The following is a 143,688-nucleotide window of genomic DNA, read 5'->3' as shown; positions in this document are numbered from 1 at the left end:
TTGTCATGGATCCCTGTTTGGATTCTAGTTCAGGTGCACAGTCACATGTTGACATAAGACAGGCTTGGCAAGCGGTTGTGACCAAATGGGGGCTGGTGGACAACTGGAGATCCAGGCATGAGCATTCCCGGTCTTACACATTTTATTCTTGCCCCCACTCTACATATACGCGCATTGACTACTTCTTCACCTCTGCTACTATTCAGACCCGAGTACACAAAATAGACATAGACCCCATCACCTGGTCAGATCATGCCCCAGTGTGGATGGTCTGTAGGTTAAGTGAGTCAGGGGGAGGCCTCAGGTCTTGGAGGCTCAATGACAGCCTCCTAGCTGATCCATCTTTTGCCGCCACTCTGCTATCACATCTCAAAGATTTTTTTAAGGATAACCAAACGGAGGGTATGTCCCCTTTGACGGTGTGGGAGTGTTCCAAAGCTGTGATTAGAGGGCACTGCATAGCGCAGTCTGCGCATTGTAATAAAGAACGTAATGTCAGACGGACACAGCTGCTAGCAGACCTAGCTGATTTGACAAAACAACATAGTCGATCACAATCTACAAAACTATATCAGAAAATCCTTGCCGTTAAATCCCAACTCCAGTCAATAGAGGACTCTGCTATTAGTCATTCTCTCACGCTTTTAAGACAGCAATACTTCGAAGGGGGAAATAAAGCTGGTAAATTTTTGGCTAGGCAATTGAGGGCGGCGCGAGCCTTAACAGTTATAACCAAGATCTCTAGCTCTGGGGGGCAAACGGTGACCGCTTCTGAGGACATACGTCAGGCTTTCACCGAATTTTACTCTAAATTGTAAACTAGGGAGGATTCCATACGGGCTGATGACATACAAGCTTACCTGCGGGATGTCTCTTTGCCTCACATTACACCTATTCAACAAGCTTTTCTAGAAAAACCCATCACTTCCCAGGAGGTGCTGGCGGCCATCAAAAAGTTGAAGCAGGGTAAAGCACCCGGATTGGATGGTTTCACGGGTAGCTACTATCGCAAAATGGCGGATGTGGTGGTGGAGCCGATGGTTAAAGCTTTTAATTCCTTATTAGATGGCTCGGCTTTCACGATGGACGCCAACACTGCAGGTATCACTGTGCTTGCTAAGCCTGGGAGGGACCCAACCCTTTGCGGTTCGTACCGACCGATCTCCCTCATTAACATAGATCTGAAGATACTGGCCAGGGTTTTAGCAGCTCGGTTGAATGGGGTTTTACCTGGGCTCATTCATAATGATCAGGTGGGGTTCGTGCAGGGTCGCCTAGCGGCGGATAACGTACGGCGGATAGTGGATATTATCGATCTGGTTCACAGGGAAGGTCATTCAGCTATTCTACTAGCATTAGACGCCGAAAAGGCGTTTGACCTAGTTCATTGGGATTTCTTGTTTCACACTCTACAAGCCATGGGCTTCGGGACTAGGTTTGTTACCTGGTTACGTCAACTTTATAATAACCCAGTGGCTAGGGTGAAGGTTAATGGGAGCTACGGCCCGCAGTTTCCCATTCAGCGGGGTACTAGGCAAGGGTGCCCTTTGTCTCCCCTATTATTTGCCCTATTTTTGGAACCCTTTGCTATACGCATTCGGAATAACGGGGCTATCCGAGGGATCCAGAAAGGGGATGCTCAGTTCAAAATCTCCCTTTTTGCGGACGATGTTATGTTCACCATTACGGATCCGAATAGTTCACTGCCCCAAGTCATGGAGGAGCTGGGGAAGTTTACAGCAAGGTCGGGAATGAAAATTAATTATGACAAATCAGAAATATTAAATTTAACGGTACCGGCCCCGGCAGCTATTGTGTTGCAGCGCCGTTTTCCATTTAAATGGGCAGATACCTCCCTTAAATATTTAGGAGTTCGTTTGGGTCCTCACAATGATTCACTTTTTGACCTGAACTATAAACCGCTTATAGCTAAGATACAGGCTAATCTGGATAAATGGTTGGAGCATTCACATTCCTGGCTGGGTAGACTAGCCATTATCAAAATGAATGTGTTACCGCGTTTTTTATATTTTTTTACTACCATACCCATCTATCTCCCTAGTAAATTGCTTCAGAATTGGCAGCAAATATTGGGTCAATTTATCTGGAGGAGGCGACCGCCGCGGATCGCCAGAGTTACATTGTTTCAGACCAAACTGAGGGGTGGATTACAGGTTCCTAACCTTCTCTGGTATTATGGGGCGGCTCAGCTGCGTGCTTTGGTAGTTTTTCATAGCAATAACGATAGGCCGCAATGGGTTAAATTGGAACAAGCCTGCCTGGGCCGATTTCCCATCGATGCCATCCCCTGGCAACCGTCACTCCCTACCGCTACGAATATAGTAGTGACATATGCTCTGAACACTACTTTGCAGGTTTGGAAGCAATGGAAAAAGGTTCTGGTGGGTCCGGAACAGTTTTCTTTGATGTCCTATTTATTTACTGATGTGGTTACCCCATGGGGGGAAGGTTCCAGGGATCAACAGCACTGGAATCAAGCGGGTATTTGTAAATTTGGACATGTGTTTCAACAAGGGTCTTTACTTACTAAAGAACAATTATGTACAGCATATAACCTTGACAGGATTGACTTTTTTCTTTACGCTAAGCTATACCATTTTACATGTAAGGGGTTGTGCAAAGGTTCTCTCCGAATTAAAGGGACACTGTTTGAATCTCTGTGCAAGAATGCTTCTGTTATCAGAGGAGTGATTTCCAAGATTTATGCTCTTTTGAATGGCCGGAGACTGGACACGCCACGGCATCAGAAACAATGGGAGAGCGACTTTTGTGCTCCTCTACGGGATGAGGAATGGGAGCAAATATACCTGGCTGCACGAAAATGTTCCATCTCAGCGGGGCTCCAAGAAAACTGTTACAAATTAATTTACAGATGGCATTACACTCCAGTTTCCCTTCACAAATTCGCACCGGACGTTCCTGACACCTGCTGGAGAGGATGTGCGGCAAGGGGTACATACTTTCACCTATGGTGGCAATGTCCTGAGGTCTCCCATTGCTGGAAGAAGGTCTTGGACTGGATTGCTCAAGCCCTTTATATAGCTGTTTCGGTGGAACCATGGCACGCTCTCTTAGGGCTACCGGTTCTTGGAGCCACTCGTATGGAACAGAGACTAGTTCTACAGATCTTCATCGCGACCAGAGCAGAGATAGCACTGCACTGGAAACAGGAACGGGCCCCGACCCTGGCAGCTATTCAGCAGCGATTACATGCTTACTACAGGTTATCTCATCTCACGGCGCTACATCGAGATAGAGTCGCGGACTTTCATAAAGTCTGGAGGCCTTATACGGACTGGTTACGATTACAGGACTCATGCACAGGTTTAAATTTGCCAGCTCCCTGATGTTCTCCTGTAATCTTTTCTGTCTATGTCATATAGTTTGGTTTGAATGGGTGGGTTCTCTTGTTGCCGGCATACACTATGCGATCAGCTGACAAGTTGGTTCCTGAAGGCAGATCATTCCTCATGTACAGTACCTGACTGGTCTGGTCCTGGGAGGGGGGAGGGGGGAGGTGTGGGAGGGGGGTGGGGTGCAGAGGGGGATTGTATGGTAGGTTCTTTAAATGGTATCAGTGGCAGGTTGCTATTTCCAGATGTTAATTCTGTAATCTTCACATCGTTCCGTCAGTGTTGGGTGGTATTCACTTTTGGCTCATAGAAGAATATGATGTGATATGTTGTTTGTTGTACTGATTACCAATAAAAAACGTTTACAACAAAAAAATATATAAATGATCAAAGATGTAGATGGTTGAGGTTGTACTGATAATGTGTGGTTGTCAGTAATGGTATGGGGAGTTAGAGGTGATAAAGGTAGTGATGGCAAGAGATGGTGGTGTTAGGGAGTGGTTATAGGAGGGGTGACGGTGATGGTAGAGTTTGGTGGTGATTGTAGTGGTGAAGATTGTTGGTGGTGATAGTGATTATGATAACAGTATATAGGTGGTGATGTGGTTGGAGATTGATGGTGAAAGATGTGACAGTGGAGGTTGGTAGTGGTAGGCTTCGGTGGTGGTGATGGAAGTTGGTGACGATTTGTATTTGGTTGCTGACTATGGGAGTTGAGTGGGGGAAGGTTTAGTTAAGATTTCCATTGGCGCAACAACTAATCTGCAGCATGCGATGTCTTATTTGACACTATAACTCAATGCAAAAGAGAAATATTTTTGAAAACACAATGACTGGTTGAGGAGAATTGTAGAGAGGGAGAAAAAGATGATCCTTTCTAATCAGAACTGGAATGAAGTGTGCAATGTTTATGGAATCATCTGTTGACCTGCAGAGAGAACATAAGAGCATAAGAAATTGCCATGCTGGGACAGACCAAGGGTCCATCAAGCCCAGCATCCTGTTTCCAACAGAGGCCAAAAACCAGGCCATAAGAACCTGGCAATTACTCAAACACTAAGAAGAACCCATGCTACTGATGCAATTAATAGCAGTGGCTATTCCCTAAGTATAATTGATTAATAGCCATTAATGGACTTCTCCTCCAAGAACTTATCCAAACCTTTTTTGAACCCAGCTACACTAACTGCACTAACTACCTTCTCTGGCAACAAATTCCAGAGCTTTATTGTGCGTTGAGTGAAAAAGAATTTTCTCCGATTAGTCTTAAATGTGTTACTTGCTAACTTCATGGAATGCCCCCTAGTCCTTCTATTATTCGAAAGTGTAAATAACCGAGTCACATCTACTCGTTCAAGACCTCTCATGATTTTAAAGACCTCTATCATATCCCCCCTCAGCCGTCTCTTCTCCAAGCTGAACAGCCCTAACCTCTTCAGCCTATCCTCATAGGGGAGCTGTTCCATCCCCTTTATCATTTTGGTTGCCCTTCTCTGTACCTTCTCCATCGCAACTATATCTTTTTTGAGATGCGGCGACCAGAATTGTACACAGTATTCAAGGTGCGGTCTCACCATGGAGCGATACAGAGGCATTATGACATTTTCCATTCTATTAACCATTCCCTTCCTAATAATTCCTAACATTCTATTTGCTTTTTTGACTGCTGCAGCACACTGAGCCGACGATTTTAAAGTATTATCCACTATGATGCCTAGATCTTTTTCCTGGGTGTTAGCTCCTAACATGGAACCTAACATCGTGTAACTACAGCAAGGGTTATTTTTCCCTATGTGCATCACCTTGCACTTGTCCACATTAAATTTCATCTGCCATTTGGATGCCCAATCTTCCAGTCTTGCAAGGTCCTCCTGTAATGTATCACAGTCTGCCTGTGATTTAACTACTCTGAATAATTTTGTATCATCTGCAAATTTGATAACCTCACTCGTCGTATTCCTTTCCAGATCATTTATATATATATATATTGAAAAGCACCGGTCCCAATACAGATCCCTGAGGTACTCCACTGTTTACCCTTTTCCACTGAGAATATTGACCATTTAACCTTACTCTCTGTTTCCTGTCTTTTAACCAGTTTGTAATCCACGAAAGGACATCGCCTCCTATCCCATGACTTTTTAGTTTTCGTAGAAGCCTCTCATGAGGGACTTTGTCAAACGCCTTCTGAAAATCCAAATACACTACATCTACCGGTTCACCTTTATCCACATGTTTATTAACCCCTTCAAAAAAATGAAGCAGATTTGTTAGGCAAGACTTCCCTTGGGTAAATCCATGTTGACTGTGTCCCATTAAATCATGTCTTTCTATATGCTCTACAATTTTGATCTTGAGAATAGTTTCCACTATTTTTCCCGGCACTGAAGTCAGGCTCACTGGTCTATAATTACCCGGATCGCCCCTGGAGCCTTTTTTAAATATTGGGGTTATATTGGCCACCCTCCAGTCTTCCATAAAATCCACAAGACTCATCTCCACCACCAATAGAGCCCTTTCCCTCGCAGGCCCCTCCCTTTGGAACTCTATGCCTCTTGACCTTCGTACTGAAACCTCCACATCCACTTTCAAAAAGAAACTCAAAACCTGGCTCTTCCGCCAAGCTTACCCCCAATCAGCTTCCTCACCTTCCAATAACCTTACCCGTTCATCTTCTCTCACCAACACCCCCCATCATGACCTACATCATGACCTGGCTCTTCCGCCAAGCTTACCCCCAATCAGCTTCCTCACCTTCCAATAACCCTACCCGTTCATCTTCTCTCACTAACACCCCCCATCATGACCTACACCCCACACCTACCCCTCAATCTAATTAAGGAATTACAAACCTCTCACTTAACTTCCTGCTTTTAAAACATGTTACTTAGTACAAGTCACACTTACCACCTCACCCCAATGACTTTTGTTTTCACGTCTATACAACTTTGTATAAAACCATTATACATATCAATTTATTGCTTGAATCCCTTGTACATATCTTATCCCCATGTGTCTGTCCTCACCCTCCCCCCGCCCCCCCCCTTTGTCATGACTACCCCTACCCCTCCCTCCCTAAGTTATTTAGTTTCTTGCTCTGTTTCTGCATTAGTTTCTTGCTCTGTTACTGCATTTATGTTACATACTGTTATTTGTAAAGGCTTCTGCCTATATATCTTATGGTTGTAAGTTACTTGTAAACCGGCACGATGTGCAAACGGCTGTCGGTATATAAAATTAAATAAATAAATAAATAAATAAATAAATAAATGGATGATTTTAATGATAGGTTACAAATTTTAACTAATAGATCAGAAATTTCATTTTTGAGTTCCTTCAGAACCCTAGGATGCATACCATCTGGTCCAGGTGATTTGCTACTCTTTAGTTTGTCAATCTGGCCTACTACATCTTCCAGGTTCACAGTGATTTCGTTCAGTTCATCTGAGTCATCACCCCTGAAAACCATCTTATCATTGATGCCTCTCTCCTTGGGCTGCATATTTCCTGGAATGTCCTGTTTCTTGTGCTAATGTAGTCCTGTGCCAACAATGAGTAACTATTTCTAACTTGCAGACCATGTCAAGTATGAGACGTTGATGACCTTGGTTGAGGATCTAAGAAGGCCTGAGTTTGCTATGGTTTGCCAGGGTCATGGTGGTGCTTTTGTGAGAGATTTCTTAGTTTTATGACAGTGAATTTCAAAAACCAATTTTCTATTTTTAGGCTGAATATGTTATTAAATGTTCTCCACCTCCTCTATTATGCTCCATGCGCATTCTTCCCATGTTTTGGGTTTTTTTTTTTTGCAGACTTGCTTTCCCCATCCCCCATTTTCTTTTCCAGAATGCAGTAGCCTTTCTGAAATGTAAAGTACCTACGGCAGAATGTAGTATGAGGGTCAGATGTAGCAATGTAGAAGGCTCATTATTTACGTAAAGATATGGGAATGTATGAATCTTTTAGCAAGGTGATTGAATCTACCTTGGTGTGAGGTTTTACTGAACTTAAGTTTGTAACCTGTGCTATAGGAACAACTCTGGTCTGACCCTTTTCGAGCCACTGACTGGAGATAAGTAGTAATGCAAGAGGACTGAAGATGAACTGGTGAAATCCCTATTTGCAAAAACTGGAGCAGGGAGGATTTTGCAACAATCATCCAGTTAACCTGGCTATGATGGTGGGAAAACATAATGTAAAAGATTGTACAATATTTATTTATTTATTTATTTATTGTTTTTGTTATACCGAGTTTCATGATAGGCATCACATCAACCCGGTTTACAAATAACAAGGAGTGTAAAGCATAACGTAACGTAAAAAACAATATTTTCAATAAGAACCTTGAACTTTAAATACAGTGAATCAGAAAAAGGGAGAGGGAAAGTTACAAAAAACAAGGAAAATAAACTTGGGATGGAAGGGGAGAAATTGAACAGCACAATATTTACATTTCAGCCTATTGATACATTAGAATAGCAAGTGAAAAATGAAACGGTACATAGGTAATCAAATGAATAAATATGACAGTTGTGAATGGTAATAGTATGATAAATATTCAGCAGGAATTAGTGAGAGAGGGTTTGAGGTTGGATGATTCGTGTTTACATTCCATTATTGCATACGAGTTAGTGCTAGTGAGAGGAGGTTTTATTCAAGGCTTGGAAATGCTTTTTTGAAAAGCCAAGTTTTTAGTCTTTTCCTAAATGTTAAAGAGCATGGCTCTTGTCTCAAATCAGGTGGGATCGAGTTCCAGAGAGCTGGACCTGCTGATGAGAAGGCTCTGAGACTCAAGGATTTATGTTGGTAGGTTTTGGCCTTTGGAATTTGGAGTGACTCTTTGTAGTGTTCCCTGATAGGCCTGGCGGAGGTGAATTTTTTAAGTGGTATTTGTAGGTCAAGTTGCGTGTGTTGGTTGATAGTTTTGTATATGATGTTAATGGTTTTGTACATGATTCTATAGTGGATCGGAAGCCAATGGAGGTTTTTGAGAATAGGTGAAATGTGGTCAATTTTCCTGGAATTTGTAAGGACTCTGGCTGCAGAGTTCTGAACCATTTGTAAAGGTTTGGTGTAAGAAGCTGGGAGGCCTAATAGTAATGAGTTGCAATAATCTAGTTTGGAAAAGATTATTGCTTGCAAGATTGTTCTGAAGTCCTGAGTGTGAAACAGCGGTTTTATTCTTTTCAGGATATGTAATTTGTAGAAGCAATCTTTGGTGGTTTGGTTAATGAATGTTTTGAGGTTGAGACGATTGTCTAGGATGGCTCCTAAGTCTCTTACGTGGGTTGTTTGAAGGAGTGTGGGTGGTTTAGGAAGTGTGTTGTTGTTTTCCGGTGATATGAGCAGGAATTCTGTTTTCGAAGCATTGAGTACAAGGTTTAGACTGTTGAGGAGAAGTTTAATTTCTAATAGGCAACTGTCCCAGTATTCCATTGTTTTTGAGATTGATTCTTTTATAGGGATTACGATCTGTACGTCGTCTGCAAAAAGGAAATGTTTCAGGCTTAATTTTGTTAGTAGTTGGCAGAGTGGTAGCAGGTAGACATTGAAAAGGGTGGGTGAAAGTGATGATCCTTGCGGCACTCCTCTATTAGAAGGGTGGTATTGGGATTCTTTATTATGAATTTTGACTCTGTATCCTCTGTTTTCTAGAAATGTTTTGAACCAGTTTAGTGTGGCACCTGTTAAACCAATGTTTGCCAGCTGTTTTAGAAGAAGGGCGTGGTTGACGGTGTCAAAGGCCGCCGAGAAGTCAAGGAGGATTAGAAAATATGCTTGGCCTTTATCAATACCAGAGAGTAGGTAGTCCATGAGTGAAATTAGTAGCGTTTCGGTGCTTGCGGCTTTGCGAAAACCATATTGGTTTGGGGACAGAATACTGTGGTCCTCTAGGTAGTTGGATAGTTGGGTGTTTACCAGTTTTTCCATGATTTTAGCTATAAATGGTAGGTTGGAAATAGGTCGGAAGTTGTTGGGATCACATGCATTTAGATTTGGTTTTTTTAGCAGTGGCTTGATTGAGGCAGTTTTTAGGTCATCTGGGTAGATGCCATGTGATAAGGAGCAGTTTATAATATCTGCTAGGGTTTTTGCTATTGTGTCCGGGATAAGAAGAAGCATTTTGGTAGGGATTTGATCAAATGGGTGTGATGACGGTTTCATTCTTTTTAATACATTTTGTATCTCTGTGATTGTGATGGGTTCAAAGGCATTAAGCTGGATGTCTTTATTTTGGGGAAGATATGTGTTATCTGGAGACGTAGTGTTTGGAATCAGCTGATTAAGGAGATCCGATATTTTTTTGTTAAAATGAAGAGCCAATTCGTCTGCTTTAGTCTGGGCTTGTTCGGGTGGTATATCTGGAGTGATAGGTTTAGTGAGGCTGGAAACGAAGGCGAATAGAGCTTTTGAGTCAAAGCTGAGATGATGAATCTTTCGGGCATAGTAGTCTCTTTTGATTTTCAACGTGGTACTTTTGTAAAGATGGAGTGATCGTTTGTAATCAGAGAGTGAGGCTGGTGAAGGGGCTTTGCGCCATTTTCTTTCTTTTTGCCGAAGTAATTGTTTGAGTTTTCGTAGTTCATCATTATACCAGGGTTGACGTTTGGATGTATTAGCAGACCTTGTTTTGGTTGTCAGTGGGCAGAGAGTGTTTGCTATAGATTTTGTTATTTTGGACCAGGATTGGAGGGCAGCGTTAGGGGTAGATACTTCAATGAGTGGTAGATCCGAGGTTAGAGCTTTACTTAGATGTTCCGAGTTGCAAGGTTTTCTGTATAGGAAAGAGGGTCTTGAGTTGAGTTTGGAGTCTGATCGAGGTAAGGAAAAACTGGTGGAGATTAGAGAATGATCTGACCATGGGACTTTTTTGCAATTTGGTTGTTTTGTAAGAGAAATACCAGTGTTTGTAAAGAGTAGATCGAGCGTGTGGCCTGCTTTGTGGGTGGGTTTATTGATTTGTTGTCTGAATCCCATCGCTGACAGTGCGGGTAGGAGGGCTTCACAGTTTGTAGAGAGGGGAACTTTGTCAACATGTAAATTGAAGTCACCCAGGATTATAGCAGGGGAGTCAAGATTGAGATGCAGAGTTATGGTTTCGATGATAGGAGAGGAGTCTGACTCTAGTAAGCCTGGCGGGGCGTAGACTAGCAGGATTTGGAGTTGTTCTGATTTGAACAATCCTAGTTCTAGTTTAGTTACTGTACTGATGGGGTGGTGTGAGAACCTTAAGGATTTTTTTGCAGCTAGGAAGATACCCCCTCCTCTTTTTTTTTGTCTTGGGATGGAGAAGAAATCGTAAGTCTGTGTTGGTAATTGGTTAATGAGTGTGATATCCGTGGATTTGAGCCATGTTTCTGTTATGGCGCAAACGTCTGGGGTTGTGTCCTGCAGTATGTCGTTGAGTATAAGAGTTTTGTTGGTGAGAGATTGGGCGTTGAATAGGATTATGGTGAATAGGGTGAGTCCTAGTAACTGTGTAGTGGGGAAAATCATGATTGGGATGAGTGATTTGTAGGTGCGTGGTCGGTAGTACATTATTGTTCAGGTTGGATCGGTGCTGGATGAGTGCTACCGGAGCTTGGATGTGCTGCTAGAGACTGGATGTGTGCTTCTGTAGCCTGGATGAGTGCTGCTAGAGATTGGATGCGTGCCTCTGGAGACTGGATGCGTGCCGCAGGAGACTGGATGCGTGCCGCAGGAGACTGGATGCGTGCTGCTGGATGAGTGCCTCTGGGGACTGGATGAGTGCTGCTGGATGAGTGCTGCAGGAGACTGGATGAGTGCTGCAGGAGACTGGATGCGTGCTGCTGGATGAGTGCCTCTGGGGACTGGATGAGTGCTGCTGGATGAGTGCTGCAGGAGACTGGATGAGTGCTGCAGGAGACTGGATGAGTGCCTCTGGGGACTGGATGAGTGCCTCTGGGGACTGGATGAGTGCTGCTGGATGAGTGCTGCAGGAGACTGGATGAGTGCTGCAGGAGACTGGATGAGTGCTGCTGGATGAGTGCCTCTGGGGACTGGATGAGTGCTGCAGGAGACTGGATGAGTGCTGCTGGATGAGTGCCTCTGGGGACTGGATGAGTGCTGCAGGAGACTGGATGAGTGCTGCTGGATGAGTGCTGCAGGAGACTGGATGAGTGCCGCTGGGGACTGGATGAGTGCCGCTGGAGACTGGATGAGTGCCGCTGGAGACTGGATGAGTGCCGCTGGAGACTGGATGGGTGGATGTGTGATCGCTGGATGGATGGATAAGGGTGGGTAATGGCTCTTGCTCTGGGACGCTCCAAGGAGCGCACTAAGGGGCAGGCCCCTTAGTGCGCTCAAGTCCATCAGATTACTGCATCTGAAGCAGCATGGATTCATCAGAGGAAGATCATATCAAACAAATCTTATCAATTTCTCTAGCTAGGTGATCAGGGAATTAGAAGGAGGGTGCTGAATGTGGTATATTCACTGCCCCACATAGGAGACTCCTAAATGAGCTGAGCAGGCTGGGTGCTAAAGTGGTAAACTGGATTAGAAGCCAATTGCATGATAAGCTATTGAAGGTGGTAATAAAAATAATTCACTCTGGGAGAGTAGGGTGATTACGTAAGTGCTACAGGGGTTAGTCTTCAGACCAATTCAGTTCAGATTTTATAAGCATTATTGCACAGGGATTGGAAGGGAAAATGTCTCTTTGCAGATGATACTAAGATCTGTATAATGGTTGACACTCTAGAGCGGTGGTCCTCAAACTGATCCTTGGGGATCCCTTGACCAGTCTGGTTTTCAGGATATACTCAATGAATATGCATGAATTATTGATTGATTAAAAAGCTGAAATCTTACTTTATGGCTTCAGAAATGTCTACTTTCTGATAAGGTTACTGTGGTGAGGGAGGGCTGGATATTACTGTAAATATTTTGTTTAAGTGAACTTTAAGTTCAGTTATTGCTGTAAATCTTGGACTCTATAGTATAATCTTTTGAGAAATTGTTTTTATTGTACCTTCACTCAGGGCCCTGTTGTGGGAGGGTTGAGTAATTAAATCTTTTAAACACAGTAATAAGATATATTTGCATGTTCTGACTCAATTGTATACAAATATATCTCAGGCATGTTCATACTGGATATCTTGAAAATCAAGCTTGTTGGGGGGGATCCCCAAGGTCTGGGTTGGAGACCACTGCTCCAGAGGAAGTGGAAAAAATAAGACGAATTCAGAGTAAGGGAGGCGTAATGCAAAAAAATGTAATAACTTGACACAAATCTGGGGCCTGCTGCACTGACAGAGTGGATGGTCAAATCTGGTGATCTCTCAGTTGCCAAATAGTAGAATAAAGTAGTGGGGCGAACTATGGGGATGCTAGGGGTAGATAAAGAGAGAAAATAATTCTTCTGTGTGAATCATTGATGAGACTTTTATCGGCAACAATGTGTCCCATTTGGAGGCTTCATCTCTATAAACGTAGAGGCAGTCCAGAAACGGACTGCCAAAATGGTACAGACTCTGTAGCATAAATCCTATGTTACATGACTTAAGGATCTAAATGTATGCCCTACACTTGGAGGAGAGAGAGGTGGAATATGACAAAATATGTCAAAGATGTAAGTTAATGCATGATGCAAAACTTTTTCAGAGAAAAGAATTTGTAGAAGAAGGGAGATGATATGAGGCTGCATGGATAGTGCCAGGAGGAGATCAGATTAACAATAGGAAATACTTTCTCATGTAAAGGATGGTGGATGCATGGAAAAGCCTCCTAGTGGAGGTAGAAACAGTAACATAATTCCAGAAAGCCTGGGCTTAGCACAGAGGTTCCTTGTGGGGAAAAAGACAGAGATCAAGTATAATCTGCAATATTGCAGGGGGAAAAAGAACATGGACAGACTGGATGGGCCATGCAGCTATTATCTGCCGGCTACAGGCTTCAGTTCCATTGAGCTCTTTGAGATCGTTATGGCTATTGATAGTCACAAATACCTTACTCCTTAGTGGTTCAGCACCCTGAGATCCAAAGTAATCACAGCCAGAATAAGCACACTAAAATAATGACAGAAGGAGATTTACGCAACATTCCAATATTCCAGCTCCATCTAAGGGTTTCTCGCAGATCCCGAAACATGCTGTATGGTGGTCAGTTTTTGAACCTCAGTAGTGGAGATCTCATTGCTCATAGCCTATTATTGAAATTACTGAAAAGTGAGATGTCTAATAAAATTATAGCAGCATTTCATATTGAAATACCCCTTCAACCAATTCAGTGGTTGTCCAGTTTCTTTAAGTTATTAGTGGATAGCCAGATGCTGCTGATTAATAACTTGACAAATTCACTATGAATCATGTACATCAACTGAAAGCAAAGCACTATGGGGGTGCTGGCTGCCAATCACAGCAGATTAGTGCATGGTTTTCCTCTTTTCCTACCGTGGTTTCACCAGCACTTCGCTGTGCAGTAATAACTTAAAAAGAACTTGGAACAAGGGGTGCATAAAAAAAACCCCAAAAAAACAGTGACCCTTTAAAAGATTGAAATGTACCACATGCCTTTCCATACACATTTGCTTACACAGAGGAAAGAAACCAGAGACCCTAAAAGAGCAGAAACGAGAAGTCATTCAGAGTGGGTGACAGTTTCTGTTTTATTGTTGTCGTGAGTTTCCGCAGTACATTCCAGTTTGGCTCTTCTTTAGTTATTTGCAATTGTCTAAAATTAAAAAAAAAACAAAGCAGACAAATGAAGAAATGAGAAACGATCGGCAGGGTATAAGAAGGAACACACATACATTTGGTGCCCGTTTGGAGCAAAGTCCATGCTGTACTAATGCATGAAAATGTTCCTGCTAGACCTTTCTTGCCATGTGAGCACAGTTCATTGTTTTTTAATTACTTTAGAAGCACGGTTAACTATTTACCTCTATGGCCGTTCTCTGCTCCTAGATTCTTGACCGACTTGTACCCTTTTTTCCACCCCCTACATTCAAGCCTTAAGATGGAGGAGGATCCAAGCACTATAGAACCATCATTAATGTTGTATTTTTTCCATCCATTCCCCCCCCCCCCCCAATCTAATTGTCATTCACCTTCCCTCTGTTCTCTGACCCTGAACCATAAGGCTCTGAAGTGACCTGGCTCCCTCCAGCAGCAATCCTGCAGTCTCAGCCTTCCTCTCTAGCTGTAGAGGAAGCTGCTGGTCTGCATTGTCCAAGAATGCATCATCAGCTCTTGGCAGAGCTGTCTGAGGTCATGAAAGGAATTTATAGGCATCATAGGACGGTCCTGCATCTTTATTTAGACAGGAGCTAGATGAGCTAGTAAAGAGTATTTGGATAAAATGGTCCCCTATTCCAAAGAAGACACTCCTAGCTTTAGCTGGCTGTAAGGCAGGGTGGGGGAGCCTTTATTCACTTCACACCCAAATCTAGATTCTAGAATTACAGAGAGGGCAGGTGCTAGTAGCAGTAAGGCTTAATGTATAATCCGGTGTCTTAGATATGAATGTACAGTATATGCAGAGAACAGGAGTATGAAGAATGGATGACACTGTGTGGTCCCTCATGGAATATTTGTAGTTTGCAAGGTAAAGGCTGAGGTACTAATGAAATAATTTCCAAAGTATCCACAAGCTTCTGCAATTGGAAAGGAGAAGATTCTTTATAATGAAATATGGTTAGATGTAGAAACCAAATGTGAAGAAACTGGGAAGCCCATGTATTGTGTTTGGATTAAATGGAGAAAAAAAAGTGATTCCCAAACTTGCCTCTCATAATTAAGTACACAAGCAGTATACACTATGGCATATTTCTGCATATGTGTATTATATTCTAGAGATCTGGGAGCTGCGCTCACAAAAGGAATGCATTTGTCTCAAACCTTAGCTATATGTAAGGACTCCAGGAATTGAAAAGTCTGATATCTGAGATTTAAACTCCAGTCACCCTGTGAATAATTTAACAAAATCCACATTGTGCACTGGATTCTTCTAATTTTGAGTAGATACAGAGGTCGATATCTTTTCCAGTTACCAGAACAAAACCCCAGCTATTAATAATTCCATCCCCTCCTCCCCGTTGACCAGCTGATTTTGCACAGGTAACTCATTACCCATATAAAATTTAGCTGAATAAAAAGAGGATGTGATGGAACAATTATCTGGCTGTGTTCTGCTGAAGGTCCAGGTACAGTTATCCTGGTAACTTTCCCACTCACCGGCTCACTGGATTTCAACCTCTGTGTTTGACACAGTCATCGCTCCTGAGAAGAATTGTTTTAAGGGACAAATCACTCACCTCCTCCACCCAGGAGTTGAAGGCCGAGACGCGGGTGAAGACGGTGGGTTTCTTCAAGGCGTTGCATCCCAGGGAGGACACAAAGCTGGCAATGCCATGGATGTGCCATCTTCCATCAGCAGCCTGGCAGTTCAGGGGGCCTCCTGAGTCACCCTGAAACAAAGTGAATCAGGGTGCATGGTGGTCAGACGTTGTTACCAATATCCGATGAGAACTCGGAGGCCCAGCGAGGGGGCATTTTAACCTGAGCTAATGCAGGGTTTTATTACCGCATCAGTCAGATCGGGTGATTTCAGCAGCTTGGATGCAAGAAGTTCCTTTATCCAGACGTGTCTCATGATCAGGTGAGGAAGAGACCTTAGTCTTCTGGAAAGCTTACATCTTAAAGCATGCATTTGCCGTTTAATATGATCTCTATCCAGCTAATTTGTTGGTTTTCTTGTAACTAGCTTTAATTCAGGAGGTAAGAAATGCCTTTTATATGGCTTGGGTAATTGCCAGGTTCTTGTGGCCTGGTTTGGCCTCTGTTACAAACAGGATGCTGGGCTTGATGGACCCTTGGTCTGACCCAGCATGGCAATTTCTTATGTTCCCATCTTGTTTGTTATAAAGAGGAACCATGATATCCAGTCTTAACCTACTTTAGGCTCATGGAGGCTGCCTGTTGTGGTGTCTTTGTTTTAACGGCAGTAAAAAAATATTTACAGACTAGGCAAGGCAGAGGGAGAGTGGTGGTTGATCACAGTGATTCTGAGCTGTAAGGATAGGTACAGAAGATTACTGAACAGTGTGTACTATAGAAGTCTCTGCTCGGTCACTGATATAACTCCGAGACCCAGCTCCAACATGTACTACCGCAAGACCTGAGATACACTGGTGAGAGCCGGGGGCAAGGTTGCTATAAGGATGACACCAATTTATGCATAAGGATGAGATGTGCCTGTGAGATGCACTGGCCCAGGCATTTCCAACCTTTCAGGGTAAGTTTCAAAGTCATTTCCACAGGCAAAATGATGTTTTACCTTCAGAAATGGGCTTTTACATACTCTTCAACTTTGATGGGTGGGTAAAAACATGCAGAGGTCCTGTATGCAGGCACTTTTACCTGCAGTTTGAAGACGATTCTTATGGGCAGGGTCTGAATTATGTGCATATTGTTGTTGGGTTTTTTTTTTTTCTTCAAAGTACGTGCACATTTTTTCCTTGGGGAAAAATCAGCATACAAATTAGCAGGCGTAATTATGTGCAGGTAGTTTTGGTGGGGTTATTTCCAAAGCGAGTGTACTTTTGCTTTAAACTCTGGGGTAAAGTCTGAGGATAAACAATGCAGGCAGTTGCAAAATTACCCCCCCCCCCCCCCCCCGCATGTTTTTAACTACTGTCATCTAAATTTCGACTTTAAAACAGAGGATTGAAATTAAGCAATGTGATTTGTGAAGCAGCATTGTGTGCAATGGTGTTAGAAACCTACTCGTGATGCCAAGCGTATCGCAGGGCATTAGATCCCTTTCATAAACTGAGGGGAGAGAACGGAAAGTTGACCCTGAGAAGTGCGAGAGCCTGCACTATCAGCCCCCTCCGGTAATACTCACGTTGCAGCCAGCCTTGATGTCACCTCCAGCACAAATCATGGTGTCCTTGATGGTGCTGCCCCACCAGTCCCTCTGGGTGCAGTGAGCGTGGTCCACCACGGCCAAGAGAGCCTGCTGAAGTATGTTAGGGAGTGCACCATTGGCTGCAAGGAAAGTCAGTCTTAAAGGCAGTCAATAATTCACTTAAGCATCTGCATACGGTATACAGATATAAACACACATACATAGGCGAAGAATCATTATCAAAAGCTATCTATCCAGGTAAATACTGATTCACCCTGGTGAACTTGCTGTCTAACCTGGCTGAAAGAATGAAGGGGCGTTTCACAGTGTGTGTGTCCTTCCAGCTGGGGTAAGGAGAGAGAGGCATCTTTTGGGCAGAATTAGGAAATAGCATGCACACGTTGTATTTTCAGTCATATGCGTACTGTTTCTCGGCCAGGTTTAGCCCTTCACCCTCCTCCCCCCAAAAAAAGCAAGTTCAAAGTCCACGGGCTTCGTTGTGCCTGTTGGCGATTTTCAAGGGGAAAGCAAGCACGTGCTGTCTTGCTAATCTCACCCCAATTGTGTGCTGTGTTTTCTATCTCTTTCCAGCTTTATAAAGCACAACCCATGAGCACTGTCAGGTAAGATGGAGGTAGAAAATCCCTGATGCTCACAGGCACTCACTTAGCAATGTTTCATGTGCCCTCTCCATTTAACAAGTTCTTCCCCCCCCCAGTCTGGCACTGGCAATTATACTTCTTGTTTGGGTACAGAAACCAAGGCCGTGAGTATCGGATGAGATTCAGGAGTGAACCAATGGCCAACTTTTAATGGAACTGGTAGAGGCCATTTCCCTAGGAAGTTACGCAGGGGCATTGTTATGTGATAGATGAAAGATGCAGAGGAGTCGCTCCCCCGGCCAGCCTCCCATATACCAGTGAGTCGCTACTATGAGACGGCCTCTCAAGACTGCCATGAGAATGAGAGCACTGCCATACATACTGGCCAGGCGCCCCCAGCCGCTGATGTAACAGGGATATTCATTGGCAAGGATTTCACCAGCAGGCGCGAGGCATCCCAGCTTCACTTTATCGTTTAGCTCAGCATTCCTGGATAGCTTGATGAGCGCAACATCATTACTAAGAAAAAAAAAAGGCAGAGAAGTTATCGATTCTCCTGGTTTGTAGCACACTCACGAGCCAGCGAGTCGAGGCTGATGTACAATGGGAGACTCACAACATACTTTACTCATGAGAAGAATATTCATATATGTCTACAAAGTGGAGCATGGGACTTCAACAAGATGTTCTTAAAATAATTTTATAAATATATATATATATTTTTTAAAGTAGGAGGGTTAACGCTTCGGCTATGATCATAACAACATCGCGTCCCGAGTGGATTTGGGTGGTGACCGTTGAACCCCATGTTATACAGATTGTCAAGTTCAGTCACAACAGGTAAGAAGAAACCATCCTCAGCTCATGGCTCTCAGAACCTGAATTTGATCTTAGCAAAAAGCAGACTCCCTCCACCACCACCACGTTCACCATTAAATGTACTTGTCACCAGCAAACCTAACCAGAAGGCACATCAGTGCCAGTCATTACATAGCTCCTGCCCCCACTGCCAATGCCACTTGATTTCTTATGAAGATTCAATCAGGATGGGGTGAATAACTCACATTGCCCACACCCCCTGTCATGTGTTAGTTCCACCTTCCAGACAGGCACACACATTTCTATTCTTTACCTAACATAACATCATAATTTCTTTTAAAGCCTTTTTCCTAATCTTCCTTCTCATCTGACTGACGTTATACAGAATCCATAACTGAAAAATGCTTAATTAGTTTCACAGAAAGGAATTTGTTGGATTTTGGAAGGAAGTTCTCCTTAAGCGGAATGTTCTTATGGGAGATTTTATAAGCGGGGTTTGGGATCCACTGCCACAGGAAGAGCCAACACGACTTGTGTCCCCCTGTGATACACAGCCATTGATTTTGTGGCTGTTAGCTGAGTGAGCGGGTGCTCCAGGCCCTGTTGCGTAGTCATAGATCACAAATCCAGTCCTTGAGAATCCCCCCCAGGTTTGCTTTCAGGTAGGGCTGGATTTACACTCTTGGGTTCCCTAAACAAAGGGGCTGGTGGAGTGAAAGGTCTCTCTCCAAATGTTCCATGGGGCTCTACTGAAAATGTGGCCTGCCTCTCTGTCCACCGCGCATGCCCCTTCCATGCATTGCTTCTGGCTGGTGCCCTCTGTGGACCAGATGCTCCTAGGCACATGCTTACTGTGTGTAGTGGGAAACCTTGCCCTGTTTTCAGCGTGTCTACTGTGATTAATCTTGAGACACCGTTGCTTACATTTAATTTGATGACCAGGCTATTTTGCATATTTTGGTTCCTGTACAACAGACACAAGAATGGCTATTCTTGTGGCCAAAAAACAGTGGCCCTATTAAGAGAGACATAAGGAGGCATACAAGGAGCCAGCGGAGGAAGAGCTGTGATCAGCTCAACAGTAGTTCTGGCTTCTGGTCTTTAGTAGCCATGATACTTACCCACAGGCAACGCAGAAATTGTTCCACCGAGGATGAACAAAGATGTCTCCGGCATTGACTGGGATGCGCTGCTCTGCACCTTCCTCTTCGCTTCTGTCATATTCACCTACCACCACCTGATACGTACGGGATGACCTGCAACAGAAGGCAGAGCCGATGTGTGTGGCGCACAGATTAATGCCTGCCTGCAATTATAAACTCCAGATTTTCTTGTTAGATAACTGGTTGATATAAGAATGACTCTTTTTTTTTTTTTCTTGGTCCAATCACATTCATATTTCTAGCCTAAACATAGAAATGACGGCAGAAGAAGACCAAATGGCCCATCTAGTCTGCCCAGCAAGCTTCACACATATTTTCTCTCATACTTATCTGTTTCTCTTAGCTCTTGGTTCTATTTCCCTTCCACCCCCACCTTTAATGTAGAGATCAGTGATGGAGCTGCATCCAAGTGAAATATCTAGCTTGATTCGTTAGGGGTAGTAGCCGCCGCAATAAGCAAGCTGCACCCATGCTTATTTGTTTTACCCAGACTATGTTATTAGCCCTTATTGGTTGTTTAAACATAACTTGCTTCTAATGGGCACTGCCATACTGATGACAAACAATCAAAGCTGAAGGCTAGACCAGTATTCTGAGTGACTCTTTTTCCCCTTTGAAAAATAAAATCATAAGTTAGTACAGTCTGTTTCAATGGGGCATTAAGTCATGGCCAGCATTTCTATAGCGCTTGTCAAAACATGCAAAAGTCAGGACATATGTTATAGAGTCCGTTTTCTATCCCAGGTTTGAAATAAGTTCTCTGTCACTGGGAACTATTTCTGCAAATCTTGGAAGATACCAGTACTTTCCTCTTTTAGATTTAGATTTATTTAAATTTATGAATCGCCTAATCGTAAAAAGGTGTAGGCGACGTACAATAGTGACTTACACAATAAAAGAACAAAGAACATATTAACTAAAATACACTCATTAAAAACAAATAAATATAAAACTGACTGCAAAAACAGTCATTTAAAATAATTAAAAATAGCTTGATTGAAACAAAAACGTTTTGAGGAGCGACCTAAGTGTTTTAACAGATTCGCACTGCCGAATTTCTAGAGGTAAAGAATTCCAGAAATTGGGTCCTGCTACAGAGAGAGAGCATTCGTGAGTTGTGTGCAAATGAGTGACCTTTGGGGAAGGAACATCAAGGAGATAGTGTTGTGACAAGCGAAGGTTGTTGGTTGATATAAGAATGACTTGGAGGGCATTGGACATTCAACATCATACAAATTAAGTTTGCCAGAAGCCCTTCTGGCTGACTACTTGGACAGTGCTCCCTGCATGACTGTAGGATGGTCAATGAACAAATGCTGTTGTGATGAGCATTTTGGAAAACCTGTGGTGGGAATGAGGGACAGATCAAAATGGATCATTGAAGTCCACTGGCATGGATGTACAGTTTTTCACAGGACAGATCAAAGCAATGGCCATTTTAAAGCTAAAATGAAGAACTGTGCCTCCTGATGTAGAAGGATTGGCCAATACCATGTGTATCTTTCCAAATTGTTCCTGAATAAACATCTCTATGAATTCTGTTGCAGGAATGGGTTGTGAGAAGGAAGCTTCCTGACTTGGCCCTCCCCACATTACTGACTCCTAGAGAATCAAAATCCCAAAGCCATTCATGATCAGAACCATTATTCAATAACCTAAAATGAAGAATAACTTGGTTTCAACTTTCTAATCCTCTGCCCTATTATTTTGGTCCTGGTTCTCGCTGAGCTGTGAGAAATAAGAGGAAGGGAACGTACGAGATGCAGTGCCCAGCAGTCAAGACCCAGTTGGGGGCAATGAGGGAGCCTCCGCAGGTGTGGTGAAAAGCCCCGTCTTTCTGATACTGTAGAGAGACCTGTAGCAAGGGAACAGGAGAGAAGGTGAAAGATGGATATAGTTTTATATTTAAAGGTGCAATGATCTTGTGCAATTTGCTAATCACAGCACAAAAGAATACCCTCTTACCTGCCAGGGCCAGCTGTAGGGTCTGGCGTTCTCACCATTTACCACTCTGGCATTGGGCACATATGTGGGTTGACCACACCCATAGGCTGCAAAGAGAAAGCATCACTAGCTGAAGTTTTGGATTTAGAGCCCTGTCTTCCTGTAGAAATGTGGTGGGTCTGCCACAGCGCTGCCTGTGCGACAAGTCCACAAGCACACATACAACATGCTTCTCGTGCCATATTCTAATGTGAAAGCCATGGGTTTGGCAGCATGATGAGCTGTTCCTATTACAATGAAAGAGGATTTTTTTTTTTTTTTTAGTACACTTCAGTTGAGTATTTCTATGGTACTGCTATGGATTTATTCTAACTCTAAAAAAAAAAATGCAATAGTCTTCTATAAAACGTGGGCTGGTTGCCATCACCCTTGCCTGTCATTTAAGAATGGAGTTTATGCCCAAGGTAAATTATAAAGCAGAGCCACAATATTATATGGTACTTATAATTCCCATCCAAACGGGACCTCAGTCCTACATACAGCCACCTTTGAGTACAAATCTAACTTCCAAAGGGGAAAGAGGCAATGGATTGATTTGATTGTCATTACTCAATTACAGGTTGTTAGAGTAATGTACAGAGAGATAACGTGATTTGCCTAAGATCATAGAAAGTTGTCGGACAAGATGGATTTGAACTTGTACATCTGATTTGCAGTTCATAGTAACAGTAAATAACAGGAAAAAACCCCCCAAAAAACAATTGGTCCATTCAGTCTGCCCAGCTTCTCCTATCCAAATTACCAAAGATATATCCCAGCTGCCAGCCATAGAGCTGACCCCCGCCTGTAGGATATCATGCCTTATCCAAAACAATTTTGTCATCTCCATTCCACTTCACAGGTAAGCATGCAAGATCCCCTTTCTAATTTATACCCAGTAACCCTCCCCTCCCATTTCCAACAACAGGATGCCATAAATAATTCAAATAGACACCAATCCCGGAGCATCCCAGGTCTCTGTGGCCTTTCCCGCCGCCACACCAATCAATATGAGGAGCACACAGCCTGGTAGATGGACTTGACTATGTGAGTATCTGGCTTTCTGCTGAGACTTCTGTTCTTGCAGCCTGCTAGACGAACTCAGCTGCTTCTGCTATCCGTTTATTAATCTAAACAATGGGCTACACTACTTTTGTTGCGTCATAATGTGAGGGTCATCTGGTGGAACTTCTAGCTCTGCAATCCTGTGGCAATACCACAATCAGTAATATGTATGGGGGGAGAGGGGCGATAATGAACGTCCTTTCCTCATGTAAATAGCATTCAATTCATGGAGATCAGAGCTTGGATTACTGCCCAACCTGTCTGCGGGCAAAAGTAGGTGTTTGATTAACCACATGTGTGCTTTTAGCCATGGGCTGAAGAGGCTGTTCCGGTGGTATAAGAAGGTGGAGATCAGAACAACACACACAGTTGTGATTACATAAAATTGTGGTTGGTTTCCAATGGAAAAATTATGTGCACATAAGGCAGGCACAAACCTCTGGGGGAAATTTTTCCTTAGGCAATAATAAAACTTTTGCTTTCATTACTGCAGCCAAACTCATGGGTTAAAATTACCTGTGGGGCTTGCTAAATGGAGCACAGACTCTGTTTGTTCCAGTATCAATACTGGACCATATCAATATTGTATAATCCATAATATGTAATGTCCTATCTGTGATGAAGGAAGAAGCATTATTATGCAGTTAGGCACTGAGATAGTGGAAGAAGAATAGAATAGGGTCCTATCCCTTTCATTTCTCAGCCTTTTGTCCCCCAGTAACTTACCACCCGCCACCAGAAGAATGGGGACCAACAGCTTCAGCATCTTGATGAAAACAGCCTGTGTGGACGAGGTCCCAGGTCTGAAGGACTTTAATAACCCCCCTTTATCAATCAGCCAGTGCTGGAAGCAAAGGTCACCTGTACTCGTAACAGGTGTGGGAATACATTATCCTAACACGGTTCTGCGGCTGAGAAGCAGCTGTGGCTGGCCTATCACTGCTTCGGGTCCAAGGCCAATGTGTTTATAAGTGTGGTGTAACTTTGTCCAACTCTGTATGACTAACCTTGGGCAGAATGACAGCGCCCCTTTCTTAATGAACCGTGTCACAATGATTCATTTTCTAGGCCCTTACAATATTGCTATCATAGTTCTTGCTGAAGTAAAGAACATAAGAACATGCCATACTGTGTCAGACCAAGAGTCCATCAAGCCCAGCATCCTGTTTCCAACAGTGGCCAATCCAGGCCATAAGAAACTGGCAAGTACCCAAAAACTAAGTCTATTCCATGTTACCGTTGCTAATAATAGCAGTGGCTATTCTCTAAATCAACTTGATTAATAGCAGGTAATGGACTTCTCCTCCAAGAACTTATCCAATCCTTTTTTAAACACAGCTACACTAACTGCACTAACCACATCCTCTGGCAACAAATTCCAGAGTTTAATTGTGCGTTGAGTAAAAAAGAACTTTCTCCGATTAGTTTTAAGTGTGCCACATGCTAACTTCATGGAATGCCCCCTAGTCTTTCTATTATCCGAAAGAGTAAATAACCAATTCACATCTACCCGTTCTAAACCTCTCATGATTTTAAACACCTCTATCATATCCCCCCTCAGCCGTCTCTTCTCCAAGCTGAAAAGTCCTAACGTCTTTAGTCTTTCGTCATAGGGGAGCTGTTCCATTCCCCTTATCATTTTGGTAACCCTTCTCTGTACCTTCTCCATCGCAATTATATCTTTTTTGAGATGCGGCGATCAGAATTGTACACAGTATTCAAGGTGCGGTCTCACCATGGAACGATACAGAGGCATTATGACATTTTCCATTTTATTCACCATTCCCTTTCTAATAATTCCCAACATTCTGTTTGCTTTTTTGACTGCCGCAGCACACTGAGCCGACAATTTCAATGTGTTATCCACTATGACACCTAGATCTCTTTCTTGGGTTGTAGCACCTAATATGGAACCTAACATTGTGTAACTATAGCATGGGTTATTTTTCCCTATATGCATCACCTTGCACTTATCCACATTAAATTTCATCTGCCATTTCGATGCCCAATTTTCCAGTCTTACAAGGTCTTCCTGCAATTTATCACAATCTGCTTGCGATTTAACTGTTTTGAAAAGCAAAAGGTCCGGATGTTGAAAGTTTTTTATTCCTTCTTTCTGATCCCACTGCCACTAAGTCCCTAGCTCCTCACATCTTGCAATTTACCATAACCACTGTATAAGGCTCCTCTTCTCCCATCCCCTTTCAGAGAGCTCTGCCATGGAAGGCCCTCTCTGAATTGCCAGAGTGAGAAAGTAGCTTCAGGTTTATACCAACTGCCCATACAGGAGTACATAAGAGAACAATATCCTAGATCCCCCCCACTGATATCTACTAAACAATTTTCATACTTTGTCTGCTAGAACGGAAATATCTCACTAACCTCAAACTTGTTATTCTCTATTGCCTTTTTCAGGCTCCTGGCAAACCCTCAGCAGGACTGGGGCCAGCCTTGATGGTCCTGTATCATCTGTCTTCCTTCTCGTCTCTGCCCTAACACATGCTTCTCTTCACATATCCTTTGTGTCATTGCTCATCCAGATCTATCCAATTTGTCTTCTCTAATTTGGAAATCAACTTTTCCTCAGTTAGGCCAGTGGTTCTCAACCGGCGTGTCGCCACACTTCCCGATGCCCCGCTGGCCCAGCTGCTTCCCCTACCCAAGCGAAGAACGCAGCAGGACAGCTGGAGTCAGCGGCACCGGCATGCTCTCTTCTTCCCGCCTTCCCCCCCCCCCCCCCCCGTGCCCCGGAAGAGGAAGTGGTGAGCAGCGGGTGCGTGCGCGGGAAGAAGAAACCATGCTAGTGCAGGCAGCATCGGCCCAAAGAAGAGAAGAGACGCGCAGCTCGGAGAAAAATGAGGAACAAGGTCAACCCCCGCCGCCGATGGGACTCCTGTCTCGGCGAGGGCTGAAAGTGAAGAAGGTTGCTGCTGCCTTTCGGGTTGGAAGTGGAGGAGGCTGCCGCTAGTTCGGGAGGGAAGAGTGTGCGTGAATGAGAAAGCATGTGTGTTTCAGGTCCTCTGTGTGTATATGTTATAGCATGTATGTGAAAGAGAGCCTGTGTGTGAAAGATAGCATGAATGGAAGTGCATGACTGGGAACCTGTATGTGTAAGTTTGTGATTGAAAACCTGTTTGTGTGAAAGAGTATGTGTGTGTGAGAGAGATCATGTGTATGTATGATTAAGAGCCTGTGTGTTAAGTAAGAGAGAGAGCATGTGTGTCTGTGTGTGACTGAGAGCTGGTTTAGGTGAGGGAGCATGTGAGTGTGTGATTGAGAGCCTGTGTGTAAATGAGAGAAAGCGAGAGCGCATGTGAATGAGAGTCTGTGTGTGAGAGAAAAAGACAGTATTTGTGTGATTGAAAGCTTGTGTGTGTAAGCCTGAAACGATAGACAGCATATGTGTAAATGTTTAATTAAGAGCCTATATAAGAGAGAGAGAAAAGGCATGTGTATATGTGAGCAAGAGAGAGGAGAAAGCTGCAAGCAAATGATCCCTCCTCCTGCTAACTCAAAACAATCTCAGGACACCTGGATATCAAACGTTCCCAGGTATGCAGAGCAAAACATTTTTTGTAACCTTATTATTTTTCATTATTGGGCTTTTGTGTCTGCTATTTTGAAATATTTTACTGGTATCTAGAAATTTTTGATATGAGTTTTTAATTATTGGATATTCCACTCATTAGCTGTTTTGAAATAATCTGTTCTTTTTGTTAGTATGGTTTTGCTGCTTTTGATTTTATATTTCTTGATTTGTTTTATAAGGACTGGTGATGTTTCTTTTTTTTCCTTTGTTACACTGCATACAGAGACTGGCTTGTTGAGGTTTCCAATTCAGTTTTTGTCTGCATGCCTCTAGTTATGCATTTTGGTCTCTTTATTCTTTGTTAGGTGAGGGTCAGCACATGTGATTCAGGTGAGGTTTTCTGCTGGCGTGTAGTTTCTGTGCAGGGCTCTATAGTAGCCTGGCTTGTTCTGTTTTCTTAATAGGAGGTGTATTGGTGACTTAAGGCCTGGTGTAATATTTTTAGAGTTGCTTTTTCTTAGGTAAGTTGTTTACTGTTTGAGTACTGGAAATTGGTGCTGTTTTGGTGTGGGATGTTTACTATTTATGCTATTTCTATTCAGACAGAATACATATCTAACCCTTGTGTCATTCTTAACAACAAAAATAATACTGGGCCTTTATTTTCGCCGTGAATTGTAATGTGTGTCACACATGTGAGCGTGGTCTGTCAGGTGTGTCACGATGGGAAAAAGGTTGAGAACCACTGCTCTAATATGTACTATAATTAAGCTAGTGTATTTAATTAAGAACTGTTCATAGTATTAGTGATTCCCTTGTACTTTGGTCATATTCTACATTGTTCGGAATTGATTTGTACCTTCTTTTGCTTGTCACCTTAGCGACAAAGCAAATCACCCAGACACACACAAACAAACTCTGAATACTCATTTATATTTAAATTAAAATATTAAGAAATGGAAATATTTTAGATAAAACCTGGCCTTTTGTGCATAATAGGTAATGTAAATATCATCTTATTGTAATGCCTTGAGGGCGAGTCTTTGCAAAGTCTTCACAATGAATACTCATAAATGAGTGCATCACCCAGAAATGCTTAAAAAAAAAAAAAAAGGGTCTGATGCATGAATATCCAAAGTTTCTCATTCCCAGACAAAAAGTAAAGTGCCAACAAAGCTGGGATAAGACCATCCTGGAAAGACATGCGATCTTAGCCTAAGGCGCCAAGAAACCTGCTGAATACACACACAAACAGATAAGGTTAATGTGACCGTGGATGCACAGAGCATAGGAGGGTGGAAGTTTAAAAAATAAAAATAAAAGAGCAGCGGCATCTCAGGGAAGCCAAAAAGGTAGATTTGTGTTCCTAAATGCACATTTTGATCCTTACTAGTTCATAATGCTTTTGTGTATTCTTTAATGCCCATCTTGGTGTTTGGTTGGGTTCTTGGCATGAATTACACGCTCGCATGATTTTGACTGAAAATTTTCCTTTCAGCTGTAGTTTTTCAATCTGAACCAGTCACTTTACAATGATTTTAGTATTCTTCCTTATTTTTTTTTTTTTTAACTGTTAATACAATGCCTAATTTGTGGGATTTGGCGAGCATGTCATATTCTGCCACACAATGAAAATCCAAAGCAGAAAACAGAATGCTACTCATAGAAAGTGTGAGAGTTAAAATAAGGAAGCTCTTTAAGAGAAACTTGTAGGATCTGTTTCTAGGCTAACAATGATGCTTACCTGCCACAAGAAGAGGAAAAGCTCAAAGATTATATCCATATATTGTATACAAAGACCAGAATATACAAACTCATTTGCAATCCAAATAAAAAAAAAATTTACTATTCATATGTAGACAGTTTGTCAACCTGCTCTCTTTCTTCCTCTCCACTCCCCCTAAAAGAAAAGCAGAGCAGAATCTCAAAATAAGTATTCCGTAATCATTAAACTTTGAAAAAAACACAATTTATAAATATTAGTTGAAAAGCAGAGAAATTCATGGCTAGTATTTTCACTTAAGGTTGAATGAAAAGCTGACATCAAGTTTCAATCAATAAGCATAACTTAAATGTGGAAGGTTGCTACATAAATACAATTGCTGAGTACATTATTCAAAATGGGTCAACAGGCAATTTGTAACCAGCCCACTCTTCCGTCTTATGAAAGCAGAGGCCAGGAGAAGGGTGAATATTGGAGCCAATAGTTTAACTGCCCAAATCAGGCACTGAGAACTGTTAAACTCATAGCTTCCTGAGAAAGAGCAACCTGTACAATCGATTATCTCCCGTAAAACAAACAAACAACCCCCACCTCTGAGCACTTTGGGAAGCACACCAGCTGGGTACCTCTGCATTTATTTGGAAGTCAGGGACAGGACCTGCACGTGTGAGACAGAGGATTTCTGCCTTTACGGTGAGCGAGCTCCACCTATGCTTCTCCACCACCTGCTGGACCCTTGAATAAATAATTCTAAACCCAGGCACGAAAATCCTCCTGGAGTGCGTTCATCTTGCACACACTTAAGAAGCGAGCAGAGGTAGTGCTGCTAGCCGCAGACGCTTGACCACTTACAGGCTGTTGTGCCTTCTCCAGGTCACTTTCTCGGCATCTTCCTCTTTGGTTCTCTACTATCCTGGGGAGAAGAGCATGCAGGATCCCCATGCTGAATCCAACACTCAGAAATCCCACTGCCACCACCATGCCTTTCCACCAAGTTAATTAAAAAAGTTACTACTCCAACATTGCTCTCTGCTTCAACAGCAAGCCATATTGGGCAGTTGGATTCAAACAGCAACCAACGAGGACCCTGACTTTTAGGGTGTGGGGAAACCTTCATGGCGCAGCAGATACTACCATAAGAAACTTTCTATGTTTCTATATATGTTTCTAGTGAGGTTGCTGGCCAACTATTCTATTGCCTAGGTCTCGGTAGCCTTGCTGGATAGTACCAGGCCACCATCAACTTGCTGGTATTGATCCCCAGGCCACGGTATCATTATGTGATGCTTGCTCCATCTGACCCCGTGTTTTCTTCACATCACCTTACTTCTGGATACTCTGCTGCTATTAACCTGGTTTCTGAGGAGTTTTAGCCTGTCAGTGCTAACCCAGCTTTCCATGGCCCGCAGTGCAGCAAGTTGATGGTGGCCTGGTACTATCCAGCAAGGCTGCTGAGACCCCTGGGGTAAAAGATTTTCGCCACCAAAGACTACAAAATAGATCTTTTTGCAGCCTCTGCCCCAGGACTTTGGAATAGTTTGCCTCAAGAATTGAAGGAAGAACAGGATATTTTGAAATTTAGGAAAAAAGGTAAAACTCTGCCTAATGTCATCTGCTTTTAACCATTAAGTAGCTTTCTCATGCCTCATTAAATGCTGTTTTTAATTATTTTATTGAATAATACTAAGTCTAAGCGGTCTGTAGTTTTCCAACTCCTCTCTTGGACCACTTTTGCAAAGCGGGATCACAGCCAGCCTCCTCCAAACTCGTGGCGCCTCTTCCGTCTCAAAGGATCAATTGAATGCATCCTTCAGCAGACCTGCCGGCACCTCTCAGAGCGCCCTCAGCGTCCTGGGATGTGTCTCCTCTGGCCCCCTGGCCTTGTCCACTTCCAGCTGAAGACTCGCTTCTGTGAACGGGTGATCTTTACCCCGCACCCATCTGCACTCTCGCCAACCAGCAGTGGTCGTCCTCCTCCTCGCTGGATTGAATATTTGTTTAATATTTCCACGTTTTCCTTGTTGCTCTCCACACCTTGCTCCTCCATCTGCCTTTCTCTGACATACCTGGGAAATGTTTTAGCACCTCGCTTTACCTCCTTCGCAATCCTTTCTTCCATTTGAGCTTTTACCTCCTTCCACCTCGGCTTGCAGCGTCTCTCTTCGCCTCACCAGATCTCCTTCCCCGTGTTCCTCTGTTTGAGATCCTTTGTACTTTTTGAATGCTCATCCTTTTGCCTTTATTTTTTTAGCCATCGCTTTGGAGAAGCAGGACTACTTTCTTTTTCCTCCTTACTTTTAATTACTTTTTCCTCCAGACTCATCTTTTTAGTTTGGCTCCTCCTTTGCTCGGCATCACTCATCTCCTCCCAGCGCCTCTTCACAGTAATTCTCCATTTTACCAAAGTCAGCATTTGACTCTGAGCTTTGCGTGACTTCTCTCCGCCTCGGCCATTCTATCAAGCCTGTGCCGTCCGATGATCGGGGGGGGCGCTCAGGCGGGCACCTACCTGGACGTTAGAGAGACGCCGCCTCCCTCTGTGAGCGCCAAGCCCCATGTAGCCCCTCTCCTTCTGTCTTCCATCACCATTGTCTGAGCCGAGCCCCTTGAAAGGGCAGCTGCGATATCCCTTCCGCTTCCAAATTCTGCAGAACGAATTCCAGTCCTCCTGCAGCAGACTGAAATCTCCAGCCAGCAGGCCCTCTCCCTCCCTTTCCTCCTTTTGGAATCTTCAGCCGGATCTCTCTCCAGATCCTCTGTCTGAGTCGGAAGCCTGTGACTAGGCCAATGTAAATGGAAGTCGCCATTGGCCTTTTTTTTTTTTTTAAGATAGCCCACAGTGCTTCCTCCCTTCTCCATGCCCCCTGCATTTCAGTTGCTTGGGATATTGCTTTTGACATAAAGGGCCGGTCCTTCCCCTTTCCTGCCGTCTCTGTCGTTCCTGAACAGCCCATTCATTACATTCACAGAATCACATCTGTGTAATAGCAGCAAGATCCAAGTTTCCCTCTACGATCAGGGCCTTCACATCTGGAGCTTTCTTGCCCAGACTACAAGCATTTGTACTCATAGCTTTCCAGCTGTTCCTCCTTGGCTTGCTTTTCTTCTCGGGCTCCTTTTCTGCCTTTTTGCTGAGGAATGGACTATCGAACTGGTTTCTTTTCTTATGTTTTCCACCCACTTCCTGCGTTTCTTGAGGCGACTTCATTCTGCCATTCCCATATGTCATCCCTGATGACATCAGATCTGAATTTCTCAGGATTCTTTTTGCTGCCATAGAAAGAGGTGGGACATCTTTTACTGCTCCATATACGGCCCCAGTCTGCAATATATCTAAAACCTTTTTCTTGACACCAGTTTGGAGCCATGTATTAAAGTAATCTATATAGTGTAGCCTTTCCTCTCCCTTTCCAGGAACAGGTGGTATTTCTAAAGAAAATATGGCCTTCACCATGTGCCCTATCGGCTTCCCCAGATTCTCAAAATCACTCTGTACTGCAGGTGCTGTTTCTAGCAAGATCTTTGATCTCCAAATGGATTATAACATCAGTTTTATAGTCCTTATTTTCTTCTGTAAGGAAGTGGACCCTTAGTGTGTGGTTGGCGCAGTCTAGGGAGTGAACTCCCTGGCACACATGGACAGCTGGTGAGCGTAGACCTGGGATGGGACTGGGTCTGGAGCTTCACCTTTACCTGCCTCTTTCCCTGCAGGTTGAGCACGATTTCCAGGGTCTGGCAGGACTATTACTGGCATTAGTAACATGGGATCTCCTTAATATTTTGGGTACTTGCCAGGTACTTGTAACCTGGATAGCCAATGTTGGAAACAGGATGCTGGGCTTGATGGACCCTTGGTCTGACCCAGTATGGCAACTTCTTATGTTCCTATGTTGTTATGTTCTTAGTCCCTTAGGGAAAGGAAAGACAGAGGATCTGGGGGCCAGGCTAGGTCAGGGCAGGAAGCAAGCAACGAGTTCTGGGTTCAGGCAAGTCCAGGCTATGGTCAGATCAAGGAAGTCAGTCCAAGGAGAAGCAGGATCAAGACAAGGAGAACTAATGAGGCAGGGAAAGCTGGAGAGGTAAGGCAAGACAGGCTGGACAAGATGAAGCAAGGCGGGCTGGAGTGGCAGGGTAGGACAAGCTGGAATGCTGAGGGAACATGCACTGCACAGGATGCAGGAGACCCGTTTCTGAGGCATCTGCTATGAGCGCCATGTTGATGTCATCACTGGGCGTGGCTGTCACTGTTTCCTCCATGAGGCCTATTAGTAGCAGTGTGTGCCTAGGAGAAGCAGGATGGCGGCGGCAAAGCTGCATTGTTGCTGGCAGCATCCCAGACCTGTGGTGATGGGGGTGAGTGCAGCTCGCTGTGACCGGCAAATGTAACATCTTTAATTGCATTAACAATCTGGTTTCCATTTCTGCTAGCTGAGGCTCCTGAAAGATATTTAACCATTGTGTGTCCTTCAAAATGTGTCCTCAAGTTAGTGCCTTTGATAACAGAGTCTCCCAGCAGAAGGAATTTTCTGTTTCAATGTTTGACAGTATTTTGGGATGGGGGTGGGTGTTTGTGTGCCTTGAGTGACATTTGTTGTTTTTAAAACCACTTCAGTTCCATTTCTGGAGCATCAAAATTTTCCACAACTTCCATACTTATACGTTCAATGAGGATAATACATATGAGACACTAGATGGTGCTGTGATTCTGCTAGGAATTAACAGAGAGTACAAGTCTCAATAAACTAACATACAAAGATGGAACCAGACCAAGACATTGAAAAATCTGGTTTAGATTTCAGTTTCTGCAGCATAGAAAGGAGTCTGTCAAGTTTCCAGATTGCAAATCCATGAGGGTCAGCTATGTGTTAGGGAAGTGGACGCTGGCTGGAAAAGGTGGACCCTTGGTGCTGTGGTGTGATTGGCACCGCCAAGGGGGCACGCCCTCTAGGCTCACACCGACAACTGGTGGAAAAGCCCTTGCATGGGACTGACTGGAACTTTATTTATTTTATTTATTTAACAGCTTTTTTATACCGATACTCGTGGGTACATCATATCGGTTTACAAAGAACTAAATGAAATACAATAAAACAGGGGAGGGGAAGGGGGGGGGGCAGATGGTGAAAAAGAGGATATGCAATATGCATAGGAGGAGAGGCTGGAAATAAAAGGGAAGAGTAAATTAACAACTGAGGCAAACAGTAACTGCAATAAACAATGTAAAATAGAGAGAATAACTTAATGGGGGGATAGAAAGGGAGAGGGGAGCGTCTAAAGTAATTAGTAAATGAGGCGAACAGGAATCTGCATTATACAATGTAACACGATAATTAATAAGGGGGAGAGAAGGTACTAAGGAAAGAATACTAAAAGGTAGGTAATGGAAAAAAGGAAGGTAAGGAAAGATAAAGGTGAGAAAAAATAAAGCAAGGAAAAACGTAAAGAGGTAAAGGGGGAGATAGGAAGATGGGAAAATATATGAAGGTGCAGGAAGGGTGTAAAGGGTAGAAATGAAAAATGGAAAGGTGAGAATAAGAATGTAAATAAGACACAAATGGAGAGGTTGGATGCAGGGTGGAGTCAAAAGGTGAAGAGCAGCCGCCTCCCCCGCAGGTTGAGCTCTTGGGTTCTGGCAGCCGGCAGATCTTAGGTGGGTCCCTAAGGCTATGCAGGAGGAGAGAGAGTCCAGGACCAGGCAGAGGTTGGGGCAGGTGGCAGACAGCAGAGAAGAAATCCAAGCCAGAGTCAGAACCGGAGGAGTCAAGCCAAAGGGGAACAGGGAGACGGAAGAAAAGTCAGACTATACAAAGTATGGACAAGGCAAAGGCAAGGAGCAGGACAAGAAAAGGACAGAGGAGGTGAGGACAAGGCAAAGGAGTGAGACAAGGACAGAATAAGATGTGTAAGCTACGCGCGCTGGGACACTCAGGCACCAGGAGACCTGTTGCTTAGGCAAGGAAGCACTGCAGGGCCTGGCTGAAATAGCTCCGATGTATTGATGTCATCAGGATGCGCAGTTCCAGTTTCCTACTGTGGGACCCATAGAACATGTGTTGGTGAACGCACGCACACTCAGAGGAAGCCAGCAGTGGCAGTGGTCTGGCAGCTTCTCTGTCACTTTCATGGAGCAGCTGGAGTGAGCAGCGTCCATGCCACAGCGGACCTGTGACAGCGTCAGGGGTAAGAAATGCAGCTCATGGGGCCGTCCTGTGAGCTGCCACATGTGACATTTAGGCTGTGGTTGGTGCAGCCGGACAATATGGCAAACACAGACAGCTGGCGGATGTATCCTGAGTGAGACTAGCCGGAGCTTCATCTATACAACAGTCTTCTCTGCAGGTTGAGCCCTTGAGTTCTGACAGCCAGCAGGTCTTAGGAGGATCCTTCTGGTAATAGCAAGAGGGAGAGAGTCCAGGTCCAGGTGACGGTAGGGGCAGGAGGCAGACAGAGAGATCCAGTAAACAGATCAGTGGTTGGGGAAGGCAGCAGACAGGCATAGGTCAGGTGCAAAGTAAAGGGTCAGATCCAGGAGGCAATCAAAAGGTTCAGAGAACAAGCCAAGGTCAAATCAGGAAGTCAAGCCAAGGGAGACAGCGTGAGACAGGGTTAAACCACAACAGAGAGGACCAGGACCTGGCAGGGAAGACATACCCGAACACAGAACTGCAGCAGACAATGTAGGGAGAAGCAACTCGCTCCAATGAGATCATCCAAGAGTGACTCCTGCATTTTCCTACCTCGGCACATATATTATGCATGTACTTGGCCATACATGCGTCCATTACCGGGTCCCCGCTGTGTGTGCGTAATGGTGGCGTTTTGCTGCAAAGACAGAGTGGAATGCCAGTAAGTCTTTTGGCTGTGGACTACGAGTTCTAACACTGTAACCCCAAGTTCCTTATCTCACTACTAAATGGTACCTTGGGTGGCTGGGGCAAGGAAGGAGATGGTTTCCCCTCCAAACCTTTTGTTGCAGCCAGTTGAAGGTGGAGGGGCACTCTGACATGGCCATGCTGGAGTTTCCTTATAGAAACATAGAAATGACGGCAGAAGAAGACCAAACAGCCCATCCAGTCTGCCCAGCAAGCTTTCACACTTATTTTTTTCTCATACTTATCTGTTACTCTTGGCCCTTATTAGTATCTCTTTGGTTCTAGTTACCTTCCACCCCCGCCATTGATGTAGAGAGCAGTGCTGGGAGCTGCATGTAAGTGAAGCATCAAGCTTAATTGGTTAGGGGTAGTAACTGCCGCAATAAGCAAGCTACTCCCACGCTTATTTGTTTACCCAGCCTGTGAAATTCAGTCCTTGTTGGTGGTTGTCTGAATATAAATCATCTTTTCTTAATCCCCCTGCCGTTGAAGCAGTGAGCTTCGCTGGATATGTATTCCAAGTGAGGTATCAGGCTTAACTGATTCGGGATAGTAACTGCCGTAACAAACAAGCTATACCCGTGCTTATTTGTTACCATGTTACCATTAGCAAAGTTAATTGTTAACTAAATGTATCTGTTAATTCACAATATTAATTGTTATGACCTTCAATGTACAAATTGTTATATCTGTAAACCGGAGTGAAGGCTTGTTCCAAACTTCGGTATAGAAAACCACACAAATAAATAAATAAATACTCAGACTATGCAATTCAGTCCTTGTTGGTTGTTGTCTGAATGCAAATCCTCTTTCTTCATTCCCCCGTGCCGTTGAAGCAGAGTGTTATGCTGGATATGCATTGAAAGTGAAGTATCAAGCTTATCTGGTTTGGGGTAGTAACCGCCGCAACAAGCAAGCTACTCCCCTGCTTTTTTGTGACTGCAAATCCTTTTTTCCACATTTCCTCTTGCTGTTGAAGCATAGAACAGTGTTGGAGTCACATTAATCGTGTGTATGTCTATTGAATAAGGGTATTAATCACCAGGTAGTAGCCGTCATTCCCGCAAGCCACCCCCATTCCTCTTCTCTTCATTCACATCTTCTAGACTTTATGGATCCACAGTGTTTATCCCATGCCCCTTTGAAATCCTTCACAGTTTTGGTCTTCACCACTTCCTCCGGAAGGGCATTCCAGGCATCCACCACCCTCTCCGTGAAGAAATACTTCTTGACATTGGTTCTGAGTCTTCATCCCTGGAGTTTTAAATCGTGACCCCTGGTTCTGCTGATTTTTTTCCAGTGGAAAAGGTTTGTCGTTGACTTTGGATCAATAAAACCTTTCAAGGATCTGAAAGTCTGTATCATATCACCCCTGCTCCTCCTTTCCTCCAGGGTGTACATATTTAGATTCTTCAATCTCTCCTCATAAGTCATTCGATGAAGACCATCCACCTTTTTGGTTGCCCTTCTCTGGACCGTATCCATCCTGTCCCTTCAGAGATACGGTCTCCAGAACTGAGTACAGTACTCCAGGTGAGGCCTCACCAAGGACCTGTACAAGGGGATAATCACTTACCTTTTCTTACTTGATATTCCTCTCTCTATGCACCGCAGAATTCTTCTGGCTTTAGCTATCGCCTTGTCACATTGTTTCACCGACTTCAGATCGTTAGACACTATCACCCCAAGGTCTCTTTCCTGCAATGTGCACATCAGCCCTTCACCCCTCATCGAATACAGTTCTTTTGGATTTCCACAGCCCATATGCATGATTCTGCACTTCTTGGCATTGAATCTCAGCTGCCATATCTTCGACCACTCTTCCAGTTTCCTTAAATCCCGTCTCATTCTCTCCACTCCTTCCAGCGTGTCCACTCTGTTGCAGATCTTAGTGTCATCCACAAAAAAGACAAACCTTACCTTCTATCCCATCCGCAATGTCGCTCACAAAGATATTGAACAGGACAGGTCCCAACACCGATCCTTGCGGCACTCTGCTTAACACCGCTCTCTCTTCAGAGTAAGTTCCACTTACCATCACACATTGTCTTCTGTCCATCAACCAGTTTGCAATCCAGGCCACCACCTCTGCACTCGCTCCTAAGCTTCTAATTTTATTCATAAGCCTCCTGTGCGGTACCGTATCAAAGCTTTGCTGAAATCCAAGTAGATGACATCGAGCGCTCTTTCTCGATCCAATTCCCTAGTCACCCAGTCAAAAAAGTCAATCAGATTTAACTGACAGGACCTTCCTCTGATGAATCCATACTGCCTCTGGTCCATCAATTCTTCCGACTGTAGATAGTTCACTATTCTTTCTTTCAGCAGCGACTCCATTACTTTTCCCACCACCGAGGTGAGGCTAACCGGCCTGTAGTTTCCAGCTTCCTCTCTGCTCCTACTCTTGTGAAGCGGGACCACCACCGCTCTTCTCCAATCACTCGGCACCACTCCCGTTTCTAGGGATCTATTGAACAGGTCACACAGTGGACCCGCCAACACATCTCTGAGCTCCCTCAGTATCCTTGGATGAACCTCATCAGGCCCCATGGCTTTGTCCACTTTCAGTTTCCCCAGCTCTTCCTATACATTCTCTACTGTAAATGGAGTTACATCTACTCCACTCCCCTCCAGTTTCTTGTTAACTAGCGACGGTCCTTCTCCAGGGTCCTCTTTAGTGAACACCAAACTGAAGTATTTGTTCAACATTTCTTCGTCTCTTTCCACACATTGATCCTTTTCACCTTTCAATTTCACTATACCACTTTGAACTTTTCTCCTTTCTCTGATGTATCTGAAAAATGTTTTGTCACCTCGCTTTACCTCTTTGGCAATCCTTTCTTCTGCTTGACTTTTTGCCATCTTGATTACTTTCTTCGTCTCCCTCAGTTCCACCAGATATTCTTTGTGCTCCTCCCTTTGGGATACTTTATATTTCTTGAATGCTTTTAGCTTTTATTTTGTCAGCCACCTCCTTTGAGAACCAGATAGGTTTCATTTTTCTTTTGCTTTTCTTTACTTTTCTAACATATAGATTAGTTGCCTTGGTAATTGCTCCTTTTAGTTTGGTCCATTGTTGTTCCACATCTCTCTTGTTCTCCCAGCCTTCTAGTTCTTCTTCCAGGTACTTCCTGTCGATCCAAGACATGTGCTTGCCTTTCCCAAGGAAAGGAATTTTCCCTAACTATGCAGACTCATAAGTAAGACTCTATACTTATTCTTCTTAAGACCACCAGGGACTTTGTTACAAGGCCTAAACCATACAGGGTAATGTCAATTTCCAGCTCAGCTGTGTGTCTGAGTGCCAGCATAGCACTGCAAAACCCTTTGACTTTATACAGTAAAAAGACCCATAATCATATTATTTAAAGCATGTCCCATTTCCTTTGACCAACAAGGAAACAGGTTTCCTAAGAGTGTACATTAGGAGGAGAACTTGTTTCCTGGAACAAGAGCAGATAGATCTTCCATTGTTTACTAGAGTATGTCTAGTTTGCTGAAACCTCAGACTGAGATCTTACTCAGACAATGGTCCCTGCTTCTGACCAAGTGTATTGGGTCATATCTTATTTGCTTTGGACAAAAAAAGTAGGTGTTATTTACTCCTGGACAGACAGGAATAAGGGTCTAGATGGGGGTGGACTAATTGAATTGGAGTTTATTTACTCTTGGATAGACAGAAACAGGGGCTAGGGCCATAACACACATTGTTGATTATATCACTCTTATTTGCTTAGCAAAACAAGGGCAGAAACTACCCCTCCTCTCCCCCCCCCCCCCCCCCCCTCCCATTCAACCTCCAACTGATAAAGCAGTTTCCAGGACAAGCTAAGTAACTGACCCATCATTAACCCTTTACAGGCCAATATTAAAAAGAAAAAAAAGAAGATTCCTTAAGTTCAGCTGAAAAGAGGTGCTGACCTTTAGGTCCCTAAAACAGAGGTCACTAACTTTAGGCCTTTCAGTCACCTAACTGTGGCCACCTAAGTTAGGCGACTGGTACTGGAAATCAATGCTAACTCCATTCCCCGATCCAGCCCATTATTTTCATGCATAAATTTAGATGCTGAGATAGGAAAAATATTTGAAGTCTGACAGAACTAGGAATATAACTCCTTAAGTTAGGCCCCTGGGCCTTTGGAACATCAGCTTCCGAGTTACTGCATGACATAGCACACAGGACCATTTATTTTTCTGCACCCAATCGCTAATTTATCAGCATTCGTGGATTCATTACTGCACTTATCCAAGGCCACCTTTATAAACATGGAGCCACCGGTGCAAACAACCAATTTATTTATTTATTTATTTAAAACTTTTATATACCGACGTTCATAGACATATCACATCGGTTAACAGGTAACAGGGGAGTAATATTTGAACTGATAGGGAAAGATAAAGTTACATGCAGCAGGAATATAGATGAACTTGGGAGAGTAGGAGAAAACAAAGGGTCAAGTGACCTAGGAGAGGATTTTTCAAGAGAGAGAAACAAGAACTATATTACAATTGCTTGTAGATTTTGGGGGGAGGAGGAGATTAGAAGGGAAATGTGACCTGGCGGAGGGAGATAATTCAAGTGTAGGCTTGTTCAAACAGCCAAGTCTTTAGCTTATTTTTGAAGGTGGCAGCGCAGTGTTCCTGGCGGAGTTCAGATGGCATAGAGTTCCATAATGTTGGTCCTGCTAAGGATAGTGCACGTTTTTTGGTGGCTATTAGAGATGTGAATCGGAACCGGAATCGGTTCGGAGTCCGGTTCCAATTCACATGTGGGGTTTTTTTCATCGGGCCCGATCACGGTTTTGTTTATCAGCTGCGTCCGAGCCGATAAACAAAAAACCCACCCTGACCCTTTAAAACTAATCCCTTTGCTTCCCCCACCCTCCCGACCCCCCCAAAAAAACATTTTACAGGTACCTGGTAGTCCAGTGGGGGTCCCGGGAGCGATCTCCCGCTCTCGGGCCGTCAGCTGCTACTAATCAAAATGGCGCCGATGGCCCTTTGCCCTTACCATGTGACAGGGTATCTGTGCCATTGGCTGGCCCCTGTCACATGGTAGGAGCACTGGATGGCCTGCACCATTTTTAAAAATGGCGCGGGCCATCCAGTGCAAAGGCGCGGGCCAGTGCAAATGGTGCGGGCCATCCAGTGCAAAGGGATTAGTTTTAAAGGGTCCGTGCCATTGGCACAGGTACCCTATCACATGGTAAGGGCAAAGGCCATCGGCGCCATTTTTATTAGTGGCAGCCGACGGAGCGGGAGATCGCTCCCGGGACCCCCACTGGACCACCAGGTACCTGTAAAATGTTTTTGGGGGGGTCGGGAGGGTGGGGGAAGCAAAGGGATTAGTTTTAAAGGGTCGGGTGGGTTTAGGGGTTATTTTTGTGTGCCGTTTTTCCCGCCCTCACCCAAAATGATAAGAGAACCCCCACGATCAATATCGTGGGGTTTTCCTATCATTTCGGGGGAGCCCCCAATTTCTGACTATTTTGAAAATATCAACGATATTTTCAATTGTCCGAAGCCCGATTCACATCCCTAGTGGATATGAGTTGGGAGAGATTGTGAGCGGGAGTGGCTAAGGATCTTTTGTAAGCAGTTCTGGAGGGTCTATTGAAGGTGTGGTATTGGAGGGTGTCGTTAAGCCAGTGAATGTTTTGGTTGTGCAAGGTTTTGTGAATAATTGTAAGGCTGTTATGGAGGATTCTGGATGGGATCGGGAACCAATGGAGGTCTTTGAGGATCGGAGTGATGTGGTCTGATCTGCGTGACTTAGAATTCTCGCTGCCGCATTTTGCAGCATTTGGAGAGATTTGATTGAGGTTGCTGGGAGGCCTAAGAGAAGAGAGTGGCAGTAGTCGATCTTCGTGAAAAGGGTGGCTTGGAGGACTGTTCGGAAGTCTTTATGGTGTAGTAAAGGTCTTAGTTTCTTTAGTACCTGCAATTTATAAAAACAGTCTTTGGTCATGTTGTTGATGTGTTTTTGAAAGCTGAGATGGTTATCGAGAGTGATGCCAGAAGTGATAATTTAATTAGCAAAGCAAGAAACCAGGAGTTCTAAAGGTGAGTACTAAGTGATGCACCTGTACTCAGTTTGGCCTTTTGCAGGCATAAAGAGTGTTTAACCATTTCAGGTCACACCACAACTCACACTACCTCAGCAAAAGCATTTGCTCTCCTGCAAAGCACAGCCACTTGTCCATTTCTGTACGTAGTCATTAGTGTACATCAGCTATAATGCAATCACTAATAATTATTGGAAGCATACCCAATGCGTGTAAGATCCAATCTAAGAGGGATATAGAATAATTTACCAGACATGGATATGAGGAAGGGCTGCAGTAGCTGCACCATGCCTGCCAGCTCAAGGCTGCTTGCTTGCAGAGGAGGCAGGAATCTCCGCTCAGCTGCTATTCAGTGCTGTGCTGCTGCTGCCGCCGCCATGCTACTGAAAATGGCCTCGGTACTTGCAATCTGGATTGGCCACTGTTGGAAACAGGATACTGGGCATGATGGACTCTCAGACTGATCCAGTATGGTTCTTATATTCAGTGTAACTGAGCTTGTGAGCTATCTCTTCAGTGACCTGATGCAAGTTGACGCCATTCTAAATGATAGAAGTTCACGCAGGGACCACTGAGGATCACACTTGCCCTAATGTGTGTGTGTATGTGTGTGTGGTGGGGGAACTCAAAGCTTTGAGTTTATGTTAAAGGGATGGTTCAGATGGTGGATGGGGTGCTGTGGGGGAGGGTTGGGGGGGGTCAGGCTTTCAAGAGAGGCAGGACTTCATGGATATTTATTGGTGAGAGGGTGAAGAATAACATTATATTGACTTTATGAAGGGACTTGTGTGAGTGGGCCTTGGGAGCATGGGAAGGGGGCATCTTACTTGGGGCTTACTGTCTTTGAAAACTAGCATGCCAAAAAATGAAACAAAAGCAAAATGAAAAAATTAGGCATTGCTATGAAACAAGGAGCAAAACCATTTTTTTGTTTAACCGATGCACACCCCTAACAATCATGGCCAGCACAAAGGTATCTATTAAAAGCTTGATAAAAGTCCCCCATAAATCAATTCAGTCCCAATGACTTACAACATTGATTCCTGAATTCCCTCCTCTGTAATTACAGAGCCAAATTGACCTTTTTTTCCTCCTCCAAATGTAAGCAATGCCCAGCCACTCCTGCCTGGGTCCTGGTGCCGATGGGATGTCACTTTGGCTTAAAATCTTTGGGCCTTTATGTCTGAAGTGCTTTTTTCATTTGTTGAAAGTGAATCCACAGTCTTTACGTTCTCATATGAAATTCCTGTTTTATTATATAATGTTATGTTCCAAAATGCTGGCTTTTCAAAGCAGCAATCTGATTGGCTCAGAGGACTATATTTGTAATGCCTGAGGGAACTGACATCCCAGGCTGGGAGAAGTTAATGAAATTGAAAAAATCCTTGAAAATGTAGTCCTATTGTGCTGGCAATGAGCTGCTTCCTGCCTGTGTTTCACCTGGATGTTACAGACAAGCCCTGGGTAACAGTTACATCATCTCTCATTGCAGGACAAGCTGCGTGCTCTCTGATATGTTGCTTAAGCATTTATTCATTCAAAGTGAGCTTGACTGCTTAAGGGCAGTAATGTATAATTGCACCGCATCAGCCCCTGATTTGCCGCTGTCACCTTTCACTTACCCAGCGTGCAGGAAGGGAGTTTGGCTATTAATTACATGCAGCAGCACGCCTTAACTGGGTGGCAGCGCATTCCCTGGAGTCACACACCCTGATCTAATTCGGTTTCCTGGTCACCTCCTTCCCCTATTCCTGCTCCTTAACCTCTCCCTGTGCTGATTACTGCATGGTAGGGTGTAATAGAGAAAGACATCCATCAGTCAGGTTTCTTCACCCTTCTTGGACGCACCCTTTTTTTTTTTTTTTTTTAATTTCGATTGACTGCGCTGTAAGATGCTGGCAAGGATTTATATTGATAACTGGTTATTTTCCTGATTCTCAATAATAAAAAAAAAAATGTAAACCAAGAAGATGCCCCAAAGAATCTTTCAAGGCCATTTAGTGCATACATCCCCACACGAGCACTGCGTTCTGCAGATTATAATCGCTTGATGTACCAAATTATGGAGTTCTTCGCTTGCAGGCAGCTCGGAAGCGAGCTCTTGTCAGTTGTTGGTGCCTCGTTATGGAAGACTATGTCAGAGGAAATAAGGTGTTTGAAAGATTTTTAAGCCTTTAAGAAGAAGATAAAACGTGTTTTGTTCTGTAGGGACTTTTCCACCTAATGTTTGTAATGGCAGGTTTTAAATCTGATTTTATGAAATGTATTGTTTTGCATTATTATTATTTTATGATACTGTAGTTTTGAGATGTTGCAATTCACCTAGCATAACTTTCTTACTATAGGCGAAACATAAATATTTTTAATAATAATAATAATAATAATACCCTTTTGTTTCTGTAATAGAGTCTTAAAACGTATGGGATCAGGTTCAGTGACTGGGCGAAAAAGAAAAGACAATGGTTCAGGATGAACGCCTGCAAATAATTCTGTTTGCACAAATTTGAAATCGGGCACCTTTCACTCAAGTGTTTGTTCTTCTGCGCCTTTTGGAAAGGTAAACAATTCCCACGGCAAACCTGGTGGTACCAGCGTCCCAGTGCTGGCTCTCTTGCTGTGTACCCTGATCTCAGGGATGCCCCGGCTTCTGGGTTCTCGTCAGGTCCTTGGCAGCAAATGTTTTCATCTGCACCCCTCAATCCTGATGGGACCCGCAGTACTATCACTGCTTCCCAGGATCCCAGCAAGGGTCCTGCTTACCACGTGCAGCAGACCAGACTTCTCTCAGAAGACAGTACACTTGCCTTAGGAAAATTCAAATGACTTTCACGCCTGGGCAAACTTCCTGAAACAAAACAAAAGCAATAGAGTCATTGAAGGGAAACAGGATAATGTTATGTTAAGGCAGCACCACAAGAGAATTGAGGTAACAAAATATTTACTCAGGATAAAACTCTAGGGCTACAAAGGAGCACAATAAAAGAGACCTAGTTACTTTAGGCCTTTAAAATAAATAATAGTCCATCCAGATAAGTGCCAGGGTGGAACAAACAATACAAAGTAAAAGCGACTTTGTGAAATTGACTTGATAATCCCATTTTTTGGGCCACCATTTCTGCTTTCATAGGCCTTATTCAGAGCTTTTGGGACAAAGTTCTGAACAGAGAAACTGCAAATAACAAGATTCTGCTTAACTAGAATAGTTGATTGCAGGGTTCACACATTTCCATGGATTTTCTGGCCTTGTTCCTGCTGGCTTCAGGGTCCTCACTTGACTCTAGCCATTCTCAAGACATTCTCAAGAGGTAAAGCGAGGTGACAAAACATTTTTCAGATACATCAGAGAAAGGAGAAAAGTCTGAAGTGGTATAATGAAATTGAAAGGTGAAAAGGATCAAAGTGTGGAGAGAGATGAAGAAATGGCAGAAATATCAAACAAATGGTTCAGTTTGGTGTTCTCTAAAGAAGACCCTGGAGAAGGACGGTTGCTGGTTGACAAGACCGTAGATGTGGATGGAGCAGATGAAACTCAGTAGTTTACAGAAAAGAATGTATAGGATGTGTTAAGTAAAATTAAAGTGGACAAGGCCATGGGGCTGGATAAGTTACATCCCAGGATACTGAGGGAGCTCAGAGACGTGCTGGTGGGTCCACTGTGTGACCTGTTCAATAGATCTCTGGAAATGGGAGTGATGCCGCAAGATTGGAGAAGAGCGGTGGTGATCCCGCTTCACAGGAGCAGGAGCAGAGAGAAGGCTGGAAACTACAGGCCGGTCAGCCTCACCTTGATGGTGGGAAAATTAATGGAGACTCTGATAAAGAAAAGTATAGTGAACTATTTACAATCGGGTGAGTTGCTGGACCCGAGGCAGTATGGATTCACCAGGAGAAAGGTCCTGTCAGAAAAAACTAATTGTCAACAACCAAAACGAGAGAGGGAAAAGGATCAATTGTCCAATTCACAGCTTTAACTGAGTCATAGAAATAATGATTCCATTTTGATTAAATCTGCCGACAAAGGCGGTGCCACAGTGGTTATGAATGTTACAGATTACTGTGAGGAGGCTACTCGCCAGTTGGGAGATTCTGAATATTATTTAAAATTACCTGCAGATCCTACAGCTGCAATCAAATTGGAGATTGATTCTCTTATAGAATTGGGTGCTCGCAAATGTTGGATAACCTTGAAAGAGCAAAGATTTTTGACAGTGGATTTTCCGAAGATGCCGGTACTATATCTATTGCCTAAAATTCATAAACAACTTGTAAAACCCCCGGGCAGACCGATTGTTTCATCTAGGGGCTCATTGCTCGAACCCTTATCGATTTTTGTGGACAAGTTTCTTGCACCTTTGGTGAAACAGGTGCCCTCATATGTTCGAGATTCATCGGACTTGATGACACAATTGGACATGCATACACGCCATTTATTTCCGAATTCAGGGTTGGCATTAGCCACGATAGATGTGGTGTCTCTTTATACCAGCATCCCGCAGAAGGAGGCATCGGGTATAGTGAGATCCAAATTGAATGAAGTAATCTCAAGGACTCCATCATCATTTATTTCAGCGTTAGCTGACATCTCTTTGAAGAATAATTTCTTTAAATTTGGTGATGAGTATTTTTTACAATGCAGAGGGGTCGCTATGGGAGCTGCAATGGCTCCAGACATCGCTAACCTATATATGGGGGATTTTGAGAAGAGATTTCTACCAGTAAACCCTTTTGCTGGCCAGGTAAAATTTTGGCGACGATATATCGATGATATACTGGTAGTATGGGAGGGTGATGAGGATATGTTTGAATTATTTATGGGATGGTTAAACCTTTGTGATAGAAATATCAAATTTACTTATACGTTTGACAAATCCTGTATTGCTTATTTGGACATTTCCATTTCCTTACACGCTACTGGTTTTACTTTTTCTTTATACCGCAAATCCACAGACAAAAACACTCTACTCCGATTCGAAAGTTGCCATCCATATCATTTAAAATCAAATTTGCCTTATGGCCAATTTTTGCGTCTTAGAAGATTATGTTCTGATTTGTCAGATTATAAACTACAAGCTAAGCAATTGATGTTTAATTTCCAACAGAGAGGTTATCCCCAAACAATTATCAAAAAGGCTTACAAACGTGCTAGGTGGGTAAATCGTGATTTATTATTTTTGCAATCACAAGATCGGTCAGTATCTGAAAACATCACTTGTGTACTTCCATATTCATCGCAGATATACCTTGTTCAGAATATCATCAAGAAATATTGGCATGTGTTAAGTTTACATGCAGAGTTGCAGCAAATTCCTCGCTTTGCATTTAAGCGCAATAAAAATTTAAGAGACTTGATGGTTTGTTCTGACATTTCCGATGAATTTTTAAGAACTGCAGTTGACAGTGGAGAACTTAAGGGTCATTTTCCTTGTAACAAGTGTAGTGTTTGTAACCAATCGTTTTCAGGAGAGTTTCTTCCTTTTTTTGCAAAAGGCAAATTCAAATTTAAATCACGCACGGATTGTCAGTCGAAAGGAGTAGTCTATGGGTTGTGGTGCCAATGTCCTTTATTATACATTGGCAAAACCAAACGCAATTTAAAAACTCGTATGATTGAACATAAAAGCGCTATTGCGAGACAACGTGTAGAAGCGCCTGTAGTGCAACACTGTTTAGAAAATGGACACTTGTTTGACTCTTTACGATTTGCGGTTATTGAACAGCTGATACCTAGTAGTAGAGGGGGAGATTTTGACAATTACCTTCTACGAAGAGAGCAGAAATGGATTTATTATTTCGACACTGTGGCCCCTAAGGGATTGAACAGAGAAATTGATTGGTTTGTGTTTTAATTTGACTTGACAGCAAAGACATGTTCTGTTTTGATGAAAATGGGGAATGTAAGAGATGTTTTTTAGGAAGTGGTGTTTATCCTTTGATTTCGGAATTTGTAGTTCTCAGGAAGTAGTGATTTTCCTTTTGATTATGGGATTTGTAGTTCTTTCATTGGCTTGTCATTGTGGTTTCCGGTGACGTATAAGTTGTTTGTAAGATTTAAAAGGATGTGGCATCAAGAGCTAGCTAGAGACGCCGTGGCGCCATTTTTGAAAACATTAGCTGAGACATAGTTTGTCCGGGTAAGTCCTTCTCTCTGTGATATAATTTAGGTGTAGATTATTCTCGGTTTAGGTTAAATTGGTTGTCTGTGGGTTTGTATAACTGAATATGAGTGCACTCTTCAATTTTCAATTTTCATTTTTAATTTGTTGTGTTTGTCCTTAGAAGAGATTGAAGAAAGTTGGCCGCTTCATGTAAAACACTATTGAGTGGTATCCCCTGAAGAAGGTTGCTCTCGGCAATCGAAACATGATTCATGTCGGGAATGCTTTAATGTGATATCCTACGAGGCATCGGCTAAGTATTTCTTTCTCTAATAAGTTTTGAATTTTGGAAATTTTCAATTTTAAATGTTGGTGGGAAGTATAGTTTTTGGTTTACATTTATAACCTTTTTTAGGGAAGTTTGGAAATAAAACTATGGTGAAATTAAGATATTCTAACTAGGTTGAATACTGATATGAGCAAATGACGATAAATGATTAAATATTACATGCTGCTTTGTAAGCTGATTAAGGCTTGCGGCCCATTGAGAGGCGAGAGGCCGCGGATTGAAACTTCAAAGCAAAGATCTTTATGATATTGTCATTTGCCTATGACTCAGTTAAAGCTGTGAATTGGACAATTGATCCTTTTCCCTCTCTCGTTTTGGTTGTTGACAATATTGGAGAGGTGTGCTGCTTCTTTGTTTGCAGAAAAAACTAATTGACATTTTTGATTGGGTAACTAAGGAATTGGATTGAGGAAGAGCGCTCAGTGTCATCTACTTGCATTTCAGCAAAGCTTTTGATACGGTCTCGCATAGGAGGCTTGTGAATAAAATGAGAAACTTTGAAGTGAGCGCCAAGGTGGTGGTATGGATTACAAACTGGTTGATGGATAGAAGACAGCATGAGATGGTAAATGGAACCTACTCTGAAGAGAGATTGGTGTTAAGTGGAGTGCTGCAAGGATCGGTGTTGAGACCGGTTCTGTTTAATATCTTTGAGAGCGACATTGTGGAAGGGATAGAAGGTAAAGTTTGTCTTTTTGTGAATGATACTAAGATCTGCAACAGAGTGGACATGCTGGAAGGAATAGAGAGAATGAGACGTGATTTAAGGAAGCTTGAACGGTGGTCAAAGATATGGCAGCTGGGATTCAGTGCCAAGAAGTGCAGAGTCATGCATCTGGGGTGTGGTAATCCAAAAGAGCTGTATGTGATGGGGGGTTAGTGCACGGAGCAAGAGAGGAACCTTAAAATGATAATGTCTAGTGATCTGAAGATGGCGAAGCAATGTGACAAGGCAATAGCTAAAGCCAGAAGAATGCTGGGCTGCATAGAGAGAGGAATAACCAGTAAGAAAAATGAAGTGATAATCCCCTTGTACAGGTCATGCGACGGCATGAAAGACAGAGGAAGCAGCTGCAAGGTTCCCGCAGCCGCAGTGCCGCATGGGGGAGGAGCGCAGGGAGCAGGCCCATGCTGCCTCCCTGCAGAAAATGAAAAAGGCAGCCTCGAGCAAGGGCAAGAGCCGGTGCGGGGATGGGGTGGGGTATTGGGCACAGAGACTCCGCAGGCATGCGGCCGCTGTAGCCAACAGCAACTACGTGTTTGCGCTGACCGGCCCACACCGGGGCAAGCCCAAAGCCCCGATAGGCCAGTCCGCCCCTGAGCCTAATACTTTGGATGCAACTCCAACATTGCTCTCTGATTCAGCGGCAAGAGGTAACGGGGAACTGAACTCAGACAGCAACTAACAAGGGCCCTGACTTGACGGTTGGGGGTGACTTGTATGGCGCAGCAGTTGCTACCATAACCTTGCTGGGCAGACTGGATATTTATTTAGATTGATATTCTGCTTTTCGCACTTTTTTCAGCGCTTCAAAGTGGATGACATTCAGGTACTGCAGGTATTTCCCTATCCCCAGAGGATAGACCGTTTGGTCCTTTTCTGCCGTCATTTCCATGTTTCTATGTTTAAGACTCGATTACGGGGGAAAAGGGCAGGGCTGGGGGCGAGGGCAAGACCCATCTCAGGACCTGTGGCCGTCCCAGGGCCTTCCCTTCCGGGAAGCATCCGCAGTGGCCCCAAGGACCTTCCCTGGTACAACGAGCGAAGGGTTCATAAGTTCCTGCAGGTGTTTCTGGATGCACTCCCATGGAGGAACATCATAGAAGAGGCACCTTCAAAACGCAGTTCCTTATGCCGACCTGCCGGCAACCGTTTAATGTAATTATTCTTCAGGGAACCAACAGGAGGAGGGGGCCTGCAAGCGAGACCGAGAGGCGGAGAGGAGCAGGCGGATCGGAGACTCGGAAGGAAAGAAATGCAGCAGGAGGAGTCACCTTGTGCAGAGCAAGTGAACGTCTCATCTGTATCAGTTGTAGATCGGGGGGGGGGGGGGGAGGAGACGGAACAAAAGAAGGGGGGGCAGGGTAAAATATTTCTGGAGGGGTAGGGTAAAGAGTATGAGAGAGGAATAGAGCTGGAAATAGGAAAGAAGGAGAGAACACCTGTAGAAGAGGCTGCAGAAGTAGAGTGCAGGAGGAAGGGGATGAAGAATACAGTGCTGGGTACACCTTGTAGTACTGCATAAATGGTAGTAGTAGTAATAAAAAGAGAGCACACAAGAAAACAAGGAGAGAGAAAGAGGAGAAAGGGGAAAAAAGTCAGTGACTGAGGTACAGGGAGATAAAGTGACTCCCCCAGGGTCACACAGAGAGTCAGTGACTGAGGTACAGGGAGGTAAAGTGACTCCCCCAGGGTCACACAGAGAGTCAGTGACTGAGGCACAGGGGGATAAAGTGACTCCCCCAGGGTCACACAGAGAGTCAGTGACTGAGGCACAGGGGGATAAAGTGACTCCCCCAGGGTCACACAGAGAGTCAGTGACTGAGGTACAGGGGGATAAAGTGTCTCCCCCAGGGTCACACAGAGAGTCAGTGACTGAGGTACAGGGAGGTAAAGTGACTCCCCCAGGGTCACACAGAGAGTCAGTGACTGAGGCACAGGGGGATAAAGTGACTCCCCCAGGGTCACACAGAGAGTCAGTGACTGAGGCACAGGGGGATAAAGTGACTCCCCCAGGGTCACACAGAGAGTCAGTGACTGAGGTACAGGGGGATAAAGTGACTCCCCCAGGGTCACACAGAGAGTCAGTGACTGAGGTACAGGGGGATAAAGTGTCTCCCCCAGGGTCACACAGAGAGTCAGTGACTGAGGTACAGGGGGATAAAGTGTCTCCCCCAGGGTCATACAGAGAGTCAGGGACTGAGGCACAGGGACGGTGACTGAAGCATAGGGAGAGAAAGTGACTTGCTCAGGGTTCACAGAAAGAAATGGTGACTGAGAGGCAGGGAGAGTGCCAAGGTGCTGGGAGGTGCAGGATTTGAAGACTTCCAGTGACGTGGTCCCATGCACTCTGCATTTTTCTAGAATCCCTGCACATCTTCAGTTTCCACGTTTCTATTTAATGCATTCATTTTTTTCCTGTAGCAGACCCGGCTGACCTCCAGCAAAAGCCCTTAAAATCTCTGCATTGCCCTGAGAGCCCTGGTAACACATGACGAGTTGTTATGAAGTGGGAAGATATTTTTCAGCGTCGGAAGAAAGGTCTCTGTCTTTGGCTGGCTGACTGCCTGGCTCCCTGCCTTGTGTAGGAGGTGTCACCCAGGTGTGCCTTAAACCTCTCTGCTAGGAGGAAGCCCTTACAGTACCTGATGTGTTGTGGCTGACTGGGGAACTGCCCTTTCCTCTGTTCTGAACAAAGTCACAACCAGAATCGGACTTTACCAATAGAATTGACTTAGTTTGATTTGGCCTGCAGACTGCTGAAGTGTCGCGAAGGCACCCTAAGCTCAGGAGAAAGGACCATGAAGAGTTTGTTATTCCTTCTGATGGTGAAAGTGTCTCTCGCCTTCCCAGGTACGTGTCGCAAAACTGTTGGCATTTTCATCTAAAGCTGCGGAGCAAGAAGAGGTGGGGGGAGGAGAAACCTGGCACATAGAGACCACATTATTTCTTTTGTGGGTGACCCCCAGTTTCACCCAAGTCAAGGGTTGTAACCCTGCTGAGAGAGTTATGAGGTTATCTGTGCCCCATCAGTTACTAGGGATCACGTTTTCCCACCCGCTGCTGGCCAGGGCTCGTCGCCCCATCATAGCCCCCCCGGGTCTAACCCAGCAGGAAGGACTTCCCAGGGCCAGCCTGAGCCTCCGTGACCTTCCTAGTGCCAGGACTGGGCTCACTGCTTCCATCAAGTTGCTCAAAAGCAAGCAAACTGGAGAACAGGAGAAAAGAAAGTAACCTAAGTCTTCCCCCAGCCTACTGGCGCCACTGAGAAAAGAAAGAGTGCAAAATGCAGTAAATTATAAGGGGAACAAAGAACATGGCTTAAATATATATCAATAACTTATATAAACGCCACAGATAACGAAGTATATCAAATATCATGTCACATTGACCTCATGTGGTATAGCTCTATTAGATTTTATTATACACAAAAAAAAATACTGATATGGAATACAAAGTTCAATTATTTATACAAAATAAATACTGATTTAAAGTTTTTGCATAAATAATTTAACTTCTTTTCCATATACGAGGATCCTCGTAACTTTAAAATAATGCAGTTTCCCTTTCGTATGGCTTTTTACACATTTTGATATATACCGTACTAAATTCAGTTTTTCATCTAACTTTCGAATAAGGGGGTGGCCTAATGATTTAGAGTATTAGACCACTAGCCTGTGATTAATTAAAACAACCATCTTCGGGCATGAATTTAAGGCTCACCTGAGTCACCGACTCTTTGTGGGACCCTGGGGGAGTCATGTACTATCTATCGATCTATTTAATTATTTTAAGTTATTTGTTATCTGGCCTTCCACAGTTCAGGGCGGGATACAATTAAAACATTCACAAAAGTCACAGATAAAATACAAAAGTCAAATCTTAAGAAGCCATGAGCATTATGTGTAGGACAAGTTGATTGGATCAGCTGTATGCTTTCTCAGACAGGTTCGTTTGTAGCGCTTTCTTGAAGGACTTTGGGTCTGAGATAGTCTTTGTCACTGTTGGGCGTGAGCTCCATAAGATAGTGCTGACCGTAGAGAAAGCAAGTTCCCTGGTCTTGTCCAAATGAGCAAATTTCACAGAGGGAATGTCTAGTAATGCTTGATTTGAGGATCTCAATGTCCTGGATGGGGTGTACAATTTTAATGTGGCTGTGATCCATGGTGAAGAGAGATTATTCAGAGGGTTGTGGATTCTCACAGAGAGTTTATATTGAGCTCTATAGTTGATAAGTAACCAATTAAGGGGGTCATTTTCTATCCCAATGGCACGCGAAAAGCCCCTTTTCATGTGCGATAGCTAGATAGGGGCGGAGTCGGGGCGGCGGTGGGACCAGAAGAGGAGGAGTCGGGGCGGATGCCGCGGAAACTTCACTGGCGGCGAAAAGGTAAGACCCCTTATCGCCGCCAGTAGCGCACCCAATAGCATCACCTTTCACGGTGGCGCTATTGGGTGCGAAAGCCGGCAGCGATAACACTGCGGTGGGTGCAATTGCTGCTGGCTTTTGCAGGCCCGCCCCCCCCCCCCCCCCCTTACCGCGCGATTCACAAACCAGTGCAATCTTAGAAAATCCAGCCCTAAGTGATTGTAAGACGGGGGTGATATAGTCACATAAGAGATGTGCAGCAGAGTTCTGGGTTATTTTGTAAGCAGCGAGTGACGTAAGCAATAAGAGCAGTGAAAAGAGAATTACAATAGTCTAACGCAGAAAAGGGAAGAGACTGAAGTACTGTGCAAAAATATTTTGAAACAGCTGATACATCAAATAACACCCAAATGTATCTCATGCATATTCATTGTGGATGTCCTGAAAACCTGGCCTGCTGGTGGCCCTCCAGGGCCAGAGTTGCCTACCCCCTGCGGTAATCTGTGTGCTAATGCATCGAGAGTTTAAAAAATATTTGCTAAATTGAAAATGTGCACGCCAATATGTGTAGTGCACCTGCAACATGGTTTATGCTTAGAAAACACATTTTGTATGCACAAAGCAATGCTTAGTCTGTTATTTTTTTTTGTTTGTTTTTAGGTAATGCAATTTAACTCCTGGGTCAGAGGTGGAGTAAAGTTAACTCACATTTCTGGAGCTTGTTTTAGCCTGTGGTGCTGTGCCAGCGTAGTCCCTAGACCTGGAGTTCCCGGGTGCAGGGGTCCCTGGACTCCGATCTCCCAGGTCCAGGAGCTGCAGGTGCAGGACTATGCAGGCACAGCATCACAGTCCTAACCCTAGCTCCAGAAATGCGAGTTAACTTTACTCCACCTCTGACCCAGGAGTTCAATTTCCAGCGTTAAGAAAACCTTCATGACTTTAACGCCCCTCCCTGCATTAATAGGGAGTAATAGCTAATGTCTCGATTAGCATGGGGTTTGCATGGAGGGGGTGTTAATTTGTGCGCACATGTTTATTCTCATGTGTGAACACATTTTTGGTGTGCTAAATTATGGGTAAAGTTAAGTGCACAAAAATGTGCACACACACACACATAGGAGCAAACATGTTCATTCAGCCTAGTGCACCTTATTACTTAGCCTCTTCCTCTCCTAGTGCCTCAGTCACTAACTCTCTGCATGACTTTGAGGGGGTGTCACTTTATCTCCCTGTATTTCCAAGACCAGTTGATAATAAGACATTTGGTCTTAATTTAGTTTTTTATTTAAATTCTTTATTTTGTTCAGGAGCAAACCCAGATGAACTGAGCATTTTCTCAAAATAATTCAGATGTTGGAGTTTCTTATACAACTTACTAAACATTAAATCTACGTATGATATGATCTACATGATAATTGTTTTATTATAACTATATATGATTGTTTCACTATAACTGTAGTGTATATGACTGTTTGTAAGATTCTAGTTTTAGGATTGTTGTGATCCAGTTCGAACAGTTTTATGGTAATGAATTGCAGAATACAAACGCTTGCAGATAAATAAGTGTAAAACGCATACATATGAAATCCATGCGGAATCACAAAACGCTGCTGCGTCATATTGGAATGAGACGTGAAAGGTTTAGAGGCATGGAAAGGAGTTTATTTCTTTTGGGGGTTTTTTTTTTTACCTCTTGGATCAATTTTACAGTGCGGGTAACAAAAAGAGGATAGATGCAATGTTATTGAGAAACTTGTCAATACAATAAAGTATTTTTAAGGACTCTTGGATCTATCCTCTTTTTTGTTACCCTCGTGGCTTTGATAGATCGTCTTCCTTGTTGCTTTCTGGGTCCATCAGTTTTACAGTGCTCCTGGCAAGGTGTGACAACAAGAGGCGTCACAGCCGATGCACAGTTAAAATGTACAATAGAAAGGGTTCCGTATAAACCAAAATTTAACCTGAAAATCAAAGCCCTCTTAACCAATAGCCGTTGCAACATAAATGACCCCCATCAGATACTTTACTTCCGTTGAAGGTTCCATCTTACCTATTGGCAGGGACCTTTGCTTTCAGATTTTATTTTATTTATCCTGAGAATTTCAGTGCCATAGCCAAAACAAAATCAGTGGAAAAAAGACTTTGTTATAAGACAGGAGAAAAATCAGCAGAAAAGTAATTTTTTTCCGTTGATCTTCTTTGTTGGTTATAACATTGAAATTCAAGAAAAATTAAAATAACTGAAATGAAGGTCCCTACTTATTGCTCATCACCCCTAGAACAGAAATACTGTATGAATGTGTGTGTGTGTGTATATATATATATATATATTATATATATATATATATATACACACACACACACACACAGTTCGGTCAAGTTGCTTAGCTTTAAAGCTGTCATGTAGGCAACAAGTGACTTTCCTCAACTAATCAGTGCAATTAAGAGGTCGCATCCATGAGTAACCAGATTATGGGTCCCAAACCGAAATACTTCGGTCTGGCTCCCTGTCCCATAGATTTCCTTTTTTAATCATATTCTCTTATATATAACGTACTCTCTTACAATAAGAAACCAGAGCAGTTGGATAGAGATGAGAGCTGTAGTAGGCAAACAATGCGGCTTTTGGTCATGCGAAGGTCCTCCTCGGTGCTATGCTACAGTGCGCCACCTCCATGCTTTGGTTCATCATCCTTTTAGCAATCTATAAATGAAATGGATGGCTCCATATCCTGTAATCACAGCCAGCGCTAGTCTTTCCTGGGTAACGAGCATCAGCTTCATTCGTGTATTTATTTATGTAGTATAGTAATATAGTAATGATGGTAGATAAAGACCAAATGGTCCATCCAGTCTGCCCAGTAATTTGCTCATGGTAGTAATTGTGCTCCGTGCAGGTTACTCCCATGTGTTCTGTTAAGGGTTGTAACTTCTCTCCGTGCAGGTTACTCCCATGTGCTCTGTTAAGGGTAGTAACTGTCACTGTGCAGGTTACTCCCATGTTTCTGTTAAGGGTAGTAACTGCTGCTCCGTGCAGGTTACCTCCATTTTTTCTGTTAAGGGTAGTAACTGCTGCTCCGTGCAGGATACCCCCATGTGTTCTGTTAAGGGTAGTAACTGCCGCTCCATGCAGGTTACCCCCATTTTTTCTGTTAAGAGTAGTAACTGCCTCTCTGTGCAGGTTACCCCCATGTGTTCTGTTAAGGGTAGTAACTGCCTCTCTGTGCAAATTACCCCCATGTGCCCTGTTAAGGGTAGTAACTGCCACTCCGTGCAGGTTACACCCATGTGCTCTGTTAAGGGTAGTAACTGCTGCTCCGTGCAGGTTACCTCCATTTTTTCTGTTAAGGGTAGTAACTGCTGCTCCGTGCAGGTTACCCCCATGTGTTCTTTTAAGGGTAGTAACTGCTGCTCCGTGCAGGTTACCCCCATGTGTTCTGTTAAGGGTAGTAACTGCCGCTCCGTGCAGGTTACCCCCATGCAGAAATGTTACACCATCCCCTTTCTTCATTTCCAACCTCAAGCCTTTAGGTATCTGCAATGTTTGTCCCATACCCTTTTGAATTCATTTATTGTTTTCATCTTCGCCACCTCCTCCGTGCAGGTTACGCCATGTTTTTTCAATTCAGGCATCCACCACCTTCTCCCTGAAGAAATATTTCCTGATGTTGGAGTTTCATTTCAGGATCCCTAGTTCTGCAGTTTCCTTTCCAACCGAAAAGGTTGGAAGTTTGTGCATCGTCAGTACCTGTCAGGTGTCTATGTATTGCAATCTGTTTCTCGCTTGACCCAAGCAGTGCTCTAGGTCTAGATGAGTTACAGCATAATAAATACATATTTTTCCCAGGAATATCAGCGTCATTATAACCAACAAAATGGGGCAAACGGTGGAAAAAATGAGTAATTTTTTTCCCTCTGATTTTTCTCTTGTTTTTTTTATTATAAAACACTGAAAATGAAGGTCCCTAAATATATGGTATCTCTAAATCACAATGTATATGCAATTTATAAAATCTAGCCATTAAAAAGCTTAGAAAAGGACACTTGTATTGCCTGGGCTCATCAAGATAAAGTTGGCAGTCAAACTGAATTAGCCATAACCAGAGACTATAAAGTCAGGTGATAATCTAAAAGCCTCACTAAACAAGTTAACTAGTAACAGGTTCCAAACCGCTAAATATTCATTCACCACCCTTAAATCAGGGGGTAATGTATTCCAGAGCTGTGGTGCGATGCCTCCTCATGCTCTGCGTTTTGTGCATTTTGATAGACGTGCACCCTTAAGGTCTGGATCGCTGCAGCTTTAAACCTTCGCCTCCCTTCGAGGGTCTCACCTCTAGAGCCAGTTTGGCAGCCCAGACGCAGCGCTGCACCCCCCACCGTGCAGAAGACCCGGCTTCCATTCCCTGGCTCCCTGGGTCACCCGGGACTGGGAATGAGGCAGAGGCAGCATTCACAGCCCTGGTCGGGAGGGGGGGGTGAGGGAGTCTGGCCCAAAGCGCGTGGTACCACCCGGCGCCAGACTGTAGGCCCACGCGCTTTGGGCCAGACTCCCAATTGCATCCCAATTCTGGCTGACCCAGGGAGCTCAGCGCCTGAAGCTGGGTCTCCTGCATGATAGCGTGCAGCGCCGCTGCTGGGCTACCGAACCTGGTGCTCGAGACCACTCAGGAAACGAGGATTAAAAACTGCTCTGTGGAAAGCCACCCAAGGCAGAAGTGAATCTGTACTTGTGTAACAGCCTATAATAAAGTCACTGGGGTCCAGCACTGGAGATTTGGACCTTCCAGTGTACAGTATTCTGCAGAACTGGAGCTCCTGATAGGTTAAAACCGAAGGTAGATAAAGACGGTTTAAATCTGCCCATTTTACAATCTTTTGTACAGTTGACGTGATAGGCTCAGCTTCTCCATCACAAGGACATTCACTGCCCCAGTCTACATCTCTCCAGCCGCCAGGGCGCAGAATGCCTTTCCCAGGCTTTACAGTTCGTAGAATTAAGGGCCAGCAAGTATTAACTCTTATTTCTAGAAATTCAAGTGGGCTGACATTACGACCCCTCTGGTTTATTTTTCCACTTCAAACCGCCTTCCTCCTTGGGGGTTAGGGAGAGGTAACATGGAGAAAGGAGGTGGGGAAAGGGATCGTGAAATCTGACTTCAACTCATGCCAGTTCTTCAGTCTTAGGGTTGCCACCCGGCTCCATGTTAGAAAGAACAGGCTGAGCCAGGCTTGGTTTTAACTTATTGCATGCTGGGACTTGCAGTTTTGATTTTCTTAGGTAAACCAATGGGATAATGAAAACGACAAGCCCCTGAGTGCAAGAGTGTAAAAAGGCCGAGCCAGTTCCTTATTTATTTATTTATTTATTTTATTTCCCTATCCCCAGAGGGCTTACAGCCTACGCTGAGCTCAATTAATTTGTTGTAACCATTTTAGAAAACCCTTTAAATAAATAAAACAAATACTTATTCCGGCTCTTCAGCACAGATTAGTGATGGTGACACAGGCAGCCAAGCCAATGAGAGTGAAAATTTCCCATATGGCCTTTCAGGCTGGAAACCAGGTGAGTACACAACTGACTGGCTCATGCCCAATACATACACAGGCAGCTATAGGTTTATTTATTTGTTGAGCGGTTATGCAATTGCTCTAAGTGATGTAGGACTCTGGATCCTGGGGAATGCTTGCCATTTCCTTCTCAGCTCGCATCTCTTCATGTCGCTCCAGCCTTCTGAGAACTACAGAACCAGCCCAGCCGGCACCATCCCACTGCCAGCAGGCGAGGCAAAGAACTTTTAATGCGACAAACACACCGAGCTGCCAAGTCACTCCATTTTTGTAGAGGGAGCATAGAGGCCAGTCTTGTGTATTTTGGTTATGGCAGTGCCGATTGCCAATGCAAGAAGCAGGAACGGCAAATTCCACAGTGCGCTGGGGGCGCAAATCCAAAATGCAGTGGTGGCCAGAAGTCTTCTGGCAGAATCTGGGTGGCTTGGGAGCACAGTGCACCGTTTCTTTTTTTTTTTTTGAAGCCCAGTCTTCTTTTTATATATGAGGCCAGCCTGGTATTACCTCCCCTGTCAGTCACACATTTAGTAATGGAGGAAAGGAGCAAACCTCTGCAATGCTCTCACTTGGAAATAGGACTTAATTCTTAAATAAATTATGTTATAATTTTAAAAGAAAATGTTAATTATAGCATGAAACTGAAAACCTTTTCCTATTCTTCCTACTGTTCTATGGAGAATTTACAGTGGCCAGCCGTAATTCAGCTGTAATTGTTGTGGCAGATTCTGATGACATCATAAGGCATGAGACAGAAGGTTTGACTTCTGAGATAGCAATTTCAGCCTTAAAGGGGCACATTCATTTCATATTTATTTCATTGCTAGCTAAGTTGGCAATGGCTGACCTTCCTCTGCAGCCACTGCTCTGGCACCAAATGTAAAATGAAGCAACACTTCCAGTTTGTATTTTTTAATCAGTCTATACCAGGTGTAATGTGGAAGCTGAAACCTTAACATTTGCAAATTGGAGAAAAAAAGGTAAAAAAGAAATGCAAAGGGGGGAGCTAGATGGGGGTTGGAGGGCAGCAGAAGGGGGACAACAAATTTCTTCCTTTTGAGATTTTCAAAATCCCATTTTGCCAACTCTGTCCCGTAAAATGCGCTATGACCTGGCAGTATATCATTTCTATGATCTGGCGTGAAGATCAGTGGATTGCAACATGGATTGTGATCTAATGAGCTGTTAATATCTTCCTGTGGTTTCTTTTTTTCAGATCAGGAAAAGGACCCCAAGTACTGGCGGGATCAGGCCCAGAAAACACTGGAAAATGCTCTGTACCTTCAAGATCATCTTAACACTAATGTTGCCAAAAATATCATCCTATTCCTGGGAGACGGTGAGTCTTTAACCTTAGGAATGCCAGATACCTATGTGTAGAGTACGTGCACTGCCAGTTCACCACTGACCCACGAAAATGCTATGGCAGAAATGGATAAGAGTTATTTGCTTAACTTACTAGAGATATTCGGCAGCATGGCTATGCTGTCGAATATCTCCATAAAAATCACCACTTAGCCATTTAATTCATATCTGGCTAAGTTTAGGCCTGTGAATAAGTCAGAATATATCGGCACTTGTCCGGCTACAATAGATGGATAAGTAGCTCCTTCCCAATCCCGCCCATTAGATATCTTGTATCTACTTAGCCGGTTAAGAACTTAATCCATTGAACGTAACCAGATAGTCAGCAGTTACCACTTAGCTGGATAAGTGGTGCTGAATATCAGCCTCCTTATTCTCTCAGGAACCACTCCACCTTCCATTTCCTTCTATGGGGTTACATCAGCATCGGTGCCCTCTCTCCTAAATTCCTTTTCCTCCCCACCCAGAGCTGCTGGCCCCGTGTTGTCAAAGAGCCATGGCCTGTTTTCTGGCTTGTGGAGCCCTGCACACGTCTGAGCTTCACTTTTCCGTGCCACTGACAGTGAGGATTCTCCGTCACGTCCCCTGGTTACGACCCTTACACGTCTGACGCGAGCGCTGCTGGTTCTGCCGCGCTTCCGTCGCAGTGGTACCGTCAGCCTCGCTTCGGGACATACCAAACCTTCTCCTGCGTAATTCAAAGATTTGCTGTATCTCCCTTAATTTCCTTAATTCTCACCTCACTCCTGGGCTTTTGGGGGATGGTTTAGGAAGCCTATCGTATTTACTCAAGACAAAAAAAAGAAAAAGGGAATGTGCTCAGATTGTTCTTGTGTAATCTTTCGTAAGGTAGAATCAACAAATGAGGTTTGAGTTCAGCAAGCAATTGTGAAATCCTTCCCACCTTCCTTGAATTTCTGAGTTGATGATCCAAGTGTGTTGAAATGAAACTGTGAAGCTGACTCCCTGCTCTGGCAGGGCGGGGTATGGTATGAACGGCATCGGTGGATGAGAGAGGATCAGACTGGAATCACCTGGCCCCACTGTCCTGGATTCCAGGGCTTTCCCCAAAATCTGCAGAGCTGCTGGCAGTAGTGCCAGCCCGGGTTTTACCCCATTGCATGATGGAATCGTAGCTCTGTCCTTCCCATTTCTAACCCTGAGAACATTTAATTCGGAGCCAGGACTGGCTTGGACTTTCGGGGGGTGAGGTGGCAAGCCTAGCTGCATTACCAGTAATGAAAAACCGAAGTCCAACATTATCCACAGAGTAGGTAGCAGCAAAGACATTAACAGTGCAACACTCTCCTTCCCCCACCTCTGTACACACACACACACTGCCCCACCACAGAGCAGGTACAACACAGACGGCAGAAGTGCAAGCTACACACGCCATTAATGAAGAGTTTGACATTTAAAAGAGGTTAAATTAGCATGGGTTTGAAACTGTAGTGTGCAATAGTGCCAGTCATTAAGGCTTCAGCCCTGGCTGCTGTCCATTCACGCATCTTTCATATACAATCATTATTCAATCGTCTTAAGAAAAAAAAAGTCTGTCTAAGGTGGAGAGTTTTTCTTGCATTTACTTACCTCGTGCTTGGGTAAGAAATAGCAGGGCATCCAGGCTGCAAACTCTTTAAGGAGTTTCCTTGGGAAAGGTAAATATCAAGAAGGGTGCGTCAACAAGGTGTATCAAGAAGGGACCAGGTTGGTAGGTGGATGTGGTTGTCGAGAAGGGGGGGGGGGAGGGGAGCTGGGCGACAAGTAACAGGGATCCTGTCTCGGAGATCGAGGCAATATGAATGTTTTTTTAATTGGCTACCGCCTTCTACAAATTATACATTTTACAATATGTAAACTTGTCTGTGATGGAAATCGGTGGATTGCAAGGGTCTATCATTATTGTATTGTCTTATAATGATTCACTTTGCTGTTGTGCAAACATTAGAAATCTTTTATAGAACGCTGAAACGGAGAAACAGTCTCTCGGGGGGAAAAAGTGGTAGTTTTCAGGCCGATGACGATAAAATCACACGGAAAATGGGTGTTCCTTGCCGAGCGCCCGCTTTCCTGATGCACGTCCAGCCGCCTCTCCTGGGCACGCGATCCAATATTTAAACGAGGAGTCGCGCTAATAGGAGGCGCTAGGGACAATTGTGCACCCCTGGCTCCTCCTTGGCAGCCCGGGAGAGGTGGCTGTCAGCGGGTTAGGGAAACGGACGCTCGTTAATTGAGCGTCCCTTCTCCAAACCTGACCACCAGCACTTTTTTTTTTTTTTTAACCTTTTGGTTTCTTCGACTTAATATCTCCACAATATTAAGTCAGAGGCTGCTCAGAAATTAACGCCTGCTCTGGGCTGGCGTTAAGTGAGCATGCAAATGTGCAGATCGGGCGCACATATTTATTTATTTTTTTTGTATTTGGGGTGGATACCTAATAGCTTCATCAACATGTATTTACATGTGATGAGCGCTATTAGTTTTGGGAGGGGGGGTTGGATGTGCTAAACCCCTTATGGTATAAGGGGTTGTGGACGCTCGTCTCGACCCCCCCCCCCCCCCCACCCGCCGCAGCAACACGTGACGTTCTAGGCAGGTTGCATCACTTAACTGCTAATAGATGCCATGCATCTCTTTCCAGTAGTCTTCTGTATTTTCCACCAAATACCTTTTACTGCCCTTCAGGTGTTGAGGATGGGAGGGGGTTAGTTGTGATGGTCTTCATGGTGGTTGCAAAGTGCCCTGGGTCATGGTTTAAAGGGGCCTGTGAACGGGCCAGGGGATCTTGCGTCTTTCTTCATGCCCATGCTCTGCCTGTGTGTGTGTTGCAGGGATGAGCGTGGCCACAGTGACAGCAGCTCGGATCCTAAATGGGCAACAAAATGGCAGACCCGGAGAGGAGACTCAATTGGAAATGGACAAGTTCCCCTATGTCGCCCTTTCCAAGGTGAAGTAGCAGTAGCTTCTTAGGAAACCAGAACTAGGGCTCAGACCCCTGGACCCAACAGCAGCATTTTAGAGGCTAGGGAACTGGCTGCTTAGGGTCCTAAATAGATGGCAGCCTATAAATGATTGAACTAAATAAATAAATAAATCAACAACTCCCAACAACTGTATTTTTTTTTTTTAAAGAAAATACATCACTGGTAGTATGGGAAAGGTGATTCGGCTCCAGTGATATAAATAACTTTCTGAACTACATTTCCCATTATGCTTAGCGTGGTGATGTCATTTTCAGTCCAGGTCAGCTAGCTAATTTTGAATTATGTCACAAAAATAACTCTATTTCACATTTTCTGTATCTGTTTTTTGCTGTTATAAATCTTTTTGGCAGTGTTGGTTGTCAATATTCCCACTAACTGGCATGGGGGCCTTCCAGCTCCCTTCAACCTGCCTAGTGCCACTCCATGTCTGTCATGACGTGAACGGCGTGGGGGCCCCATGGTCTCTCGGGTCCTAATGAGCCTGTGCAGTTCAAACTATGAAATGGCTGGAGCGCAGCACCAGGACAGGCAGAAGGGTCCCCCATGCAGCTTATTGGAAACCTCGGTTGGGTCTTTAAGTTAAACTTCCATTGTTAGGTGGTTTTGGAACTGCGCTAAATAATCCAGGTCACCAGATTGATATTTCTGGGAATGTATGTAGAAGGCAATTTATAAAGTCCCCGTGTCGCTTCCAGGCCTGTGAGTAATTTGTAGCCAAGCAAATCATAAATTACTGCTACTATTATACATCATTTCTATAGCGTTATTTGATATCTGCAGCGCTGTACAAAAACACATAAGATACAGTCCCTGCTCTGTACAACTTACAAGAGAAACCTACAGGACGAAAGAGACTTTGGGAATTTCTTTAATTAAGAAAATGGTAAAAAAAAAAAAAAAAAAAATGAATAAGGCAGTAAAGGGGATAGCCAGAGGTTAAGTTAGGGGTTAAGATTTAAAAGCAGCCTCAAAAAGGTGGGGTTTTAGTCTGGATTTCAAAAAAGCAAGAGAGGGATTCTTTAGTTTTAGCTTAAACAGGTCATTGGAGAGACTTTGGCAAGGGCTGTGCCTATGGAATGCAGAGGGCGGGAACCAGACTGAGGTGGATGGCGAGGAGTCCAGACAGGGGCGGCGGGCAGCGCATTCAGGCAGTTTGGAAGGAAAAAGGGAGGAGGGTGATGGGCTGATAGCTGGCAGGGCAGCTCCAGTCCGGTGACGGGTTTCCTGAGGAGTGCTGTGATATTGGCAAGTCTGAAGGCAGCGGGAGCAGTAGCAGTGGAAAGTGATAGATTGAGGATATATTATGTACTAAATCCAAATCCAATTCATTTTGGCTAAAGAAAATGTCTGTCTGTACTATTTTTTAAACATTCACATTTTGTATAGATATAAAAAGAATAATGGTCTAATAGTTCAGGCCATGTGATACCAATAGAATTCCTGACTCTTTTTTTTTTATAAAGCTAATACAGACACCTCTATACAATTTTGCCCATGTTGTATCTTTTGGAAACATTCTTAGTACATAGGACTCATAGATTTATATTTAATGACCAATAGCAAAATATTGTCCCCATGTTATAAAATCGGGGGTCGGCGTGCACACTAGTGCACCTTGCGCACGCCGACGCATGCGGGCTTCCCCCGTTCCCTTCCCCCTAAACTAACCTTCCCACCCCTTCCCCTAACCTTTCCCCTCTAGCCCTATAACCCCCCCCCCCCCCCCCCCAATTTTTATTATACCTTTTGCGCCTGCCTGGAGGCAGGTTGCGCGCACCAGCAGCCTGCCGGCACGCGATCCTCCGACACAGCGGCAAATGGCCGTTGTGCCGGAGGCCTCTGGCCCTGCCCCTGGACTGCCCCTTTAGTAAAGCCCCAGGACTTAGACGCTTCCCGGGGCTTTATAAAATCCATAAACTGCTATTAATAAATAAGGAATAGTAGCTTGAGATCTGTTTAATGTTTGGTTACTTGCAGGTACTTGTGACTTGATTGGCCACTGTTGGAAACAGGATGCTGGGCATGATTGTTCCTTGGTCTGATCCAGCATGACATACCTTATGTTCTTATGTTCTTAAACTTTGCTGCATATGAGAGGAATAGCCAGCAGGAAAAATGAAGTGATGATATTGCCCCTGTATGTCTCTGGCGTACTGTATACAATTCTGGGGACCACTTCTTCAAAAGAAGATAAATCGGATGAAGTCAGTCCAGAGGGCAGCTACTAAAATGGTCAATGGTATTCATCATTTATTTAACAGTAAACTTAATAAAAGTGGTTTACAATCAACAAGCAAATCATAAAGTATAGGGGATAGACAAAGAGCTAAACATATATACTGTGGAGGAAAGGTGGGACAGGAGAAATATGAGAGACATTTCAATACCTCCAAGATAAATGCACTGGAGGCAGGCCTCTTTCAAAGTAAAGGGGCATTTAGAACGAGAGGTAATAATGGTAATTAATAATAATAAAACTATCTAAAAACCATAACATCAATCAGAAAAATTATCTACTATCTCTATTAACCGAATGCTGGCAAAAAATAGCCATGTCTTGAGCTGTTCATGAAAACAAGCCAAATCACTTACTGACCTCAGCTCTACTGGAAGATCATTCTACATCTTTGGGGGCCACAAGAAGGAAAATCCTAGATCTTATTTTTACATGTATTACCTCTCAGATATCAAGTACAGTAAGAAACTTTGATTGGGAAGACCGTAATGGCCTAAGTGAACTCTATGGGACAAGTCCCATTACCATGGAATGAGGATGAGAGGGAGTACATTTGGGAATAATCTAAGGAAATATTTCTTTACAGAACGTGTGGTAGCTGCAGGTAACAGCCTCCCAATGGAGTTGGTGGAGACCAGAAAAGCATCATAGTTGAAGAAAGCATGGGACACGCACAAGGGATCTCCAAGGGAGTGGTAGGGATTGTAGAGCTGAGCAATGGGTAGATGGGTAGATTGAATAGGTAGTATGTTCTTTATATGCCATCTTGTTCCATGTTTCCATGTTTCTATGTTTCAGATCCTTTTTAGGCCGTTATCCAACTTACTTTTTTTAAGCTATACTAATTAAACAAACAGTAGCCTCGCAACTTCAAGATTTCTAACTGGCTCTGACGGTTTAGGTTCTTATGAATTTGATTTCAGGGCTGGCCACAGTACCAAAACAGTTTTGGTGTCTTTAAGATGCAATTTAGTTTGTGATGTAGACCAAGGGTGGGAGTTTCTCCCTATTAATTTGATTTGATCTATCTCCAGCATTTGATATTGACAACCATAACCTTTTGATGGAGAGACTAACTAGATTGGGTTAGCAAATTATTTCATTCATATTTTTCAGGAAGGGCTCAGAGAGTTATGATAGGAGACAAAATATTTGGCTCAGGTTATGGTGATCCTCAGGGATCTCCCTTTTTCCAACTCTAATGTCGTCCTACAACCACTGAGTGATGATAGGAGCAAGTTTGAGATAACATCTGACTTATATGCAGATGACATGCCCTGTGCAGACATACTTACATTTAGGAGATAATTCTGTGGGAGTTTTAAACCAGCGTTTGAGAACAATTTCAGGGAGGATGTTTGAAATTAAAGGTCATGCCCAAATTGAGGGTGCCTCCCATGGCTAATGGGACCGCCTTTCTCCTGAAAGCTCACGTCTGTAATTTAGGAATTATTTTAAATTCATTTTTAAAAATGGACTCCCGCATTCCAGCTACTTCTAAGGAAGCTTTTGCTAAGTTATGGGTAGTACAAGAACTGCACTTTTATCTAGAGATTTGTAAGTTTAAGGCAGTTGAGCATTGTTTTGGTGATCTCCCATCCTGATTATTGCAATGCTCTCTGTATGGGGTTACCAAATAAATGTTGCACTTAGGGAAGAGTAACTCAAATTATAGCTGCATAATGCAAGGCTCCAAATTAGGAGGCACCGCTTAGGAAAAGGATCTAGGTGTCAACATTGAAAATACATTGAAATCTTCTGCTCAGCGTGCAGCAACAGCCAGGAAAGCAAATAGAATGCTAGACTTCTAGCATTTGTATACAGACACTTAAAAATATATTTTTTTGTTTGTATTAACAACCTTCTTATCAGTTAACTTGAGTAATTTGGAATCTTTCTGCTCTGTCTGCTCTTTACTTAAAGGCACCTGGTCCACTTTAGCATTTATTACAACCTCTCTGCTGGGATACCCTGATTTCCTTGTTCTCTTGGTACCTTTCAAAGATACATCATTCCAAACCATGCACTTCTAAGCGACTACCCGCTTTCCCCCATCATCTAGTTTTAAAAGCTGCACTGTCTCCTTTTTAAAGAATAGTGCCAGCTTATACTCGGCGCCTCTAATTTTTTGTGACACTACTGCAAATCCCACAGAATTTAACCCATGATGCAAATGTCACAGAAAACTCTGGCCACGTAGGTTTCCTGCTGCCAAACCTCCCTATATGCTCCCTGCATATGGCTCACTCCTCCACCGCCAGATCTAGGTCTCTTCCTGCCCCCCACTTTACCCCCCCCCCCCAGCTAAAGTTCCCTGCTCCACTGTCAGACCCAGCCCCACTCCCTTGCCCCCTTATAAAGCTGGACTCACATCTGGTTTTTTTTCTGAACTGTACAGTGCTTATACACATGGCGGGGACAATGGAGGGAGAGGGATTTGGTGTTGAAAAACAGAGAGGAGATACTGGAGGGGAAGAAAAGAAGAGAAAATCTAACAAGGAAGGATATGGAGGAGAAGAGGAGGAGTAGAAAGAGAATTGAAAGGAAATAAGAACTAATGAAAAATACACACAATGGAAGTTGGAAAACTTCTATTTCTGAAACAAGAATGTTTAATAATGGGGAAATTAATTTAATTTAAAAAAATGAATGTTTAAAGGCCGGCCCAGTGTCTTTGCTGTGTACTGCCATGTAGAAGGACCTGGGCTTCCATTTCCAGTTCGGGGCTTCCGTTCCCCAGACTGGTCGGACCTGGGGATGCTGTAGAGGTAGCACTCACAGCCCCTGGAAGGAAGGAAGCTTCAACCATCACTCAGTGGTGACGCCTAGTGACCTGACTTCTGGGTTCATGTGCACCCATGGTCTCTGGCCTCTAGCCGAGGCCTATCAGTGTAATGACTGCAATAGGTGGGGCTTATAAAATAGGGAGAAGGCCCTGGATAGTTGTGAGTGAAGGTTGATGGCTCCAGATCTCAGCCACGGTTTCAACTGAGCTGGAAGTACAAAGGAGCAAGAGGAAAAGCAATATATAAAAAAAAAAGCTTTTGGTGTGCATTTAAGCAATTTAAATTATGTAAATTTGTGCAAATATGTCACAGAATCTGAAAATCTGTGCCCCAGAATTTTTAATCCTTAGCTCAGAATTTGCCCATAGGCAGCTGCAAGAAACCCAAAGGTCTTTGGTCAAACAAAACAGATTAGATCTGGAAGCCCTTTGGTGGAATTAATCTTACTCCTGAGGTTAGGGTCTTGAGCGAGGACCATTCTTTCTCCATTTTCTTTCATGGAGGAAAGAGGTCATCGTTTGCATTGATCTGGCAAGATGCAGGCCAGATTATATCTTCAGCAGGCAAAGGAAAGCAATTGTCTTTCTCTCTGCCACCTCTGTCCTTGGGCCTGTTGGTTCCTAAACTCGGACCCTGAGATCCTCAGGCAGGCCCTGGTGCCTGGGCATGGATGAAACTGCTGCAGGACAGCTCAGCCGCACCAGGAAATGGGGTTCATTTGTGGAGCCACTCTTCTAGTAGTAGCCATAAAGGTAGAGAGGGGTTGGGGGAAGGAGGAAATTACCCTCTGTACCAGGGCATCGTCCTCGCAGTGTCACCAGTCCCAAAATGTGGATTCTTCGAATGGGGGGGAGGAGGATAAAGGCTCTGAAGCAGGCAGGCTGCAGAGGATTCCACGCACACTCGACGACTGAGGCAGTCAAAGCCACTTTGAAAATCTTGGCTAAAGGTCTGTGGGTAGAATCCATCTCTAGACATTAGCCTGTGTGGGCTGTTGGAAAATGACCTTCTTTCTGTGTCCAGCTTATTCAGTGGAAATCAGATTGCACCAAACACATCTCCTTCTGGCTACATCTGTAATGACTTCCATATGTAACCCCTGCTTGCTTATGGAAATGATCTGCTTTGACACCCCCATGTGGGCTTGCTAATGCTTTGCTCTGTTTTTTGTTTTTTTTTTTTTAAATCTTTTTATTTAACAAGTTTTCCAAAATACACAATAATAAAAGACTGAATAAACATAGTGCTTCAACAAAACCTTATAAAGGCAATACAATCATGAATTATGATCACCCACCCTCAAAACAAAACATTTTTTTTTGTGTCACTGTTTGGAGAGCGCAGTCACTGGCAAGATATCCTGTAGTCTTAGAGGAGCCAGCTCCCTGTGGAGCAATTGTAAACTCCATATGCCACCTCATTTGGTTGGATTCCTTTTCACCGAGGCTTGGAGAGGACCCTCTCTTTTTTTTTTTCCTGAATACCAGGGAGTTGCATTAGTGAACTCAAGGTAACTGAGCCTTTGCCTGTTTCTGGATGATTAAATGCACCGGAAACGTATTTACTTCCTTGTGTTGCGCACCATCGGTTCAGGACATGATTGAGTTGTAACATCTATCTCCTGGCTGGTGTGATGCCAGGTATCATGTTAAATGCGTGTGTAATAAGCAAATAAACAAGACAATTAGGCTGAAGTAGAGTGCTCACCCTGTTTCATTTGGATTGCATAAGGGCATGGGGTGTGACGAAGCAGGCCAGGGAGGAGGCCTATCCCCCTCAGAGAGACTGCAAGCGCTGAGGAGGTTTGGGGTTAGGCAGGCTACACATATCTTAAGTCTAAAACGTAATCTGTGTCTGCGGTCCCTTCATCTGTTCCCAGGATGGAATGGAAGGGATCTCCTATCCAGGATGAGCCTCCCCCCTCCTAATACCCGTGGGTCCACTGCTTGCATCCAAAATCTCCAAACCTTTCCTCTTTCTTCTTTGTTGGAAGCTGCGGTGGGAAAGCGTCAGGTCTCTTCTTTATTTATTTTTTCCTGCAGATGGTATTAGTCCACTCTCTCAGTCTTCTCCTAAAAGTCACTGGGATCTTTCAGAATGAAAGGTCCGAAAAAACCCACCAGTAAATATAAGTAGAGAAAAAAAAAGCTTTCTTCTTTTTCTCCATTCCTCTCTCACGGGTAGGAAGGATGGAAAAAAAAAATCCTTCCTCCCAAATATAATTACCAAATATTGAAAGTACTCAAAAACACTCAACACTGATATCTACCATCTAACCACTGATGTGAATCAGAATATGTGTTTTTTTGTTTCACTTCCTAACCTACAGGCCGATATACTGTTAACCCGCGTTTGGACGCGCGTTTTCGACGCGCTAGCTTTACCCCTTATTCAGTAAGGGGTAATAGCGCGTCGAAAACGCGCGGCCAACCCCCCCGAAACTAATAGCGCCCGCAACATGCAAATGCATGTTGATGGCCCTATTAGTTATTCCCGCGCGATACAGAAAGTAAAATGTGCAGCCAAACCGCACGTTTTACTTTCAGAAATTAGCACCTACCCAAAGGCTGGCGTTAATTTCTCTTGGCTTCGGGAAAGTGCACAGAAAAGCAGTAAAAAAAACCCTGCTTTTCTGTGCACCCTACGACTTAATATCATGGTGATATTAAGTCGGAGGTCCCAAAAGTAAAAAATAATTTAAAATTTAAAAAGAAAAAATTTAAAATCAGCTCGTGGGTTGAAAACCAGACGCTCAATTTTGCCGGCGTCCGGTTTCCAAACCCGTGGCTGTCAGCGGGTTTGAGAACTGACGCCGGCAAAATTGAGCGGCGGCTGTCCAACCCGCTGACAGCCGCCGCTCCTGTCCAAAAAGAGGCGCTAGGGACGCGCTAGTGTCCCTAGCGCCTCTTTTTACCGCGGGCCCCCCTTGCTCGCTCTCCCGCGACGTTTACTGTATCGGCCTGCTGTTCAGCAAAGGTTTTGAGCCAATCCCGGATGAACTTCTCCCAAAAATGCCACACTGAACCTAGGGGGGTCACCTTCTCGTATGCGGGCAGGACAGTGCTATTGCAGCAGCTTCCGGGGGGGGGGGGGGGGGGGGGGGGAGCAAGATGGTGCATCCCTCTGCTCGTACAGGGCTGCCTCCTAACCACCAGGCCAGATTTCTGGGAAGGATTTGCTGCATTTGGATAACTTTGAACAGCGAGGAAGTATAACTCTGTAACGGCTTTCAAAATTAAAAGTCAACTTGTTTTCCTGGGGGCAGTTGCAGGGCCAGGCTCTGCGGTGTCTGGACAGGAGGCTTCCTGCGGGAGTGAGCGCTCAGTTTAGCAACCGGATCCCTGTCTGGGTAGAAACATCTTTGCAGGGCACCCTGGGCTACTGCTTCTTCCTTCAACACTTTTCTACCTTTTGAAAATGAGTAGGAGCAACACTAAAAGCATCCATGTGCGTTGCACCTGCTTTGTAGACGGCCGAGCGGGGGGAAAAGAGCTTGTGCATGTTTGAAAATTGAATGTAAGTGCGCGGTTTCACTCTTCCCACCTTGAAATACGCCGCGCCCCCCCCCCCCCCTTTACTGGCTTAGAAAATGTCTTTTTTTTAAGTGTAATCTTCTTTAAATATTACTTTTGAATTTTGACTCCATAAAATTCTCTCTGCGTAGCGGGCAGTGGCACACAAATACGTTGATGCAAAATGAATCTTGATGACTTTTCTGTGTGTGAGGGGGGGGGGGGGGGGGATCAGAAAGCGTTAACATGTTATATTTATCACAAAACTTTGGTGTTCGCTCCCGCTACCCAAGTACTCAAAGTGAAGTGCGGGGTTTACCAACTAGAATCCAATAAGAAAAAAAAAGCCATACAATAATAATTTAAAAAAACGGCATACATCAATGAGGATAGAAGATACTTGGCACACTCAGTACCGGGACTAATTCCTAGACTTCTATGTTCTCTGCTGGGGGGGGGGGGGGGGAAGGATGAACCTCCGTGTCCTGAGGTGCTACGTAAGTTCTTATCCGTCTAAGTGCAAATAATTTGTCAGAACTCCATTGTAGTATTCCAGCATTGGCTTTTCTAAAATATTTCTTCAGCATGAGAAGTGTGGCACTTGGTGCAGTTTTTCTTGATAGTATCCAACATTTATTTAAAAAAAATCTTTTCATTGAAGTTTTAATAAATATAGAAGAGTACATGTAATGATACACTAATACATTCAATTTGTAGGTATGGATTACAGAACAATATTATTGAGCAAGGTATTCTGTAAAAAGGTTTCCAGAGTAATAAGAACATAGGAACAAGCCATACTGGGTCAGACCAAGGATCCATCAAGCCCAGCATCCTGTCTCCAACAGTGGTCAATCCAACTCACAAGTACCTGGCAAGATCCCAAACACTGTCTATCCAACATATCCAACATTTAACAGAAAATTAGTGAATTTGTGATCCCTTGATCTCTCCATGCCTTTGTTGGAGGCTGAAGTTGCCTTGGGCAAACGAAAAAGCTCCTATTCCCAAAGGATTTTCCCAAATTCCTGGGATCCACTGCTTGATCTTGACTCTTCAGTTTCACTCCTCTCCTCCTCTCCTGCTCCAGGTAGGCATTAGGGATGGGTAGAATGGGACAAGCGAGTCCATTTTCAATTTGTTCCATGTAGGTGTTTTTGTTTGTGTGTGTGTGTGTGGGGGGGGGGGGGGGGGGAGTCCACAATTTTAGACCTCCCAGAGACCCTCTGACTCCCCACAATACCTGCTCGAACACAAGACCCCTGGGCCCTTCTCTCCCGCAGAATAGGTGTGGGACTGGGCCTTCCATGAATTGCCATGCTGGGTCAGACCAAGGTCCACTGAGCCCAACATGCTGTCTCCAATAGTGGCCAGTCCAGGACTCAAGTAGCCAACAGATTCCACTTCCCGTCACTCACTCCCAGGGATAGCAATAGCTTTCTCTTGTCCACCCGGATAATAAGGTGTTCTAGACTTTTCCCCTAGGAATTTGCCTTCCTGCTGGACTTGGAGTTCACCTCCTCTTCTGGGAGTGAAGCAACGTGGAACGGACATAAGGATCTGCCAGGCTACTTCCAGGTGACCTGAACTGGCCATTGTCAGGCGGCGGTTTGGAATATTTTTCTTTAACCTTTGTTTTTGTTTTGGTTTTTTTTTCTCTATCATTGTTTGTCACAGACTTACAATACTGATGCCCAAGTACCAGACAGTGCTGGCACTGCCACCGCCTTCCTCTGTGGGGTGAAGGCAAACCAGGGCACCCTGGGCGTGAGCGCAGCCGCCGTGCTGGCGCAGTGCAACACCACCCAAGGCAATGAAGTCGATTCCATTCTCAAGTGGGCAAAAGATGCAGGTGAGTGAGAAAACCATGGCTTCTCCTCGGCCTTTCCCGAGATGGGAGCTTGAAAGGCTTCCCAGCCAGCCAGAGGCCAGAGCTTGGTTGTGTTCCCTTCCCTTGAGATCAGCAATTGGACTTCCTGGGGCGTGGGCCCATACGTGAATACTAGTAGGCTGGTATAATAACCCATTAATACGATGTATGTGACCCCCGTAGTCTGCCATGTGCCAGAACGACAGGGCTGAGGTTTCGCCAGTCTCCTCCTTCCTGTGGGCATGAACCTGCCTTGTCTCACACAGGCAAGTCTGTAGGAGTTGTGACAACCACAAGAGTCACCCACGCCACTCCTGGTGCCGCCTATGCGCATTCAGTCAACAGGAACTGGTATTCAGACAATGAGATGACGCCAGAAGCCATCCAGCAGGGCTGCAAAGACATTGCCTGGCAGCTGGTGGAAAACGTACCGGACATGGAGGTGAGATTTACCCATTCCTTTGGTCTCTGGTCAGGCAGTGCATCACGGGTGAAAGCGCTCAGAGAAAAAAGGGTGGACAGCACAGCCTCGCCCCAGTCGGGCCCTAGAATCACGGCAGACAACACCAAATCTGTGGTTTAAAAACTGACTTTTGTTTGCAGAAAAGTTATTTACAAGTTGTTCCAGAGGCACATTTGAGTGTATACAAGTGGGGGGAGGGGCTTCATCTGCCTCCCAGGAGCTCATGGCCTCACTGTACTTCTGATTGTTTCTCGCTCTCGGCTCCTTTCTGCACGGACGCCCATGGCACACATTGTCTGCCGGGGCACATACTCTGAACATCAGTCCTTGGGGGCCAAACCACTAGAGACTTTAATATAAGGGTTAACAGTTCTCCACGTCACTGGTTCCTAAAGCTGTCCTGGAGGGGTTTCAGGATATCCCAGTTGAATATGTATGAGATAAATCTGCATGCAGTGCCTCCATGGCATGCAGATTTTATCTCATGCATATTCATCATGGATATTCTGAAAACCCGACTGGCTGAGGGTCCCCCAGGTAGGTTTGTGAACGTCTGCTCTAGACGATACTGTAAGACCCAGGGGCTATATAAAGCATTGCATGCAAGACATTTCTGAGGCATTTTGCTTCACCAGAGAGGGCATTTCTAGAAGTTACTTGCAGGCAGGGGACTGTCTTTGTAATTGTGTTCTTTCTGTCTCAGGTGATCCTGGGAGGTGGAAGGAAATACATGTACCCCAAGAACACGCCGGACGTGGAGTACCCCGAGGATGGGAATGCAAATGGCACACGCCTGGATGGCTTAAACCTCACCCAAATCTGGGTGGAGAATAAACCAAAGGGCCAGGTAATTGAGGCTCTTTCTGATGATGTGTTGCTCGGGATAAGACACTCCTGTACAATTATATAATGATTTTCTCAGGCAGCTCAAGACAAATATTGGAAAAGTCTCTGTTATAGTAAGTCCACGAGTAAATCATTTTATCCACCTATGCCTCACTCAGTGACTCTCTGTGACCCAGGGGGAGTCACTTTATCCCCCTGTGCCTCAGTCACTGACTCTGTGTGTGACCCTGGGGGAGTCACTTTATCCCCCTGTGCCTCAGTCACTGACTCTCTGTGTGACCCTGGGGGAGTCACTTTATCCCCCTGTGCCTCAGTCACTGATTCTCTGTGTGACCCTGGGGGAGTCACTTTATCCCCCTGTGCCTCAGTCACTGACTCTCTGTGTGACCCTGGGGGAGTCACTTTATCCCCCTGTGCCTCAGTCACTGACTCTCTGTGTGACCCTGGGGGAGTCGCATTATCCCCCTGTACCTCAGTCACTGACTCTCTGTGTGACCCTGGGGGAGTCACTTTATCCCCCTGTACCTCAGTCACTGACTCTCTGTGTCACTCTGGGGGAGTCACTTTATCCCCCTGTGCCTCAGTCACTGACTCTCTGTGTGACCCTGGGGAAGTCACTTTATCCCCCTGTGCCTCAGTCACTGACTCTCTGTGTGACCCTGGGGAAGTCACTTTATCCCCCTGTGCCTCAGTCACTGACTCTCTGTGTGACCCTGGGGAAGTCACTTTATCCCCCTGTGCCTCAGTCACTGGCTCTCTGTGTCACTCTGGGGGAGTCACTTTATCCCCCTGTGCCTCAGTCACTGACTCTCTGTGTGACCCTGGGGAAGTCACTTTATCCCCCTGTGCCTCAGTCACTGACTCTCTGTGTGACCCTGGGGAAGTCACTTTATCCCCCTGTGCCTCAGTCACTGACTCTCTGTGTGACCCCGGGGGAGTCACTTTATCCCCCTGTACCTCAGTCACTGACTCTCTGTGTGACCCCGGGAGAGTCACTTTACCTCCCTGTGCCTCAGTCACTGACTCTCTGTGTGACCCCGGGGGAGTCACTTTATCCCCCTGTGCCTCAGTCACTGACTCTCTGTGTGACCCTGGGGGAGTCACTTTATCCCCCTGTGCCTCAGTCACTGACTCTCTGTGTGACCCTGGGGGAGTCACTTTATCCCCCTGTGCCTCAGTCACTGACTCTCTGTGTGACCCCCGGGGGAGTCACATTATCTCCCTGTGCCTCAGTCACTGACTCTGTGTGTGACCCTGGGGGAGTCACTTTATCTCCCTATGTCTCAATCAGATCCTGGAATCCAGTAGATGAGAACTGGATGCTCCTGTCTAGGCATAGCCGGGTGCGCTTCTTGCTGATTCTTTTTCTCAGATAGCAACTCTCTAGACCTTTTCCCTGTAAGGAAGTCTTCCTTCTGCCTCCTCACAAAGGTAAATCCATCTGTATCCACACTTGAAGAAATCCCATTCTTGGACAGATGAGAAATCTAGAATCAACGTCCTTCTTCGTTGTAGGTCTCTTCTCTGGTTCCTCAGCATATAGTCCAGCAATCTCTCATCTTGAAGGCCTTGGCCCCCTGACCTTGGCTCCGGTCACCTACCTAGGACCGTACACAAAACAGACTTGGAGAGATCATTCTCTAGCAGCTCCCTCTCTTTCTCTCTAAGACCTGAAGAACCGTGAACTACAAAGGCGCAAGAATTTTGTGAAACCACCGACACCTTGAAAATGTCAAACACCTTCTACCACTCCTACCCTACTCTGACTTCCCACTCATCTGGTGAAACCCTGAGGCCTAATAGTAAGGGACAGTTCTGAGAAACCCTTACATACATACATACGTTTAATGTGAATGGATTGATCATAGCCCGGCTCCACTTTCAGAATACCAGACCGTGCTTCTTGTTTCAGTGTTTGCCCGTTCCTGGGGAATGCAGTAAATTCTGATCGCACAAAGTCAGCGTAGACACCTTCACTGGTGCAGCTGGAAGCCGGTCACGCGGAGAATGAGCTGGAGCTGGGAGAGGTGTGGTTCAGAGTGCCAGCACCTGCATTATTTCTGGAGAAGAAAGCAGTTTTGGCGAGGCGTGATACCTTTCATTGGAGGATAATCCAAAAATGAGAATGTGCATTGAAGACCACGCCGGTCTCCAAAGTTCATAGACAACCTCATCTTTGAATAATCCCTATATCCATTCAGTAAAAGGCACCGCAGATTTTCTGCCAGATCGAACTGTGGCAAATTGCTTCCCCCCCCCCCCCAACCTTGCCCCCCACTGCAGCCACAGTTGAAGGTGGAGGCCATCCCTTGGCTCTGACCCAGTATATATTTTTTTTGTTTGAAAATAATCAAGGATAAGTCTCATGGCCCACGGAGAATGTGGCCTGCAGATCTGTAATCCCTGTTAGATGGAACCTGACATTAATTCAGCTGGTAGGAGAGAGCCTCTGGATCGTATCTGCTCACACTGCCCCATCCTTGAGTGGAAGCTTCGGCCTGCGGACGTGAGAGGCTTGACCCATATTGGTTTTCTTCTGCTACCTCTTCTTGAGAGGTAGCCTCAAGGCAGAAGCTCTCCTCTTGTTATCCGTTTCACAATCAAGCCTTTGTTTTACCGTGACTATATTCTGCAGTTGAAGGCACAAATAAAATCTGTGGATTCAGTTCTTTTTAAAAATAGCTGTACAATAATTTCTTGAATAATGAAAACTAATTTTATAATATTAGGACATTAGTGGTGGGATAATGCCTAATTCTCACATGGTTTTCCTCAAGTCTCATAGCACACAACAGATTTGCTAATATATCACCCTGTAATAATATTACAGAAGTAGCAGGGCATGCTGAGAGGAGAATCCCATGTTCTGGATGCTTGGTGCCCGCCGTCTGTTTACTTCACCGGCTCATTTTCTGACTGCAAGTGTAGGCCTCATGACTGAGGGTTGGATAAGTGCTGCCTTTCTTTACTTAATCCTGTGTCTTTTTCCTCTTAGGTCGCTCGCTATGTCTGGAACCGCAACCAGCTCCTGGGGCTTGACCCCCTAAATGTGGACTATATCATGGGTAAGTGTGGAGACTTTTTAGCCTCGAATTGTTACTAATTATAAAATGGATATTGATTAGAGCCATGTGATTGGGCACTTCTGGGTCACATGGATGTATATTATTTGAAACGTGTACACTTTGCTAGGGATGTGCATTCGTTTTTCTCTCTATCAGTGTTTGTCGTAGACTTACAATACTGATGCCCAAGTACCAGACAGTGCTGGCACTGCCACTGCCTTCCTCTGTGGTGTGAAGGCAAATCAGGGCACCCAACAGTGACTTACTGGAAGGAGAAGCTGGTGGCTAGGGTGCAGGAATGAGAGCACAAAAGGCAACGGGGCAGTGGGAATGCCGAGAAGGAAAGAGTGGGGCTTCCTTTCCAGTACTGTCAGCATCAGCAGCACCCAGTTAGCTCCCAGTTTCTCCCCCACCTTCCTGTGGCCACTGCAGAAAGGGCTTTCCCAACAGAACCTACGGCTTCCGTGGTTGGCAGCCGAAAGCAATATCTCCCCTACCAACGTAGGCACTTGCACCAACATCAGTCACACGGGACCTTGCAGAGCTTTTCAAGGTCACTGCCAACATCCCTTGGTGTAGTGGGGCTCACAAGGCCGTGCTCCGGCCAGGCCTGGGGCAAAGTCACCGAGCATTTCCTTTCCTGACCACCAACCAGCGTACCCATGAACGCTCAAATGCCGGTGGACATCGTGAGTCCACGTCGTTCACAGCTGGCACCAGATCTGGTAGAAAAATCGGTCATCGTTAAAATAAACCTTCCTGGTTTCATGTGAGTGGCAGGAGTACTGAAGCTACAGCTAAACCGAACCAGTGCCCAAAATGTTTGCCCTCACCGCCTTGCCCTTTTTGTCAGCACTGCTGCCTGCCCTCCTCTTCTTCTCTCTTGATTGCCCTGGGGTGTTTGGACCCCAGAAACTCAAAACATTAAAAACAAAATCAACCCCCCTTTTCCCTGGCCCTTTTTGGTTGCCTTGGGATTTATGTGCCCTCTTACTACTGCTGCTGCTGCCTTTCTCTGCACTCTCTGCCTTGTGCTGTTCGTGCCACTCTTCTTGCTAAGTATTCTGGGGCTTTGATGCCAGTCTTCTTCCAGTCTTACCCTTTAATCTGTGGCTTGGGATGGTGGTGCCACTGTGCTTGCTGCCTTACCTCTCTCTTAATGTCTTGAACTTGAAATAAATTAACAGTAGGACTAAACGGTAAGTTGTAGCAGCACATTCAAGAGGTGGGCAGTGGGATTAAACTTAGCAATAAATCAACAAAAGAGCTAAATCATGGTTTATGTGCATGTTTGTGGTAAATGTGATTTGTGCATGCTATTACTTTTTTATACACATTTTTAGGTTTACGTGCTTTTTTTTTGCATACTATTAGCTTACTGCATCAGATGGATAAGTTCCTGGAGGAGAAGTCCATAAACTGCTATTAATCAATAAGGAATAGCCACTGCTTGTTGCTGGCATTAGTAGCATGGGCTCTGTTTAATGTTTGGGTACTTGTGATTTGGATTGGGTACTGTTGGAGACAGGATGCTGGGCCTGGTGGACTCTCAGTCTGACCCGGTATGGCGCATCTTATGTTATGTTATGCTATGTTATTTTTCTCACTCCTTTCTTATTACATCAGGTCCTACATGAGATAAACCCTGGCTATTGAATCTCATTTCCCTCTGCAGGTCTCTTTGAGCCAGGGGATATGAAGTATGAACAGGAAAGGCAGAACTCCACTGACCCTTCCCTGAGAGAAATGGTGCAGGTAGCACTCAAAATTCTGGAGAAGAACCCCAATGGGTACTTCCTGCTGGTGGAAGGTAAGCATTGAGATGTCTGGACAAGCATGCAGAAATCCCTCAAGAGATGGTGGTGGCAAAAGCTTGATACTGGTGCAAACTCCACGGCTAAAATTACCATGGCGCTGAAGCAATCCTGTTGGCCAACACAAACAGTATCCACTTCTATGCAGATTAAGATCGTGACTCTCCGATTGTTCTATTTGATCTCTCAGCTGCCTTTGATACAGCGGATCACCATCTCCTGTGATGGCACTGCCCTAAAGTGGTTTGAATCATTCCTTGCCACAGAACACAGATAGTTACGGTATATGGGCCAACAAACCAACCTGCCCTAGAGAACTCATCTGTGGTGCTCAGTCCTTTCCCTGATACCATCCAACATCTACATGCAACCTATCTGCGATCTTATCCAGTCCTTCAGTATCAAGTGCCACTTACTTGCAGATGGCATCCAATTCATCATCGAAATGGGATCTGACCAAAATGCATCCATTGCCAGTCTTAACTGTCTTATAGCAGTACCGATGGGTTAGGAAACACAGACGAAATCTATCTAAATCCGAATTCCTCTGGCTCAGCTGCCAATTGCTTCCCTCACTAACAGGTAGCACCTTGCATCCTAAGGAGTCAGTAAGAAGCCAAGGGATTCAACTTCATCAAAACCTCACAATGGAACCCCACATCTCATGCTGTAAAGTCCTCCTTCATGTATTTGCATTGGATCAGCTAACTATGCCATTTTCTTGATAAACACAATCTTGCTACTGTAATCCATCCCTTAATTACCAGCCACATTGATTACTGTAATTCCCTATACAATTGCTTCTCATAATACAGTGGAAGTGCTTCCGCCTTCTACAAAATACTGTCGTGAGAATTTTGGTAGCAAGTGATCATATCGAGCCTATTCTACGTCACTAGCTCAAAGCAGAAAGCAGGATACAATTTTAAACTTTGTTTTGCTTTCACATGCTTGATAAACAGGCCCCTTACATGCCCTCAAGGAAACTCCAGCCCACTGAAATGGCTCTTCTTTCCTTTCCTCTGCCGCCAGAGTGTCCTGCAAAGATTCCACGCGCTCAGCTGTTAACGCACCAAAAATTTGGAACAAAGCACCACGAACCTTTCTATTCAGGAAAAAAGCCAGGCCTTCCCCCTAAGACCATTCATCTGTAGCCCAGCTTCCTGAAATCTCAACAAGGGACTGTAATTCTACATAACAGAAACACAGCTCGGGCTTGAAACGGTTCCCAAATGGGTTTTCCTATGCTGCATACCAGTGCCATGTTAATTGCAAATTCTGGTTCAGTTGTAAGCTCTTCTAATGCCTCGGTTCATTTAAATTTATTGTAATCTGACTTGAGACCAGTTTTAGGAAGAGGCAGAATATTAAATGTCCAAACATAAGTAACATTTAAATTACCAAGACAGCACAAAGAGCAGACATGTTATCTGCACCACTCCAGGGTTAACTACAGGAGAGTGAATGGTGAAGGGGATGCTGCAGGCTGGTTTCTCGTTGTGCAAAAGGACTGCTGACTCTTCTGGACCAATGGGGGTCCTGTTGGATCTTCCAGCACCAATGGAATTAGTGCTTCCAAACTCTGTCTTCTCCCCCCTCCCGTGGCTGCAAAACCCATCAAGAAGTTTCAGGAGCTATTGAGGTTGTGAGAAGAAAGCCAGGGAGTTTCGCAGAGAAATAGACAAAGCTGTTTGGGTTTCTTGGAGGAAAACCAATCTTGTTATTGTCAGATACCAGGCCGAAACAGAAGAGGAGTCCAGGTGAACTTGAAGTGTCCTGCTCGAGCTGTGGCTGGAGCAAGTGGGTGCTGCAGAGAAATCTAACGGTCCCGCTCTTCCTTGGAAGCGTCCTGAACTGTGAATCTTGATAAGTTCCCGATAGAGAGGAGAAACCCTGTTATCAAGCAAAGAATACTCGGTCAGTGAGTTCTGACCCCATTTTTTTGGATCTCAAAGAGAGGAGATTAGCTTTTTGGACTGGGAGGTGCGTTAACCATTGGAGTAGATCTTTGCAGGACTCCACAGAGGGCTCCAACAGTTGTTTTTTTTTCATCCTATTTGTGCACATCAAAACTTGGGAAAATATGGCCAATTCCAGATACACCAAGGACACTTGGGTAGTTTTTTTATTTTTTAGAAGGGAACTCTAAGGGGCTGCAAGTTTTGTTTTTTTTTCCTTTCCCTCTCCAGCTTGTGCATTTGAAAAAGAACTGTGGTTTGAAAAGGGGATAAAACTGTTCCTTCTCAGTTTTTAATTTCATATTTTTTTCGGGTGTGAAAGTGTACTCTTTGGGAGGTCCTGGCCATGTCTAAGGTACCTGATTGTTGAAACTGTTGTTACTCATTGTGCACATTTTATGTGCATTTTCTAGTGCTGCGCTCTTGCAGTTTATATATATATATATATATATATAATATATATATATATATTTTTTTTTTTCATTTTCCCTCTTATGCTTCATTAGTAAAATTGTTTCTAAGACTTTGAACGGTGTGGTATTGTTTTGCTGTCTGGGGAGTGCAATGCTGCCCAGATAATTCCCTGTGGGATGTCCCAGGCATGGTATTGGGCTTGAGAACACTGTTTTACTCCCCCCCCCCCCCCCCCCCCTCAGGTTCTGTGAACCTACACTCTTAATAATATTTCTTCTTCTAGGCACCAGTAAATCTAAATACCTCAGCAAGGTGTCACCTGTGGATAAATGACACCATGTTGTATCGTGTACATCCACAGGGCAAGCTGTATCTGTTGTGTGAATAACTGGAAAACTAACTTCCCGTTCCGTTTATCTGTCACCTTTCAGCAGTATTCACAATTCACCCAATACTGGTTCACCTCCCAGATGTAAACGGTGAAGACATTCTCCAGACTGAAAGTCAAGTTCACTTAGCTCTCGTGTTCTCACGTCCGTTCCCTACCCAGATAATGTCAATTACTGACCTGCCCTTTCTCTGCAGACAGCTGGGCTCTTCCCACTCTCCTGATTGGCCGTCCTTATCTCTCTTGCGCTGTTGCTCTCGATTAAGAATCTCTGTCCCCAGTTCTTTTCCTGACTGCTCCTTTATTTCGCCAGACAGCTGAGCTCTGCGTCCCAACTCGGTCCATTCCTGACTTGTCTTTACCCTCTCTTCAGGGGGAAGGATTGACCATGGTCACCATGCCTCAAAGGCCAGCCAAGCCTTGCATGAAGCAATAGAACTGGATAAAGCCATTGCCTTGGCCGGTGGCATGACCAAGGAAGATGAAACGCTGACTGTGGTGACGGCTGACCACTCGCACGTTTTCACATTTGGAGGTGCCACACCACGTGGTAATCCTATACTTGGTAAGTAGAATTGTCATTCAATTTGAAATTGGCATTTCTCAATGGCAGCACAGTATTTGTAATGGCACTATGAAATATCGACTCAGTTTTGACTTTATGTTCACAGACTCATGTGTTCTAACCTCTGTTGCCTTGATCTTCTTCCTAGTACTTGCTGGACATATGTAGGACTCTCAAGTACAGCATGTCTCGCCAACAAGCATAATCTTTATACTTATCAAACTATATTTTATGGATTTTAAAACACAGCAGCAGTCTATCAACTTTAATATATGAACTCAGTCCACTGTATGGCTAATACTCTGAGCACCTTCTCATGGGCAATGTACCTAGTTACATACAATAATCAATTGAATTTGGGTGCAAGAAGGTTTCCAAAAAAATCTGCTACCACAAATCTGAGTTAACCAATAGCATATTGCAGCCATTCTGTTGAAAAAAATACTGCAAGGTTAACCTAGCAGAGGAGAACTTAACTTGTGTTCTTTCTTCTTCACAAGTCATGAAACATAGGAAAAGAAGATTACTTCATCAGGAACAATAATCTTGTCCACAGGCCACCCTGATGTAACATAGTAATGACGGCAGAAAAAGACCAAACTGGTCCATCTAGTCTGCCCAGCAAGCTTCCCAAGGTAGTAACTGCCGCTCTGTGTAGGTTACCCCCAAGCTTTATTTATTCCCATCCTCTAGCCTTTAGGGATGGGAATAAATAATAATGGTTCAAGAATAGGGCTGCAAGCTGCCAGGCAGGACACCAAAGTTTAGCTCCCAATTCCAACTTAGACTCCTTGAACTGGCAATAATGTGGAGATAGCAATCACTGCCCTAGGGCTGGAGGGAGGGGGTAGGGGATGGAGTCTAGGTCACTGCAGCTAATTGCCAGACCCAGGGTGCACCCGCACCCAGTTTTGGAGAGCACCCTCGTCTATAGCCCCTGACTGAGGGCTGTTGCTATAAGGGCTGGACTAGGCAGGAGGAGGAGAGGGTTGAAAATGGGTGAGTACTCCATGTAGTTCCAAATGAAGGATGTTGGTCTAATGATAGTTGTCTTCTTCAGGAAGTAACACGTTTAGTGACATCTGTCTGTCCTCACTTTATCTTTGAAGGTCTGTCTGGAGGGCTAAGCGATGTGGATTTCAAGCCTTACACCTCGATCCTGTATGGGAATGGCCCAGGATTCAGACTTGTGGATGGTGGGAGGCAGAACATTACAGCCATCGATATCTGTGAGTCCGTAGCTGAACCACGACATATAAAAAGGCTCGCAGAAAGAGAGCCAGCAGGGTGATAAGCTGACCCCCAGCAGACCAGGCGTGCTGATTGCATTCATTAAAAAAAAAAAGCCGCCTTAAGAGAAGTGCAAGGCGCACCAAAGAGAGACGCCCACAGTATGGATCAACCTTAGTGAAGGGTCCCCTAGGAAGAAACAAGACCTCACCCCCACATCAAAGGCCAGGGCCGGCTTTAGAGGTGTGCGGCCGCTGCAAGGCCCCTCTGAGTGCAAGGTCCAGCGCAATCGCACCATTCACACTGGCCCTTCTGGGGGGGCCTTAGCGAGTCTGTGATGGGATGAGGGTGTGTAAGGTTTGGGATAATTCACAGGGGGTGTAGGTGACACAGTTTGGGATAGGGCGGTAATGTTTAGTTAAGTTATAACACTCGTTAATAATGCTGAGAACGTCCTGTGTAATGGGAATCGCTAATTACTCCAACAAACAGTATTCACTACCAACTGTATTCCCCCAATTCAATAACTTATAATTGGACGCATATTTTTGACCGTCATAATAGGCATCATCGTATAGTGCTGATTGACTTTATTACTCTGCCTTATATATAATCATAGGTCAGTCCCAACTATATATTTTTTTAAAATTTTTTTGTTGCAAAACGTGACAACCTCCACCTTTGTAATAAAATATCAATGTTGATAATCATTCATTGGGCATTGGTACCGTTATCTGCAACATCCATAGGCGAAGAATACATTCAACTAAGTTAAGATAAGTCAAGTTTAAAAAGATTCTACACCAATGAATGATTGATTATCAACATTGATATTTTATTACAAAGGTGGAGGTTGTCACGTTTTGCAACAAAGAAATTAAAAAAAATATATATAGTTTGGACTGACCTATGTTTATATATAAGGCAGAGTAATAAAGTCAATCAGCACTATACGATGATGCCTATTATGACGGTCAAAAATATGCGTCCAATTATAAGTTGTTGAATTGGGGGAATACAGTTGGTAGTGAATACTGTTAGTTAAATTATAAGACATACTGGGTGGCAATCTAGTTTTCTCCATGGGGGTTACAACAAGTTTAGGTCTTAGGCATGTCTGTTTTTTTTTTTATGCTGTACATATTTCTCTTAATGTTGATGGCTTTTTTTTTTTTAACAAAGGATTTTTTCTTCAATTATCTCTGCCAATTTGTGACTGTGCTGTCACAAGTCTTACTCTGTTTGTGGTGTTCTCCCTCCCCTCACTAAGGACCCTTTGTATCTATCCCATGCATACTTGAATTCTGCCTCTCACATCTACTGGAAGTCTGTTCCAGGTGTCCACCACCCTCTCAGTGAAAAAGTATTTTATCTCAATACTTACTTGGCCCTGAACTTTTCAGTCTGTGCTACTTTTCTAGTACGTTATTGAAGTCTGCTAGATATTGAAATGCTTGTATCATATCCCTATTCTCCTTTCTGTCTTTAGCTCCCTTAGTCTCCATCTTTAGCTTATAAAGCAGTCCATGCACTATGCTGGTGGCCGTCCTTTGAACTGCCTTGTTGATGTGGTCTCACGAGAATTGCAGAGGTGATATTACTTCCCTCTTTATATACTGTACCTGGGCATACTATTCTCTTTCCCCACTGCTTTGGCACCTTGAGGTTATCAGAGGTGACGACTCTCATGTCTCTTTCTGGTTTGATAACTGCTGGTTCTTCACCTCCAAAATGGTATTTGGGCCTTGCATTTCTGTATTCCAAATGCATGATTTGGCATCTTTCCTTTTATTTACCTCTCTCGGGCCTGTCTAATCTGCTGCAAATTCTGTAACCAGGTACAGGTTCCCTTTTTCTAAACCTTTGCTGCTGTTGCTTATAAAGACATTGAGGACGACGCTGATCTTTGTGGCACTCTGCTGGTCACATTCCCTTCACCAGAGCGGATCCCATTGCCACCTTTCTCACTGTCCTTTTGTTCAACCAACTCCTCGCCCAGTTTATCATTTTTCCTACCAACTCTCAGAGTGGATAGCTTGCTCATTATTCTTCTGTATGAAACAGTGCCAAAGACCTTGCTGAAATACAGGCAAGCTATATCTAATGCCCCAGATTTCAATCAATCAATCAATCAGGTTTGCTTGGCATCATTTTCCCCTTGGGAAACCATGTTGCCTATAATCTTGAAACGAACTGGGTTCAAGGTACCACACTATTCTTCAGGAATGTTTCCAATGCCTTGCCAATCATGAAGCTAAACTAACAGGTCTGTTTTCCAATTTCGCCTTCGACGCAGTGCTACCTCTCCTCTTTTAAGTAATAAGTTGAACAGAGATATGAGGGATACAAGCAGTACCTCCTTTTAGCCACCTCAGTCTTGTGGGATGTACCCAGTCAGATCCCATAGCCTGTGTTCTTGCAGCCGTGACAAGACCTTCCAATACTGCCTTCTCAGTACATGGCATAAGAACATAAGATGTGCCATACTGGGTCAGACTAAGGGTCCATCAAGCCCAGTATCCTGTTTCCAACAGTGGCCAATCCAAGTCACAAGTACCTGGCAGGTCCCCAAACATTAAATAGATCCCAAGCTACTATTCCTTATTGATTTATAGCAGTTTATGGACTTCTCCTCTAGGAACTTATCCAAACCTTTTTTAAACCCAGTTACACTAACTGCTGTAACCACATCCTCTGGCAATGAATTCCAGAGCTTAACTATGCGCTGAGTGAAAAAGAATCTTCTCCAATTTGTTTTAAATGAGCTACTTGCTAACTTCAAGGAGTGCCCCTTAGTCATTTCATTGTCTGAGAGAGTAAATAACCGATTTACATTTACCTGTTCAAGTCCTTTCATGATTTTGTAGACCTCTTATCATATCTATGGCAATGAGTTCATGCCCTAGTCCCTTATGCCTTTGGTCCATCTCCTTTGCTTTTAGTTTTGAATACTGAGCAAATGTGTGTAAGATATCTGCTTTCTTCTTATCTTCCTCTTCGTTAAACCTTTCTTTTCTTCTCTAATTTGTATATTTCCTGTTTGGTCTTCCTCTTTTAAATCTAAAGAAGTTTTAACCCCTGCTTTTACTGATTGGCCGATCTACTCCAGTCCACAGAGCTTTGTTTCTCCTGCTTAATTTGCCTGTCCTCCTCTTTTTGTCCCAGTGCTTACTCCCCCCCCCCCCCTCACTGCTTTAGTGCACCATTAGTTTCGTTCTCTGCCCCTCCTTAACATGCCTGCCACGTGTACTCACTCACACCTATTTCTGCAGGTGGAATTTTATTGGAAAAGTTAGATGCAGTCTCCGTGTGCATCTGTCCTCCCCCCATGCTGAACACACCCACCTCATGACCAAACTCCTTGGGGCTTTCATTCTTACACTACAGTCAAATGAGGAATATATTTCTCTAAGCTTGTGATATCTTGTGGGCAGGGTACCAGGCAAACGCAGGATAAAATGGTGCCAAGGGGACTTTCTGCACAGGCCCCCCCTTCCCTTGCCCTTTCGGGCTTACATGCTGGACTCAGAAGGGCAGCTTGGTGACCACCCCTCCCCTTCCCAGCTTGGGGCCTGGGGCCTAGTCACCCTGCTTGCCCACCCCTTGTGGCAATCCTGCTTGTGGGGATAGGAGTTTGCTTGCATATGTCTTGGAAAGCTTTGCATTTCTTTTTTTTATCACAGGGTAGAGTACCTCTGTGTTGTGTAGCCTTGACAGATGGGCAGTTTGTTCTTAATAAGTAGGTTGGAGGGGCTGGGAGATAGTTTTAATAGATGGTTCAGTGAACAGTTGTGTTTCATCAGCAGTAAACCCACTGTGCAGATAGTTGATGATCTCACTACGATTGGGTTATAAGTACTGACAAGGAAGCACATGGGCAAGTCTACTTTTTTGCCCTCTGCACTGAAGCAGGTTTTCTCTGGGTATTGCACTCCAAAACACTGAGACCCCCAGTCTCTGATTTCTGGGGGAATCTCCCTCCCCACACAGGACCTCTGCTTCTTAAATCCAGCCTTGTGGGTTGCTGTCACATCTCATGCAGAGACCTATGTGTTCTTGAAAGCTTGTCCATAATATATAGGATGTTTGTGTGAAAATGTTGGAGCTTTGCCATGAGGCATGGGGAGAAGTGGAGGTGCAGCCTATCTGCTGGTGTGGTGGGGGTGTGGCCTGGTGAGACTGGGGGAACGCTGGAAGGCCAGCATGGCTCCTGATGATGGCAGAGAACACAGAAGGGTTAGTGTGTTTCAAGATGCGATGGGGAGATGGCTGGGGCAAGAAACAATGGGAGAAGCATAGAAGATCCTTAGTGGTAGGAGAGTAAGGATACAGCCAGAGATCAAGTAACCCTGACCTACTGCAGTACGGAAGGGAGATAATTTACATGGGGCCTTAAAGTATAGTATTTAAAGATAGAACAATTTAGTAATATTCAGTGTCTAATTTTCTTTTTCTTAATACAGTTGACATGAACTATCAGGCACAGTCTGCGGTGCCGCTGCAGTCAGAGACCCATGGCGGTGAGGACGTGGCTATCTTTGCCAAAGGCCCGATGGCCCACCTCCTGCACGGCATCCACGAGCAGAACTATATCCCCCACGTCATGGCATATGCGGCCTGCATTGGCCAGAACAAGGATCACTGCGCTGCCATTCGGAACAGGACAAGGCCCTTGACCCTCCCTTCCATTCTCCTCTTTCTATCCCTATTGTCCTGGCTCTAAAGTCGACAGCTCAACCCCTTCAGATGTTAAACAACTCATTACCTGTTCCTAGCTACTCTTTAGTAGTCCTGTTGGTCCTGGAGAAGGCTAAACTTGACAATTTGTTTCCTCTTAGTGGACCAACATAAGCATTATCTAACAATGCTGCACAATCCACATCGAAATGACAGCAGAAAAAGACCAAACAGCCCATCCAGTCTGCCCAGCAAGCTCCCACACTTATATTCCCATACTTATCTGTCTCACCAACCACCAAGTTCAGGGCCCTTGTTGGCAACTGTCCTACTTGAACTTTCTGCCACCCCCTGCCGCCGACTCAGAAAGCAATGTTGGAGCTGCATCGAAGGTGACTCATAAGGCTTAATGGTTAAGGGTATTAACCACCGCATCAAGCAAGTTACCCCGATGCTTGTTTACCCAGACTGCACCGATCAATGCCTTGTTGGATGTTGTCTGAATGTAAATCCTCTTTTCTACATTTCCCCCTGCCATTGAAGCGGAGAGCAACACTGTATATGCATTCAAAGTGAAGTATCAGGCTTAATTGGTTTAGGGTAGTAACCGCCGCAATAAGCAAGCTACCCCCACGCTTATCTGTCTACCCCGAGTGTGTAGTTCAGTCCTTGTTAGTTGTTGTCTGAATGCAAATCCTCTTTTCCACATTTCCCCTTGCCGTTGAAGCAGAGAGCAATGTTGGAGTTGCATTAACCGTGTGAAGGCTTATTGAGTAAGGGTAGTAATCACCAGGTAGTAGCCTCCATTCCAGCAAGCTACCCCCATGGCTCTTCTCTTCATTCCCATCCTCTAGCCTTTATGGATCCACAGTGTTTATCCCATGCCCCTTTGAATTCCTTCACAGTTTTAGTCTTCACCACTTCCTCCAGAAGGGCAATCCAGGCATCCACCACCCTCTCCGTGAAGAAATACTTCCTGACATTGGTTCTGAGTCTTCTTCCCTGGAGTTTCAAATCATGATCCCTAGTTCTACTGATTTTTTTCCTCCGGAAAAGGTTTGTTGTTGACCATGGATCATTAAAACCTTTCAAGTATCTGAAAGTCTGTATCATATCACCCCTACTCCTCCTCTCCTCCAGGGTGTACATATTTAGGTTCTTTAATCTCTCCTAAGACATTTTATGAAGACCATTCACCTTTTTGGTCACCCTTCTCTGGACTACCTCCATCCTGTCTCTATCCTTTTGGAGATCCCGTCTGCAGAACTGAGCACAGTACTCCAGGTGAGGCCTCACCAAGGACCTGTGCACAGAAATGACAGCAGTAAACCACTGGTTATTCCTCTCTCTATGCCGCCCAGCATTCTTCTGGCTTCAGCTCTCGCCTTGTCACATTGTCATAGCCTTGTCACATTAATTTGGATTTTAAGCCTGCTTTTCCAAATGATGGTGTCCAGGTGTCTTACAGCATTAGTAGAATTTGGGGATTATTGAAGTTAAGATTGGTAGAATGTAAATATTTTAAAATTATATTAATATGCAATTGGTTACTTTGCTAACCCTATAACTGCATGTGCAGCAGGATTTTGCAGAAGAATGGGAGCAGAGGAGTGAAGAGTTGTTTTAAAATATTAGTTTAGTCCCCTTATGTCTTTGCTACAAAAACGGAACATTTATTTGGAAAGCTTTGTTTTGAGGATGGTGCTCTAACAGACTTTTATAAAAAAAGAAATAAATTATAATACAGTACCAGTGACTGATGAGTTTGTTTAGTGTTTGGTTCTCTTAAGTAAAATACCTAGAATATATTTTTAAATTATTATTTACAAACTTGCAGCAAGGATAAAAGCAACGTCATCTTCAGAGCGACCCCATGTAAAATAAAACTTAACTATTTACTTTGACTTTGCAGTAAAACAGAACAAATTATTGAGTGTTTAAAAAAGGATTTACTGCAGGTGCTGGGGCTACGGCTGCTGCAGCCTCCCTGGAGGAAGGAGCTGGACCCTCTGCGCTTTACAAGCCTTTCGTCTTCCTCGGCGATGTCCGTGCGAAGGGTACAGCCTGCAGAACTGAGCACGGTGCTTGGGGACCTGTACAGAGGCAATAGTGCTTTCCTTTTCCCTGCTGCCAATACCCTCTGCGTGATTAGTGCTCCCAGTTCCTTCCTGTCTGCAGTTCCCTTTAAACTCGGGCCAGGTTAATATAATATCTGAAGGGGAGGTACAGCAAATGACAAAAGGCCAGTCTTCATGGATGTGAAACAAAGTATGGAAGGAGGAGCTTATGCCCACCATGTGTGGTGACCAAACACTGGTGAGGAAGAAGCTGGCTGAAAATTAGGGGGTGGCGTAGGTAGGTCGGCCTCTGAAAACGATGCAGAAAGATTCCAGAAATAAAACACAAAAGGAGCCGTCTAGTGCTGCTTTAGCTGATGGCGACACAGAATCGCATTTATCCTGCTGCCATGCAGGTGCCCAGGCGCCAGGACATCAGGCGTAAAAATGAGCAGTACCAATTAAGGCGGCAGGAGGAGGAGGAACGCAGCAAAGAAACCTCCTGCATGACTTCCAGGGACAATGAGGTTCTGGAGAGTCCAGCTGTTAATTTTTCATTAATCTCTCTGGGGAAGCTGTTTAGTGATCTCTGATCTGAGGAATATCCCAGGCCCTCTGATCCAGTGCTGCTCAGGGCTCGCCGGAGAGACCCTGAAGCTGAGAGACATTCAAAGCCTTGTGCCTGCTGGAGCTCTGCACATGCCAGCATTTCCCAAATCCAGTCCATTTTCTTCTGGATAGACCAAAGATACATTTGTCTGCTCTTGGTTTAAGAACCAGCACTCACTTGTGTATTATGGCTCCCATGAAACCCAAGCCTGTTGGGAGGGTTTGAGGACAGGACTTCATGCTAGGGAATGTCAAACTGTAGCGAAGATAAAAAAAAAAAAATAAAAAAGATAGAGGGCTGCTGGACTGCACTTGAGCGATGCTGTGCGCTGCCATGGGGAGGGGGGAGTGGGTTCAAATCCTGGACGCGGTGCTTAACAGTGACAGCTACGGGCTGGTTCAAGAGGGCACGTGCCCTAGGCTCTGCAGGGACTTGAGGTTCATGCCTCTCGGACAGAGGACTACCTTGGTTGTGATGACAGAGATCAACAATAAGATAAAAAAAAATTAATGCAGAAACCAGAGACTGAAGCCATTCTGGGTGCTAGAGAAGCCGGCTTCCTGGCTCAAATTTGGGCCACCCACGTGACGGATGGAATTTGTACTTTAAGACAAGCTGGGAAACTTCAAAGCAATGCCCAGGTTTCAGTCTAAAATTTCTTTTTACCTTGTATACTCTTCCAAAGCATTTTTACAAATACTATTTTTTTTTTTTTTTTACCATAGTGATAAATAAAACTTTATTTTTGAACACATAGCACGGAACACAAACACAATCTCTGAAATAAAAAAATTAGTGTTTTTAACATTAACTGGGGATTCTATCCCACATTTGCTTTTGTGCCTTTAAGAAATAATAAAACAAAAACACACCTTGGACAAAAACAACAAATACGTTCCCTCCCCTCAACTCACTAACAGGTAGAGAAGTCAGGCATTTAGACAGGAATAAAAAAAGCGAATCAATCTTCCTAGTGGTCACAAGAGGGCGCCTTTTACCTCGCAGCACAAGGTGGACACTGAAATCACATAACGTGTGCACAGGTCCAAGTATATGCACTTGTGTGCATGCGTAGGGACGTGTGTGTGTAGGGGCAGGGTAAAAATTTCTTCAAAGAAGCCAATGAAGCAGTTGGGTGAAGGAGATACCTCTGTTATTAGCCTGACACCTATTTTAAGATGCTCAGTTTGGATGCTTTCTCAGGCTTGTGCCCAAGTAATGCATGAGGACTTTAGATTGTAGAGAGGTCAATAGTCAGCGCCTTTGTGATGTCTGTAAAGGGGTTGAGATGGAGGCGTGCTGAGGGTGAGGCTCAACGCTAGCCAGCGAACACGCATATTGAGTACTTTTTGGTGAAAGTTACCTGCACCAAGTCTGGTCAGAAAAAATAGCTGTCCCCAACTTTATCTGAGTAAAGCCATGCACATAACTTTATGGCAGTAGGTTCAGCAGTAGACTTGTGCGCATAATGTCTGGGGAAAGTTGTGCTCGTAACTTTACCTTGATGAAGTTGGCGCTCACTGGCTTTTCTGAATATTGACCTCCTCATGACTGAAAGGTGGCTTGGGCTGACATGACCACTGATCAGGCTCTTAGTTAAGGCACGATCTCCAGTCAACTACTCTGCTAGCTTACTCTTAACAGCCATCGAAATATTCAGTGTGCAGCTGTCCACGCACTCACTCCCATAGTAAGTTGTGCTTTTGAATGAAGAATGGACCTTTTCCATCTGCATCTGAAAACATTGGTTAGGCTCAGAAATGCCTCATGTTAACCCAATTACTTTAACACGTTTACATTTTGGCTAACACTTTATAGACATCATCTGTGGAATACGTAACAGGAAGGGACATGTAAAGGTAGTGCCAGTTAAAATCTCTACTTCCGAGATCACAGTGGCAAAATTCCTCTGCGGGCTGAGTGCCTCCTAGAGGTGCAACTCTTGACTTGGGATTTAAGGTCATTGACTTTTACCTCATCTCCTTTATACTGCAAGACCAAATGACCCCCGCAAGAGGCACTTGCTCCAACTGCTCTCATCAAAAACCTCAGTGCACCGCTTCAGAGCACGCGCTGCGGGAGTTGCAGGCCTGTTGTGAGGCATCAGTGCAATGACCGGATTAAGGTTCTTTTTGCAGGGAACAGCAGCGAAAGCACTGTAGTAATTTTATGCTATAAAAAGAAATGTTGGAGGTGGGGGTCGCCTCTCCTAATGCTGGACAGCTGGCTGGTCGAGCGTCACTCATATCGGACTAGAGGGTGGGAATTGTGAGGTTCAAGAAAACCTCTGACAGACAATAAACAGGCAGTGCAAAAACAAAAAGGTCAAGAAAAGTTGGTAGCCCAAGAATATTTAAAAAAAAAATAAAAAAAAAATGGGTGCGTACGGAGAGGTGGAGAGAGCAAGCTACAGGGTCCTTCAGTTGTGCAAAGTTAAACGATAGCGAGAATCTCACTCTTAAAACTAAAATGTAGTGATGACATCATAGGACCAAAGATGTCAGCTGCACATGGAGTGGTGGCCCCAAGGCCTAACCATGAGTTTTGCTTTAACTTGGGACTTACCGATGAAGTTCACTATTAACATTGCCATGACAAATTCTTATCCCCAACACCAAGGCATGGCTCTTGTAGTGATGCAAGAATGCACTCTGGGGTTGTCACCGACTGCTATGACAGCACACAGCTCCACCAAATACCCAGATTATTAGCCATGCTAGCCTCCCCCTTAATCCCCACTATGGCATTGGTAGGAAATAGAGCTGCCTTGTTGGAAATCCTCCTTCAAAAGCCTTGCCAGAGTCCCAGGATTGCTTGTCACTGGAAATGTCATATGGCGTATCAGACAACTGATGGATGAGGTTGGTTACTGCAGGTGGCTTCTGGGGGCCATTCGATAACCTCATGGGCAGTGTAAGAGCATCAGCCATGGAGGAAAGAGCAAAAGTCCCACAAAGTGACAGACTGTCAAGCTCTAAGCACACACGGAGAGGGGCAAATGTCATTGTGCATCTCCCCCTGCTAAAGAAGGGTTGGTTGATGCTAATAAAGTTAGTGAGGGTCTTGCCTCCTGTGACGTCACAGTTTGGTTGAGAAGGTCCCTAGTGCCCTCCCTACAGCATGGGTTCTGCCATAGCCTTGGCTCACACAGTGCATGTGGTCCCACAGCCTCCAGTCTCTAGGGAGTCTTCACCTCTTCTAGGATAGAAACACCTCCTCTGGAAGCCGCCAGGCAGTGCAGCCTCAGGACAAGGGAGGGAGGGAGAAGAGACTACAGTAGAATCTGGGAGGAAGTGCAACAGTCCAACCGAACTAGAAACGAGGTCTCAGCGTGCCGGTTTCAGCGATGGGACAATGGTCCTCAGCAGTGTGGAAGATTGGGTTCCTGCATAGGTCCTTCAGTTTGTACCGTTTCGGACAGTCCTGTGCAGGAGAAGGAAAGCAGGCAGAGATTACTGTCAAGAAGCAACAGGCAGGGAGTGAGGCCATAAAACCATGTTAGGACTCAGTATGTGATGTGAAAGGCACCAGCCCGCCTCCCCATCTCTACAAGCCTGGTTCCTTGACCTGCCTGGGAAGATGTTACGTTTCCCCTCAAAAATAGAGTGGCAGGAGCAATTTGCTGTTGAAAACCAGACTGAGAATGCAGGGGAAAAAAAAAATGTCTGCTCATATCAACCCTTCCCAGAGGGCACCAATTCCTTGTAATTCAAGGCTTCTGTTGCTTTTTGAACTAATCATATGTCCCACCGGTTTTGTACATACAGTACCGGTATATAGTGTGGTGCTGTAGCCACCATAGCTATGGGCCCATTGATATTTCTATACAAAATCAGGATTTTGAATTGCTACTATCCAAGTCCATTCATTCCTAAAAACATTAAAACTTAGGGCCTACGAAAAGGTAGCAATCCATAGTCCGCTAGGACAGGCCCCTCATCTATGTTTCTGAATATAGGTGCCTTACACCCAGGCACCTAACATTAGGTCCGGGCTAGGGACAGCCGAACCTAAGGTGCCCAGCACTGGAAATCAGAAGCGAGGGCTTCATTTTATTCTTCCTCCCTGGCCCCAACCTCCCTTTAAGCCTTGTGAGTGAAGGCCTCTACATTTCGGAGTTCAGAACCGGCAACGTTGATGATCAGGTTTTTTGTCTTCTAGTAACTTAGTGTTCTACCAAATTTGCTAAAGTTAAATTCAATGGTTTTTCAGAAACATGAAAAAGGGACATTGGTTCCACAATCTAAAACATTTTTTTATTTTGAGCTTGTCAAGTTCAAAAATCCCTTTGGATTTCATGCTTAAAGTTTAGAGAAGGTTAGACGTTAACCTGAGCTAGAAACCTGTGTGGGTTTTTCAATTTCTACCTTTAGGATGCTTTGAGGTATTTAGAATTTAGAATTTTTGTAAGATAAAGGGACTGAGCAGCATAGGATTTGGAGCGTCAGTGTTCACAAGCAATACTGTGGCACCGTGGAGACTGACACTGCCATGAATGGGGACCTATTAATCACAGGCACGCTTAACCAGGCAGATTTTCAGGATATTCAGAATGTATATGCATGGAGATGTATGCAATTCTACCTCATTTGTGTTACTGTATAATATTCATGCATAAGACGAGAAATTTAAGTAAAAATTAATCTTAAAAAACAGGTCAATGCTAGTTTCCTCCTTTCCCCTCAATAATTATTCTGATGACTATCCCTGTCATTCACTCCTTCCCTCCCTCCCCCTCCGGATCCCTGAACTCACCCAATTAGCAGGACAAGGGAGTTGCAGCTGCTCAGATGCGTCCTCTGTCCATCCTCCTCCCCTGGTGCACTCAGAACCACGTGGTTCAAAGCACAACACCAAGGGAGGGAGGGAGGGAAGGAGTGAACTACTGGGGATAGTCATAAGACCTCTAGGTTTTACCCTAGTCTTCTCCACCAGTCACAGTAATTTTCTTACTTTTGTGGCCCAAAAAATGCCCTTGATTTAGATGAGATTGACTTAGACACGAGTATATACGGTAGTTGTGGAGATTCTGAAAACCAGACTGGGTTAAGAAACCCTGAGCTAAACCTGGCTGGAAGAGTTGAAACAATGAGATAAACAATGAGATAAATCTTCTGCTCCTCCAGCCTTGGGAAACAAGGGATAGTGAAGGCCTTTATCGCTAACAGAGTGACCATAGGGATGTCGATACGGTATCATTCTGGCAATCAATACCCTGAGTTTCAGATATGAAACTCCACTGGTGTTGGTGTCCTTCTCCATGGAGACACTATACCAGTATGAACACCACCACTAATAGTTACAAAGGGGGCTGCAGCACATCAGCACAGATGTTGATAGTGGTGTGTCATCATCACAGAGAGAGGCACTAACTACCCATGAAACATGTAGGTGGAATCGATGGGGGAAGACAATATATATGGGAATCAGGCTGGTAAAATGTCAGAGGGACATTACACCCTTGGTTAAAGGTACAAATGTTGGGGGGCCTATTACTCGGAACCCTTTCTGCATTGTCATTACATCAAGGGATTTCCAGGACATTCTTTCACAGGTAAGTCAAATTTGAAGGGCTGGAGGGATGGGGGTGGTGGGAACTGACTAAACTGAGATCTCATGTTGATGTGAAATGGCTCAGTAACATGGGCGCTCTCCTATGAGACACCCATTGTTGAGTGCTGCCACAGTCAGAAGGGACTGCAGCCTGCCCAAGGGGAGACGCTTACATTGACATAGGATTATCAGCAAGAATAACTACCAGACAAGTAAAAGCAAGTTTGCTTACCATAAACTGTGTTTTCCGTAGAGTGAATTAGCCATACTATCTTGGGTGCGATGTCAACCGACAGCACACAGCTCGGAACCTTCTCAGAATAGCAGAGCTTGATGCTCTGCCCATGTGTGGATGTTCTCGCACAATTACCTCAGTCGTCAGTTCTTCAATTGGTATTAAAGCTTCCAGACCGTGTCTAGTCAAATTTCTAGAGCTGGCAGGGAGGTGGGTGGGTTTCCTCTGCTAACTACAGAAAACAGTTCACGATAAGCAAACTTGCTTTTTTCTGTCGATAAGCCGAGTGAAATAGTCATGTCTTGAGGAGTTCCAGGTTGAGGATTGCTGCCTTCCAATAAGGAAGTTCCGAGGCCCTTCTTATATCTTCTTTAAATTACTGATCTTATGACTATTCGCAAACTGTCCACTAGGTGGCAGTCTCTAGTGAACTACTGTGGTCAATATCGTTCTGCCGACTGCACTGACTGACTCGGAAAGCTTGTCCAGACAACAGTGAGATGTGAAAGTGTAGACCGAAGATCATGTTGTGGCTTTACAGATATCAACGTTGGGCTTGTTGTTAAGGTATGCTAAAGAAGAGGTGGCCGCTTAAATCTGATGTGCCTTGACTGTTCCATGGAGAGGTATGGAAGCAGAGTCGTAACAATAATGAATACATGATGTTAACCAGTTAGCTAGAGTTCTTTTAGAGACTGCAACTCCAAGCTTGTTGGGGCTATAGGAGAGAAACAGCTGTTGGTATTTCCTATGGCCCTGTGTCCTTTCCCTGTAATAAGCTAGGGCCTGTTTACAATACAAAGCATGTAAAGTTTTTTTCTCTCTCATTTTTGCGTGGCCTTGGTATGTTGGTAGGGAGATTGACCCGTTTAGATGAAAAGCTGATACTACTTTCGGCAAGAACTTTGGATGTGGGCGTAGTACCTTGTTGTGGAAGAACTGCAGATAAGGAGAGCTGTGAACTAGGGCTTGTAGTTCACTGATACTTCTGGTTCAGACAACCACTACCAAGAACAGAACCTTCCAAGTAAGGTACTTCAGAGGCACTGTCACTAAAGGTTCAAAGGGGCTTTCTATGAGACCCATTAGAACTATGTTAATGTCCCAAGGTATGGAAGGTTTTCATATTGGCAGAAGTATGTGCAGGTGGCATTTCATGAAGTGAGATATCAACGGATGTGTTAAGATAGATAACCCATCCATCTGGTGGTGGTAAGCTGCAATCACACACAAATGCACTTTTATTGATGAGGTTTGAAGGCCTGTTTTGGTCAAATGGTAGAAGTAGTTGAGTAGGAGTTGCGGAGGTCAATTGAATTGATCAATTGACTGTGAATGACACCAGCATACATAATGAATCCATTTGAAAGAATGGTTACAGTGAGTGGAGGGTTTCCTTGAGGAGAGGAGAACATCCTCGATCGGACTTGGGAAGGCGTAATGGTTCTAAGATCTGGCACTTAACATTCAAGACATGAGGTAGAGTGAGGAGAGGGGAGGATAGAAGAGGGTCCCATTTTCCTGTGTCAGGTTCGGTTGGTTCTCTAGGAGCTTCGGTGGTTATGCTGAGAAATGTACAAGATATGCATACCTTAGCTGCTTTGGCCACAATGGTGCTATGAGAATCATCTCTGCCTGATCTTGAATAGACTTTTGTATCGTTCCGGTAAGAGTGGAATTGGAGGAAAAGCGTAGAGTAGGCCTTTTGACCATGAGAGAAGGAACACATTTTGCGACTCTTTTGGGACTGGCTAGAAGAGAGGAACATTTTTGCAGTTTTATATTTTATTGAGTTTGCCCCACTTGGCGAACATGGTGTTGGCAGTTGTCTGGTCTAGAGCCATTTGTGCGGGTGAAACACACTGCTGAGTTTGTCCACTTGAATATTCGCTATTTCTGGTAGATACATCGCTTGCAATGAGATGGATCTTTGGCTGCCCACTCCCATATCAGACTTGCTTCTGTGCACAGCTTCAACAAACTTGATCCTCCTTGCATGTTTATGTAAAAGATGGCCACCTGATTGTCTGTGTGAACCATGACTGCTTTTCTCTTTAGGAAGTTTTCGAATATCACCAAAGAGTTGTGGATCTCTCTGAGCTCCAGGAAGTTGATCTGATATGATGCTTCCAAGGTTGACCACCGACCTTGTGTCTGGTATTGGAGAAGATGCGCTCCTCAACCTGTGGTAGAGGCATTTGTGGTGAGAATTAGTTGTTGAAGTGGAGGTCGTAAAGGTGCTCCCTCTGTGAGAACTTTCGGTTTTAGCCACCAAGCTAAGTCTTTTTTTCATTGAAGCCGTAATGAAGAGTTTTGTGGAAAGTGGTTGGGACACCTGATGCCATTGTTTTTTTTAAGCCTTACTGTAATCTCTGCATATGGAGACGGGTGAGAGATACTATATGAATAGCCACTGCAATATGGCCCAGTAGCACTAAGAGTTTGCGTAATGTTTTTCTGATTTTGCCTTTCAGGTGTAAAGCTAGGAGTCGAAGGCGATGTTCCCTGTCTTTGAGTAAGGACGCTCTTTCCCTTGTGGAGTTTATCCTTTCACCTATGAACTGCAAGATTCTGGTTGGCTGGAGGATTGATTTCTTGTAGTTTATGAAGAAGCCCAGCTGCTCCAGGCATTGGATCGTGGTTTGAAGATCTTTTTGAAGATCTGGCGGGTTGGGGGAAACTATGAGCCAGTCGTCCAGGTATGGGAAGATTCGTAGTCCTTTGTGATGGAGATGAGCCACAGTCACTGCTAGACACTTTGTAAAGACTCTCAGGGCAGAGGAGAGTTCAAAAGGGAGTACTCTGTATTGGTAATGAATGAAGGGGGTGAATTGGTATGTGCGCATATGCATCTTTCAAATTGAGTGAGCTCATCCAATTGCTCGGCTGTATGAAGGGCAAAATGGACTTCAGCGTTGTCATCTTGAACTTCTCTCTCTTTAGCACTTTGTTGAGTGGACCGAGGACTAGTATTGGGCGAAGATCCCCCGTATATTTGGGAATAAGGATGTATTAGGAGTAGGATCACTTGTTGCTGTAAGAAGATAGGATGTGTTGAATGGCTCCTTGTGCTACTAGGCTCTCCAATTCTTTCTTCAAGAGAGGGATTTGGTCGAGGTGCCTCATCAGCAGGGCTAAACGAGGCAAGCTTGGGGGAGCATTGAACTGTAAGCGGTAGCCCTCTAATTATTTTCAGTACCCAGCGGAATGATGTTACTAAGGACCATGCTGAAAAGTGGATATTCTGCCCCCGACAGGAGCAGGTGGCTGTGGTTTGGAATCTCTCAAAAACCTTGTTGGTTTTTAAGGTTCATCTGTTGTGGTTTTTGTTGCCTGCGGTCTCACTGACATTCTCTTTGCAATGGTAGTGGAGGCTGCGGGCGAGGTTGCTGGTAGACTGGTGTCATATACTAGGTGTATTGTTTGTAGGGCTTTCATTGGCAATACGTTTTTTTGGACCACGAGAACTGCCATCTGAACGGGGTGGGTTGGTCTGTTTGCAGTGTGAAGGTTTGCACTGCCACATTTTGTTCCATGAAACAGTAGCATAAATATGCTACTGTTTCATGGAACTTGCCCCCAAACAAATCATCTCCTTAGCACGGCAGATCTGCTAGTTTTTCGTGCATGTCCTCTCTGATTGCACTCGCTTGTAAACAGGCAGTCCTACGGGCTACTATAGAAGACACTGAGGTTCTTGAAGTTGTTTCAAAAGCCTCGTAAACAGATAGATGAGTTACCGAATGCCTTCTTCAAAGGTTTTGTAGTGGCTGGGGTGTTATTTTTTCACCAGTCTCAGAGCGTACAAAGGGTCTGAGTTGCTGTAAGCACTCAGATGTACTGCACCATATAAAATTGATGTTGCTGAATGTGCGAGGTTAACATAGCGCTCTGAAAGATCTTTTCAGCAAAGTCATCCAGAATTTTGTCGTCTTTACCTCAAGGGGTGTTTGTATGGATTCGATTTCTTCACCCTCTTCATGGCCAATTCTACTACGATCGATGTGTGAGGTAATTGCACTGGGCCATATAAAACTGAGTCTTTAAGACAAAATTTTAAGTCTAATTTTCTGCATACCGGAAGATTGGACTGTGGGGACTCCCGAGCTTTTAGAAATACGGAATCTAAAACTGTTTGAGGTGGTAGGGCTGCTGGCTCAAAAGAAATGTCCAAGATCTTCAGTATTCTGAAGACCTCCTTGTGGGGGTACGGGATCTTCCCGGTTTCCACTTTTAGAGTTTCTCCCAATTTTTCTACAAATTTAGAATGTCAGATCCTCAGGAGGGGAAGAATGTTTGGGTGGGCGGGGGTGTTTAAATTGCGTGGGAACATCCATGTATGAGTTAGACTATCAAGCTCTGCTATTCTGAGAAGGTTCCGAACTGCGTGTCGTCAGATGATGTCGCACCCAAGATAGCATGGCTATTTCACTCTGTTTATCGACGGAAAATTGCTGCAGTCTGGTATTGTGGTTTGTCAGCTCCTTAACTAGAGGGCTGCAGGAACATGGGTTCAGGAGTTACAATGGCATCTCCTTGGCCACCGGAATATGCATGGGTTTGGAGCCAAACCTAGTGCTCAATAAATGTTGTGCAGCTATGGAAAGAACTTGGGGATCTGCTTTCATGTACGAAAGCTGAACAAGATCGTACTTGAGCAGAAAAGCAAACAAACCCTAAAACGAGTAAGTGAATACAGGGAAGAAGATTTGAAAGATGCAGTCATGAGCATTCTGAATGCTTCAAATGCTTTTTCTTCTGATAATAATTGAAGGCCCATTAGTTACTGATGATCAATAGTACCATGAGTTTGATCCCTCCCTTCCCCCTCCCCACATTCATGGTACAAACAGACAGAAATAAGAAAGGGTGCTGACCTGCCAGGCAAGAACATCCATGGAATGATCAGGTAGGGAGGGCTAGCAGCTCTACACAGACACAGAAAGGAGAATGTTAAAACAGCAAAAACTTAAATAGGGGGCACAAACCAGGAGGCTCAGCTATTCAGCCCACGAGCACATCCTCAGCACAGGGAGCATGCCTTCCAGACACATCATCTATGCAGAGCATCCTCAGCACAAAGAACCACCTTGGTACAGGGAGCACACTTGAAACACAGAGAACACTTTCATTGTACACAGCATTCAGCTAATTGCCTACACAGCACCTCTTCAACCAGAGGTGCACGCGGCCCATCACATGGAGTGATCTCAACTGGAACACTTTACTTCACCACAGAGGATGCAGCTGTCTCCCCGTACACCCTCCGTCCCTGAAAACAGGCCCTCTTGGTATGCAATTTGTTTCCTGAAACATGGCCCTACTCTTATCACACAGGTCTTTTGCATCAACCCAACGTAACAGTCCTTTGTCCCTCGGCTGAAAATGCAACCTCCTTCCCCATCGATATAGGCACAGCTTATTATTTTCAGTCTCTCTCTAAAATACAGCCCCTTTCTGGCCCACATCCAGTCCATACCCTCCAATCTCCAGCTAAATGCTTCAGACTCAGAGAGTGAGTGCTGGGCCTCCAGATGCGCTCTGGGAGAGTGAAGGGTCAGCACTGATCAGAGCTGGCATAAAGGACACAAATAGATTTCATTTTTTTTTGACCAGATCAGAGGTTAGGGCAAAGCCCTCAAAGCATTATAGATCTACTCAGAAGCAGATTGTTATAAACTGTAATCCGTCTTCAACTTAATATGTACGTTTTTAAATAAATAAATCAGACGTAGAGCCAGGTGAAACTCAAGAATACCATGCGGAGCATTAAAAATGCAATTCACCTCCTATGCAAAGAGAGAACTAGTTTATGTGAATACATGTTAAACCAGACAAAGATCAGGTTGCCAATGCACATATCGTATGCATTTACACGCAGCTCCCTTCCACCCAGAGTCCATATATGACAAATAAAATCGGGTACTTGGCTAGAATATCATTCTGCCCCTTTGCCCCTCTTCTCTCCACCTTCTGGATGCTTTCATACAGTCCAGGCACCGTGAGGCCCAAGGACCTGGCGCTGTCTCGGGATTCATTCTGGTCTCCAATGATTTGGTGGGTGGGCTTAGCGTTCAAGGAGCCAGAACCACCAGGGTTGCATCTAATCACAAGAGCTTCTTCACGGATAACTTCAACTCATAGAAACAGGATGGCAGATCTGGCCTATCCAGCCTGGCCATCTGCCCAACTAATTTAGCTTTACGATTCCCCTCACTCCCTCAAGAGATCCCCTGTTTCCTTGAATTCGTGTTTTTGTGCAAGGCCCTTGGAAACTCCTGCAGCTCCTAGGTCCTTTCTACCGGCTAAGAACTCCAGCTCAATGCAGTCTGGTGACCTAGATACAGGGGCGGCTCAAGGCAATCTGCTGCCCGAGGCGAGGGAGGAGATGGCGCCCCCTGCCCTACCACTGCCCCCCCCCCCCCTCATACACAGGCACTCACTCGCTCTCTAACCTACATTTCACACCTCTTCTTCAGCAGCTGGCTACAAGGCAGGGCCTCTTCTGCCGCTGGTTCTGGGACAGGCCGGCGGCACGGCAGGGCCTCGCTTTTGCTGGCGGGGGAGAAGGAACCCTGCCAACACGTTACTTTGTGTGTCGCCATGACACTGCGGCAATGACACCCCTGCCCCTTTTAGTGCCCGAGGTGGACCGCCCTTCCCCCCCCCCCTTAATACGCCTCTGAGATAGAGATGACCCCCGGCTGGAGGGGGGGGGGGGGATTCTGCTGTTCTGGTGGCAGGGTGAGGTGGCTGCTAGAGGGGTTTGGGGGCCAGGTTTTGCTGCTTCCAAAGTTTGCCGCTTGAAGTGGCTGCCTCACCCTACCTCATTATAGAACCGCCCCTGCCTAGATGCAATCTTGGCCTCAGCTTACTGAGGAAGGGCAGTGCAGGTCACGAACTGACCTCCTCTCACACCCTCTGAACCTGCAGTAATGCTTTCGGCCTCCTTGCAGGTCTGTAGGAGCTGTGCCAGTCAGGCGATTCTCAGCATTCCCACTAAATGTACCCTGCACATCATTATATCCGAGAGCAGAAGCAAGATCCCAGGAGAGAACTGTACAGGAATAATTTAAAAAAAATGCCTTTATACCAACAACAGCAACAATATTAGGATCTAGGCTGTCATTCTGTCAAGGCAAACTGAGGGAAAAAATTGCCAAATGCCTGGATAACCGCTCTGGGAAAGTCAGTAGTCCTAGCCCATCATCTAAAGGATTGTATAATTATAAATGTGTTTTTCGATGTTGAAGTCATCATTAAAAAACACCGGTAAAAGAAAAACATCTTTCATAACTCAATGTTTTATAGGTTTAGAAAGTGCCCGGAAAGTAACATTTACTCTCCAGGTCCCTGGATTGTGACTGCGTCCTGCAGTGGAGTATCACTCAGCACATGCAGATACAGCCAGGTCCATCCACAGCCGCCTACATCGCCATTCTCACCAAACTCTACCTTTGTTCCATTCTCTCCCAGGAGCTCTCACCGTGCGAGTTGTTTGCTGGTCTGATTCTTCCAGTTGAATTTTGATCTCGGGGTACGGAGGATCTCCGGATTTTCTACTGTCCGGCTGAGGAGACCGAGAGGGTCCTGTGTCACCAGGCGAGGGAAAGTGAGGAGAGATAAGCACAGCAGGATCGAAAGAGAGGAGAGGAGCATGACAAGGAGAGACAGGAAAAGAGAAAAATCCCTCGTCTGCATAGTAAAGTACAGTAGAGTATTTATATAACTAGTGGAAACCCACTGAACATTCATCGCAGGTAGCCCGACCTCATCTCTCCTCCCCTTCCAAACCCAATATGCTCTTTCCTCACCCCCACAGCAATCCGGGCGATATTTTCTCTCCCCTCCCGCCACCCCTAACTCCATCCTTGGCCCAACTCCAGACTCTGCCCCAGTCTCCCTTCCTACTTTTCCCTCTCTGGGTGTCCTCTTCCTTTCAAGGCCACCTGTCTCTCTGCCTCCCCCCCAGTTCCATGGTTCGGCTTTCCAGAACCATGGGTAGTTTGCCTCGAGCGCTGCTGGAGTGTGCGGTTTGCAAAAATACAAGCGCCACAATGCTGAGCACTCCCTCGCAGCTACCGACGGACAGACGCCACCAGAACCCCAAGCATATATTTTATACATATATATATATATATGACCTGTTTCAATGCTAGTTGTCATCATTTGACAATTTAACACAGTGTGCTGAGGGACAGTCAGCGACATGTCACAATATGCTGTCAGTACTCTCATCGGGAGCATTGTTACTCAGCATACATTATCACTTCAAATATAAAATTAGTACTACTGTCCCACAGAAAATTCCCAGGAGAGAGCCGGCAGCGTGGTACATGGAAAAATTGTGACTCATGACACTTGTATAATTATTGGCATCTTGCGCTTATGGGCCAGAAGACAACTATGTACTACCTCTGCTTATTTTTAAAGCTAAACTGGTTCTCACCACCACAAACTGAGGGAGAGACCACAACTTTTTACCAACAGGTGACTCCTGGGAGGTTGTGCTGGGGCAGCATTCATTCTTCCATTTAGGATTCCCACCTACCTGGAGAGCTCCCCCCGCTGGCGGTGCTCATGCTGTCCTCTAGCCACGTGCTGTAGATGAAGGAATCCCGCTTGTGTGAGGCTCCTGAGGAGAGACTTTCCTGAAGGTAGAATCAAAACGGGGCTAGTCAGGACCTAGAAACGGCAGTCCTACCCTTGCCGAACCCAGCGAGAACCAAAGCAAACAGAGAGGGCCATCAAAGCAAGATCCAACGCACCAATGTGCCTAAAAGTAACAATTACGCTCCAGGTCCCCAGCGTTGCGTTGGCTCTCACCATGGTGTGACTGCATCTTGAGTACTGTATGCAGTTCTGGTCACCCTAGCTCCAAAAAAAAGGACATAGCGGAACTAGAAAACAGTACAGAGAAATGGCAACAAAAATGATCAAGGGGATGGCATGGCTCACGAATGAAGAAAGATTAAATAAGCTTAGGCCTCTTCAGCTTGGAGAAGAGACAATTGAAAAGGGGACGTTAGAGGTTTATAAAATCATGAGTGGGGTGGAACAGGTACATGGAGAACAGTTATTTACCCTTTCAAATAACACTAAAACAAGGGAGCACTCCAAGAAACTAACAACCAGCAGATTTAAACAAATTGAACAATGCACAATCAAGCTAGGGATGTGGATAGAGTGACAAGTACAGCGGGGTTTAAAAGGTGTTTGGATAATTTCCTGGAGGAACAGCCTGTAAAGCGTTATTAGCCAGGTAGACTTGGGAAAGCCATCGCTTACCTCTGAAAGTGAACAACAGGAAAAAAAAAATCTATTTTTTGAGATCTCGCAGGTACTTGTCACCCAAACTGACCACTGTTGAGCAGAGGATACTAGGCTCAATGGACCTTGCTCTGACCCAGCAAGGCATTTTTTATGTTCCTATGTTCTCTCTCTCTCTTCTCCTGCTTTTTCATCTTTTCTTTCCTGTCTCTTTTTCTCCTCTCTGTCTACCTGCCTGAAGCCTTCTGACAAATCCAGGCTTCATCGGTCAACTCTTGAGCACCGGCCAGCACTGCTTCAACAAAAACAGACTTGCAGCAGACAGACTTCAAGAGCCGGATAGTTTTCCTATTTTCTCTTCCTACTGCCAGACCGATCTCTGATTTTAATCCCACTTCCCCACCGCTGAGGCTCTGCTGTGCTCAACTCGAGTGCTACAGTTTTGCTCTCTTCCCCACTTCCTGATAGGTCATTCCAGACAGTCACCACCCTTTTCTGTGCTCAGCTGGAAGAAAGAACCGGACTGCAGCAAGAAACCTGCAATTCCCGCTGTGCAAGTCACCTAACTGCACTTCCAATGAGACACATTTGCATTCTGATGGCCTGCTCAGAGAACAGGGGAAAGGACTGACGTTCTTTGCTTTGACCCAGAAATAACTGGCAGGAGTCCCTCTTGTTTTTGCAGCCTCTCCCTTAGCTTTAAAGATGTCCGAGAGGCCAGGAAAGGAACCTCCGTCAGCTGTGTTGGTAAAGATTAAGAAGGGTGGCAGTGGTGCTGCTAGCAGCAGTGATATGATTTTTAATGGGGGGTGAGGGCTGCCTGCAGCTTCGATTTTAAGTGACAGGATTCTTGCAGGATTCTTGGTATTTTATTTAAGGATAGTGAAAGTTAGCATAAGTTGGATACTGAGGAGAGTCTACGAGAAGGAAGACAACCCAACCAAAAGCTACTCCTGAGACTGGCAGTCACGACTTTAATCTGATTAGCAGATCTAATGGGATGTCTTTATTATCTTTTTACCATTCCCGTATCTTCGTCGTCTAAGATTTCGCTCTCTTCCACCACGCTGGTAAAGCTGCTGGCGCTGGAAGAAGACCGAGAGAAGTCCTGCTGGCTCTCGGGCTTAGGTGCAGATGGCACGGACTCCACCCTAAGGAAGGATAAAGTTATTTATTTTAAATGATTCATGTTCCGTGCCCTCCAGAAAGTTCGGAGCGGGTTACAAAGCCACACACACAATCATAACATAAAAGCAATAAAAATAGTAAAAATACCTTGACAAACAATAACGGATACCTAGTTAAAAAAAAAAAAAAAAAAAGCGCATGTAGAAAGCCTCAAATGATTAACATGCTTCTAACGGGTTAGAGCAGGGTCAACATGATGGAAGGAGGTCCAAACAGCTTCAAACACAAAGCTGTGCACAGACAGTTTGCACAATTAATGCATGCTAGGAATAATGAGGACAATTCTCAAAGCAATGCAAGGACATTAGGAAGGGATTAGCGGGTCGATCTTGCTCCTCAGCCTGGCAGAGAAAGCATGCGGGTTTCCGCAGGGCATGAGCTGGACTGCGAGGAGGCGTTCTTAGGGGGGTGCCATGCTTAGGTCACAGCTCACACCCACGACCTTTTCAAAAGCACGCACGCTCTTTCGCCCTCTTCGGCTGCCCGTACAAAATAGTGGTGCTTTAGCCTAATTTTCAAAGAAAAACTACAGGATGATTTCTCTTTGAAGTTAGCATAAAAGCAGAAGCAACACAAGTACATTAATACTCTGACTTAGTTGCCATCATTTCAAGGTATCTACCGCCTTTCATTCACACAGGATGCCAACCATGTTTTCCAGTTTCAGAAACGCAGATGCAGGCACCTCTGGGGGGAACAACCTGGGAGCACAGCGCCAGTACCTGGACTACATGCTAAAGTCTGGTGTGGCGGCAGAAGACCTAACAACGTAGTTACTCATCTCTACTGTGATGACCACCAAATCACAAGGAGATAAAAACGGCTCTCCCCGGGTCACACAGGCAGGAGGCAGTAAAGGAACAAACCTGTCCTTTGTGGTGGGCATCTCTGGGGAGCTCTGGTTCGACGAATCCTCAGACTTGGGCTCTTGAGACACATGGCCACTGTCGGGGGTCTTTTGGGGGCCGGTGGGGCTCTCTCTGTGACAAATACAAATGTGAATCTTACTCAAATCGTGTCAGGCTTTGGAGATTCTCTCTCGCTGTGGCCTAAGATTCCTGCGTTTCAGTAAACGCACCCGACCGCCCTTTGTTCCGGTCTCCTAATTTTATCCCAAATTCCAGAAGAACGCCACTCTCCCAGCAAAGAGCAGCAATGCGTGATATGCATGGGACCTGCTTTTCAGGCCCAAGCGGATTGGATGGTGCCGCCCAGATTTAAACAAGAGGCCTGACCATACAGAGGATGTAGCCGGCTAACTGATTAGATCCCAGGCATCTATATGTGCACAGCTAATATACACTATCAGAATGCCTCTCGTTTTATGCGGCCAAGTGTCTGCACGTTGTGAACCTCTGCACTCATTTTTAGGCTGCTGAAAATCCATAAACGCACATTCAGCCAATCTGCACGCACAACTCCTTATCTTGTTTTTGTAGGTCCCAACTATACTTTCGAAAATTTACCCCATAATGCATGTCTATCTCTCTTCTGTACGGGACTGTGTATATTGCTGGCACACCATAAATAATCTCTGTGCCTTAAAATTTGTAAACAGGCAAGTCAATCCTATTATTCTACAACAGCTGTACACAATGTATTTGTGCCCCAGGCATATTCTTGGTAAATACCCTGAAAACCAGAGCCATCTATGGAGCTTCGAGCTCTGAAGTTGATCCATCTCGATTGCATTCTTCTCTAAGGCACTCACCGCTTCTCCTGCACCTCCTGGATGTTCTCAATGCCTATGGCACTGCTCCTGCGAGAACTGAACGGACCGGATTTCTTCCTTGTCGGGCTCTTCCCGGGAACAATCAGTGACTGAAAAACATTCCACTTGTTTAATGAGATTTCAAACCCCCCAAACCTAACAGTATTGAAGGAGAAAATCTGCCCATGTTTATGCCTAGGGAAAATACCCTACACCATCTCAAGCTTTACTGGGGCATCTTTCTCACTTGCTGCACAAATGCCCCCTCAGCCGTATCTCAACTATGCCCAGTGTTATCCTCTATAGGTCCTGGATCTAGCCTTGGTGTTGCAAACAACTATTGCAACAATCCACAAAGTATAAATCTACAACATTATTTTGCAATATTACTAAGAAGGGGGTGCATCCTTGGTTGGGAATGAGCCGTACGGATGAGTGGAGCAAAATAAACCCTACACCTCCAGTCACCTTGCTCCCACACTGCTCTTCAGCTGTTATGGAGATCTGTAACTGCAAGAAGTTTAACAATGCTAGATAACATGTGAAGAGGGGGTGTTGGTAATGAAATTCCTTATAAGACTATCATACTTCATCACATCATGAGCCTTCACTTCCAGGGGGGGGGTGTTTGGTTTCACAACACCTCATGGCCATCAATGACCATCATTAATAGTTACGTACCAGGTCTGGCAATGCCGTATCACTTTCTGCTGCCTCGGTAGTCTTTTGAGCAGATGTACCAACCCAAAACACCCTCAGGGTTTCCAGAACCACCAATCGGTTTCCTTTTGGATACTTTCTGTGCCTTTACTATTCTGAACCTACTTTTTTCAGTTCTGCCTTTCAAACTCATAACAAACAAATTTGAAGTTTGTAGTCTTACTTTTAGTAAGACAGAGCAGAACTAATGTTGACATGATTTTCAGTGTGTATGTGCCTGACGTAATCCTCAAACTTCCCAGAGAAAGGATACTGTCATAGTCTACCTCCCTCCATTGTCCTTTAACACCAGGACCTATCAAATCTCTCCTCACTCACCTAGAGAGAAAGCTTGGTGACATCCAGCTACTCCATGGCCAAGCAGGAAAAGTCAGTCACACTTGCAGGGTGACATCATCCAATGGTGCTGAGGACAGAGAGACCACAGCTCTGAGTAAAAAGCTTTTAAGATCCATTGAGCATTATGTGGTGTTCTGCACATTCCCAATGGCTGTGGGAGGTGGTCTTAGTCTTTTTCTTCCACAGACCTTGTAGGATGGGTCCTGAGGTGCTTTGATCATTTGGTTGTGAAGTTCCCTCAGGAAACACAGGTTTTTCTATTATTTCCTCTAACTTTCTCTGCCAACTGGCAGGTTGCTGCCCTCTAGAGAGAGAATCGCTCTCTTCAATTTGAATGATTCCTTTTTCTCAACCATGGTAGAAAGAAGAGCCACAGGTTTAAGTGGATAATATATGCCTGTGTTTCCTAAGTGTAGATCATGTTGTAAAAATTATATGCTTGAGATGTCTGAAAAGTTCATGCAATTTCAACTATGCTAGAATTAAGGCAGGACAAGCCACCCCGAACGAGGTATGATCTAGCAAGGGAGGTGTTGGGTTTTCATCATTAAGCAGTTGGCTAAGACCTTGAAACCTTTGCAGCCAGGACAGGCTGAAACTCATCCACTCCTCAGACTGCACGAAGCAGTCTAGTAATGGCTTTTGTTGTCAGTGGGCTCAGACCTTAGTCCTAGCCAGTCCTTCAGGGCCAGTGAGGGCTGTCTATCCTAGCAGTTGAGGCTGGAGGATCCCTTCTCAATGTCCAGTACAGTATTTACTGGACACATCATATCACATCGATGATGTGGGTTTCATGGATTCCATAGAGCTATGCATTCCACAGATAACATGAAGCTTCAATGTCATGGATGCCATGGTACACTGATGCTCCATACAGGAGCCATCACAAAGGCATCACCCTCAGGAAAAGTCTGAGACTTAACTCATGGGATCTGGAGGATGGTTAAGCGATTACAAATCCAGATCTCAAACACTCTCTCAGTATTATTTCAGATCCATCTCCTCCACCAAATAGAACATCTCAGGAAGATGTCCCAGGCTCAGATACCTTCATGCTCCCAAGCAAACATGGGAAGTTCCTATCCACAAATACTTAAAAGACCTGAAAATGCAAATGTCCTTTAGTACTTCCCTGGTGAGTAAAAGGGTGGATGTCAAGTATGAAGGACAACTAGTTCTGGGCTTTGAAATGTCACAATTGCCCCACTAGTTGTGGAGTCTGCTTTGCAGAAATCCAAAAGATCCAAGTCCCACACTTTGGTTTGCCTAGGCAGGTTCCCACAGTCGCTAGATCTCTTTGCAGAAACATTCTTTCTCAGCTCTGTTTTGCCTGGCAGTTTCTCATGGTGCAGTATCTGGACTCTATCCTTGAGATGCTACAAGTATTCATGGACTCAAGACCTGAAAACACGTGAGATGAGTTCATGAGACACCTCACAGATGATGAGGGTATCAGATCAACGTACAACACTTTTAATAACTTATCCAGGGGTTCCACCTTCTTCACTGAAGCCAAAAGAGTGACATTGCTTTGGGTTTCTGCCCTCACCGGTTAGCTAACAAACCTTGCACAGGGGAAATCTATTCAAAACCAATATAAAAGGAGCTGGTGGATGTAATTAATAAATTACTACTCCATGTTTATAGACATTTTCAGTGTTCTTGGAGATACATCAACTACCAAAAGATTCCAGGCTCCTTCCAAGAGGGAGCAATTTTTTTTTTTTACCAAAACGGGGGGATACCTCCTACAACACTATCTGCCTCAGAGACACATAGTCACAACAACAGCTGAGAGTGAGGCAAGGAGACAGCAGGCTTAAAAAAAAAAAAAAAAAAGCGACTGATCTAGTCTCCCAATTGAAACAGACTTTTTGACTCTTACAGAGGACAGTGTCAGTACTCTGGAGCTAACTCAGATCCAGGGCATACGGGAGTTCGTCTTATCGTCTTTGTGTCACAATGGCCCTGAATCACATCTGTGTCCTCTGCATTGTCAATAGGGAGTACAGGCTGCACTTCTTCCACATTCTCCAGATTGCCCACCCAGACCTAACCCAACAAGAAGTCAGAACAGGGCCCTTTTGCAGGAGGAGATTTCATCCCTCCTAGAGGCGAGGGCAATAGAGTTATGTCCCCACCTTGGAGAAAAGCAGCAGGTTCTATTCAAGATACTTCCTTATCCCTGGGAACCGAGGAGGTCCATGACCCAATCTGGACCTCGAGCCCTCAATAAAATTTCTCTACAAAGTTCAGGAAGGGTAAATTTTTTTTAAATGCCCACATTGGGCTAAGACTTTAGCCCAAATTTTCAAAGCAGACTTATGTGCATAAGTCCAATTTGTGGGTCATCCCTGTAAATGCGTGCCGAGCAGGCATAACTACTTGCACATCTATTTCTGTGTGTACTTGCAAAAATCAAAAGTAGACATGTAAGTGCATTCCCCATTCTGACTCCCTTCCTCATCCCCTGAATGGCTCTTGCAGGTAATAGTACATAAGAAATGGGATTTCACGTGCGCTGTCATATGCACAACAATCTTAATTATTTTCAAAGTGCCGCATGCATGCATAAAACAGGGTTTTATGTGCGTAAGTAGCTTTGAAAACCCAAGCCCATAATGATTGCACTAGCCAGGGATCTGTGCCTGCTACAGCAAGAGGATTGGCTCCATTTTCTGGATCTTAAAGACAGACACTTATGTCATGATGCACTGAGATCACAGGCATTTCCTCAGATTGGTGGTGGGCCACCACCACCTCCACTACAGGATGCTTCTTATAGCCAGTTATCAGTTATCAACACCAAGAATTTTCAGTAAGTGCCTTGCGGTGTTGGCGGTACATATGTGCCTTGGTATCCACGTTTTTCCATACCTGGATGATCGCCTAATCCAGGGGTCATGCTGTCCTCTAGCTTGCCTACTAGTTGCTAAGGGTAGTGATCCAATGGCTAGAATACTTTGGATTTTCTATTAACAGGTATATAAAATATTTTAATAAATAAATAATAAAATAAATAGTACACTACCAAAAGTCCAGACTTAATCCCTTCTTGTGAACTTGAACTCATGCAAGCCAGTTTCAATTCCAAGGAAGTCAAGGTGTTTCTCTCCTTGGGGAGAATAACCAACATTGTGTCTTCACTAAAATCCATCTCCAAGAGACAGTTGTTCTTGGCATGGGACTTTTTCAAGATGTTAAGCCATATGGCTTCCATCTTCCAATTCAATATGAGGAAGTCTCAGTGGACTCAAATCTGTGGCACTGTGTCCCATCAAACTGGGAGCGTCACCTAGCCATCAATCTGCTGGAGCTGCAGCCACAAAGATGGCCTTGTTAGCCTTCCAGCATCTGTTGTCCAACAGAGTTATCATTGTACAAATGAACAACCAGGTAGCCTTGTTTAATATCAACAAGCAAGGAATGATGGGCTATACTGCATGCAGCCTTTCTCTAAGTGACCTGCTTATTAGGCACAGACAGCTTGAGGAGAGTGCTTGACCCACACGAATGGTCGCTAAATATCCAAAGTGTCTCACAGGATCTTTCAATCTGGTGCACAATAGACATAGATCTATTCATGATAGAGTTCAACAGGAATTTTTGGGTGTTTTGCACAAGGAGGCCCTCCAGATTCAGGTTAGCAGAAGATGGATTTCCAATACAATGGGAGTCAGGCCTTCTGTATTACTATGCCTCCCCCACTCCTGATACCAATATCATCGAAAACTCTGGCCAAGTTAAGTAAGGATTAGGGAATGCTAATTCAGCCTGGCCCAAGATGTAATGGTTCCCCCTACTCCTATAGCTCTGTCTTCAAAAGTAGATTTGTTTGGCTCCTTCCCCAACCCTGATCTCTTACAACCAGAGAGCCCTTTTTCATCCGAACATCACCATTCTGGCATTGACCACTTGGATGTTGAAAGGATAGTAATTTCTTCTCTTGACTGCTCAGAGCACGTAGCCCATTTCCTACATGCCTACCATAACCTCTTAGGCCCTAAAAATGAAAGAGGTTTTGCAGTTGGTGCCAGCATTGAGCAATGCCCCTTTTCATGTCCAGTTCAAAATCTACTTGTCTGTTTGCTTCACTTCTCTAAACCAGGTTGTATGGCAAATTTTAGGGTGTTCATCTTAGTGCTATCACAGCTTATCACAACTGAAAGCAGGGAAAGATGGTCTCTTCTTTGCCCTTGGTTTGACACTTCATGAACGGTCTGCTTCAAGTGAAACCCCCTTCCACTCCTTCGTGAAGCCACCCATCCTACCATGGGAATTCAAATGGATTTGGTTCAACTTAATGTGAATTCTGTTTGAGCCTATTCACTCCTATAGCCTAAAATACATAATTCCGAAAGTACTCTTCCAGTTGGCAGTCACTTCCACTCCAGAGAAGTACATGAGTTCCAGGCATTATTAACTTACTCACTATATGCACCATTTTTCAACGGTAGGCTATTTTGTACTTACTACAAATCTGCCTTTGGGAGACATTTTGGATTTCACTTGAACCCACTTGTGATTCTGCCTACATTTTGCCTCAGGAATACAGTGCTAAGGCAGCAGTACATACCTTGGATTTGCCCTTTTAACTAATGAGAACAAATGATATCAAAAAGTCTTCACAACCCTACATCCTACGATCCCAACAGACACAGATTACCTCTCACCAAATGCACTATTGTTAATTAGATCCCAGAATATATATCTGTTTCCTATAACAAAGCAGGCTTATCTTACAGGGCCATGTCAAGACCTATCAAGTTAGATCAATGGCTCACCTGTGGTCAGCCGCTATGGAGCTCTCTGCATACTTTCACTTCTCAAACTGCTGACATGGTGACCTTTGAAAGGTCAACTCTGGCCAGGCAGTTCTTAAAAGCCTTTTTAAATTTTGATGCTAATTCCTTCTCACAATCACCAGGTTGGCAGGTTATCTGGGAGAGTTGGAAAGTAGGGATGGCTAGACAACCTGCAGCTTGGGAGTCCCCACAAGTGTGACTGACTCTCTGCTCGTCCATTTTTGAAAATGTGGTGTTCTCCATGGAAAGCAGTACAAGTCAGTTATACACAGCCTCCCACCTCCCCTTGGAGCTACCAGATCTTCAGTTTCTTATTACTTTTTATTAGCTCTATGATATACGAGTGAGGAAACCTCACACGGCCACTCAAAATTGTAGCATTTCTGTCCTTAACGCCGTTGGATGACATCACCCCAGCAGTGTGACTGACATGTCCTGCTGTACACGGAGAACACCAGTTACAGGTAAGAAACTTAATTTTACTTTAACTGGAATTGTCAACATTACATAAAAAACAAGCAGACAGTACAAGTTACTACTGCAGGAACTGGTGCATTTATATAAATACCTAGAGCTAGATATATACATATATATATATATATAAAGAGAACAACAGGCAGAATGTGGAATTTTAGTCACCATATTGGGAAGGACAGGTCGTTCTTGCTGACAAAAACATGAAGGTCTGAGGAAGAAACAAAGGATTCTGAAACAGCAGATACCAATCTAGGGGTTGGGACCCAAACGTAGGCCAGTGGAAAATAAACAGTAAAATATAGCATTAGGAAAAAGCTCATTGGTACTTTTTATCTGTGGATTTTGCCCCAATTTTCCAAGCAAAACTGCACGTGTATTATTGCTTTGAAGCTTGCTAGGGACCCGTGGACATTTGCACCTGTCTTTCCTGCAGGTCCTTTAGGGTTTTTTTGTTTTTTTTTTAATAGAAAAATACAAGTGAGGATTTGAAAATGTTAATCTATGCTCTTACTTTTTCCTTCCTTGACCTGAACATGTCTCCGGGAGCCCCTCTCAAGGCCTTGTGGAACACCTCACGGACGTTTATCCATGCCGACTGTCAGCGAACGTGAGTAAAACACTCTCTTTTCCCGCATACATTGGGTTAGAAAATCGGCCTTTATGTCAAAATATCCATGGCAGGCAGTAGTGCTCACCATGGATAAGGGGGAAAAAAAAAAAAAAAAGTCTAACCAAGTTAGATTTTTGCATTTTTTTTCCCCATTGTTCCCTTATGACCATGAAGATGAGAGTTGCAAGTGACCTAACACGGAGGATCAGACGGCTCCACACCAGCCACAATCTCCCAAACGGCAGCACCGTGACCTGAATCAAATCAAACCTTGCATGTGGGGTTCATCTGTTGCTCCCTCCTTTCAGCTGCCAGTGCTCACTTATTGCAAAGTGCACCTGCATGATCAGAGTTATGTATAGCACAAAGAATAAGCTGGGGGGGTTTGTTATTTTTAAATGAAACCGTTCATACTACATCTACATTAGATAAACCTCTAAGCTGCAGTTTCATAAACCTGAGAGACAACGACGAGTGTGAGGATGTAATATTATGCTCTTCAGTTACAGGGGGCTTCGGCCATTTTTGTGTGCAATGTGCGTCGCCCCTTGGGAATTCGGGTGCAAAGTACACCCTGGCACGCGTGCCGATATTTCAGAATGACATCCCCGTGTAGGTTTTCTTTTCCCCTGCCCCTTTTAAAAGAAAAGCCTGCTTATGTTTAGCCGCTGGGGTTTTCAGCCCAGGGAACTCCTGGCAATGGGTCCTCCCTGCCTGCTGACTGAGCCCAGCTACCAGGTGTCCCTGTGGACTTTGCAGCTGTGGGTGAGCAGCCTGAAGCTTGTTGTCCTCAGAGTGGCTTGTCTAAGGTTACCCAGGTCACTCTGAAGAGAGGGCTCCAAGCCCCGGTTTTGCCCCACGGCACGCATGGAGTAAAGAGTTCTGATTTGCCTACGAAAAGTAGGACTCCCTGTCTCTCTATGTGCGCCGTGGGACAAAACCAGGAACCACATCGGCTGCTGCAGGCTTGAGGCTGGTGAGCGAGGAACTCTACTTCTAGAACCTGTGATGGAGGAGCAAAGATGTAACATAACTCGTCCCACCTATGTATTAGACAGGAACCAACAATGCGAAGAACCTTGTTGTCTGAGCAGGGCCAGTTAGGTCCCTGAAGATTTGAACCACTGACTGAGCTGCTCAGACAACAAGGTTCTTCACATATTTATTAGGATTTAAGCTTTTTGGCTTCTCTTCTCTGCTAAGCTCTCTGTCTTCTCCAGAAAACCAAACCTCTGAATTTTGTGTGCTAGTGGTGAGTCTCTGAGGCCCTTAAGAAAACTGCATTACTGAGCTACTTATAGGTCCATTTCCGTTGGAAGTTTTTGAGCCAACACCTGGCAGGATCCCTCTGCCCTGGGGCTAGAGTGCATGGGCAAGAAAAAAGTGTACAGCATGATTGATGGCTGGCATTGGAGGGAAGGCAGACCAAGAAAAGATATTCTCTATAAACCACCTTGCGAAACCAACACTTCATACTGGCGGTAACGCAAGATGTTCATGATGTGCCAGTACTCCGCTAAAATCCTAAGAGCTCTGTACTGCTTCACTGTTGAGATTCTTGGGACAACCTCAAGGAAGGGAGCAGATTTAGGTTTACCTTGTATCTATATATATTTTTTTCTCTAGTTTTGATTTACTTTTTCAATGCAAATACTTTCTTGTATCTTGTTTTCTATTACATTTGTATTATTTTTCCTTGTTTACATTATACCTTAGTCTTATGTGCATTGCAATTTTTATTAGTCCTGGATTAAGATACCTACTCAATTTACTGGGACAATGATTGTGAAAATCAGCTAAGCACAGTGTATGGATGTTTTCTGTTTGCCGGTAGAAATTAAGAAAGACCAGTGCCACCTAGTGACTTTAACTACTTCCTTGCCATCACAAGGTGATAGAGTCAACAAGAGTGGTCTCAAACCAGTGCGTTAGGACTTCTCCTGAATCACAGCCCAGCTCTCTTGCCATTAGGCCATGCTTCCTCCTCATATGGAGGAGCATCATTGGTAACCAAAATGGGGCTGTGTTTGCTGGATTGTAGTATTCAAAAATTTCAAAATGGAAAAAAATCTTCTTGATTTGATGATTGCATTGTTACCCCAGGCTGCTGATTCCTGGCACTGGGTGCAGAATTCCAGCTTGGAAAGACGGGAGAACTAACGTATGTCACTGCTGGCAGATGGAATAACCCATCGTTGCTGCATTTCCTAAGCCTCGTGTTGGCTGGTTGTAAGTCTGTGTGGTTCAGAGGCACTGGGCCATACCAGGTCTGGAGGTAGCTGGGTTTCATGCATGCTGCAAGACTTATTTGACCAATGTAAGAATAATTCAGAGGTGCTGGCTATGGCTTTTGTGACTATACTAACCCCCTTCATCAAATGACCCTCAATATTTTGAACCCATTTGTTCTCTCTTGTACAAGTAAAAAAGCTGCCAAGAATTCATTTTGTGTTGGATTTCAGTAAACCGTGCATCCAGCTATCCCTGGTCAAGGATGATCACCCTTGGTTAGTGGAATTAGCATGCAAATCCTTACAGGCTATAAACAGCCTAAGTTGCCAGGATAATTAAGTCTTGGATATGCATAACTTTCACTCTCTTGCTAACCTGTAGAAGCAGGGCAGCAAAAAATTATTCTGAATCATGGCAGCCAAAATCAGGTGGCCCAAATCAGCTTTTATGACTGCTACTGGATTCCTGCAACACTGCCTCCTGCCACATAGGACGGCCTCTCACACATCCACTGAAATTCAGCATGCCAAGGCCACAGGAGGGCACTGCATATATATGCAGGAATCCCTCACAGTGGAGCAACCACAGGAAAACAGCGAGAGGTCCCCATAGTTGTCACTAGGACCACATTTCACTTCCGCACGCAGCGGGTGGGGTTTGTAAGCCCCTAAGGCTATGCTGAAAATTTCTTTCCCTTTTGTGACCTCTAGGTACAGGGGACAAGTAGAAGCCTGTTATGTCACAACCCAAAAGCAGTAAAACCTACTCATTACAAAATGTGCAATTGATTTTAATGAGTAGGGGGAGGGGGATAAGGAGAGCATATACAAGAAAGGTGTTCTTGCCGGGCCTGTTTTTAATGCATTTGTCAATGTAGGTGGGTTGCCAGTGCCTCTCTGCTCTTTATCACACCAGGCAGCTCGGCTCAGTTTTACTGACCAGCATCATTGTCTGCGTGGCTTGTGAATTCTAAAGCTGTGCTATCATCTGAAGGGGCTGTGGCCCAGACCACTGCTTTCATGCTAAGTGGCCAAGCAGATATTTTCTGGAAGTTATACGAAATGCACACTAGGAGGGGTTATTTTCAACGGTCCATGGTCTATACTCGCAGACTATGTTCTGAGTTTTCCATGCAGACATGTGTGCAGGTCTCCTTTTAGGCTGGTACGCGGGTAGGTAAACCCCGCCGGATTGTACCCCTGCTCCCCGTACACACGGAACCTCCCCCTTGCATGTATGTTTATGTGCGGGCTTTTAAAAGTGGAAAGGATACGTGTAACTGCTTCCCCACCCCCTCCAGAATGCCTACCACAAATGCAGGGAAAAGTACGTGCGCAATCCCGTTTACATGCAGGCTGTTCCCCACACAGCTCCCGGGATGATTTTGAAAGCAGATTCATGGGCACAAGCCAGGGTTTATGCACATCAATGCTTCTGAAAACCATTCCCGGTGCTCTCTATCGAGTTGATGGCCAAAACCCAGCGCTGGTCAGCCCAGTAGGATGGATTGGGATTGGCGACGACCCTAAGCTGTGGTTCCTGCTGGTCTTCTGCGAACAGATTCTCTGGGGAGCCCCCACCCTCAATGCAATGCGCCATGCAACCCCTTCTTAGCACCTCAAATGCTCAGCTTGCATGAGCGTCAGCGCTGGGCCTGCATAAGCTAGTTCAGGTGACAAGGACATTCCCAATATGGTACATTCCAGGCCAATAACACGACAGCATGCAAACTGGAAAGTCACAGAAGTAAGAAAGGGGGCAACAGAGAGCGAAATCCACCTCTTCTATGGTTCCTATCCCTATGGCACTGCCACGTCGTCCATGCCTGGGCACTTTCCCGGTGACAAGCAAAGACTGGCAAAGCAGAGAGGTGAGAGGCAGGGAGAGCCAGGAAGCAAGAGGAAGAGAGGGGAAATGAAAAAGAAAAAAAAAAAGAGAAGAGAGTCATGCACAGAATGGCTTCCGTTTACTGCAGCATGTGACTAACAAGTGTCATGGACGGCCACAGCCTTGCCCTGTGCTCTGCGGAGTCGCTGGAGTGAGACAGGAATGGGCCTCTCTTCATTAATGTGAAAGCACCCTTGCTGGGGAAACCAGAGAATGGTTTCTGGTCCAGCTACAGAGGAAGGCTCAGACCTGTTCATTTCAACACAAACACAAAAATTCACCTCCATCATAAGCTCATTGTATAAATAAATAAAAAAATAATTTATTATTATTTTTTTTTTTTACAAGCACCATCTCTGCAACCTTCATTATCCCATCTACAATCAGTGTGGAGAGCAGCTGCCCTGAAAGTGCCCTACCCGCTGTAGTATGCAATACAATAAATTGGCTACCACTTCTAATATATGTCCTGATCACAGAGTTGATGGGTTCAGTAATACATGGAGATGACCACCACTCTGTATGGCCAGGCGGCCATCACATGGCAAACACATCCGTCAGATGTAAGCTGCTGCTGTCACCCAGAGATAAACGACCCAACAAAGCAGCAAACAATCAAACCTAGGCCCCTGGGGGTAAACTTAGGGGGTAGTCTACCCAAATCCACAGCAAAAATACCTGGGTACGGTGGTTTTGATTGGTGCCCAATGAAAAGCTCCCCGCAGAGATTTCCGCCTGTTTTCTCTGTGGATAATTTTCCAGCAAAAAACCAAGTTGCGGCATTTTCTATAATCAAAACCGCCCGCCCTTGGTTCAGTTCCCCAGCCTCTCCCTCTCATCCCCACCCCAGTCTGCGGGGTATAAAAATTCCTCGTGCGGTTGAACACTGCGCGGGCTTTTACTGGCAGGGGGGGGGGGGGGGGCATTCTTTTTGTGTGAGGGCTTCTGCTGCCGATTTCTAAAGCAGGGCAGTCGTCATCCAGTCGGGCGTTTCCAGTTCCCTGCAGGCCACTGACTTTTATAAAACAAGAGCAACCCTCGCAGAAAAACCTGAAGCCATCGTCGCAGAAGGAAGGCAGAAGGCAGAAGGATGTTTAGGGCTGACATTTTCAAAAGGGTTTCCATGCATTGACGGGCTTTTGAAAATTGCTTCGATATCCTGTTACTTTTACGTGCTGCCTTCCCCTTTTGAAAATTCACCCCTAGGCGCGTCACTGCACACCCCGCCCACCCCGGGAATGCTTCGGCTCAATCCGGGTAAGCATGCATGAGAACAGGACATGCATGCATAGGTTTACCTGCCTACCAGGTGAGCAATTCTTAAAAAAAAAAAAGAAAAGAAAAAAAAAAGCCCATTTTTGCAAGTAAAATACCGTTTTTAGGTTCAGAAATGCTTCTGAAATGTCCCCTTTAGCTCCTTGCAGCACTCCCTTTCCAGTGCTGCGTATCAGATGGGAGGTGGGGAATTCCATGTGGGAAAGGCAGCCGGCTGGAGCAGAATCCGGAAGCCCTGAGAAACCATTCTAGACTTATTTTGGAAGACAATTTCACGTTGCTACAATCAGTTTGCTAAACTGAGGGTTGGTATAAAAGAAAGACCACCGTATCTTAAGCCATAGGTGTCTGACAGTTGAATGAACCATCATTGTGCAATTTTAAAGCTTCCAAAGAGGTTAAACAGCATCAAATATACCTGTGGTTTTGTTTTGTTTGCTCACATTAGCTCTCTATTACCCCCCTGTACAACTGTGTTAAGGACACCAGGGTCCCCATGAGGGCAAAGGACTGCTGCTGAGTGGGCAGAGGTCTCCCCTGCAGAAGGTGGCCACCCTCCTCCTTGCCGCTGTGGCTCCCAGCACTTCACCTTCTGCAGTGCCCACAATGGTCACTGGTCAGGAGACCTACAGTCAAGCCACGGGTCCCAGTTCGCAGGTATCACTGTTCATCGTAAGGGGGTGCTGGCACTTGGACTCCTGATCATCCCTGCTTAGGCTTCGCAGCTCCCTCCTGCCTGACAAAGGATGGGCATGAAATGGCCTCAAACAGCAGTAAGGATGCCTCCCCCCCCCTCCCCCGTCAATGTTTGTTTGCAGCCTCCAAGGAGCTCCCACCCTGCCGAGAGAAGAGAGGAACACTCACTATGCCAAGGATTTTCGGAGAGAGGAGAGGAGCACTCACTATGCCTGGGATCTTCGGCGTCTCGGCATTGCCGTGCCCAAAGCTGCCGCTGTGGCTGGTGGACACGGTGCTCTGCTTCTTGTTGCTCAGGCCCATGGCATCCATAGACTGACTGCGACTGCGAATCACACGCTGCAAGGTTGGGGAGGAGAAAGGAGAAGGAATATCAGACCCAGAGCCAGGCAAAACATAAGAAATTGCCAGGCTGGGTCAGACCAAGGGTCCATCAAGCCCAGCATCCTGTTTCCAACAGAGGCCAAACCAGGCCACAAGAACCTGGCAATTACCCAAACACTAAGAAGATCCCATGCTACTGATGCAATTAATAGCAGTGGCTATTCCCTAAGTAAACTTGCTTAATAGCAGTCAATGGACCTCTTCTCCAAGAACTTATCCAAACCTTTTTTAAACCCAACTAAACTAATTGCACTAACCACATCCTCTGGGAAAATATTCCAGAGCTTTATTGTGCGTTGCATGAAAAATAATTTTCTCCAATTAGTCTTAAATGTGCTACTTGCTAACTTCATGGAATGTCCCCTAGTCCTTCTATTATTCGAAAGAGTAAATAACCGATTCACATCTACCCGTTCTAGACCTCTCATGATTTTAAACACCTCTATCATATCCCACCTCAGCCATCTCTTCTCCAAGCTGAACAGCCCTAACCTCTTCAGTCTTTCCTCATAGGGGAGCTGTTCCATCCCCTTTATCATTTTGGTTGCCCTTCTCTGTACCTTCTCCATCGCAACATTTCAATGGAGTCCTCTACAAACAAATGGAAAATGCTGTGGCTTAATACAGCTTAGCGCACAAATTTAGTACATTTCTGTAGATTGTACACATCCTTAATGCTGAAGTGAGGCAGGAAGCAGCCATGCTATGCTAGAACCAGAGGCATCCCCAGCTTTCACTGGCCTGCAGGTCTTTAGCTTCCTGTGACTTCATGAAGGCAGCACCCATCTGCATGAGGATTTTTTTTTTTTTAAACAAAAAAAAAAGTTTGCCTGTTGAATGAAATATTTGAATATTAACAGGACTAACTGGCTGGGTGAGCCTGGGGACAGGGGTAGGATGGGGAAACAGGTGGCTAGTGGTGATTTTTAGCCTAAGCCTCATAGATCAGCCAAATCTAGGTGATGCATAAGCCGGCCTAAATTTTCTCCCAACTAAAAGAAGCCAGTTGTCTCGCCCTCTATTTGAAGTTTGTAAACATACTGAAATAGGAGGGCACTATACATCTGTAAAGTGCTTTGCATGTGCCAGAGTGCTTTAAAAATTAAAAATAATAATATTAGGCTTTGGGAAGTGTTCTGAAAAAAACAGGTGCTGTGTATCTGCCATGAAATAGCTGTATAAAAAAAAAAAAAAAGTTGCACGTTCCTTCATTAAATCAGTCATGAAATAATGAGGACTCTGTAGAACAAGAGCGTGTTCTTGGAATGTCTCTGCCAGGAAATAGCAGGGACTTTACATAGGGGACGAGTGTTCCTACAACTGGTGTGACCAGAAACAGGAGTGGCAGGAAGGAACCGTGGCATAGCTGCCATGAAACAGCAGAGCCTTTGAAGAAGGACTGAGTGCTCCCAAGCCTGCAGCTAAGACCTCTCTCAGAGTGTGTTATTTATCAGGATTGGCAGTGTTCAAGCTTTTTTATAGGGGGGGGTGAGGTCTGTTTGTGCTTGACATGGGTATTTGATCATTTCGGAGTTTAGTATGCTTAGATAAGAAAGCTCCTGTGCACATAATGTTCCAAGATTAAATCTGGTCAGTGCTGATAAGATAGGCAGCAGTTGGTGTTTACTTGTGTAGCAGGACCACGATAACGTGGTTGCACCATGCCAAGGTGATTATGGTATAGCTTATTTGGTGTGGGACTGGGAATAGTCACAGCATTATAGGATTTGAAAAGGGTCCATCCACTGACAAGTCTTTTTCAAAAAATTAAGCTTTCATGCCACCAGGTTTCTCGTTGGCGACGCCTTAGCTGACTGGTTATAAAAACCCAGAGTTTACCCCATGCACAGAGAAAGCAGCAGGTCATGTCCAGGATGTGGGCTATGGGCTGACATCACCTGACAAGGACTTAGATGTGTGGGGATGGTTTCCAGCTCAGAACACATCCTGATCTTTGTAAACAGTTTGCACTGCGCAGCACACTGCAGGTTTAATAAAGTGATTTTAGACAGTAGGTGGGGCCATAGCTGGCCACGCCTCTATTCTGTCTGGGGCAGAACAGCTGGTCTGGATTTATGAGGGAAATTTGACCGAGGACACCCAAAGGCTGACTCCACTGCTGCTGACGCAGGTAAAGGAGTGCTGGAGACCAGATGGCCCAAGGAATTGCTCTACAAACATGAATTCTTTCCTTGTCTTTTAGAGGGCATAAGTGACCCTTGCACATGCACAGCTACTGTGTGCAACTTCTTTTCTGCATAGAAGGGAAAGGCGTTCCAAGGGGTAGAGTGGGATATAAACACACACACACACACTTTATGCAGCCTATTATAAAATTACCCCTGACCTGAGGCAAGCCAGGAGCTAGATTTTTAAAAGAAATTACAGATAGGATTATTATTAACTTATGAGGCAATGGCGGTATCCTTGAGTGCAGCACACGATTCTACACATGGTAATGCAGTCCCTGACACAAAGAGCTTACAAACTATGTCTGGAGAGGGCCGGGAGATGAGGAGGGCAATAATAGAAGGCATTTGTACAGGTAAAAAAAACACTGTTTCATCCTCGGGAAAGGGCTCCCGGCCTTGGGGCCACCGCGGTGGTTCTCTCCTGGTGTGTTGTCATCCTCTGCCGGCAGGACACCGCACTTCCTGGTCTCCCGCTGGCTCAGCCGCTCTTCCCTTCCCAGACACGAAGAACTCTTTCCTGCACCCAAGCTTGAAAGTGCTGGCAGCCTGGGCGGAACGTGGCAGCAATGCAAGCACCTGGGGGCAGCGGCACTAGTGGCACGGGTGGGGGGTGGTGTGTGTGTGTGATGGAACGAGACAGCACGAGTGTGATTGAGAGCACGTGTGTAAGTGAAAGGAGAAAGTTTAAGAGCAAAAACACCCCATCCTCTCCCTCCTGCTAAGTTGCGACAACCTCAGGGCACCTGGAAATCAAAAGTTGCCAGGTATGGATTTTTTTTTCATCCTTATTAGTTTTAATTAATTATTGGGTCTTTATGTCTGTCTGCTTTTTGAAATATTTTATTCATTGGCTGTTTTGAAATATTTGTTCTTTTTATTAGCATGATTTTACTATTATTGATTTTATATTTCTTGATTTTTTATGAAGACTGATGATGTTTCTGATTTTCCATTGTTGCATTGCATTTAGAGTAAGGCTTGTTGTGGTTTCCAGTTGTTTTTTTGTCTGCATGTTCCTGTTTATACTTTAGGATTTCCTTATTAGTTGAGGGTCTGCTGTTTTCCTAATAGGAGGTATATTGGTGTTGTAGGGCCTGGTGTAATATTTTCATAGTTAGAGTTGTTACAGTTTGAATGCTGGCAGCTAGTGCTGTTCTGGTATGGGAGGTTTACTTTATTAAGATTGTATTTTGTTTATTCATGGATTTCTTAGGGCCAAGCCCAACACTCAGCGTGTTACAATAGGCCTAATACAATATGTTTTGATTTTTTTTAACTTATTTTGCAGGATTTTCTCTATAACCCCGCCCATCTCTGAGCAGGAATTTCCTGACCTATAGGCACATTACATGTACAAAAATTACGTGATTTCTGTTCAGAGAAAGTACTCTTATTTATTTCCACCGTGGATTGTAACGAGCAGGGCTTCACGCATGCGAGCATTGTCAGTCGGCCGAGTCACGACAAGAAAAAGGATAAGAACCACTGGCTTATGGTACAGACCTGATGGCTTTCCCTTTAGAAGCAGCTATGAGATTATTCTTCTAGTGATGGGACTGGAATCTCTAGGCCAGATTTAGAAATCAGGCAAAAACACGTAGCTAAAATTTTGAAATAGTGCATCTTTTGTTACTGGCGTTCATTTCCTGAAACCTCTGGAAGAGGGAAAAATTTTCACAGAAAAAAAAAAGTTAAAAAGTGCAAGTAGAATTCTGTGCAATTACAAAAAAAAAAAAAAAATTCATTGTAGCACTTTTGCCCCAATTAGATGTAAGATTCAGGCTAAAGTCCTGCTATTCCTGTTTTGCAAGTTTCCGCTTACACAATATTTTCCGTGGGATTTTTTCCTCTTTTAAAAGTTGCAGGATGTAAAATTCTGAGGCCAGAAGACGCTCCCATTCCAAAAGCTGGCACATGAAGCCACCCCTTTGTGTGCTGTGACTGAACATATCAAATAGTGATGGAGGTCCAGGTCCTCTAACTCTTCTGTCCTATATCCCTTCCTTTCTGGTTCTGGCGCACAAATGCCTGTGTATTTAGTGTTTACTGTGCATTTCCATTTCTCTGTCTTTCTTACCTTAAAGGACTCAAAGAAGCCGCCGCTTCCCCCTCCCCCATTCTCCATCTTATCATCGTCGTTGCCCAGGCCCATCATGGACTGGCTATTCACGTGCAGCTCCTCATAGAGCGTCTCCAGCAGGGCTGAGCGGGTGCGCTCCTGATGGGGGGGGGGGGGGGGGAGAGTGAGAGGGGGACGGAAAAGAGAGAGGAGGAAAAAGGAAGAATGAGTGTGGGGGAGAGACAGGGAGAGAGAAAGATGGAGCGGATTAATGAGGAAAGAAAGAAAAATAATATTCGTATCAGTTATAATTATTATCTCTGACTCAAAATTCTTCTCTCAGCTGTACTACAGTTCACAGAAGCCTGTAATTTAGTTTTCTGCCACATCCCCATGACGGCACAGCAGTGATGCCACTGACCTCACCATGCATTGGTCTGGCTCTGACAAACAGCTCTTCTCGTGAGGTTTTCCGGCATCACTATGGGCAGGAGGTGCCAGGGTTCCCAGTTACTACACTACCTACCACTTAAGGCTGGCACCACTACTGGGAGTCCCTTGAAATCGAGCACTGGATACTATGGCAACCCACGGCAAGACCACTGCAAGACCATGCCGTCGGCATAGTAGCGTCATCTGGCGCCGTCACTTTTAATGTTACTTTAATCTGAAGAGCACCACGATGCGGGAGCGCGCCCTCCTAAGTCTCAGTTGGCAGGTGCCGGACGGTTAGAAGACTCTTCCTTACCTCCAGTTTGGCAAACTTCTCTGCCTTGTAGCATGCGTACTCCGCGTTAATCAGCTTTGTCAGCAGGAACTCCTGGAACTCCTGGCCCTGCACAGCCCCAAAAGGCAGAAGAATTATTATTTATTTATTTATTTATTTATTTATTTATTTATTGGTTTTTATATACCGGAAGTTCCTGTATACAATACATATCACTCCGGTTCACATTTAACAGAGATAACTATCGCCGGGTAGGCGGTTTACATGGAACATAAGTCCCATAAACCCCACAGCACCCCCACAAAATGACTGAAAATGGTTAAACATTAGCAGCCTTTTCCAGTTTCCCATTTCCCTCAGAGACCTTAGTGCCGAGGGTCACAACTGCCCCAGAATGTACCTCACAGGCACCAACTCCAAGTCACTTTTACCTGCATTTCACATCTGCTTAAACTGATGTGTGCAACCTAAATGTGTTTGAAATTCAACTGGTGGGTTGGCCCAGTGGCAATGCTGCACATTGCCATGTGGAAGGACCAGCATTCAATCTCGGCTTAGGTCTACAGTTCCCTGGCACAGCTAGTCCCAGCCCTAGTTCTGAGCTAGAAGCACAAAGGAGCAGGAAATTCACCTAAAAATTCAAGTCAAGCACAGTGATAGCCGTATTGTCAAACTATTTGCGGTTTCACTGTGGTTGTGTACTGAGTGAAGATTTTCAGCCTGGAGAAAGCAACGCTCTTAGATATTTATTTATTTATTTATTTGAAATTTTTGTATACCGACATTCGTTAAGAAAACATCACATCGGTTTCCATGGAACAAGAAAGTAGCCAACAGGGCTTTACAATGAAACTGATATTAGAACAGGGGGAGGGGGGGGGGGGGGGGGGGGGCGGGAGGGAGGTAACCAGGGTCTTTGCTGTACAATCAGTAAACGCGAAACATAATTAAGTACAAAAATATAGATATGGAGCAGGCAAAAGAAAGCTGCACATTCTCAGCTGAATTTTCAAAGGAGATACACGTGTAAATGTAGTATACTATTGGAGCAATTTTCAAAAGCCAATTACCCATGTTAAGTGCACTTAGGGGTAGATTTTCAAACTATGCGAATAGGCCTACTTTTGCTGGCGCATCAGGCGCAAGCAAAAGTACGCTGGATTTTAGTGGATACGCGCGGAGCCGCGCGTATCCACTAAAATCCTGGATCGGCGCGTGCAAGGCTATCAATTCTGTATAGCCGGCGCGCGCCGAGCCGCGCAGCCTACCCCCGTTCCCTCCAAGACCGCTCCGAAATCAGAGCGGCCTCGGAGGGAACTTCCTTTTGCCCTCCCCTCACCTTCCCCTCCCTTCCCCTACCTAACCCACCCACCCGGCCCTGTCTAAGCCCCCCCCCCCTTACCTTTGTCGGGGGATTTACGCCTCCCAGAGGGAGGCGTAAATCCCCGCGCGTCAGCGGGCCTCCTGCGCGCCGGGACGCGACCTGGGGGCGGGTCCGGAGGGCGCGGCCACGCCCTGGGCCATAACCACGCCTCCGGGTCCGCCCCCGAAACGCTCCCGGCACGCCCCCTAAACGCCACGCGGTTCGGGCCCGCCCCCGACACGCCCCCCTCTGAGAACCCCGGGACTTACGCGAGTCCCGGGGTCTGCGCGCGCCGGTGAGCCTATGTAAAATAGGCTCACCGGCGCGCAGGGCCCTGCTCGCCTAAATCCGCCCGGATTTGGGCGGATTTAGGCGAGCAGGGCTCTTAAAATCCGCCCCTTAATGCGGGTAAAACCTATGGACGATTCAATGGCCTATACTGTAGAAATTTTCAAAAAGTTCACTTACACAGCTAAAGTGCATTTACATGGGTAAAGCATAATTTCAGCCATGTAAATGCTTTTGAAAATCAGGCCCTAAATGTTTTACTCTTTTAGAAGAGCACATGACAAGAGACAACACCCTCCCTGACATCCTCAAATGGCCTGATGCTTCCTGGGCCCGCTGAGCTGATGCTTGCTATGTGGACACAAATCACATCACACATGCACACAGTGCATGGACCAATCAGATCTTATGCCACATGAAGTCATTTGTGACACTGTTCCAAGCGTAAATAAACAGAGGGGCGCGCCAGAAAAATAATTTAAAATCTGATTGTTTTGCAGCAAAATATTTGACTAGCTACAGGAAGTGATATTTTCTGTGCATGCCAGTGAAATATTACACACTGCCCAGATGGCAACACTTTTTTATTTTTTATTTTTAAATAAATAAATATAAGGCCCGAGACTTCAGCTGTCCATATTCAGTAAGCTGGATAACTTTACTCGCATAGCGAACAGAACTTTTCTGGATAGGTTCTGTGCTGACTATCCGGGTAACTTTCCCTGGATGACTTCATGCAGACGGACAGCGCTCAGTATGGCTAAATATTCTATCCTGCTCTCACGGTCCCGCCAGCCTTGCCCCCTTATTTGCCCAGCTATTGTTTGTCTGCGCAAAACGCTTGTGCAAAGGACAAAAATATTTAAACAACAAGATTTATGTGGGCAAAAGCCAATTTAATCCACATTAATCTCTTAAGCTACTCCAAGACACAACTAGAAAAGCACATTTTACAGACAGACAGGGATGCAGCCACTTCAGAGGTGGACCGAAGGCTGTAAAGTCTCTACAGCTCTGCAGCAGAGCTCTTCAGTAATGTAATCCAAGAGCCATTCAAAGCTGCTCGACTGGCTGATGCCCCAGCCTGTATTATTTGCACGGCATCAGTGTGCAGGACGTTTTTTAAAAAATTACATTTTGAGGTCAATACTGGAAAACCTAAGTGGGTAAGATAACAGAGCAAATTTACCTGGTTCTTGTCAGCTGAACCTAACCAGTGAGGTTTTGAGCAGAAAATTCAGCTAAATCTAACCAGTCAAAATCGGAGCAGCTATAATTAGTGCAGATGGGTTCCCCGGCTAAAGCTTATTTTATTTATTTATTTAACATTTTTCTATACCGACATTCGCACGAGACATCACATCGGTTTCCAGATAACAGCAAATTCAGCCAACAGGGCTTTACATTGTAACTGATATTATAACTGAGGGGGAGGGAAGGGAAGGGAAAGGGTAGGGCAGTAACTTGGAACTATATGAGTAAGCTACAGTGCTAACCAGCTAAGTCCTCTTTAAATAAAAAAACAAACAAACCCCAAAACAACCACTACGAAGCCTGCGATTCTACTCTTTCCTGACCTCCAACCTTCCAATGAACGTCCCTCCCCCAGCCTCAATACCCCTTCCTCCTGACAAAGAAATACCTAGCATTTGGCCAGATCCCTTCTCTCCATCACCCTCCCTCCCTCTGGCAAGCTGAAATGTTAAAAAAAAAAAAAAAAAAAAAAAAAGGGCCCAAGCCCTGATCCCCCTCAGGAGCTTCCCTCCCTCCAGTTCAATTTGATCTTTAAAAAGCCGGCAGCTTGTCCTGATCCTCCTTCCTCCCATCAGCCAAAACGTTAAAAAAAAAAAAGAATGTTACTGCAGCCTTCCAATCTACCTCCGTCTTTTCCTCCTTAACTGAAAGACCAAATTGAGAGAGACCGCATGGTCCATCCCACGTTCTCCCGGCGTTGCCGCCACCTCTCAATCAGGCCGATACAGAAAAACGCGTTGGAGACCCGGCGAGCGCCCACTCCTCCTGGGTGCGAGATTCAGGAGGGTGGCCTATGCAAACTAGGGCCCGCGGTAAAAAAAGGCACTAGGGACACGAGGGCGTCCCTGGCGCCTCCTTTTTGACAGGAGCGGCGGCTGTCAGCGGGTTTGCCGGTGTCACTTCTCAAACCCACTGACAGCCACGGGTTCGGAAAACGGACGCCGGCATAATCGAGCGTTTGTCTTCCGACCTGCGGGTCGATTTAAAATTTTTTTTTTTAAATTTTTGGGACCTCCGGCTTAATATCACCATGATATTAAGTCGGAGGGTGCACAGAAAAGCAGTTTTTTCTGCTTTTCTGTGCACTTTCCCAGTGCCGGCAAAAATGAACGCCAGCCTTTTGGGTAGGCATTAATTTTTGAAAGTAAAATGTGTGGCTTTGCTGCACATTTTACTTTCTGGATCGCGCGGGAATAACTAATAGGGCCATCAACATGCATTTGCATGTTGCAGGCGCTAATAGTTTCGGGGGGGGGGGGGGGGGGTTTGGACACGCGTTTTCGACGTGTTGTTACCCCTTACTGTATAAGGGGTAAAGCTAGCGCGTCGAAAACGCGTGGCCAAACCTGGGCTAACAGGGCGCTCTGTGGCGGAAGGGGGAGGCGTTCCCTGACCTTTGAACTGTGGCAGCGGGGGGGGGGGGGGGTTTGGTCCAATCGGTACCACTTTTCTCTCACCTTTCTGAAGATGGCTGGGTCAGGCAGGGGAGGTCCGAAGAAAGGCACATCATCGCGAGCTGTGACCGACACCTGCAAGGAGAGAGAGCGGCCGTAGGAAACCTGAATACAGAGCGTGCAGCAAGCATCGGAACCGGCTGCTCCTGTCCAGTCCAGTCCTCTGCTTACAGTCACGGCAGCCAAAGAAACCAATGCTTTTCATGTTCCACAGGAGAACCAGCATCCCATTCATGCAAGAAGGCCCAGGAGGCTTCCGGTTTTTGAATCTGTGCTCTCCAGAAATAAACAAACAGACTAATGGTCGAGAAAAGCCGAGAAGTGCAGAGTTCCTCCCTGCTGCATTCTCCAGCTTTACCCCCCTCATGCCCCACCACTAAAGATCCCTCTGTGCTCGTCCCAGGCTTTCTTGAATTCTCATAAAGCTCATGCCCCCACCAGCGCCATTGCCATCATCCCTGACCCGGCTCCCCCTCGCAGGCCTCGTGCGATGGCGCTCTGTTCCAGAACTTCCTCTGGACAAGAAAACGCCTGCCCCTTGCCTGCATTCCGCATATTCCTGGACACGACGGCAGCTAAGGACCTTTCCGCCCAACCGGCCTACCCCCGCAGCTCCTCCCCTGCTGCCAGCTTTACCTTGTAAAACGTGCTCTCCGTGCTTGTCTTCTCCACTTGCACCACAACGTACGCGTGTAGAAAGTTGGACGCGATCATGTCGGGCACAAAGGGCGTGTTCTCGTCCTGGAAGACTATGGCTACGATGTCGTTCCCTATGTGGCGTTTCCTCTGCAGCTGAACACATGGACAGGCCATTATACCCCCCAACTCCCTTTTCCCCCTTCCTGAAGCCCACTCCCCCCCTCTAGATCAGCCCCCTCTACCGGCGCTCAGTCTCAAACCCCTTGATTGGAGCGGAGGATGCAGACGCCCGGCCCATTTCCCGATCTAAGAGCGAGCGAGAGATATCTTTCCTCGAAGGCTGCCATAGCGTCTGGGGCTCTGATCCCAGGAGATCTCGCAAGCTGAGCAGGATCAAACCTGCTCAGCCCTTGGAGGAGAGAGGGGTCTTCACACCCCCCTCTCCTCACAAAGCACTACAGGATGCTGCAACAATTTTTTTTAAATTGTAAGTGCTACAATCTCCCTGTTCTGCTCTGCAGGCTTCAGTCTATATTTTCTGTAGCAGGGTGTTCTGCAATCCTGTTATATGTTTGCTCAAGTCCTTACTGGCTGACTCCTGGCAGCTTCCACCACAGATACCTGAAGGAGAGCTCAGAATTGTTGCTGCAATGAGACAGGGAATTGCAAGCTCCTTAAACTCTGGTCTCCTGCAGGCCCCAAGGTATGGCATGCTCACATCTCAGGGAAGGAAGGTTACTGGGGATCATTTTTGCCTTACATAAAATACACATATTTTGCAGGACTTAACTGCTAACTTTGCTCTTCCTTACTAATGAGTGATTAGCGAGGGATGGGGGTCTCTGTGCTGCGGATCACACGTACGAAACAAACCCCGATTCTACAATGCAATATCTGGGCTGCTCTCTACTACCTGCTGGGCATCCCCCTCCGTGTAGGGCAGCTTCGTGGACACGTGGAACATGATCTCCTTACTCCGGAAGTTCAAGTACACGGACTCGGTGCCCGTCTGACTATGGGTCACGTCCAAGCCACCTCGGAACCTGCAGTGAAGGAAGGGAGGAAAACTCAGACAGACGACAGTCGTACATGATCTGGGTCGGCTGAGACATTTCACAAGTCCTTAACTCCCCTTACCTCTATTAAAAACCCTGGTAAGTAATCCACTCACATCCGAAAACATTAATCATTTCCTAAAGAGCATTATGCAGGCAATTTTGTTTGCAATTTATATGGGTAAAAAATTGTTTTTTCCTCATGAAAATTCCCCTCTCTCTATTTGGCTAAAAAGCCTGTAGAACAGCGTGAGTACTTTTATCCCCACTATCAGGAGACGTTCTCGGGGGTTGGTCAGGGAGAGAAAAGTGCATGCAGAGATGCCATTTTCCATGGAAAAACCCCCTCACATTCAGGAAATGCAGGTGCAAATGTCCATATGCACACAAAGTGAAGGTTCGCAAGGGGGAGGGCATGGGTAGAAAGTAACCCTAGATTTTGTCCCCAAAAATGCACCGTTTGAAAATTGCTCCTGATGGTTTGTAGTTTTTTTTTTAAATTATTTAAAAAATGTATAGGCCGTACTATACAGTCTTCTAGGTGGCTTATAACAAGAAACCATTGAAAGTCAAGTCCCTTGTTGATGGCTATAAAATGTTCACAATTAAATCTGGGAGCACAAGCGAGTGGAGAGGTCAGACACATCACAAGTGTGTCTCTTCTGTTTTTTCGAGCACTCTTAACTTTGTTTATTCCCACTTGGGCACCCTCAGGTGATTTGCCTTATGTCCCTTTTTGTATGACCTATCAAGATAGAATTTTATTATTTTTTTCACAAAAATCACATACGCGTTCCTGCACACAAGCGGAATGACTCTGAAAAGGGAGAGGCCTGATGACAGCAGGAGCCAACAGTGCATCCAGGCTTCCTGCATCCTACAGCTGCATCATATTTCGGTTGCATTTCCTGGTGGCCCAAAGGAAAACAAAAAAAAAAAACCCTCACCCTTTGAAATCCTGTAGTTTGACTGTCTGACCCAGGAAATCCAGGAACTCCAGGAAGGCTGGGCTCTCCTCTGTTGTGCTGAAAAGTTCTTCCTCGGACATCTGCAGCATGGCACAAAAATGCCAGTGGGTTAGAGGCATGCACCTGGCCATCCATCTTGGCTGATCAACCAGAACTCTATAGCCCAGGGCTAGTTGCCTGTGCTATTGGATTGGTGATACTATTTATGTTTAAATTGCCTTTCTGGAAGCATCACATATTCTTATAAATATAAACAGCATATACTAAATTACACAGATTACAATGTGCTGTAGGTAGATTTTCAAAGAGAAACCCCCCTGCAGGGTTTCTGTTTGAAAATCTGGCCATCTGGAGCAGAACTAAAGTACTCATGGACATTTGCCTCTACTTTGAAGCCTGAAGGAAATGAAAGCCAAGTGCACACTTTTCCACCCTCTCTGACCTCTCTCTGTTCCTTCCCCACCTCAGTTTGGATTCGGGTAAAAGTACCCAGTTGTTACTTTTACCTGCAGTAAGTCGCGGGGTAATTTTCAGCAGGGCTTTTTTGTGGGTAAACAGCTGTTAGCCCACAGAAAAAGCTTTGAAAATTACCAATCCCCATCTATTTGTCCAGTGGTACTGAACCAGGCTTGCCAACTGTCAGTAAATTTACTGACAGTCAGTTATATAAAAAAACGAAACAAAATGACTGGAAAAATAATTTCATGTCAGTAAAAATGGCATGAGCAACAGCGCTGTCCTTGTTGCTGTTGGCTCAGGGTCTGTAAGGCTGCAGGTTTGGGGAAGTATGTCTGTGCATACAGGGGTGAATCTCGACAGTCGAGAGCAGTGCACAAAATGGCAATGGTAAAACATGCGTTGGTAAAAAAAAAAAAAAAAAAAGTTAGGTTGACAGTAAAAATCTGGAAGACCGGCGGTAAACATAATTTTCGTGTGTTGGCAACCCTAACAGTAAAAGTCGCTGCATTGTTAAGCCACTGAGTGCCAGCACGCTACAGACAGCAGAACCTGGGGAAGAGGACAGCAGGAAACATGTAAGGGCTTGTTTTGCCTACTGGATTCAATGCAGTCTTCAGGAGTGAGGCGGTGTTGCCAGTCTAACTCCGCATCCCAAACTCCATATCGTGCAGGCTGTGGGGGGCATTGATGGTCGGAGCGCCTTGGGATCAGTTAGAAAGCCTGGACTGAGTTAAGGTCAGAGGTCAGGCACAGGGCAACATAACTTATCTTCCATCCGCTGATGCTCCAACAGCCAGCATTAGGGCTAAATATAGAGAAGCATCAGAAAGGCACATTTTTCTTAGAATGACTGCTAAATTAATTAACACTGCTTGTGATCCACCATGGCCTCCCGGCAACCTTCATAAATCATAGGAATTTAAGCGGTGCCATGTTGGACAAGATCAATAGCCCATTGAGCCTGACCTTATGCCTCAGACAGTGGCCAATTCAGGTCGCTTGGAAGTGCCTGGAGGATCTTAACAGGACGATCCCTTCCCTGTTGCACATTCCCAGAAATTAGAGGTAGGGATTCCCACATCTACCTGTCCTTCAGAAACTATACTACTGGCCTTGACCACGCTCTCCAATTACAAATTCCACCTGTCACCTAGATGCTCAGCTCCTCAGTCTCACAAGATCCTCCTGTGATTTCTAAGTCTGCCCATGTTTTAACTACTTTGAATATTTTTGTTGTCAGCTGCACATGTGATCAACTCATACATTCCTCCCTTTTCCAGATCATTAATAAATTAAACACCAATCCTGAGGCAATTCACAATTTACATCTTACAGCTGGGAAAACCGATCATTCACTCCTACTCTGTTTCTTATCTATTGATTGCCTCCTATCCCATGATCTTTTAATTTCCTGAGAGATCTTTTTAGGAGGGACTTTTGAAAATCAAGATACATTCTATCAGCCGGCTTGCCCTTGTCTATGTGTTTATTCACACCGTCAAAGAACTGTAATAGATTAATGAGGAACAACTTCCCTTTGCTAAAGCCATACTGGCTCTTCTTCATTAAGCCACGTTAAGAACAAAATTATTAGGCTGAAAAATTAATAGCTTCCACCATTTTACCCAGCAATGACATAAGGATCACTGGTCTCTCCTGGAGCCCTTTTTAAAAATTGCCATTACAATGACTACTCTCCAGTCCTCAGGTACAATGGTAGATCTGAATAATAGGTTATAGATTAATAGGAGCAGAGTCCTGGTGATTTGCTATTTAATTTGTCAATTTGCTCAAGCACTTGTTCCAGATTCACAGCATATTTGTTTCAGTTTTAAGAATGGTTTCATTAGAGGTATTTTCCCCAATGCCCTCTGCAGTAAAGACCGAAGCAAATAATTCATTTAGTTTTTCACTATAGCCTAATTCTCCCTGAGTGCTCTTTTTACCCTCTGTTCAACAAATTGTCCAACTGACTCCCTCACAGGCTTCCTGTTCTTGATGTACTTGAAAAAGTTTATTATTAGATTTTGCCTCTTTGGCATGTTTCTCCTCAAACTTTTGCTTGGTCTGCCTTATTAAATGTTTCACATTAACTTGCCTGTGCTTATGGCCTTTCTTATTTTTCTTGTTAGGTCCTGTCTTCCATTTTTTAAAAGATACTTTTTTGGCTTTAATATCTTCTTTTACAGCACCATTTAGCCATGCTGGAAGAGGTCTGGTGTTCCTTGGCCCGGTTTTAATGCATGGAATACATTTTAGTCTGGATTTCCAACATGGCAATTTTAAACAATCTCTACAGCTCACGCAATCAGACCATCAGCTATTCAGTGCAGTTTAGCAGCCATGGATTACATCAGGCACAGGTGATGAACTAATATGTAAACCGGCATGATATGATCTTATCATGAATGCCGGTATAGAAAAACCTTAAATAAATAAAATAAATAATCTGTAGGAGGCACCACAGTGCTATTGAAAGGGCAATTTTCAAAGTGGTTTTCACATCTAAAAAGTGTTTTACTTGGGTTAGTCGGCTGCCTTAAAATTGCCCTGGGAGGAGGTGTTCCCAGAATAGAGGTGGAAAACAACACACAGACTATATTTTTAAAACTGTGTGCGATTTCCATGAACAAATACTGGCAGAAAAAGCAGGTAAAAATTTCTGCGGGCAAGTTTCAAAAGGAAATCATGTGAATATTTTCTTTATGAAAATTACCCAAGGTCTTGCTATCAATGCCGACAACTTGAAAATTGCCTTCTAAAAAGGAGTACATATAGACCCTCCAAACCATACAATAAAAAATCCCAAGGTCTAGCATTTACATAGAGTGCCACCCATCTACCAAAGGTGCACACTGTACCGATAACATTGAAAAGGGACTAACTGACAAAGGCGGTATACTGCAGTGAAAAGCTTCTGATTTACCAGTGAAACACACAGACATTGCTGGAAAGCCACTGATCAAAGGAGCATACACAGCACTAATAGCACTAAAAAATAAAATTGCTGATTTATCAAAGAACCCAGTAACACTAGAATTGCATAAATTGGCATCTTCTTAGTTTTTGCTGATGACAACAACGTGATGAAAAAAGAAAATCCAGTCTGCTCTGTGACAGCTGGAGACATGAGCTTGGTGTATTTGTTGGGGTTTTTGAGTTCCAGCACCACCTTCTCCGCATCATGTTACAGTGGTTGGAGGGATATGCAGCAGATACTTACCTGTCCAAACTTCTGGTAGATGACTCCAAACTTAAAATTATTGCTGATTACATGTTCGTCAAAGGTGACAATGAGTCTTGAGGCCTGGGAAAACGAAGGCAAGAGAACAGCAGACAGTAAGGACACAGAGTGAGCACTAGTAGCAGTCAGGAAGGACAATCAGACACAGCATACGGTGCTAAGGATAGGGCGTTTGGCTTGCGTACTGGTCTTGTAAGAAGCAACGTTGATGATGTCAAGGCCTGAAATGGCCTACTAGCCGAAGTGACGGAGGGCATTGCCATAACGAGATTTTGTGTGGATTTTACACCAGACAAACCCTACTGAAAATGACCTCCTCTGTGTCTGTGGGAAAAGACCCAGATGAATCAGGCCTGTAATGTGTTACTCTGGTGACACATGTACAAACTGTCGTGCCAAATTGTCTTGAAACTGAATCTGAAGTACATGCAGACAACATTGCTAGAGCTCGGCATCATTTCAGATCCATCATGGATATGCGTTTCTGTATTCATCATCCTGGTTCTTAGAACTACTACATGTAAACATATCTCATGCATAATCATTAAGAAGCCTGTGAAAACAAGACTGACTAGGGGGGGCGCGCGCAAGTATTTGTTGGCAGAAACCTGCTCTGCTAAGTAAGAACATAAGTTGCATGCTGGATCAGACCAATGGACCACTGAGCCCAGTATCCTGCCTCCAACAGTGGCCAATCCAGATCACTTGGAAGTATCCGGCAGATTTTAACTGGGAGATCTTTTCCCTGTTGCTTATTTTCAGAAGTAAGAGATGGCGGTCCCCAAGTCTACCTATAAGCCCGTCCTCTACAAACTGACATAAGAATGTAAGAGTAGATCTATTTCTTGTGGCTCAGTCCCACGGTTAAGCAGTGGCTCTCCCAAATCTACCTGGCTAATAATGCTTTATGGACTTTTCCTCCAGGAACTTATGCAAACCCCTTTTAAACCCTGCCATGCCACGGGCCTTGACCACATCTTCTGGCAACAAGTTCTTCAGCTTGATTGTATACTGAGTGAATACATACTCTCTCCAGTTTCCTTTAAGCATGCCACCTGTTATTTTTCATGGCGTGTTCCCTGGTCCTAGTACTATCTGAAAGGGTAAATAACCCCGACACATGATTTTATAAGCCTCCATCATACTCCCTTCTCAGCCGCTCTTCTCCAAGCTGAAGTGCCCTAACCTGTTTAGCCACAGAGGAGCTGTTCCATCCCCTCTATCATTTTTTTTTGTTGCCTCCTCTATACCTTTTCCAGTTCTGCTATTTCTTTTTTGAGATGGGACAACCAACAAGGTGCCCAGCACTCAAGGTGTCATCGCACTATAGATTATAGTCTCAGTTTTATTCTCTTTCTTACTTTGCTTTGCTTCTTTTGATCTGCCAGGGGCAGGATGTGTCTGTACAAAAAGGCTTATCAAGGAGAGGGGAACGGGATTATCCTGACGATTAAGGGGGCAGGTGCGAAGACTGCAGCTACTTCTCTCCATGGATCTTATACCAGTTTTATAAGGAAAGCACAGCTTGTCAAGGAAAAATTATCTGCAGAGTCCGCCCACCTTTTCCATGGATTCACTTTTCCCAGCAAAGACTTAGCTGTGCTGTTGCGTTCCCCACCTCCGGGGACGCCTCAGTGGGGAATACCAAAGTGTTAGATTAAGTAGATTCTCCATACTTTTCCCCACAAAGAGGGCAATCTCCAAAACCTGCATTTATTCAGTTAGAACATCGGCGCGATTAAATAGCCATTTACACGGATGAACAGCTTTTGAAAATAACTCTCGACAGGGAGGGGGAAACATTCTGGGCGGCAGCTGAGTAAAATGAGCGCCAAGCAGGGGACCTGCAAGATGTCTGAGACTCCTTGACTATTTACGGACATAAGTGTCTTGGGGGAACTTGCAGGTCATGGCAGCTCACTTAATCGTGTTGCTGATTAACGTTAGGTCAGCACCGGGGAAAGTGGAGGCTACTGAGACCTCATTAAGGAAATAAAGGCAGACGCTGCATGCTTAACAGAAATTTAGCTAAAAAAATACAAACAATGTTCTTTCAACTGAGCTATCTCCCCCAAATTATTCTACCATCCATCAGCTGAGAAAGGAAAGCAAATCTTTTAAAATTCTCTTCTAGTAGTTAGGATCAAAACAGAAGAACCGGAATGGGTGGGGGCCATGCTGATTAGAGCAGGGATTCTATTGGCATACAGACCTCTTCACAGCCCAAAAGATCTTTTCTTATTGCTTATACAATAGTCTCTTAGGTTAATCTCTATGTATGGTTTTGCTTTTGTAAACCATCTTGATGTGTTAAGTAAAGGCGATCTATCAATCAATAAACTAAGTGAGATTGATCTTTACGGATGAGATTTAGGGGGGGGGTCAGAACTATCATATGTTCATTTATTTTTATTTCCAGTATTTATATCCTGCTGATTTTGGTTTTGTTGAAAGCAGGCAAACACTCAGAATGAAATCTAAGTGTAAGTGGGCAGGGGCAAACTAAGGAGGTTTTAAATTTGGTTTTGAATATTTAGCGTTTGTTGTCCGTGATACTAAATGTAATATTTTGTTAAGGTATATTATGAGGGCCACATTCATATAGTCTGTCTGGCTGTCTGGGACTTAGCTGGACAAACCACAGTTTTTAAATAGCAGTTGCACTGCTGAATATATCCGGATAAATCAAAGTTACCGGGATATGTTTATTTGTGTAACTTTAGGGCTGGATAACACAGATATTTGGCGTTATCCAGCTAAGTCTGAATATGCCCCGGAGAAATTATCTGGATAAACTCCATTGGATCTCTTTGCTTTATCTGGGTATAATTCAGCAGTGCGACCACACTTGTAAATTATCCAGTTTAAGTTACCTGGATAACTTACTCAGACTGCCTGTGATTGAATATGGACTTCTTTTATGTATTTATTTATTTATTTATTTATTGTTTTTGTTATACTGAGTTTCATGATAGGCATCACATCAACCCGGTTTACAAATAACAAGGAGTGTAAAGCATAACGTAACGTAAAAAACAATATTTTCAATAAGAACCTTGAACTTTAAATACAGTGAATCAGAAAAAGGGAGAGGGAAAGTTACAAAAAACAAGGAAAATAAACTTGGGATGGAAGGGGAGAAATTGAACAGCACAATTTATTTATGTTAAAAACTCTGCAAAGTGGTTTATAGTTTAATTGGAAACGTGGAGGTCAATATTCAGAGAGCCGTCAAGTGACGGCCCCAATACAGAGCTGAAGACCCTTTTTACAGGGCAGCTGGAGGACGCCGTGGCCTTTCCTGCTGTGGGCCTTTTAAAACTAGAGCAAAAGCACACCAAGTGCGCCTAGGACTGCAGCGCGCCGCATTGGGGATCGCCAGTGGCGCCTCTCCAGCTATGGGGTGCGGCAACCAGGCAAGGCGGCATTGGGAAGGTCAGCGGCACTCCAGACTGCATCGGAGAGAGGAGCCAGTGTCTGACCATCAGCAGGTAAGCAAAGCCACTAGCGGGACCCTCCCGTGAGTGGTAAATCTAACACTTATGTGTACATTTCTTGTTAAAATCCCAGTACGCCCATGTCTCGCCCTTGCCCACCTAGACCACACCCCTTTTTTGGGCTCTCTGGCTTGTGCATGTACCAGGAGATACTCGCACACATAGGCATCATTTGAAATCTGCATGGTGTGCACCATCCAGACACCCTCACGTATCTCCTGGCTTTGGCGTGCGCCAGGCTTTTAAACTTCACCTATTAGCTTTTGTCCAGCTAGCTCCAAAAGAAGTCCAAACAAAAAAACTTGAATATCAACCTCTTGACATAAAAATTGGATATTAAATTTACCTTCTATTTGCTTTTTCTGAAAGTTGTTGCATACTGAAGGACTAAGGGGCATTCCATGAAGTTAGCATGTAGCACATTTTAAATTAATCAGAGAAAATTCTTTTTCACTCAATGCACAATTAAACTCTGGAATTTGTTGCCAGAGGATGTGGTTAGTGCAGTTAGTGTAGCTGGGTTTAAAAAAGGTTTGGATAAGTTCTTGGAGGAAAAGTCCATTACCTGCTATTAATCAAGTTGACTTAGAAAATAGTCATTGCTATTGCTAGCTTCACTAGAACAGGATATATTTAGTGTTTGGGTACTTGCCAGATACTTGTAGCCTGGATTGGCCACTGTTGGAAACAGGATGCTGGGCTTGATGGACCCTTGGTCTGACCCAGTATGGCAATTTATTATTATGAGCTGACAATTTCAACGGATTGAGAGGTCCATATTTAAACAGTTTGTCTGGCAAAGTACAGGACACATTTCCCTTAACCTTAAGATTAGAAAAGAAATACCTGAAATTTAGGGAAAATATGAAGGCTTGGTTTTTCTCAAAAACTTTCTTAATTCTGTGATTTGTATTATTGTATTAATCTGGTGCTTATTATTTATCTTTTTAGAAAGCTTTCCAGATTGTAGATTTTTTAAGAAGTTTGTGTTCTTTTCTGTTAGTTGTGGTTTTGTCATGTGTTTATAGTTTTTGTATGGACAACTGTATTTATGTTTTTAGATTTTCTTTTTTGTTTGTTTTGCTTGTACATCTCTGTGTTTTTTATAAAAGAAAGGTAATCAAGAAAATTTAATAAACGAAACTACAGGATTTGAATTTTCCACCATGCTGACCGCTGACGATTTTATCTGGGTATGTTTTTAGCCAGATAAAACGTATCTGAATAAAATCAAAAGGCATGCCAGGGTAATGCTAAATTAACCGGATGCTGCCGATATTCAGCATTATCCAGGTAAGCTATCTGAGTCAGTCTGGTCGTGCTGGACAGCGATCCTAAAATTATCCAGATAAAATTGACCTGGACTTTACGTGGCTATATTCAGCAGAATGCACACCAGGTTGTGTTCTGCTCAACATAGAAGTAAAATTATCTGGATGTTGTTATCCAGATAACTTACCCTCTCACTGGCTCTATGAATATGGACCTCCTAGTCCATAGTGACCCCAAGGTCCATTTCCTGGGTGGTAACTCCTAATATGGAACCCAGCATCGGGATTATTTTTCCCTGTGTGCATCACTTTGCACTTGACCACATTAAATTTTATCTGCCTTTAATTAGTTACCAGTCCATGATAGGCCATTTCCTCCTATCCCATGATTTTTAAGTTTTCTGAAGTCTCTACACCGACTGGCTCACCTTTGTCCATATACTTAGGCCCACCTTCAAAGAATTCTAAGAAATCAACCTCAAAATAATGGAAAATGAGAAGCTTAGGTCTGTGTCCCTTTCTGAGCTCCGAGGACCAGAAGGACAGGATTCCTAGGAGCCCTGCAGCCTTACCTTGGGGTATAGAACTGGGTAAAATCGATCCACATTGACATCCTCACACACCAGCTGAAAAAGAGAGCGGGACAATATTTAATGGGAACATCTCTTTCCCCAAACCATGCTATAATGGTAATACACAATTATTCTCTAACCCAGTCCCAAGGGCTGCTACTTCTTCTGCATGGTGTAAGGATGAATGACTCGATCAGTGAACCCCAGGGGTACACTTATACCACAATTAGACATCTTGCATAACCGAGCTAGCCC

General features: G+C 44.7%; 3 protein-coding genes and 2 long non-coding RNA genes across 13 annotated transcripts in view; 2 read left to right on the top strand and 3 right to left on the bottom strand.

Annotated features, from left to right (window-relative positions):
- Positions 1–13,979: 13,979 nt before the first annotated feature.
- On the bottom strand, positions 13,980–23,709 carry LOC115076624 (chymotrypsin-like elastase family member 3B). Its single transcript, XM_029578275.1, has 8 exons — positions 23,605–23,709; positions 21,796–21,881; positions 21,588–21,685; positions 19,789–19,923; positions 18,231–18,367; positions 17,244–17,386; positions 15,652–15,804; positions 13,980–14,069 (listed from the first exon to the last, which is right to left on the bottom strand). The coding sequence occupies exons 1-8, from the start codon at positions 23,642–23,644 to the stop codon at positions 14,052–14,054; spliced, it is 810 nt and encodes a 269-aa protein (XP_029434135.1). The 5' UTR covers positions 23,645–23,709; the 3' UTR covers positions 13,980–14,051.
- A 4,544-nt stretch (positions 23,710–28,253) lies between these two features.
- Positions 28,254–61,198, bottom strand: LOC115076625. The gene is made up of 3 exons (XR_003852817.1): positions 61,125–61,198; positions 43,585–43,912; positions 28,254–28,307 (listed from the first exon to the last, which is right to left on the bottom strand). It is a non-coding gene; the product is annotated as an uncharacterized LOC115076625 (long non-coding RNA).
- Positions 50,669–88,808, top strand: LOC115076623 (alkaline phosphatase, tissue-nonspecific isozyme-like). Its single transcript, XM_029578274.1, has 11 exons — positions 50,669–51,085; positions 59,386–59,508; positions 62,366–62,481; positions 72,730–72,904; positions 73,189–73,364; positions 74,089–74,232; positions 77,227–77,296; positions 78,972–79,106; positions 82,244–82,435; positions 83,545–83,664; positions 88,129–88,808. Exons 1-11 carry the CDS (start codon positions 51,034–51,036, stop codon positions 88,386–88,388), a joined length of 1,563 nt encoding a protein of 520 aa, XP_029434134.1. The 5' UTR covers positions 50,669–51,033; the 3' UTR covers positions 88,389–88,808.
- Positions 88,809–91,703: 2,895 nt separating this feature from the next.
- RAP1GAP (RAP1 GTPase activating protein) overlaps positions 91,704–143,688 on the bottom strand; it is a 225,880-nt gene continuing 173,895 nt past the window's right edge. For 6 of the 9 annotated variants that reach the window (XM_029577941.1, XM_029577938.1, XM_029577936.1 and 3 more), the window contains 16 exons: positions 143,434–143,487; positions 138,073–138,156; positions 134,370–134,470; positions 133,281–133,410; positions 132,365–132,520; positions 131,732–131,803; positions 127,391–127,477; positions 126,661–126,801; positions 122,176–122,346; positions 108,967–109,076; positions 108,122–108,235; positions 107,089–107,218; positions 105,349–105,448; positions 104,284–104,387; positions 101,675–101,725; positions 91,704–94,432 (listed from right to left, as the gene is read on the bottom strand). In XM_029577941.1, the coding sequence (XP_029433801.1) occupies positions 101,717–101,725; positions 104,284–104,387; positions 105,349–105,448; positions 107,089–107,218; positions 108,122–108,235; positions 108,967–109,076; positions 122,176–122,346; positions 126,661–126,801; positions 127,391–127,477; positions 131,732–131,803; positions 132,365–132,520; positions 133,281–133,410; positions 134,370–134,470; positions 138,073–138,156; positions 143,434–143,487 (1,563 nt within the window). In that variant the 3' untranslated portion in view covers positions 91,704–94,432; positions 101,675–101,716. Of the gene's footprint in view, positions 94,433–101,674; positions 101,726–104,283; positions 104,388–105,348; positions 105,449–107,088; positions 107,219–108,121; positions 108,236–108,966; positions 109,077–119,928; positions 120,004–122,175; positions 122,347–126,660; positions 126,802–127,390; positions 127,478–131,731; positions 131,804–132,364; positions 132,521–133,280; positions 133,411–134,369; positions 134,471–138,072; positions 138,157–143,433; positions 143,488–143,688 lie in introns of all 9 variants that reach the window. The other 3 variants (XM_029577944.1, XR_003852767.1, XM_029577937.1) reach the window with 3 other exon arrangements.
- LOC115076457 overlaps positions 115,818–143,688 on the top strand; it is a 35,601-nt gene continuing 7,730 nt past the window's right edge. The window contains exon 1 of the long non-coding RNA XR_003852770.1: positions 115,818–115,914. This is a non-coding gene — a long non-coding RNA (uncharacterized LOC115076457). The remainder of the gene's footprint in view (positions 115,915–143,688) is intronic.

Source organism: Rhinatrema bivittatum, chromosome 15 (genome assembly GCF_901001135.1).
Source record: "Rhinatrema bivittatum chromosome 15, aRhiBiv1.1, whole genome shotgun sequence".
Classification (NCBI taxonomy): Eukaryota; Metazoa; Chordata; class Amphibia; order Gymnophiona; family Rhinatrematidae; genus Rhinatrema; species Rhinatrema bivittatum.
Note: the sequence above shows the minus strand (reverse complement) of the source record. Positions and strands in the feature narration are given on the sequence as shown.

Coding starts and splice junctions, on each gene's coding strand:
- LOC115076624 (XM_029578275.1), bottom strand. CDS start 23,644: ATGCTGAAGCTGTTGGTCCCCATTCTTCTGGTGGCGGGTG. Junction 21,882..23,604: donor CATTCTTCTGGTGGCGGGTG/GTAAGTTACTGG, acceptor TTCTCTTTGCAG/CCTATGGGTGTGGTCAACCC. Junction 18,368..19,788: donor AATTTCTGCGTTGCCTGTGG/GTAAGTATCATG, acceptor TTTTTTTCTTAG/TAATGATGTTGCGCTCATCA.
- LOC115076623 (XM_029578274.1), top strand. CDS start 51,034: ATGAAGAGTTTGTTATTCCTTCTGATGGTGAAAGTGTCTCTCGCCTTC. Junction 72,905..73,188: donor CAAGTGGGCAAAAGATGCAG/GTGAGTGAGAAA, acceptor TGTCTCACACAG/GCAAGTCTGTAGGAGTTGTG. Junction 77,297..78,971: donor AAATGTGGACTATATCATGG/GTAAGTGTGGAG, acceptor TTCCCTCTGCAG/GTCTCTTTGAGCCAGGGGAT.